The following is a 144,179-nucleotide window of genomic DNA, read 5'->3' on the forward strand; positions in this document are numbered from 1 at the left end:
CAGATTTTACATAAAGCATCATCATCAGGTTGCCAGAAACTGTCCACCAAATGAATAATAATGTTGTTCCATGTCTGCTGGATATGTAAACAGTCAACTATTTGCTAACACTTTCACCATATCAACTTTAAAAAAAAAAGAAAAGCTAGATGTTGTGTTTACTCTTGTTGCACAAGTGGCTAAAAATCAATCAAGCTGCTTTAAACAAACAAACAAAAAAATAAAATAAAATCAACCAAATACTGTCAGGGATTCTTCTGGTCTCAGTGGTTCTGAAGCCACTACAGGACACAACTACTTGCTATTTGACCATTTACATTTTTCTGCCAAACATAAAGTCAGACGTGTCACTGTGTGTCGACTGTGACGAGACAGAATAATAATCATTTAGAGCAAACAAAGTCGGCAGTTAAACTACAGTCATTGTGTTCGATTGCTCCCAGCTTTACATTAAAACACACAGAGGACTTCGCATGTCTTTGAGCTGTCAAGTTTTCTCGACAGTTGGAACTCCCACACGACCTGAATGCAGCATAAAGCTGTCACTGCTGGCAGCACAGTCCCTCCCTCTTTATTATTTTATGTCATTTTTATATCTGAATCTTTACTTTTTGATTTCTATGTTGTGGGTTTTGTGCAATTCATTTTCTCTTCTTGAGGTCAGGAGCCTGTTGCACCAACTGTTCATGAATTCAAACTTCTAACATAAAGAGTTTTACGTGTCACTAAACTAACAGGTTGCACCTCACAGACTAGTTCTTACGTAGAGATCAGTTGTTTCTAAGGTGTAACTGTTGAGTCCAGATCAGTCTGTCAAGACAGTAACTTTCTTCTGCATAGTCATGTCAAGAGCAACTAGTGATCTACAACTAGAAAGTAGATTGTTTGTTGTCCAGTTGTTGCAGTGATAAACTTCTGACCACACCCAATTACACACTAGACTTTTATTAGACCTGATTATCTATGAATCTTCACCCTCTTCCTTTTGCGTTTTACCTTTAGAGAGACAACATCTGCTAGCATGCCAGGGAGGAGCAGCTGGAGGGAGTTGAACAAATAGAGTAAATTCATTAAAATAATAAAAGAAATGTGACATGGTATCTGTTCATGCTTCCAGTGATTTTAGTCTCTGCTGTTGCTACTAAAAACAAATTAAACTCAACTCTGATGGTCCTCTCACACCTTTGATTCTGTTAATTCTCCTCCACCTACAGATGAAAGTCATCTTTAGTCTGGCCAAAAGGAATAACAGCATTATGAAATAAAGATGTGGAAAGCTGATGTTAACGTAGCAGTGCGGTATTAGCCGATTGTTGCAAATTATTCATCACATTATTGGATGATTTATTGATGTGCCGGCCAGGAGAGGCAGAGGTGGAGGACAGAGATAAGAGGAGATGTCGGATAATGTGTTTAAAAACAGGGAGGTCTGTCCTTCAATATGGTCCTGCTTTTATTATTCACGCAAAAGGCCAAAGTGGACATGGACTGTATGTACCTTTTCTTCATGGTTACGGAATATTTATTCTGTGATCATGAACCTTTAACGCCTCTCATGGACGGATTAGATGAGACAGTGGGCCATAAACATGTAAAAGGCTCCTCACGCCTCCTACATAGGAGCAAGACATCGTTTGTGGTTGTTTTCCAGCTCTTTGTGGTCCCTTTGCAGTCGCTTTGTGTCTCTTTGTGGCCACTATCTCGTTATAGTCACTTTGTGTCTGTTTGTAGTCGTTTTGTGTGTATTTGTAGTCGCTTTGTAGTCGCTTCATGGTCATTCTGTGCCTCTTTGTCATCACTTTGTGTCTCTTTGTGGTCACTGTGAGTCTCGCTATAGTCGTTTTGTGTCTCTGTGTAGTAATTTTATGCCTCTTTGTAGTCACTTTGTATGTCTTTGTGGTTTTGCGTCTATTTGTAGTTGTTTTGTGTCTCTTTGTAGACGTTTTGTGTCTCTTTGTAGTCGTTCTTTGTAGTTATTTTGTGTCTCTTTGTGGTTGTTTGATTGACATTATTAACAGGCACTTCAAACTACAGGCCCCCTGATACTTTGGGCCCCTGGGCCTGTGCCCATCAGGCCCGTTCATTAATCCATTCATGCTCACCACAGACTGAACCCTGAACTTATGTTGGTTTCCAGCTCAAGCGCTCAAACCTGCATGTGGTTTCTGCTCAGCTTCCCTTTGACCTGGAAACATTCCCTGTGCTTCTTGGGTGACACTTTGGGAACAAGGTGAGCTGTAGGTGGCTGCAGAAATGTTCCTTTGACATGTGGAGGACCTTGCGTGGGCTGAAGCACGCGGGGACACATGGCTGATTAAGCTTTCTTAGCGTGCAGAGCTGCACTCTCAGGGCTCGTCTGTCCATTAGGCCCTGAGGAGTTAAATCAGGCATACACCCCCGCTGCTCTGCTCACCTTGCATTAAAACAACACTGGACATTAACAGACCTCATGAATTTGCAAAGCTGCACGAAACTTCATTTAAGGCTTATATTTATTCTACAGAGGAGAGAAAATCACACTGAAGACCAGTAATGACTCATGTGTTTGTCAGAGCATACCTGCATAAGTTTTGTTTTGGGAGGTGGTGAAGTCTATAAATATCTGCTGTTGCAATACAATATCCGCTTGTAAAAAACGACGTTGCCTGTGAATATAATCCAGGCATTGATTACGTTTGTCACCACAAAGTACTTGGAAAAACAAATCTGTAGTATGTAAGTAGTAGTATGTATGTATATATAAGATTGGCTTCCAACCTGAAGTCCCATCATTCTTTGACTCTGTTGCTTTTTACTCCAATATTAGCCTTTATTTTACTTCTGTTGCTAATGAAGTATAATCTCTATCTCTTCTCTATCTCTTCTCCTGTTTCATTGTGAGCTTTCCAGTTTCACTATTGGCACTGGTGGAAGCAGTGTTCAGATGGTTTACTAAAATCCAAGTACCAGTGCAACAGTGAAAAAATATCCCATTACAAGTTAAAGTATAGCATTCAAATTCCCACATAAATAAAGATACTATGAGCAAAGTGTAAGTAAATATTAAAAGTAACTGACTGCATATAGAGCTACAGTGGGAGGGGGACATAAAATCCATGAATCAATAAATGAATATAGAGACGGAGGTCAGAGTTGATCACATGCTGTTTTACTCTCTTAAATCCATGTAATGTCTTTGTAACACCTCAACATAATGCAAATGAGAAAGATACCAAAGAAGAAGAAGCAGCTTGACAAACTCTCTGCTGACAAGAAGATAAAAATGCTGAATCTGTTTAGCGCTGACTTTAGCTTGACAAGCACTTTTCTTGGAGAGCGAACATGTTTTCCTCGGCTCACAAACTCCTCGGATGAAGGCGGATTTTGCTAAACATTTTGGCCCATATTGAAACCAACTTCCTCTATAGCAGATGAGCAGCAGGTGACTCACAGACACAGTCAAAAACCTGAGGAGATGTGGAGTTGTTGAAATCAGGGAGCTTTATTAAAAAGATCTCCTGCTGTTTTTCTCTTTCTATTTTCCTCCGTTGTCTTCTCATCATCTTTCAGCATCTCCTCCTCTATATTTTTACTTTTCAGTCTGCACTTCCTGTTTGTATGGGTTCATACAAGAATACTTACAGACACATCATGCATAGAAATGATTAGTTACGTGTCATGTGCATAAACTGTACTGTCTCCTGCATTAAACTACATGTACAGTTTGATTATGAATTACATTAAAGGGGAGTCCTTACAGTCGTTCACGCTGTGAGTACAGACTTGTTCATGCTAAATTTAAATTTTGAAGTATTTTAAGTTAGCTCGGATCCACCACATATCAGTGAGCTGCAGGTCAGCCGCCTCAGAACAAGCTCTCTTTGTTGTTCTCTGCACAAACTTTAAGACTCATGGTGACTGAGCTTTTTGCTGCCCTGACTCCCAGATCATGGCTCCCTCTGGTCAGGTCAGTAAACTCTGTTGAGCGATTCAAATCTCTTCTTTTTTCAAATCTATTTTTAGCCATGGATGGCTGTTGGTCGTACATCTGTCCACTACTTTGGTCCAGATATCTGTGATATCTCAACACCTATTGGATGGATTGCCATGACATTTGGTGCAGATATTCATATTCTCCTCAGGATGAATCCGACTGATTTTTGTGGTCACCTGACTTTTCCTCTAGCGCCACCATGAGGTTGACATTCGTGGTTTCGAGTGAACTATCGTGACAACTATCGGATGGATAGCCATGAAACTTGATACAGATATTCAAGGTCTCAAGAGGCTTTGGTGGTCCTCTGACTTTTTCCTCTCACTCTGGAGCTCATAAATCCTGAGAATCACTTCCTCCTTTACAACTTTTTTGTCAAAGCAAAATTAGCATTTCTTTTTTTTTAAGCCGATTCTTAATTTTTTAAGCCGATTCTTAATTTGTTGAACTGTTGTTGTCATGCTTCACTGTGATAGGCTGAGAGTGTATTCATTAATCACCACACTCGCGCTCAGTGAGCGAGACAAAGAGGGAGACCACACAAGATTTAAAGTAATTTAAACAATGTTTTAATTGAAACGAAGGCAAAGGTAATAAATTAATCTGTAGTCTGCAAGTCTGGGGGGAATGCAATGCTGAATGTATGTGTAGTGTTGTAAAGGCAAAACCAAGGGGTAAACCAAACCAAAAGACCAAATGATGATGGCAGGAGAGAGAGCCTAAGCCCAGCATGCCCTGGTGAAAGACATTGGATGGCTCTGCCCATCTCTACCTGCAAAAAGCAAACACAGAACAGCAGGAGGAGCACTGACAGAGTCAGAGGCCGTCACGCTGATCTATATTCCACTTCACCCAGCCCTTTTGCATAAACCAAAATAGCCCATGTGTCCAAGACCTAAACCACTTTGCGCTGGTCGTTGCAGATTGAAATGGGGCCCAAGAAACTTTAGACCAAGAAAACAAAAAGAAAGTGTGTGTCAGCTTTTTAATGTTTTCTGAAGCACTTTTTATGTATGAATTTTAGATGAACATTAATTTGGCCTCATGTAGAGAATGAACAGTGATACAGTATGGGGGATATTGGGAAATAAAAGATACCTGAAAGCTACTTCATCATCATGAGCATAAAGAACTGTTAATTCTAAAAGCACCGTGGTTCTCATTTCCAGGTGCTGCCGTGCTGTGATGATTCTTTCAGTCAGATTTATTTTGTCAATCTGCAGGTTGAAGCAGCTCTGCAGTGCAGAAGACGGTGGATTATTAGACTAATAAGGCTTAATGTACACATCCATTAGACTTCCAAATAATAGCTTTAATTTGACAGTTTTAATCAGATTTGACTTGAAACGCCGTCTGAGACGTCACAGAAATGTTCAAGTGTTTCCAGCAAAGGTGACAAGATCTTTTTTTATGTCAATCATGCTTGTTTGTGGGTTTTATCTGTAATGGGATTTTGTAGTTTTGGCTTCAGTCATCACCAGGCTTCATTGCTCCAGTGATGAATGACGTATTCAAATAACTGACTTAGGTAAAAGTAGCAAAACCACAGTATAAAAATACTCTTATATACTTCTAAGTAAATGTCCTGCATTCAAGTACAGCAGTAATAGCAACAAAATATCAAAAGTAATAGTACTCAGTGTTATACTTTTATATTATTGGATCATTTTTATTGATGTATTCATTTGTCAGTGGTATTGGATGATTGTTGGTCAAAGTGGAGCTAATTTTACTTCATATACTTAATGAATGGTAATTTACTGAGTAAAATGTAGACCTTACAAATACAGAACAAATTCAGGTGAAGACAGAACTGAGTAAAAACACTACTGAGTGAAGTAAAATAGTAAAGTTCCTCAAAATTGTACTTGAGTAAATGTACTTTCCTCCACTGCATTGCTGAGGACTAATGAGCTAATTATTGCAACTAGCCTGAAAATCAGATCGTACGTTTATTTTATTTTCGCTTCATTCATTCAGTTTACGTTGTGTTCACGTTAATTGATTTCTGCTTGGAACGGGCGCTTGCTTTGCCAAAATCAATCAGTAGCGAGTGATGTACCAGTTCTATGGTGGTAGCCAACAAGTCTTCCATACTAAACGACAAAATACGTAGTTTGTAACTGCCCTCCAGAACAACACGTGAAGAGTTTTCTGATCTAACGCTGTTATCAGCAGGACAACAAAATTTGTCTGTGCCTTCCAAAACTGTTGCATATTACCGAAACGTTTCCTGATCTGACACCGCCATGGTTAAGGTTTATTACATTTAGGCACACAAACGACTTGGTTACGGTTGGGGAAAAATCATGGTTTGAGTTAAAATAAGTCTTTGGTTAAGGTTAGCGAACGATCATGATGGTTAACAGAAACACACAATGACTGCAAGTAGGAAACAAACAGTCGTCTCCTGCGTGTTGTTCTATAATAATGTTGAGGTTAGACGTGGTAAAGCAGGGTAGAGCGGGTTTGGATGGTTCGATCCCCGTTCCCTCTGTCCACATGTCCAAGTGTCCTTAGGCAAAACACTGAACCCTAAATTGCTCCCGATGGAGGCCAGCACCTTGCATGCCATCAGTATGTGAATGGGTGAATGAAACCAATCTGTAAAGCGCTTTAGGAACCATTAAGATTGAAATGTGCAACATAAGTAAAGTCCATTTACCAATACCAATGAAGTCCATTAATAATTCCCAGTGTCAGACTCAGAAAACCCTTAGTTTAGATAATTTAGTTGAACTGGACTCATTTATAACTTGTCTGATGGCTCATGTGGAGATTCCCCGCAGAGCCTTCAGACATAAAGCTGTGTCCAGCAGAGCCTCATCTTCAGATCTCAGCCGTGACGTTAGTGACTAAAATGTTGCAGAAACAGTCAAAACTATAAGATATGATCCGGTTTTTAAAAGATGATCATTTAATTCATCACTGCAGATGAAAATAGATCTTTAGATCTGATTCTTAATGAGCTCTTCAGGTCCTGTAAAACATCATGTTCTGTCTTCACCTGAATTTGTTCTTCATTTGGAAGGTTTACATTTCATCTTCTTAAGCTTTCAGCATTGTTGGATTTGCCTTTTTGTCAGTGGAGGATCTTTGGTCTGACAGTTTCCCCTTCATTATAGCATTGCCTCTTGATTTGCATGACTTTAATCCTCCCCCATTTTGGGATGTAATTCAATCTGTCAAGCAGCAGCTTTTTTTTTTTTTTACAAAGTGCAGTCAAAGCCACAGTTGTGAATTCCTTCCAGCTTTTTTTCTTCTGCAATCCAATTTGATGTCCTAATGATCACCCTCATTTCCTCACTGAATACTGGGGCTGAGCACTGCACCCCTGCCATGAGCCCAATTTCCAGGTGCTGCCATGCTGTGATGAATTTCCTTGTTGTGAGTCAGAAACAGGGTCTGGGTTTGAAAACTCATTTTGTACTTCAATGACACTGAACCAGAAAGGCACAATTACTGTCTTTTCTTGTTCTGTTTGATTGCATTTGGTACCAAATCACCCTCTTATGTTCTGAAAACCGCAGGAAGAGTGGAAGCACACTTTTTTTTTTGGCACTAAATTGTAAATTAGTTGTGTTTATTTCAGATTGTTCTTTTAATTGTTGTTAGATTTAGGGGCGGCTGTGGCTCAGGAGGTAGAGCGAGTTGTCCCAGGGTGCGGTGCGATTCCCGGCTCCTCTTGTCCATGCGTCAGTGTGTCCTTGAGCAAGACATTGAACCCCAAGTTCATCCCTTGCATGGCAGCTTCACAGCAGACAAAATTGTAAAGTGTTTTGTCCATTAAAACTTATAAAAACTTTATATATTTTTCCTTCAATAATGATTTCACATATCCGCCAAAAAATAACTTAAATAGTTCAAGATTTTGGAAAATATACTTTCTTGCTGTGAGTTAGAGGAGAAGATGTCTGTACTCATGTCTATACAGTAAATATGAAGCTACAGCCAGGAAGGTGATTAGCTTAGCTTCGCATAAAGACTGGAAACATGGGGAAACAGCTAGCCTGACTCTCCTAAGGTTAAAAAAGTCTATTACGAGCAGCTCTAAAATCCCACATTTACATTCAGTGAATTTTCTTTCGCACCCAAAGACAAGGTTTTTAAATGTCTTGCTTACACACTCGGTTAAGATTAGGAAAAGATCATGGTTAAGGTAATGAAAAACAACTTCTGCCTCTGCCTGTATGGTGCACCTGATGTTTATTATAGGTGTAAATAAACTTAATTTTCCCCGTACATTTCAGTAAGGGACCTGGAAAACTAATTTAGATTATTTTTTAGCATTCTTTTCATTTTTTAGCACATGGCATGAGGCAGGACAATATTTTAATTTCAATTTAACCTTGTCTTTTTGCTGCGTTACACAATCATGCGTCCAATCTAGTGCACGCCCACTCTGAGTCCTTTTACAATTAAAACAAGGCCAGCTGCTGTTGTTTATCAGTAAGCCTGATTGAAAAACTGCTTCTATTTTGGTTTAAAGTCTGCAGATTCTTTTGTTTAGTAGTTGAATGAGTTGGTGTGTTTCCTCATCTCCTTTCAGCAGCAGCTGAGTGGAGCTGAAAGGACAGACTGTCTGCAGCAGGAATACCACCAAAACTATCGGCCTGTTCGGGGGACAAAAAGAGTTTTCAGAAGGAGGAAGAAGTCAAAGGTATAAAGGAGGGAAACTGGGCTTTAAGCTGCTCTTCCTATTGGATTGTTTTCTCTTCACTAAATCTGAAAACGGGAGTCTTTCATGACGAATTGTTAGTTGACAACGTGTAGAAAGCAGCGGATTGAGTTGGAGAACAGCTGATAATGTGGTTGAAAGACTGAAGCACAGAGAGGATCATGTTGATGTTCGTCTCGTGTGGAGTCAGAGCGGATCATCCTTCAATCAGATGATGTCTAATGAACAACAACAAGATCTGTTCTGATCTCTTTGTTTTCTACATGAGCAGAAGAGCCACAGCTGCCAACATGGATACAGAGTGTGTGTTGATGTGTGTGCAAAGTGCTTACAGTGCATTGTTGTTAGTGTTAGTTAGTCCTGAGATCTCTGATATACAGTGCGGCTTTCACTTCAAACGACACACACACACACACACACACACACACACACACACTTGTACTTTTGTACTTGCGAGGACCATCAGTAGCCGTGTTTCCAATGAATTGTCAAGCTAATTTTAAGACAACTTTTGAAATGTCGCAAAAAAGAAATGCGATTTAGGCGCGTTTCCATGAACTGTTTTGGAGAATGAACGAGGCTCGTTTCAAAGCGTATTTCACCAGAAGTTGGCGGTGTACGGCTGTAATCCGCCGTCCCAAATAAAAGCAAACAGTGGCAGAAGAAGTACTCAGATCCTTTGCTCAAGTAAAAGTAGAAATACGAGTAGAAGTCCTGAATTCAAAAAGTTACTTAAGTACAGAAGTATTATCAGGAAAATGTATGTAGGTATTTTAATTTCCAAGTCAAACGAGTATATTTTCCCCTGTGAAGAAAGTTGTGAATTTTCTTAAATCGCTCGTACGTGCAATTTAAGAAGAAAACTGTTCTTACAACTGGTTCTTACATGAGACCAAGTGTTTTCAGATTTTGTTGCGTGGAAATAGCCTAAGCTAATATTACATAGGACTATGTTGTGATTGGTGGCCAGTGGGCAGCTGTAGGTGTATACTCAGAGCTTTAACCACTTCCACTGATAGTGATGACGAGGATTGAAGCTGTGACCTTTTGGCTGCTGGTTTCTCTCTGCTGCCTGCAGGCCTCCAGCTCAGTGAGGACAGACAAGTTTTCCTGCAGATCTGAGGATTAAAACACTCCTCCCTGCAGCTGCCTGCCTCCCTGCCAGCTCTGTACAACCACCATCCCAGCATGAACACCAGTGTGTGTGTGTGTGTGTGTTTTGCTGGCTAAGTCGCTGCACCCCTCTCTGTATTTATTTGTGGCCCAGTAAATCTGCAAATCATCAGCACACACACACACTCTCATAGAGCCCCGATGGAGCCTAAAAACCATCAAATGGCTTCAAAGAGTTGCCCGGTTGCTATGACAACTGTCATAAAAAGCAATTAGACAGTGATTTAAATGCTGATTGGCTGCTAATGGTTTGACAAGAGAGAACAGATAACTGCTGGTTCTGAGAGACGAAGGAGATAATGAGTGTGTGTGTGTGTGTGTGTGTGTGTGTGTGTGTGTGTGTGTGTGTGTGTATGTGTGTGTGTGTGTGTGTTTCAGCATTTGCTTATTTGCTTTTCCTCACCAGACACTTTTACATTTCTTTAACACCCTTTTGTTTGACAATGAATTTGCACATTTCAGTGTTGTATGAAGTATTCAGATCCTTTACTCAAGTAAAAGTATTTATACCACACTCTGAAAATACTCCACTACATGTAAAAGTGCTGCATTCAAAACCTTACTTATGTAAGTATGAAAGTATTGTCACCAACATATCTTCATTCTGCAGTAAAATAGATAGATGTTTCAGGTTGAACTCATTTTAACTACTTTATATACTGTTGGGTAGTTTAATCTACAGCAAAGCATCATATTCTATAAAATCAGCATATGTTTGTAGCGTCGCCGTCCCGTGAGAACCACATATCTCAGCCATATCTCAGCTTTGTGACGATACATTTTCCAAATTATCCAGGGGGTGGATTAAATTTTTTTCAACCCATCAAGGAACACAATCATCATCCTTCAGTTTATCAGAAACTTTCACGTTCAAAATCACAAAATCTGGAGTTACACGGACAGAAATGGTGTGAAAATCTGAAAAGTAACAAGTAACTAAAGCTGTTAAAAATTCAACATTTGCCTGTTTTTGGTGTCGTGGAGTAGAAGTACAAAGTTCTTGTGTAAATGTAATTAAATGCTTTCCACCAGCCGTATATTTGCTGGCTTCTTGTCGTTCAGACAGAGGTCTTAGTCACGGCTTTATTCAGACATGAGAGTATATTTAATGTCAGAACCACAACGCTCTCGTGATGTTTCTGCTGGTAAACAGCGGTGAGTTGAAAAGTTCAACGACGTGAAGGGAGACGAGTGTTCTCTGTTCTCTGCATCGCTGATGGATTTTAAAACATATCATTTTCCGTTGAAGCTTTATTGACGGTCATGAGTCTGAGGGATGCTTCTCTTCTAGGGAATGCTTGTCTGATTATTACTGTTGTTATATGAGTTTTCTTTTTCATATTTTACAGACTGATCTGAGAAGAATCTCCTCAGCAACTTATGAAACTGATTTTATTTTCTTTGTGCATAAAAGATGATAATTTAGTGATTTATTACAGTGATCTTAGCAGGGGGAACAAGACAAGATTTAATGTCTCTGTGTGTTCGCTGCAGCCTTTATGTTAATGTCACAGCGTTCAGTTCAGACTTGAGTCGTGTTGAACGTGTCGGTCCGTAGGTATGATCGCAGTCGTGACTTTTACATAAAAATCATTCAGGCGTTTATTTAGACGTGAGACTGAGTCACATAACGAAGTGCATGTCTGAAATACAAGAAATAATCTTTGACTGAGAGAGAGAAATAAAGGATGTGTGTGTTGACCTAGATATCTATCTAATAAAGCAGAAATACCATCAAAGAAACAGCCTCTTTTTTTTCCAAGAACGCCCTGAAGAAGTCATTCTACCATCCCCTCTGCTGGAGCTTCCAGAGCCTCTTGGAATAACAACAGAAACTGTTTCCTGATGTTTAGAAGAATCACACAGATTGTGAGAAACTCTGATATAACTGACGAGGACCATCTCTCACCAATGGGCCTTTGAGCCAGGCAGCTTTGCCTGTTGGAAACCATCAGCAGGAATCATCACCCCTCCATCATCTGCAGCCAATTAACAGGCAGCTGTCTGCGCTCAGGAGGAAACATGAGGCTGTTTGTAGCTGCGAGTGTCTGATCCTGACTGACAGCTGCTGCTGCACTTCAGCTCACTTTCATCTGTACAGCAGCTATTGTTGCTGTGAACATTCACACTCTCATTTATATGTGGACACATTTTGTTTTTTAAATATGATATTTAACATCAAATAAATGTGGTGATTGATAATCTGCTTTTATATTTGCAGCAAAACTAAAAAACACTACACCAAAGTGAATGAACCCACTGACAGTGAACAGTGGTGGTATGTAACTTGAATGCTTTTCAGCACTACGTCCCACGTGGGTCCAACTCTGTATTGTCAGTACGGACATCGTGGAAGAAACGAAGAGACCAATGAGGACAGACAAGAGTAAATCTGGGACTGGATTTTAGTCATTGGCGAGAGCTTCAAAGAATAAAAGGCTGCTCTTCTTGGACTAGTAAGTAATGTTAGCTGGGTTGCTACGTCTTGTGTTGTTGCACTTGCTTGATGTTTGGCAGTGTTAGCAAAGTTTTCAGCCCACCACATCCAAATCTGTCAGCTGATCAACAAATGCACCTGTACAGCTGTCCATAAGGGTGAACTGCACTCCAAAAGCTGCGCAAAACTAACAAATTATTGCATAATGTTGCGTAAAGTTAAGATCACAGAGGAATTAAACCGATTTGCTTTCATACTTTTGTGGCAGCAACGGAGGTGACTCTCTCCTGGAGATCCTACTTTCTTCCCATTGGCTCACAGACTTGGGGTCTTTTCTCAGCATTAGAAAGAAGAAGAAGAAGAAGAAGAAATCAAAGCCACTTGACATATAAGAGATCAGAGTAAAAAGATTAAAAAAAAAAAAGTAGTGAGTGCAGAGTGCTTTAAACATCCCTGATTGTTGCAGTTGTTGCATCTGAAAACTCCATGCTTTTATTTCTTTGTTGGTGTTTTATGTAACTTCTGCTGGAAGCCGAACTGTCGCTGGGAGGGCAGAGAAGTTTTCTAAAGTCAAACCCTCACTTTCTCTCTCTTTTTATCTCTCTCCATCTCTCCCTCTCTCTTATTTTGACAGGTCTCACAGTAGGGGTTTCATCCCACCAAAACAAAATACCCAGAAAGATGAATGAAATGACTCAACATCTCCTCAACTCTTCTCTTTCTCTAATCCTCCTCTTCCTCTCTTCCTCATCCTCCCTTCTTCCACCTCTCCTCCTTTCTCCTCCTCTCGTCGCCTGGAGCTTTAACTACTGCTGACAGCCGAGCCGGTGAAGGGAAGTCTTCCCTTTCTTTTCTTCCTGCAAGCGGAGGAGACGAAGGAAGGACAGCGAGTGAAGAGGGAAGATTTTGATTTTGTTTGTGAGTGTGATGCATAAAAAACACTCTGTGGTCACACTACCTTGTCTTAAATTAATGTATTCATCAGTGGTGGAAGAGTTATTCAGATGCAACATCTTCAAACTTTCTATTGATCATGCTGGAGGATGAAGACGAAAGAGGAAGGAGGAGGATGGAGTCTCAAGAAAGAGAGGAGGGATTAAAGAAGGAGAAGGAACAAATGACAGGTGAAAAGAAAGAGAGAGAAATAAAAGGAAGGATACAGAGATCTCCTCAGTTAACCTCCTTCTCTCCTCCTTTAACTCGAGTCAGATTCTCTCCTGCAGTGAAATCATATGAACTCATTTTCGCGTAATGTGTTCTGAGTAAATGTGACGTGTTATTTCTGGCCTTTCGGCGCTTCGCAAAGTGCTTTTTGTCTTAAGTGCTTTTGTTAAAACTGATTTGGTAAACAATTCAGGCTGACGGCGAGCAGAACGGAGCACTGCTGAGCTGGATTTGAACCACGACCTGGGAACAAGCTGCACGGCCCGCTGATGCCTTCTGACAGCTTTAATGCACAGAGACCATAAATAAAACAGTCCAGCTCCAGTCCTGTTTGCTCCTGAAAATGTTCTGGTTTTTAGGTGTTTGGCTGCACAGTTAAAGGAACATTTTGTCATTTCCTACTGTGTGTATCCTGCGACTGCTTACAGCTTGTTTACACCTAAACTTTCTGTCGGGCTTTGGAGATAAATTGGATGTTTTTTTTAAATCCCTCTCCACTCAAAAATGTGTTTGTCTTATTGTTACTTCACAGTGAGGTATGTGCAGAGTTTGTTTTTACATTGATCTGCTAAAAGGAGGAAAGTTTCAAGTGGTGGAAAGTAATCAAGTACATTTACTCAAGCACTCTACTTAAGTACAATTTTGAGGTACTTATGCTTAGCTTGAGTATTTACATTTTCTGCTACTTTCTATTTCTACTCCTACACTATACTACTACGACACTATAATTCAGAGGGAAATATTTTCACTTCATTACATTTATTTGGTAACTTTAGTTACTTTACAGATTGAGATTAATAACAAAATATAATCAACAAATGAATGAGGTATTATGTCAAGTTAAGATGAGGGAAATCCACAAACTAGCAGTGTATAAAGAGTGTAAAGTAATTAAAATTAGCTCCACATTTAGCAGCTGCACCACTGGGACATTCTGCATAACGAGTACTTTTACTTTTGGCCCTTTAAGTTTATTTTGATACTAATACTTTTATACTTTTACTTTTTTGTACTTTTGTACGATTTTTAATGAGTATTTCTACACTGTGATATGGCTACTTTTACTTTAATGAAATATCTGAGTACTTCAGCTGCTGTAAGTTTAGAGTTTAACACCTGAACATGTCTGCAGGATTTATGACATCACAACTAGTTTGGAGCCAATCGTGGTCCAGTATGAAACATACAGTGTGACACAAAGACTGACAATGGACTTAAGAAGGAGGCATCTTGTGTCCGGCTGTTAAATGTTTGAAATTTAAAATATTTACATATTCAGAGATTCTGGATTTTTTTCAGTGATGTAGAAGAAGTAGATGTAACCAGTTTAATCGATTTGGTTGAAGAGTCATATCAGACACAAATTATTATTTAAAGCAGATTATTGTATGTGTCTTGAACATGTTTGAAGGAGATCTTTAAACTGAGATTTCACTTGAGCAAAGAAAGATGAATTTTCAGCAGATAAATGTGAAAACAGCATTCTTCTGCATCTGAAGGTCAAAAATCCCCCAAAATAAGAAAAATCAGCCTGTTTCACTTCCTGTCAAAAAAAAAGGTTCTCACTTTGAACTTGTGTGAAACTGATTTGATGGAGGTTAGTGGCTCTAGAGAATCAAGGCTGTTGTGTTAAACTGTAGGAAGAATGATTGAGGAAGTTAATTTGACCTTTGCGTTGACGACTGTGTTAATGAGACGCTGCAGCGTTTCGTGGCAATTACAGTTTTTGAGAGGAGGTGTGAGAGATGTTTGATTACACAGTGAGGAAAGGAAAACAAAATCAGCCTCTTACTGAATACTGATAGAGTGAAGGTGTTAAATAATCAGCCTCACTTCCTGTTTTGCTGTATTCCTCCACCTGCCTGACTCTCCACCTGTTCAGCTTCACTTCCTTTAGTGTGTGTGAGGAACAGAGAGCCTCATGTTTGATATACATGTTCTAATCTTCACCTAAACCTAATTTTAACCCTCAAACTCTTATCCAAAAATGTCCTCATTCTCCAGAAGTGTCACTTGCTAAAGATATATTCCAAAAATACTCAATACTCAATTCCAAAAGTGACGTACTTTAAAGAATCTGTACTTTTCAAAAATGTCCTCGCATTGCAACATGTCCTGGCTTTCCAAAAGTGTCTTTACTTTTCTAAATATGTCCTCTTTTTCTAAAATGTCCTCACAACGCTGCATGACACAGCCAGCATGGGTTGCACTTAATAATTCCCTTAAACCCCTCGGAGTCCACAGCCGGAGCTCCATCATCACACTTTGAATATCTTGAAAGTCAGTTTTTATATTCTCTTTTAAGCTGTTAGTGGCTCCTGGTCTGTAGCTCTGTGAGAGAACATACTCAGTCACTTTCACTTTCACTTTCACTGCTGTGTTTTTGCAGCTCTGTTTGTCATTTTGTGTTTTTATGGAAACAAATCTGAAACAATTTTCAAACCCATTTAGTTGACAGTGATCCGGGATTTCCTCTATTTGACCATCATACACTGAATACAGTCTACAGATGAAATACATGAAATATAACTTAACTTATTATAGTAACATACTATACTATAGTACTGTAATTCTCCACACAGTAGATGTACATAATACAGAACAGCAGCAGCATTATACAGTCACACACACAGCAGAGGGTGATGTGAATGTTTTATTAATAAGAGACCTGTTCTGGATTCACATGCTGAGGTTATCTGAACTCTCATCAGAGCTGAGAGGAACCCCCCCTGTGTTAAAGGGAAACTCCGCTCAATTTAATAATAAATGGGTTTTTTTATTATTTGTTTTCTATATAACCTGAGACCAACACTAACCTGAGGCAGATGATTTAGTTGATGACTGATGTGAGCTCACTTGTGAGTCCAATAGTTATTTTCTATTCAATGACTTCCACCATCTAAAACATCTGAACTACAGAATGTAGTAAACACAGGTGTGTTTTATTACGTCACGTGAGCTGCCTTCATAGTAGTGGTAATAATAGTTGTATTACCCTCCTGTAGGCCTGATAGGAAAACACAAAAAACTAAAATAGAAATTTCAACATATTTTCTCCAACAGATGATGACAGAACGTCAAGTTTTACAAAGTTTATTAAATCAACGAATGACCAGTGGTGAAGAAGAAGAAGTAGTAGGTGAAAGATAAAAATACTTTTACTTCTAATCACAGATTTAGGAATAAGTCTACAAGTAGACCAAACTGGAGCAGGAAAGAAATTCTGCTGCTGTCAAACTTTTTACAGTTTAAAAATATGAGAGAGAGCTGCAGATGTTTGTTAAGATCTTAGATGGAAAGAAAGAAAGATGAGCTGTTCTGGATCAATTTTACAAATTATCATTGGTCTTGAAAACGGAATTAATCTGTGTATTTGAAAATATACATTTTAGCCTGTTATTTGCACTTGATTTGAACATTTGAAAGGATGTTACACTCTTTTGTTTTTCCATTTATCAGCCAAAATAAAGCTGGAATCACTTTCCATTTATCGCCATTGTCTGAATTGTCATTGTGGTATTAAATTCTCCTTATGATACCAGCAGCAGAATTTATTTTGTTTTATATATTATAAATATATGAGATTGCTGTTTTACACGTCAATTGCTAGTGTCGATATTAGGGATTTATATATATATATATATATATATATATATATATATATATATATATATATTTCTTTAAAAGAATGAACAATGGGACAGATGATGATAATTTGTTGTCTCTGATGCATGGATGTGATTGATCTCGTGATCACTTGAGATTGCTCTTAGATGTAGCTCATTAAATGTGTCGTGTTGCTCACACTCAGTAGATAACTTGTTTATGTCTCATTAAAGCATCCTTTGTGTGGTTCTGAGAAGTTTAATAACTTGTTATTTTGAGTCCTTTGCCACCTGAAGGTGCACATGCTGCACCTCCATTAGCTCCTGGAAGTATCACTACATAGTTGGTGCAGTCACAACGTGTACTTTAGTTACATTTATCAATAGTAATTGGACTTGCAGCTAAAGGACATACAGTATAATTAAATTTTAAAAATGTTAAAACATACCTGTATCTTTTTATTTGTAAGGATCTGTTACAGGCTGTGTGTTCTGTGGTACCTTGCTCACTGTTCAGTGAGTCTCTGCAGTCATGTCATTAAGACTAATTCATTCACATTTATTGCACTGATTCTGGGTCAGATTAAAGCAGTTTTCAGAGGGAGAGCTGCCACTGCAGTCAATTCTCTGCAGAGAGAGACACTACAGCAGGACACGTCAGCTCTCTGCTGTTTCGGTGTCTTTTAAAAATGTCTTTAAGTCTCATGGTGTGTTTGCACATTCAAGTACACGCTATAAGTAACCAGACATTTCTTTTTAATCACTCTACATGTTCTTGCCTCTGAGCAAGTAACCTGCAAATATTATAACTCCTCTAAGGAAAGACAAAGTGACCCAAAGTGAAGCTTGAGGTTCAGTTCACGATTAGGCTTGAAGGGAGGCCCAATCAATAACAACAATGGCTGTACAGAGCAGTTATATACAGTTATAAATGGTGGCAGATGTAATGGATGTGAACCTTTTGTGCTCAACTGCAAAATACAACGAGCAATATTTTATGTTGAAGGTAAATTAATACTCCTGGGATAAAAGTTTGTTGCAAACAGTGTTCATGCAGCTGTACACAGTGGTCGAAAGTAACTAAGTACATTTACTCAAGAACTGGTTTATGCTACTTTATGTTGCACTACATTTCAGAGGCAAATATTGTACTTCTTACTCCACTACGTTTATCTGACAGCTATAGTCAGGATTTTACATAAAACACATATCAACAGTCTAATAATGTTATAAATAATAATATACAATATCAGTCACAGGACACATTTTACTGCAGAATGTGCATTTTCTGATAAGGCTTACTTAGTACTTTTACTACTTTTAAGTGGGATTGTTAGTGCAGAACTTGTAATGGAGTACTTTTACATTTAATGTATTGGTACTCTTGTACACATTTGTACAGTACTTGAGTTACATTCCACCACTGGTGATACAGGGCAGCAGTAGACCTCTAACTGACCGTGCAGAGCTCTTTAAGTGATCACAAGAACCAAAGAAATCAAAACCAGTGCCACATGAGACCTTTAGGAGGACCTGGTCTACAGCTCTGCACTGGACCCCTGAAAACTTCTAGAAAACAAAATATTCATTTTCCCAACATGTCCTGAGCTTGAGCAGCACTGCAGCTGTATTGCATGACGATCTGTTACAACATCTGAGTGTACATGTGTTGGCCACATCAGCTGTTATATAAATATAAGTGACAGGTGAGATGGGGGAGAATGGGGGAGAATGGGGGGTGGTGGAGGGGTGACACAGAACAACAAAACTACGACATCAGCAGTGAACGTACACTTCCCTTCCACATCTATGATTTACACTCACAGGAGATGAATATGAGCACTGTGCATTGTAAACCAGCTTTTACACACAATACACACACATTACATACACTCTGCATGGGTAAAATAGTGCTGTGCGGGCACAATGGGGTCATTATTTATTCATTCTCCCATCATCCTTTATGGAAAACTGCAGATTAAAAGCATCATTCTTTCATGAGCCTACTGGCTGTTTTAGATAATGTAATGTATAGAAATATGTCAGACCTGAAGGCAACAACAGCAGCTTTAAACTGCAGCTGGTGGTTTGAGGTCAATCATGATGGGCTGACATTCACAAGTGTTTTCTTTTGTTTGTTTGTTTGTTTTATTCACATTTGTTAGTGATTTGTTTTTACCTAAATGAAAACCTTAAATTTGATGCTCAACCACGGCAATCAGTTCATAAAGAAACGTCCAAGTGATCTAGTTTAAGGACAGGAAGCCATAGCTGCGTATCTACCTGTGGAAACTATACTAGAAAGAACAAAGATCAGATCAGCATGAACAATAATAAAAGAAGTATAAACAGTGGTTACTGCATGACGCCTCCTCAATTTTGAAGATCAGACTTTAATGTTAAAACATAAGTGGTCAGACTTCAAACCCTCAATGAACATGCTACAATCACACGGCCAGAAATGGTCAAACTCTATGCACTAAGAACACGTGTAGGTTAGTCTAGAAAGCATTAGTCCCCCAAACAAGGAAATATGTTTACCCGTAATAGTTTAGATAGGTCTGCACAATCTGACCTGACGACCTGTATGAACTCTGTCAGCATAACCGCACTCCTTCATCTATCTTCTGGTGTCTAGGGAGTTCAAGCAGCCACCGCCTCTGTCCTTGTCCTCCTGAATGGCTCCTGTCTTTCCCAAACACCACAGACAGCTTCTCTGGTGCTCTCACGTGAGGCAAACAGTGGCTCCTCCACTGGCATTTACTGCTAACCTAGTACTGATCTCAAAGCTCAGTTTCTACGCAAGTGACCCCTGTTTCTGACCCCTAGAGGACGGAGATGAAGATAGAAAATTCCATAACAGTGACAATGATAAATATTACACCTGCAAATATCAGCATTTCAACATTGTAATTGTTAGCATGGTGATGTTAGCATTCAGCTCAGGGTTAGGGTCAGGGTCTCCCATGACTGCAGACTCTTGTGTTGTTGTGTTACACTGGAACAAACTGTTCCAGGGGGAACACTAACTGTTGAAATATTTTTATCTGACATTTTTCAGTTTTACTAACTGTTTCATGACTCACCACAAACCATTATAAGTATCTTTGTGTGTCAGTTTATGTGTAGTTATAAAACACTCATAAAAATTGCGTTAAAGCTGTCGGTTCACCCAAAGAAACAAAACAAACAAAATTCTAGTGTAGAATAAATAAATAACAGACATGGATTCGGTCCATTAGATACAAAGTTCACAGGGAGGTTTTATGATAACAGCAGGAAAACTATGATGAATCTGCTCTAAATCCAGTTTTTCTGACCACCAGCTGGCTGTCATCTGTTATTGTGTGTAATGAAATTGGTTTCCGGCTGTAAATTACAGCATCAATAACAAAATGTTCACAAACCACAATCCTTTTCCATCTGACAAATCTGTCCTTGTTCTTCCCGAGAGGACGAGTCTTATCACAGCCAAACATCTTCTAGATCTGATCGCTGAACAGCCTGTCAACTAATCACCTCCGTCCGTCAGCAGGCAGGCAGCCGTGGACGCAGATTAGACTGTTTGATGTAGCTCATGTGCCACCGCAGATAAACCAGACGTCTCACTGTATGCGCTGCTTTCTGCCATTTCAGCTAATTACACGCAGGGCTAATTAGAGTCTAAATGAGACGAGGTGGCAAAGAGAGTGGACGCCTCAGCTCATCGATGACAGCTTTTATTACTGCTAACATTGCTGTTAATGCTGCTACTGCAAATCTTACTGGAAGACCTACTCGCAACAACCTGGCCCACCAAGAAGACCAAAGGAGGCTTTAAGTTTTAAGTTTCTGGGTGTCCACATCTCTGAGGACCTCTCTTGGCCCCTCAACTCTTCAACTCTGATCAAGAAGGCACACCAGCGTCTCTTCTTCTCGAGGAGACTGAAGGAGGTCCATCTGTCTGCGTGGTGGTGGATATCTTTGGCCAGATAAACTGAAACTATCTGCATGGCTAGACCATGATTGTGATTTGGGTGTACTGGGTGAAAACTTGGCAAATAACGGAGAATTTCTTGGTTTAGATATTAACATTTGCAACAAAATACATCAAACACCCAGCTGCTGGGTAGAAAGAGAGAGCTGTGAGCAATGAGAACAAGGCGTCTTCACCAGAAGAAGTTGATCATTTGTCTTGTTTTCAGCACATCCACCTACGCCGCCGTTAGCCTGTTTGTCGAGTGCAGATAAATTAATTAGGCAGGGATGTGGATGAAAGAGGGTGATCGTTCTCCTCTCTCTCTTTGTTTTGTCTCAGAAAATTGGCTGGCTAGAAAGTGAATAGAAGGGGATTATCAGCGTCACCATTATTCCTTGTGTGGGCAAACTGTGTAGGAGGGCAGCCATTTTGTGATTAGAAACATTACAACCCAACAAGTTAACACTGTGCCTGCTTTCCTTTGGTCCTGATGAAGACCTTACTGAGGACTCTGAGGACTGGGGTGCTTCTATGAGGAGGGACAGAGGATAATGTGCATGGATGGATATATTAATTGATTTTGACCACTTTGGTCCAGACTGAAATATATCAACAATTATTAGATGGATTGGCATGAAATTTGGTACATACATTCATGTTCCCCTCAGGATGAATTGTAATAACTTTGGTGATCCTCTGACTTTTCATCTAGCGCCACCATCAGGTCAAAACTTCAATATCTCCAATACTTTGGTTTATTAAAATAAATACCAGAGAAAATAAGGAGCCTTTGTGACTTGTGTTTACTGCTAATTGACAAACTAAGATGGTGAACCTGCTAAACAATATACCTGCTTAGCATCCACAGCATGTTAGCATTGTCGTTGTGAAACTTTGTCATTTAGCTAGTGCAGCCTCACAGAGTAGCTTGCGTGGCTGTAGACTCTTAATCCTGTTTTATCCTTTTCTAACCTTTAAAATGATCAACACGTACAAATTATGTCCCCTGCTACAGAAATAAATTAGTTACCACATTAATCTTTTAATTAAGTGTCTCTGTTGTTTCAAAATTGATTTGAATATTTCACAGATCACGTACGAGGCCCTGGCTGAAGTTACAGCTCATCTTTGACCTTTCGCTCCCTGACGAGCCACATGGCAGCCTGAGATCCTACAGAACAGCGCTGTTAGCCGATCAATCAGACCTACACAGCGTCTTCTGCACTGCCTGCTGTACAGGTACCGATAAATTCAATAAGTGTAGGGATCTCCTCTCTACCCCTCAGTTAGCATGATCCCAGTGAGTTCACTGCTCAGTGATGGACCAGCAGAGACCCGCTGCACTAAAGGAAGTTTTTTTATACTGAGAATCTATTTATCATACTTATATATTTGACAATATTTCATATCAGTAATGATAGTATTTTATTAAGTAGCTTCACTGCAGAGGCGTTGGGACTCATGACTCACTGTGGATTAAAATCAATTCTGTTGCCAGGCATTCAAATATTTTCTAGCTTGATGTTAAAAACAGATTACTGTATTCAACAGCAGCAGGGCAGTTCATATTGCCCAAAACTACAAGAAGCTCTATCCAACGTCATATATCAATCAATGTATGAATGGAATTTGTTCCCTCAAGAAATTAGTTTGTCTGAATATTACTATTAAAACATCACTTGAGCTTATGTGTATCTTCTGGTGTTGTATTTGGACGACATGAGTGTAACTGTTGCATGTTGTATTTTCACTGTCAGTGGTCTTACAGTGTTACAGAAGTATTACCAACAAAAAATACTTAAAATATCAAAAGTACAAGTACTCGTTCTGCAGTAAAATGTCTCCTGTGACTGATTTATTAGACAGAGGGACAGAGAGAGAGAGAAAGAGAAAGAGAGAGACAGACAGAGAGAGAGAGACAGAGGGAGGGAGAGAGAGAGAGAGAGAGAGAGAGAGGGAGACAGACAGAGAGAGAGACAGGGAGAGAGAGAGGGAGACAGAGAGAGAGAGAGAGAGAGAGACAGAGAGAGAGAGAGAATGAGAGAGAGGGGGGAGAGAGAGAGAGAGAGAAAGAGAGACACAGACAGAGAGAGAGAGAGGGAGAGAGAGAGAGAGAATGAGAGAGAGAATGAGAGAGGGGGGAGAGAGAGAGAGAGAATGAGAGAGAGGGGGGAGAGAGAGAGAGAGAGGGGGGGGGGAGAGAGAGGGAGAGAGGGGGGGACAGAGAGAGAGAGAGAGAGAGAGAGAGGGAGAGAGAGGAGGGGGGAGAGAGAGAGAGAGAGAGGGGGGGGGGAGAGAGAGGGAGAGAGGGGGGGGACAGAGAGAGAGAGAGAGAGAGGGGGGAGAGAGAGGAGGGGGGAGAGAGAGGAGGTAGTTGTCTTCAGAAACAGTGAACAAACACTCTGACACTCAGAGTCGACGCGGCAGCAGAGCTCTGCGCTCAAACTATGGATGTTTGTTAAGAGGGAAACAGTCCGAGAGAACAGAGATAAATAAAGAGGACTGAAGCAGACTGCCGGTGGATGTGTGAGTCTGTGGCCGGGCTGCGGTGGATCTGTGCCGGCCCCGGTGTGAATGGGATTACGCCGGTTGTTCCGTGTCTCCTGTCGGTGCTGCTGCTGGAGGAAACATGCGGCTGCAGAGCTTCCCGGTCCCCTCGGTCCTCCTCCCGCTGCTGCTGCTGCTGCTCGGGTTCTGCAGCGGCACAAGTTTCCCAAGTAACATTAACATAGGTGAGTGAGCGGCGGGCGGCGGGGTGTCTGCACCCAGGGGCGCTCCGGGACCATTTGGAAGAGTATTCCTATAATATCTTAAATATTTTCTGCATCCCAGATTATAACTCAGAGTGTGTGTAAAACTGTATATTCCTATATGTCTAATCTTACTTGCAATTATACATATATACACATATTTACTAGGCGATGCATTCATGTAATGACGCACTGTGAAAAGCTCTACTCCAATAATAAACTAGTTCGCTAACATATCACGAATATATTTATATCCCTTTTCATGTAAAATGTACATAAAATGTTTTTGGAAGATTAATGCTCCAGCACTAGCGCATACCAAAGTGAGTCCCTGTAACATTCCCATTACTGATTCATATAATAACCCTATGATATTGAAAGAATATTCCTGTTATGACTTATATCGTGTTTATGTAGCTCCACTCAGCACTCCTGTAATAATGCCTGTGGCCGGGATTCCCTCTGTGCCTTACAGTATGTTAGTATTCATATATTCATGTTGTGACTTATTTATTTTGTATTTTGCACTTTAAATTAGCCCCATAATGACGTAGATGTGTTCAGGAGCTACAGTCATATTGTTTTTTCATTTCATCTGACTTTCTATTGCGGGAATGTTACAGGAATCAGCACCACAGACAGTCAGATAGCAATACAGTGTGTAGGAATCAGCACCATGGACAGAGACTGTGACTCCTGTTACATACTATAATATTCCTGTTGCGACTGTTGTGTTTCAGGTATTCAGTGTGTAGCAACTCATAATTAATTAACTAATTGTTGCAGCTTTAATTTTAGACATTAGTGGTGTCACTAGCAATGTTTATAATAAGGTGGTGTGTTTCATTTTTTTTAAAACTTTTTTCATCATATTCTTGTTGTGTCATAAAAGTGCTCAGTGGTACTTATGGTTGTAAATCCCCATAATAATCTTGGCTTAGTGTGTTAAATGGTTCCTGTAATATTTCCTGTGGGACTTCCAGGCTGTTGGGACTGGTAGAGTGTAGCCTGCATTCATTCTTTATACTATTTCTATGATATTTTTATTGACTTTTACTCTTTCACTAAACACCAAAGGTAATATGTTGAGTTGTTTTTTGTTTTTTGCTTCATTGTGCTTCATTGTGTAAGCAGCATTTTAATGTTTCAGCTGGTGGAGGTGGAGCTTTTTTTTATTATTGCATATCCTGTTGGGTAGTTTAATGTATAACAGTGCGTCATTTTATTTATTGATCATAAGTTTTGTATGTAAAATCTTAACCAGGAAAGTACCTTGTTACAGAGGCTGTCAGATAAATGTTGTGGAGTAAAATGTATAAAGTAGCATGAAATGGAAATACACAAGTAAAATACAAGTACCTCAGAAAACTATGTGAGTAAATGTACATTTGGTTCATGACACTTAAATAGAGCAATCAATCAATTCAGCGTCAGTAATTCAGGAATAATGTCAGTGCGTCTCTGTCCAAAAACTTCACTGTGACTTTTGTACACTGGATGAATCCTCCGTCAGCTCTTTCATTCCCATTTGAGCCTCGACTGGTTTGGTCACATTCAGTGTGGATCAGGCAGCTGTGGGTTGCCGAGCGTGTGACTCTCCCAAAATGAAGTTATAATGCGATTCATTGGACCACGGGTCCCGACTCCTGCTGCGGTTTCCTCTCAGGTTTGGTGCTGATGTAGCATCAAGTTGAACTGACCTGCATTTTCACCAGAATAAAATCACTCCTGCACTCCGTGTGCATCTGACCCTGCATACCAACCAGCGAGGCTGCAAACCTCAGCCTCAGCATTAAAAATCACTAACATTGGTTTTCTCTGTATGTTTATTGAATCAGTGACCCCTTCTGTCAGAGCAGATGGACTGCTTCCAGCCTTTATAACTGATGAATAAATCATAACCTATTCTGATAATATTCATATAATATCCCCATATTATAGTATGAGTAGTTTCAATGGGTAAAATATGGTTATTAGATTCTACTTTAGCTTGAAAATAAATCTCAGGGACTTAACCTAATGGCCATTCTTAAAATCTCTCCTGTTACTACGACTTTGTTGACTTTGTTTGTGTGACACTTCTATTATATTCCTGGTTATTTTAATGCAGTGTTTCAACAAGCAGTGGTGTAATGTAACTAAATACATTTACAAGTATGGTATTTATAATTTTGAGGTACTTGTAATTTTAATTTGAGTATTCCCATTGCATACTCCACTACACATTAGAGGGGATGGGAAATTCTCTGCATTATGACAACTTTTACTTTTGATAGTTTAAGTACATTTTACCAAGCATACTTATCTACTTTTACTTAAGTAACATTTTCAATGCAGGGCTTTTACTGCTGATGAAGTATTTGTGTGGTATTGCTACTTTCACTTAACAGTAAGCAAGTAAATTATGTGAATACTGCTTCCACCACCGTAAACAGGTGATTGTAAATTAAATTTAACACAGTCCATAACACTCAATTTGTTGTTTTTGCTTTTTATTCATTTCACGGTATGTTCTTGAGTCTATGACATTACTTGTCCCTTTAGTTATGGTGTGCATGCTCTTATTTTGAAGGTGTGGCGTCAGTGCCGGCTGGTGCGATGTTAGCGCGTTGAAGTGTCTCCTCCAAACAAAGCAAAATGTTGTATTTTGTGTTTGTTTAGCACCTCGCTGATGAAGGCACAAGGTTTGTGACTATGTCGTTTCATATTGTGTTTAATGTAGAGCGACATTATAACCTCTTTTCACGGTTTTACAAAGTTTAAAAGTGAGTCTGCGTGAACTAGCAAGACTGCTATATTAGCTTTCCGCGGTAACTTATCAGTTAACGCACTGTGACGTCATTGCCACAGTATACAGTATATAAATTATCTGATGGAGTCGTGCAGCTATAAAACATAATAAAGTCTACTCTCTAACGATTAGTACACTTGACGAGTGAACTATCATTTTTAAAATTATTTTTATAATCTTATAAATCTTATTTTGATAAAATCGTTTGAAACATCAGAAGACTGTGAAAAATGGGCATCACAATTGATGACATTAAATGTCTCGTTTTTAGATCACAGTTGAGAGAATATGAGGGTAGAAATGAAGAGTTCAGTTTATTGGGCTGTTTTCTCAACAGCAAGAGCAACAGAGGACAGAGAGTCATGACAGCTCCTGTACAAAAAGACATTAAAAGTTCATTTTAACATTTGAATTCAACAGCTGTAAACACCAGAGCGACTCTCTGTACATTCAGTGCAGTAACGTACCAAAAAAAACAGCTCTTCCTACTTCACCACAGAGAGGACAAGAGGGTTAGTCAGTCCGAGTTTAAGAGTCTGTTCAGGTAATTTCCCTGTGACCCTATAAACCATTATGTTGAGAGTGTGTGAGTGCCAGGGCAATAGACAGAATGGGAAAAAGGAAAAGAGGCGTTTAACCGCAATTACTGCAAACCAGACTATTTTTAGTGACTCGCAGTGTGTTGTGAGCTACCATGTATTGTGCTTGGAGAAACAACTTTGAGCTTGATTTTATTCTTAAAGGTACCCTGTGGAGTTTTAGACTAGGTTTGGGAAATATGTTGAAAATTGAATGTGAAAATCACGACGTTACGATGGCAGAGGGCTCAGTGGTCGATGACTATGAGCCATCGTCCATCTGCCTAACCCAACCTAAGAAAACCAACCAATAACAGCTTCACATGCCTACATTTGACTGTCGACCTCATGAACAACTGTTACTTATTTGTCAAACATGAATGTTTTCCATCTGATTTTATTTATGAAGCTCAAACTAACAGGGTCACCAAATTTCATAGAGTCTAATGTGAAGATTGTGTTTTTTGTTGAGAACCACAAATTTCAGTGGGAACATGTCGCCCCATCTGCACATTTGTTGAATTCTGTTGAAACTGGTAGAGATGAAAAAAAAACCCAAAAATATTCTTACTTAGACTTCTGGGAACAAAATCATGCTTGTAAACATTGAGTTGGACAGTTCCCTCCTCAGCTTTCCAAAATATACAGCAGCTGAAGAATGTGGGCTCACAGTGTTGTGTAACTAATCAAACAATCAGGTAACACTTTATCAAACAGCCATTTAAAGCTCAAGACTTAAGTTGATCAATACACAATAATGCTTTTTGTAGTCCTAAAACTGATGAGTGGCTCTGTCTGCAGATTTTGAATTCATGCAGAACATAAGCTCTGTGGTTGGCGTAATCCAAAAATGTTTACATTTAATGCCATGTATGTCTAGCTGTCAATGTTATTTGCCTCCATTTTATAATCAAAAGTGAAGTTTTGGCTGATGTGAACAGTTATTTGGTTCTTTCTGGTGCGCTCTTTTCTTCTCATGTGCTTTAAAATAATAACCCACTGTGTCTCTGTGTGTTTGTCAAACAGGAGGCCTTTTCCCCACCGGCTCCCATGAATACGAGGTGTTTCGTTTTGCCCTGGCACAGCACCAGGACGTCCCCAAACTTGTGCCGCAAGTGGACATGGTGGACACAGGGAGCAGCTTCGCCATGACCTACGCCTGTAAGTTCAGAGACAAAGATGTCTCATTATCTGACGTGAGGCTCTGGGATGTTGGTGGAGTAATTCAGCCAGATATTCTCTCTGTTGCATTCAGATTTGGAGACATTTCTGGATTTAGCTCTATGAAGTGAGATTTTTTATATCAATTCTGAATCAAATGACTTTAAGGAGAAAGTGTTGCTCATAATGCTGATCCCAAAGAGAATAAACACCCAACTCTGCAGCTTGACAAATATCTCATAGTTTCGTTTTTACGGCTCATTTCCTGTTCGATTCAGTCTCAGTGTTTCCAGCAGCAGCAGGCAGCTGTTTTCATCAAACAAGCTCTGATAAAACCACTGTACACTACCTGCCCAGCAGCAAACAGCAGACAGACACAGTTCGAGACTAGCTGTTGAACATAGTGGAGCATTTAGCTGCTAAAGAGCCAGATATTTCCCTCAGGTGTTGTTAAGAGTCCAAAAACAGAGCTTAAGGGAGAGTGAATATTTAGACTTTCATCGGGTTGACACAAACACGACTCCAGTGGGATGATAATGTTGGTCTGTGTCTGCTGGATTTGGAAGTAGGCGCATTTATACGCTAATGCTACGTCTGTGATGTGTTTCTATGAGGTTGATTGTCTTTCTGCCCTCTAGTGCCCCAGAATGACTCAACGCAGCTTTACATTTTAAGACATTAAACAGAAACAAGCAGTGTGTTTGTGCAGGATGTTTTCTGAAGGTGTGTTCAGACAGAAAACAAAGTCATTTTATGCCCGAATTTGACCAGTGGATTGTTTGTGCTGTCCGTGTTTATTCGCCACAAGCAAGACTGTAGCTGTAAGCTAGCTAGAGACTGACGCAGCGATTTGTCTTTGGCAGTGTGTCTGTGAGTGTTTTTGTTCTGCTCAGCCTGATTGAACTCAACAGAAACTCCACTTTCTGTTAGTTGTATGATTAGTAGATTAATCAATTAGTCAAGCGACAGAACATTTGGCAACTATTTTGATCATCGAGTCATCATTTCAGTTGTGAGAATTTGCTGCTTTTCTTCATCTTATGGGAGAGTAAACTGAATATCTTTGGGTTGTGGACTGTTGCTCAGACAAAACAAGTGGTTTTGTAAGATGTCCTGTTGGCCTTTAGGGAATTCTGATTGTGAACATTTTATAGACCAAATGAATAATCGATTAATGGAGGAAATAATTATTTCTTTATTTTTGTTCCTCCAGTGGCTAGTGAATGTATTATTGAGATTTAGTGTTTAGTTAATGTAACATTTATATTAGATGTGTAACATCAGTCTCTGTGCTGCCTGTCTGACTGTCCTGCAGGTTTGTGAAGGCTGTAGTCACCATCACGGGTCAGTGCATCATTCTTCCATCATCCAGACTTCATTCAGCAGACTTGGGATTTAGGGAGAGTAAAACTAAATGGAGGCAGGCTTTAAAAGAGCAGACAGCAGCAGTAAATGGACGTGGACCAGAGGGAGCTCAGCACTAAATGGACTCTGGCTCCAGGGAACGTTCAGTACAGTGCAGTAGGTTTAGAGAACAATGTGCTGACCTTGTTTTGTTCTGTCCAAAACGCTGAATTTACCAGCCAGTCTGATTACACCTGAGTTTAAATCTGCAGATATAATGACCCTCAGTTCAACCACAGACATGAGCAGCTGCCTTAGTCTGATGTAAGCTATTTACAGGTATATTGTCTTGATACTGAGATGCACACCCTTTATCAGGGATGTGGCCAGCATTTTACAAATACTGAGATCCTCCCTCCCCATGGACAAAAACTGAACATTATAGGCATCATAAAAGAAGACTTTATTACAAAACAGGTGTATTGGTTTGCATTAGACTTTCAGGTGTACCTAATAAAGTGGCCACTGACTGTACAGTATATTAATTACTTTATTGTGCCTCTTATGGGGACTTAATGTTTCTGGCAAATAAATATTAGGCTTATATCCTTTTATTAAATTATTTTGTCCGCCTAAAAGTAGTCAAATTTAGATATACTAAGTCTCAGAATACTAGAATCATCAGACAAAAGCTTTTAATTGTATGATATGAACTACTGGTTGCCTTCTGTATCTTTAAGATTAAAACTACAACTTTAATGTTGTTTTGAGATTATAAATTCCTTAGCGATGCTCTGTCAGATTTAGTCTTCGTGCCACTGCCGAATCCCAAAATGAGTTTCCAGCTCGTTCACAGTCGTTTATAGTCAACAAGTGCAGTAACAAGTGCCTGTGTTTTTGCTGAGTCATGCTTTATACATGTGCAGAGTCCCATAGAGCAGGTCTTCACCTCTCATCTAACAGAATCCCTTCCTTTGATTATGTTGCAGCAAAGTCTCTATACTGCAGGAGTGTTCTGGGAGAAACTCAGCCAGGTGAAACTTCACAATCAGAACAGACCTGTCTGTGAGGTTGACACTCACAGACATGTATTACTCATTTAACCCCAGTTTAACTCTTTATTAAAGTGAGGAAAATCTGGCTGAAGTCTTGCAACAAAACACAGAGGTCTTTTACTTCTTAATGAAAGAAAATTTCTTCTTTGGGTGAACTGTTGATCATATTATATTTATATAAAAATCTGTGTTCAGACAGAAAGCAAAGTCATTTTATGCCGAATTTGACCAGTGGATTGTTTGTGCTGTCCGTGTTTATTTGCCACAAGCGAGACTTTAGCTGTAAGCTAGCTAGAGACTGGCGCAGCGATGTGCCTTTGTGTTTTTGTTCAGCTCAGCCTCTGATTGAACTCAACAGAAACTCCAGATATATATATATATATATATATATATATATATATGTGTAACGTCAGACATTGCAGGTTAAATTAAACTTCACTTTTTTTTTAAGATTGATTACTTACTTCTGTTTTCTAAGATATTTCTGGAGCTGTTTCTCCACCATCTGGGTGTAAGCCGCTCTTCCACTTCTTTTGTGCATTGCATTGCATTGTACTTTATTTTGTCACTTCTCCTTTTTGAACACACTAACACCTGCTTATTATGGTTGTGAAAACAAAGTATAATATTTACCTCTGAAGTGTAGTGGATTAGAAGTATAAAAATAAAAGTACCTCAAGATTGTACCTAAGTGCAGTACTTGAATAAATGTTACTTTCCACCACTGATCAATGGCCAAAACTACAAAAATAAGACCTGAATGATCCTGAAGCAGTGGGATTGTCCTGATTCTGCTCGGTGCTGCAGGTTATTTTTTCTGAACCAGACGTGAACAGAGTCTGAATGATGGAGCTGCTGCACCTGAGCTGATCCCACCTGCCCTCTGGATACTACTGACAAACCCCTCTCTGTCTCTGTCTCTCTGTCTCTTTCTATCTATCTCTTTGTCTCTCTCTTGTTTGCCCTTTTTCATTCTGTCTGTCTCTCTGTCTTCTCCTGTGACGTTACTTGTCTTCATTTCTCTTCCCGTTTGTCTTACTCATTTAGCCTCTCTCTCTTTGTGCTCTCATTTATCCCACCACACTCTATCTCCTTTTCTCTTACACAGAAGGCTGAAGGATTGAGATTTAAATTGATTTTTATTGTAAAATACTTCTAATCCAAGTAAACTCTGGGCTTGTATTGGTGGTCTAGACAGACAAGCTGTCAAAGAGGATAAATCAAACATAGTCATGAAGGTTATTTTGTATTTCCAACAACTCAGAGAAAAGTCAACCTGTAATTGAGCTTAAATTTCTATAGAAGTTTCATTTTGTACCATATTACATAGGTGGTATATTTAGTCACTTAACAATTTTCAAATATAAAATGACATTCAAAAGTAGTGTTTAATTGATCTTTTAATAGAAGCTTTACAATATCAACGTTTTGAAATCTGACTAATGGCCTTAATGATACTTTTAACTGCTCTGCGCTTCAGCTGTTTCAGCGAACATTAGCTTCCCAGACTGACAGGAAGAGCTGCCTCACAGCTTCCAAAACTGGTGGTCCTGCTTATTAGATTGGTATTAAAGCTTAAAAAAGTGATCTAATTTAAATGCTTTAAAGTTTAACTGGCTGTCTGAAAACAACTTGAAGCAATCAGTGTTATTGTTAATAAGAAGACACCCCACTCTGTTGGTGTTTTTGAACAGCAGAAAGTGGCCCATTCTCAGGGCGTCTTGGTGGTTAAGATTCATACCATATTACATTGTCATACGTTTCCTGTCTGTCACTACACTGTCAGCTCTGGAATAAAGGAACAAAAAAAGCCCATTGTCTATCTTTTCAAACGTCACAATGATAGACTGGTGTTTCTTACATTTGGAAATCTTTGGTCGACTGTAAATGGTACTGATACCGTCATACAGAGAGCATATTAACCAGACAACACAGTGTTTAAAGTATTTTCATTTGTAATTTGGCCAGGGACTAAAGCTATAATTTGCCTTTATAGCTGTAGAAATGGTTGGTAAGTAATTATTTGGTGCCAGACAATTTGTTTTTACCAAATTTCCAGAAAATTGGCTTTAGACAATGTGAATGAATCTGCGTTTCCAACCCCTACTGTTATGTGAATATTAGTTAATTGGTTGAAGGAGATAAACAGTTGGTGGCACTAATTCTCCAGTCAGTGCCATCAACCAAAAAGTGCCATTGCAGAAGAAGAGGTTTTTTCATTTCATTAAAAGAGCTCCAGTCAAAGCTCAAATGATGTTTCATGTGTTAATGTGAGGAAGGTTACAGTCTCTTCATCGCTCCACACAGATGTTTTCGGCTCTTCAGTGGAAACTTGAGCGAAGTCACATCCTTCATGTACGTCATAATTTATTCATGAAGTCTGTTACTGTTTGGTTTTTGTTGATACACCAACTTTTTCACCTCAACCAAGCTTTAAAAAAATTGCAATATTTTGATTTTTTTCCACTCTTTTTTATGTACAGATTGAAAATGCTCGTAAAAACAGGTGGAAAAAATGCAATTATTGTTAATGATGTAAAATGTTTCTCTCTTCTTTTCTTTCTCTTACTATGATACTCCCACTCCCCCCCTCTCCCTCTCTCCCCCTCTCCCCCTCTCTTTGTTTGTTGTTTCCTCCCTGGTCTGTTGTTGTGTGAAATGTAAAACAGACTGAGCTCTGCCTCCTGTGAGACAGGCTCTACAGTCGGAGCAGAGCAGCATGGCTGCATCTGAGGTGGAAAAACAAATATTTCCCTGAGAGCAGAGACTCAGTCCTCAGAGCTGTTGCATCTGACACTTCACAGTTTTATACAAGCAGCTCAGATTGAGCTCAGAGTCACTTTTATCAGGAATTAGTCTCAACGATGGCAAGGTGCAGGACTGACAACTGGTCTGATGTAACAATACAAGGACAGTGAACCACATTTTCATCACTACATGACCTCTGTGGACTCCTGGGAAGATTTTTATATTAAGGAAATGGTAAGACATTTTGGGAATTGTCCTTCCTTGCAGAAAATTAGATGAGAAAATAGATACAGCTCTAGTGTCTGGTGGTAAATACGGTAATATGAAGCTACAGCCTGCAACCGGTTAGCTTTGCTTTGCACAAAGACTGGAAAGAGGGGGAAGCAGCTACACACACCTAATGTAATCTAAACCCTCAATGACGCTTCATATCTCGTTTGTTTTTTCCACAAGAAAAATGAGTAAAAAAAACAATTCTTTGTTTTATGGGAGGTTACCTTCCGGACTATATCTTGACAAACGAAGACTCTAGAAAGTTAGTGGTCCCGACTATACTAAGCTAAGCTAACCAGTTACATATGTACTGTACAGACATGAGAATGGTATTGTCTGTACAGTCAACAAGAAAGTGAATAAGCGCATTTCCCAAAATGTTGAACTGTTGCTTTAAAGCCAGTAAGACGTGGTTCACCTCTTTGCTGTTTTAGTCTGGAGACCACTGTTGATTTTACTCTAACTAACTAGCTAAATACAGTAGAAGCTGCTAAACTACTATAGCAATGCATCTTAAATGCTATGTTGTGGCATGTTGACATTTGTTGTGCTTAATTGGTCTGTGTAATATCTTTTACAAAGCTCTGATTCTCCTCGAGCTCCAACATTTGGAGCTAAAGTCAGAACAGTTCAGTGTGTCACAGTAATCTCATCAGACATTTTGTATCCCGCAGGAAACTTCTGCTGCTCACCGATTGCCTTTATCTCTTGTGAAATAAATCATATTCTTATTTTGAGTTGACTGAATCTTATCTGTTTTCTCCTGAATCTCCCCTCAGGAGAAATAAGGAGCAACAGCAATGATCAATCTAAGACAAATGATCCAAAGCTATAAAGAAGAAAGAAAATCCTTATTGGGAGATGCAGGATTTCTCTCAGTGCCTCACCTGAGCTGACGGGAAGTGTCAGTCAGTCACTGTCTGATTTAGAGATAAAGAAGGACCGTCTTCTGTGTTTGTGAATTGATCATATTTGCATATGATGTGATTAAGTTTCTAGTGTTAAAAGACCAGCCAGTCACTTTTTTGTGTAATAACAGCTTCCTGAGATTTAAATGAGGTGTTTGGTTTCTATCACAGACTGTTTGTTCTTTTGAGACATACAGTATGTAGGTATTGAATCCTTGAAGGCTTTTGCTAACAGTTTATTTGCATATAAAAGAAATTGGTTGTTTAATAAGGTTTGCCTGGAACAAGATCTCAGTCCCGGTTGATTTGACGACACCTGTTGTTGCTGGTGGTAATAGCTAGTGTCTCTTTTAGCTTGCGTTTTTGAGGTGGAGGTGAGCCCTGATCCAATAACCTAGAGTACTATGTTCCTGCATGGAAATCTCCTGGAACTCATTTCAGTCACAGATCTGCTCATAAAATGTCTTAAGGGAACAATGTTGAACATTATTAGCTTATTGCACCTGCGTTGGTATTGGTGTATAGAACTACTGAAATGCCAAACTAGTTGAGGTCATTTCGAAACAGTGTCATCTTTACATAGTTTGTCCACCACACAGCACTGGCATGATGCTGTTTCAATTGTAAATTGTCCCACTCAGTGTGTATCTTGGTAACAATTAAAAAAATAACAAATAAATCTAAGGAATCTATATCATAAGTATTTGTTTATGTTTTGTTATCGGCCTCACAGATCCAGTATCAGTCAGGCTATACTGAGGTGAAGTGTAACAAAAAAAACGTGAGTTATTCTGTCAAATAATGGTCTCTTCCTTTGAAATCAATCCAAACCGGAAGGTCAAAGATGGTGCAGGACTCCATCCTTTCTCACCGGCTACAATGCTGCTAACAGTGGAGCACTCTGTGCTGACACTTGACTATACATGTTTTATATTGACTTTAATTGGGAAATTTCTCTAACAAATAGTTTTTAGTTACTTTTACATGTGCCTGATATATTTTCTTTCACAGCTTGTACTTCACTTATAAGATTTCCTATCATCTGGTGAGCTTGTATTGTCATCATTCGTCCCGTAATAAATGTTTTGAGCGGATTTGTGACTGAAAAAGTTCCCAAGAGATATCCATGCAAGACCGTGACACAACCTGACTGACGAATACATTGCTTTTCCTTCGGTTGCTTTGCGATAAAGGCCTCCCCGTGGTTTCAGTAAATAAGGAGGCCGATATCAATGAGATAGAATCACAGACAGTAATGCTGCATCATTTCCCGTGAATCCTTTGTGCATATGAAGGTACCAGTAACAATAAACCATGAAAACTATTACATAGAGAGATGATTACAAAATTTACATTGAATGTCCAGAAATGAATGCAGACAAATGGTATCGAAAATGGAACTTTAAGAAACTTTTATATTTATCATTTTTGAATGAAATAGGCCTGTGTGTTAAAACTGTAAATTAAACACTGCTTCTGGACAGTGGACTTGATGATGTAATTTATCTCTACATACACAGTAGTACGCAGAATACAGTACAGACAGTAGGGTGCATCTGTGCAGGGGGATGGTGGGAGAGCAGCTGAGCACCACGAGGGAGTTCAGCACACACATTCACATGAATGAAATGAGCTGTGAGCTTCATAGAAGAACCTGCAGCTGCTGCAGCTTCAACACTGTGACTCTGTGCATTGACACAACAACATCTGCTGCTACTGTAGAGAGAAAACATGTTCAGTAGGCATTTCATCCTCTGCCAATACAATGTTATGATTTGTAATGCACCAATGGTATTTACAATCCGATGTGAACTATCACAGTGATGTATGAACAGTATTTACATTTCATTTCACAATAAACTCCACAGAGTTGGAGATAAAGTTACTGAGCTCTGTCATCCCCCGACTTTACCACCAAAAACGGAAGCACATTTTTTTTCAATCTGCTCTAAAAATGTGATGTAACTTCACTATATTTGGTCAAATCGCTTGTTTCGTCTGACCAACGCTTCAAAACATAAACTTTTCCAGTTTACAATAATCCTCGCATTGGAGAAGCTGGAACAAGTAAATGTTTGGCATTTAACTTTGCGATTAATCAATTATCAATATAGTTTTCTGTTGATCAACAAATCGAGTAATCAACTAATCTTTTTAACTACAGCCATGCTAGCGGCTCTGTGAGGCTGTACTTTGGCACAGCAGTGCTTTGAACTAAATGCTAACATCAGCATGCTAACATGCTCAGAATGACAATGCTAACATGCAGATGTTTAGCAGGTATAATGTTTATCATGTTAACCGTCTTAGTTCTGCATGTTAGCATGCTAACATTTGCTAATTTGCACTGAATACAAAGTATCACTGAAGCTGATGGGAATGCCATTAGTGGGTTAGGGTTAGGGTTAGAAAAGTAAGAGGTTCACCAAAGTTATTACAGTTCATCCTGAGGGACATAAATATGTGTGTTTCTGGATAGAAAAATGCATTAATTTGCATTTTCTTTTGCTGGTTTTCTGTAAATTCGTTTAAAATATGTGCTAAATTTGAATGGAAACTTTGCAAATGTCTGTGCAAAATGTCATGACAATCCGTCCAATAGTTGTTGTCATATTTCAGTCCGGACCAAAGTGGTGGACAAACCGACAGTTGCAGTGTAGCAACAGCTGCAGACACCTTTTATGTCTGGAGGTTTTCAGCAGTGACCATCAGGGAACACTTCACATCATCTCCTGTTAGTATTTGAGAATTAAATGTACTTTCACATTTTGTTCCAAGTGCAAGATAGTGCAGAGTCAACATCAGCACTCAAAAACAAAAGTACTCTAGAGACTTTCTGCTCGTGTTCTGGCTATTTGTGTCACACAGTCATCTTCATTATATAGAATGACACACACACACACACACACACACACACACATAGTGCAGAGCCAGCTGCCTGTCTCAGCCATCATCATCATCAGACAGACAGACAGGGATACAGACACACAGACAGTGAGACAGTCAGTCAGTGACTAATCTGTGAGTCTCACGTCTGTCAGACTGTGTTTCTATCGGAGGACCGAACCCTCAGACGATTTCTGTGTCTGTCTAGACTGTTTTTACAGTTTTACAATAGTTCTCTTCATTTTCTCATATTTACCGGCGATCCCACTTTGCTTACGTCTTCACATTTGTTCACAAGATTATTCTCATTTGCATATATTTCATGCTCAATATTGCCTTTCTATGTGTTTTCTCCTGCTGATAATTTGCCAACCCTGCATTCATGCTGTTTATTTCACTCTCCTTTATTTATGCTTATTAAGTGCCAGTGCTGTCGTTTATTATCTAACATTTTCAGTTTGTATTTTTCTGTGCCTCTATGAGACCAGAGTGTTTTGAGCTCAGTTCAGACAGAGAAACATCACTTATTGAGAGTCTGTCCTCACCAGATAAACAACAACATTATTTGTTTGTTTTCCTGACAAGAACCCTCATGTGGTCATACAAATAATTACTGGGAGACAACCTCAGGAGGTCGGTGGATGGTTATGTGTACAAAGCATGCAGCTTTGACACTGGATACTGCTGTTCACATCCTGTCTCCTGCAAATAGAAGTTTCTATTAACCGTAAAGGCACATTTTTTAAGCCTTAATCAAGAAATGTGTGTTGCTTAAACCTTCACTGGTGTAGTGTGTTAATAAAACATCTGTACTGTAGTATCAATGGTATTAGGACTGTCACTTTTTCCAAAAATCAAGAACAAATTTGAAATGACACGCAATTCGTTCGATTGACTTATGTTTGTTAGTTACTTTGTGATCTACAGTGCAGAATCCAAAATACTTCCACGCTCAGGACGGCTTTGCTCGCTAGTGTCCTCCATTTTCGTAGCAAACAACATAACATTACTAGCTTAGTTTACTGATGGGAGTAATGAAAATTGTCAATTATTGAAAGCCAGCATCAGATGTCTTGGCAGATTCCAAATCTTTTCTCAAATTTGAATCAAATTTTTGCCTATTGTAGACTGTGTTTTATTTAAATTCCTCTGAGCTATTGCCAGGGAACCAGTGGAGACTCGAGGAAGTTACCATTCTCACACAAGAAGTAGTTCGGCATGCAATCCCTCATAAAATGTTGAATTTTCTCTTTTACAGTACTGTTTTTGTATGGATTAAACAAACATGATATAAGGTGTGAATTAGTGAGTCAGGTGCTGGTAGTTGGGTTTGTCTTTGCTAAACTAAGCTAGCTTCCTCCTCGCTCCAGCTTAATCTTTAAATGAACAGAAATGAGAGTGGTATCAATCTTCTCATCTAACTCTCAAAAATGTAAAAGTATTCATTATAATGAGCTGACTCCTGAGGTTGAGGAAAGACACAGAGATACAAGGACAGAGGACATGACCTTAAGAGTCACTGCAAACCACCAGAGGAGAGGGGGGACAGAGAGACCAAAGTCTGGATGCTAATGAATGTGCTGCTGCAACAATCCCGTTATCAAGGAACCCAAATGGAGTCAGGCACTTTGGCAACACGACACGACGTAGCATTCATGCCAGCAAATCAGGCTGAATTGAATGGAGGTGGACTGAATAGAAGTGAAATGAATTGAATCGGGAGAGGCAGAAAGAGAGACAGGAAGGTAGAGCGAGTATCTCAGTCTAATAGAGCATGTAACAGGGTTTTGAATGGAGCTCTAACCTGAGTGTGACCTCATGTTAACTCAGACTCAGGCTCTGCTGATGGCTTCATGAACTCACACCCTGCTGCACATTAAAAATCCAGGATTGGACCATTTCATGAAAAAAATATTGCCTTTTTTCCCAGTCTGAAGTAATGGGTTTGGGCTGAGCGGCAGAAAATCCATCCGTCAGCAGAGATGAATGCAATGGAGGAAAAGTCCTCAGAGCACAGAAAATGAAAGTTCCCTTTTTTGTGTTCAGGTAATGTTTCGGGCTGTTAAATCGCTCCGTTACAGTGTTCACCTACAGGATTGTTTCTTTGATTAAACAAGGTCGTCTACACGTGGAGTTGAGGAGCGGGAGAAGTCCTTACTGGATTTCATGGCTCCAAACATACAGAACTCGCTTTGGTTTAAATGCAAAATGTGACGTATCTCTATTGCTGTGATATAGTCGTTTTATTTTGCCTCGTCAGTCTGTCCATTATTGTGCTTGATGGCCAACACATACTAGTACATTATACTCATCATACCGGTTTGACAGCACATTGCCTACACACTTATGACACATCAAAATGATCTGCACACAGTTTTCTTGAATCACTAAGGCGGTGGAGATGGGGAGTTAAATATGCTAAAAACACAGAGGTGTAGCCTACGTTGCCATGGTTCATTCTCATTAGTTTGTCATCAGTTTCACCAGGTTAGTTGCACATTGACTGATGTAGTTGATACACATGACAGTAGTGTATGGAAACGCACATTAATTTGCATTTTCTTTTGCAGGTTTTCTGGAAATGAATGGATGGAAACTTGGATAATGTCTGTTAAAATGTCCTGGTAATCCATCCAATAGTTGGACCAAAGGACATTGCCAATATTTGGACAGTGTCTGCAGACATCATCTCATTTCAGACCTACTGTATTTTTATCTGGGCTTCCTCCCATAATATATGCAATAATACCCAATGCAATTTTGACTTGAATTCATTTCACTGTTTGTTCTGTTGATGTTATTAATTTAAACCCAGACCAACAGTTACACAGCTTTAATTCAGACAGTAAGCATGCTGTTCTTACACAAATAATCCAACACCAACAGTCGAGGGTTCAAAATTAAGAAATCCTCCTCCTCTGTATCGTCAGCCCTTTATGTTTGCTCTTTAAATATAAACTCTATCCTCTAAGCAGCAGCTGCATGAGAGCCAGCTAACTAACATTTTAACTCACCGCTTTCCCAGAGGTTCAGATGAAGATGGGAGGAGGAGGAGGAGGGAGGGGAAATTAAATGGTGTTTCTCTTCTGTTTTGCTGCCAGGACTTCCCTTATCAGGAGCCTACAGATTGAGAAGACAGAAGGATAGGACACGACTGCCCCGCTCCCCGTAGTTTGTGTTATTTATTGTTTATTGGTGTAGAAAATAAAAAATAAAGAACACATCGTGTTGGAAACATTTAAGCAGGAAGCCCGATGGAGAGAGAGAAACAGAGAGAGCTGATTTGGTTTGCTGGTGACATTTTGCCCTTGAGTCTCACTTGTAGTTACACGCTCAGTTGAATTGCCTCAAATGTGAAATGAGGATAAAATGCAGCTTTAAAAAAAAAGAAAAGAGCGCAGCATGTTTTGCCTGCAAAGACGTTTATCTTCAACAACACAATTTGGCAAGTAATGACAAAAAGGAAGAGCCGGTGTTCAGATACGAGGGCTAGCAGCAGAGAAAAAGGGATTATCTTTAATTAATAATCTTAAGCCTAAATTTCATGTCGGACAAAACAGAAGCAAGATCAGATGCCAGAGTCACAGTCAGGAGGGAGGGATTTTATTCAGAGAGAAGGCTGAAGGTAAGAAAAGAGAGGAAATAAACTGCAGGGTTTGTTTCTTTTTCCATGTTTCTTTCCAAGTCCACTGAGAAACGATTTGGAGTAGAAAATATTTTCTGATGTTTAAAACACATGAAACAAATGCTAATTGTCGGATTCCAGCAGCGAATTGGAATCTTGAATCCTGTGAGATTGTTTAGCTGCTTCCTGTAGGGAAACTCCTCAGTGAGGCTGGTAAGATTTCAGTGCTCAAAGACACTTCAGCAAGGCAGATACAAGCCTTAAATTCAGGTTATCCAATTCCTCTTTAATGCAATTTTTACATAGAATCAAACAAAAAGCAGTGGGGAGGCGCCTCACAGTTTGAACATCTGGTCTGGATTATGTATGTATGACCAGTTAAAAAGTCTGGATTTCTTGACTGCATTTGCATATCTGGTTCGATATTTGTAGCTATTCTGAGTTTAATTATAAGGTATTCAGACTATGTATCCATTGTAACCTATGACAAGAGTACATTTAGGTCAGTAAGAGGTTCGCAATTATGGTCATTTAATAAATTCATCATGTTGTCCAGCCTTAGCAGGCATTCACACCGAAAACTGTTGTAGACATAGAGACGTACAGCTAAAAACAAAGACACAAAGCTGAACAAAGATACGTAAAAAATAAACATGAAACACTATTATGTACCTACAAGTAGGTAGTAGGACTGGCTGCATTCAGACGAATGAGAGGGCAGCGTTTATTCACGCAGGACTAAAGTCAACATGTGATGCACAACGGCACATTGTGACATGCTGTACTCAGTGGACAGAGCATGTAGTTACTAAGTGTGTTCACATCGAGCACAAAACGAAATCAGTGGAAATACAGTTTTTCTTCAAGTGGCACAGTTTATGGAGTATTCACGACTACTTTTTAGTCGTTTGTCTAATGAAGCAGTTTTGCTTTGCAGTACATTTTTTGATTCACACTGACTGATTTTATACTCTTTGTTTTTCTATTTTCTCTCATTTTACTGAACTACATGATTCAAAGATTTCTCTAGAGTTTCACTATATGATCATCGAAAGCTTCAAAGGAGGAAAGCTGAAATACAAACGGGAGCTTTATCCTCAGTTGTCCTCCTTTTTACTTCTGACATGTAGCTAATATGCCCCTGACAACTCTTTTGTCCACTGAACAGGCCGATAGTTTTGGTGGCATTTATGGTGAAGACAGTTTGTTCTTTCAGCTCCGCTCAGCTGCTGATTCACTTCAGAAAGTCACTAAACTATCAGCACACTGTAAAGTGGAATGTCTTCTTCTACTGCCAAATAACAGCAGTTTGCTTTGCTGGAATTAGTCACAGGAGTCGTGGTTGGTGTGGTTGGTGTGGTTTGTGTGGCTCTTACAGCTGTTCGTCGCCTCTGGAGGGAATTGTGACTGAAATGTCAATGTAGACATGGAGGAAACAGAGACGAGGTTCAGACTCTGAGCAGGCAGATGGGATTTGAACCTGCGACTCTTGGGGAGGAAAACACTTGTAGGAAGCCTCCATTTCTCCCTGTGTGTGTGTGTGTGTGTGTGTGTGTGTGTGTGTGTGTGTCTGTCAGAGCTGCATTCTCAGCAGGAGATTATTGCATCGATGCCCGGGAGGCAGCAGTTGCCTAAATGACTTTAGACTCAATGTGTGTGTTCTTGTGTATTGTATGTGTTTGTGTGTGAATCAGCATGTGGATGTGTGCACTGTATTAGGTTTTGTGTGTGTGTGTGTGTGCATGAATGGTGTATCACCCTGAGGAAGGCAGCCATTTAATCTATTATTCAGCATTGCTACTAAACACATTAATTAGAGCCTGAGGTTGAGACGGGTGCATGGTACCATTCAGCTCGCTGGGAGTTTAGATGAAAACCTCATATCTCCTGTTTATTTGAACTGAGGGTCCAGTTGTCGTCCCCTCGGACTGGTAAACCTGGAAATACAGTATGTCTCTGTGAGTCAAGACTTCCTAAACATGTAAGGTGTGAAAAAGAAAACCCAAGCAGACAGGCTGTGTGCTGATAAACTGATTGATTTTCTGTTCAGTTTGTAGCATGGCTGATTGTGTGGACACACATTTATTTGTTGAGCTACCTAATTAGCAAACTAGCTAAGTTACAATATCTGGTTAAAACATAGACTGTATAAAAGACGTGGACGTAGCCACCGTGATGCCACCCATTGGTTTGTGGACGATCGTTTTGAAGCCTTGAGTTTGGCATTTTGGCCATCGCCATCTTGTTTTTTTGGTCTTTTCATGCAACCGAACACGTCTATCCTGATTGACAGGTCACTGTGGTAGCGACTTGACAGTCACAAGGTAGCCTCGCCGTAAAGCAGACCCTGCTTTATCGTCTGTTTTACTCTAAATGGGACCATAATTTACAAAATGAACCTCATGCTGTATTGAAGAAGACTTGAAACTAGCGACTGAGGCCATAAACTCATTAGGAAAATGTTTACTGAGGTAATAAATCAAGTGAGAAGTAGGGTCATTTTCTCATAGACTTCTATACAATCTGACTTTTCAGACCCGGAGGTAGGTGCTTGGGTTAAAAGTATGTGGATAGCCCTATTTTTTTCCTGGTTTAGGCCTCTTAGTTCCAGTGAAGTGAAATGCTTCAGCATACAGTGATCCAACTTTATGTCAACACTTTGTGTTTGTCGCTGTTTGAACATGACAGTGCCCCCCGAGCACAAAGCCAGCTCCATAAAGAAATGGTTTTCCTCATTTGTTGTGGAGCAACTTGTCTTGTCTGCACAGAGTCCTGACCTCAACCCCATCCTTTTGGGATGAAGTGGAACGCAGACTGTGAGCCAGACCTTATCACCCAACATCAGATATGTTACAGCGTGTCAACTAGCATGCACTGACAAAATGTCAAATGTCCCCCAAGTACATATCCTGGCAACACTTGCCTACAATATCCCATCATAGCAACTACAGCATTACTAAACTTTTTTTTGGCACTCAGAGCACTTAAGCTTAGGGAAAGATCGTGGTTGTTAGATATTTAAAAAGTCAACAGTGACTTGAAGCACAAGGCAGGAGGAGTTTACTCTTATTAACATTTGCAAAAAAACACCGTCTTTATGATCAAACTTTATTTAATTGTAATCAGAAGAAATGCATGCTTGAATTGACATGATGAATTCCATGACTATATTTCCAGCTTGTAAGAGGTACTAAAGGATTTCCTGGACAGATTTCTTTGCAGAAGCGATTTAAAAAAGTGTCATCCTTTATACATTACAAGTGAGCTTTTTTATTTCCACTTACAACCTGGATTCATCTACACAATAGAGATTTGACAGGAAGTGAGGGGAGAGAGCGTGGATGCCATAATCAGAGTCTTAAACTCCACCAAGTCACCAGGACGCCCCGAAAAGGAAACTCTTGAAATGTGAATAAACAGGAAGCAGAGCCTCAGCCCACTTCACCACTGTATTGTCTGCAGTCTGTGACCTTTGACCTTTGGCTGCTTGTAATGTCAGTGATCACAAACGTCAAGCTGAATCTACCACTGCTCTCAATGTAAGTCACTTCAGATAAAACAAACAGCAAATATAAATGTCACTATTAAGTGTTTAGCTCATTCTGGATGTCATTCTGGGAAAGCAACAGCGAAAAGTGTCGGTTAAGTGACGGGAATACAGAACGACGGAGTGAAACAGCGACCTGATCGTTGGATGTGTGTCTCCGGGCCGTCCTGTCTCGTCTTTTCAGCAGAGGGGCGTAAACAGTTGAGCCGTGGGTCGTCGAGAATGGAGGCAGTGGAGGATGATGACGGTGAAAGCCTCTGGTTAATGGACGACCTCTCAATTACCCGCCAATACCCTTCAGCTGAACGATCTTTCTTTTCTGTCTATTTCCAAACATCAGTGTGATTATTATTTATTACGGACAGACAGATCTGCAGTATGGACAGATGGAAGGATGTGTCAGGAGGATGAACAGCTCTGTGGGTAGACACGGTCTCAGCTGTGGGCCCCGTGGCGCTTGTTGTCGTCTCTGGGCTGTGTTTAAATAAAGCTCTGTCTAAAAGCCTCAGGTGGCGGGGAGCGAGATGTCTGACTCGAGGACCCTCAGTGGGTACGAGGCGAGGTCATCTCAGTCTCTGTGGTGTTACGATGAGTGTCCTTGTTGAGCATTTGTCTTCATTGATATTAATTGTCAAAGGGGGGTGATGTGTTGTTGCTCCGTCAGTCATCAGATTTAAACATCACGTATAAGGCTGTGACCATAGACTGTATAAAAGAAGTGGACGTAGCCACCCATTGGTTTGCGGACTACCATTTTGAAGCCTCGAGTTGCCATCTTGGTTTTTAGGAACCAGAAGTGACCATATTTGGATGAGAGGGTGGAGAAGAATCTGAAGACACTATGCACACCTTCCTCTACCTGACTGCACCTGGCTCCTGGCTACGCCGTGCGGAGTCACTGCTAACAAAGTTGGCTTGTAAATGTACTTACTGGAACATCATGCTGTTTTTGAAGAAGACTTGAAGCGAGTGACTGAGACCATAAACTCATTAGGAAAATGTTTACTGAGGTAATAAATCAAGAGAGAAGTGTACAGTATACTTCTACACAATCTGACTTCTATTTGCAACCAGCGGAGTCGCCCCCTGCTGGCCACTGGAAAGAACGCAAGTTTAAGGCACTTCCGCATTGGCTTCACTTTTCAGACCCGGAAGTTGGCTGTGAAAGTTCATTCCTGACCTTCCACCACAAGATCCACTGAGCTGTTCTGGAGCGTTCGACCGTATCACATGATCCTCCTCAGCTGATGGAGTTTCACAGTTGTCATGGAACTAATATTAAATTTTCCTTTTTTTTTCAAGCTCTTTAAGTTCTCAGAAAAAAAGTGGAAATTTGAAAAACAAACTCCATCTGCTGAGGAAGATTCAATTAAAAGCTCCAGAGCAGCTACTAAGTGGCACTATAATAATATAGTTTATTCATATAGCACTTTTTAAAACCAGAAACGACTAAGTGATTTACAAAAGGCAATATGAAACAATAAGAGAATAGAGAGTAAAATGTAAATAATTAAGAATAAATACCATTTGTAAGACAGGAAGACAAGAAACAGACGCCAACAGGAATTTAAAAATGGTTTTCTGCAACAAAACATTAATGAGAACAGTACACACTGAGCTCATTGATTACAGAAGGACAGCAGTTCATGTATTTATAACATAAATTAGACATCACTTCATTGCTTCATCCCATAGGTTTTACATCTGGACCCCCATCATGAGGATCCTGTTGACCGAAACACAAATAACTACAAAGATTTCAAAGGCTCACAGCATCTGTCGGCTCTCTGCTGCTTGACCCTCTTTGATGAAGGAACAGTCTGTCGTCCCAGTGGGACAGCAGCGCTAATGCTAAGAGACAGATACCTCGTTAGCATGATAGCATTCGCCTGAGGGCAAACGTCTATTGTTAGCATGATAGCATGGCACCAGGGGGAATAGTTATTTCCAGTTCTAGCCTGCTCAGGGGGACCAGGGTTGTTGTTAGCATGTTAGCGCTAGCCACAGGGATCTGAGGCTGCACCAAGGACACACACACACAGAATAGTTGAGGACATCTGTCGGCACATATGTGGCTGATCTAATACTGATATATTGATATTTGATTTGTGCTCATTTAATTTAATTAGGTTTAGATGGACAGAGACAAAGACAGACTGTTAAAACTACAACTTTGAGAGGTGAAGCATCTTGTTTGTGTTTATTCGACCTTTGACCCCTTTATTTTTGACTTTAGAGGTAGGTAGGTAGTGTATTTTTAGGAACGGTATAGTTGTTTTTCATTGATAAAATGATATGATATTTAATATTTATTTTTGCGATGTCAGATTTAGATCTGCAGATGAAAGTTTAATGTTTAATGGTTTAATGTCTCAGTTGGACAAAGCAGGACTGTAACACTTTAGTCACCTGAGCATCAAAAGACACTCTGGGTCAAAAAGTACACAGAAGTTACTTCCTCTTTTTAATATTATTAGATAAGATGCACAGACTAGACGAGAGATTGTTAATGCTGCATGTGGTGAAGGGCCAGAAGGGGTAATTATAATTATTTATGATTTGGAGTCATTCAACTGCAGGAACTTTTTTGGACATCCAATTCTTAATTTCTTAATTTCTTAATTTTAATGACACTGTGACCTTATTTGTAGCACCACCCTCAGGACAAACTTTACTCTTTGTTACATAATATCTGAACAACGTAACCGAAATATGAGGGAACAGTAATGCACTTCGATTGTGATGATGTTCAGACTTTTGTTACGTTTAATTAAGAGGACATTAAACCTTAAAAAGCCTCATGTTTTTGGGGTGTTTGCTTGATTGACAGGTGTGTCAGCCAGTATCATTCACTTACTCACTCACTTATTTCCCCTGAGCTCCTCTCACTTCACCTCTTTTTGTCCAAATGAGGATTTTCCGGGTGATGACACAGATAATACAAACATATTTTTATACAGTCTAAATCCGATTGTGCCCAGAAGACCGTAATATAAGACAGACACTGAATAACTTGTGGTGTCTCAGCAGCGAGTATTATTTTTTGTCTTAAGACTTAATCCCTGACTGTGAAGGAGCCCTGCATGAAGAGTAATTTGATTATAGCCATTGTGTGTACAGGGATTTACCATGTGGAGGTTTTGTGTGAAACAGGACACTATCAGCTATGCAGCAGCAGATAAATCAGCAGCTGAAATTATGTCTCGTCTACCATGAAGATAAAAACACTTCATCATCTCTTAGCTTATTACCAAACAGAGATTTTGCTGTTACAAGTTGCGTAAAGATTAAAAAACAGTCAAAGGCAGATAAAACAACAAACGTGCATGACAAATGAGAGCAGTCACAGGCTTTGCAGGGAAGTGTGTATGTTGCTTTAAAGACAGATGAAGAAGAGTTGATTAAAATGCAAAAGAAAAACAACCTAAAAATGTGACAAAATGAAGGAGACATCACTGTTTGGAGTAAATACAAAATCTTAAATGTCACCTTCTGGCCAAAACAAATATATTCAAAAAGTCATTCAGACCAGCTGCCATCAACATGATAAACAAGCTGTGAGGGAATTAGTGCTCGTACACTTGAACATATTTGCACTTTGCAGACAAACTGTTCTTAACTCTGTGTAAATACATATGCATATATTTCTTTTAATGCTATGTGCATATTTTTGCTACATGTTTGTTTTTATTGTACCTGTGTGAGCCACTTCAAAGACAAAAGTTTTTCAGTGCGATAGACGAAAACGGAGCATGATACATGAACTATATTTTACTTCTAGTTTGTTTGGCGACTTGGATGTTATGGGGAAAAAAGAAATTGCACTAAAAAAAAAAGGGGAGATGGAGGACATCAAGCTTTGACAACATTGTAAAATAATTCAGTTTTGTTCAAAATGGAAAGCCCAGCCTCCTGGGAACAGGCCCAACAACAGCCAGAGGACCGCTACACACTCCACGCCATTTTCTCTCTCATGTCAGAGGATTTGTCGTGGACCTCCAGAGGTTTCTACACAGTGAAGGTAATTAAAACGTATCAAATCAGTCAAAGTTAGAAATGGTCTCTTAAGATACATTTTTTTCTGTTGTCCATATATCTGTGAGTAAGCAACTTGAGCTCGCTCGTGTTATTACAAATGTTAATGTTTCACAAAATGTGTGCGAAAGATGTGCGTTTGGAGTTCATGGAACAGTCTTATATTGTATTTTCCTCTCCAGAGGTATGTGGATTAGTTTTGTTACACCTGTGTGACAAGTTTTTCACAAGTTAGGAAAAGTCGACAGTCGCAGTTAAAATTATGCAACTTTTTCCACTGTTAACATTTTTTTTAAGTAGATATCTGATGTTCCTCCAGCTAAGAGCAATGAATTGTTTGCTTTGAGTGATGCTCCAGAGTCCTGACAGTCATGTGAAGGTTTGTTGTTGGTGTTTTGTTCCAACATGTGACCACCAGGTCAGCGAGGAAACAACTTGTCATGTTTTATGAACGTGTGTTTTTACGGGTCGCTGGTCATGAAGCTCTCATTGAGGGATCCATTGAGGAGACCACAGTGAGAATACAATGTTATCAAAGACCAGGATACCGGAGCATAAACCAGAGGACATCAGAACTGTCCTCGAGGGCAAGATGGTGTTGCAAGATTTGCATAAATGCACTTGTGTCTTGAGCTGTTACCAATGTGTGCTTATGATGCAGACAGGATGCAGTTTTCTGTGTTCGCCATCTTGGATTATGGAGATTATTGCTCCATTGCAATGATCGTAGACTCGTTGTGTTATTCATTCTAAAGGACGTGAACTTTAGTTCCTCTCACATGGACTCGACATTTTCTTTGTTGTTGTGCTGTTTAGACATGTAGTGTTCCTCTTAGCTTTGCTCTTCTGATATTGTCCTGCTTTACTTACTGACCTTTAACAGTCCAGTGACATGATCAGAGAATGGGGAATAAGTTTGAACTAGTATTTGCACCGCATTACTGTGTTGATTTGTATTGAAATGATAGTACTTGTCATAAGGCAGGTGTTTTAAGTATGTACAGTGTGTTATAATAGGTTCTAGTATATATGTACCTGTGCTGTTATTGCAATGTTTTGAATAAAGGCTGAAATACAAGTTATTTTTGTGCAAGAAATGTGTACAATAGTAAATGTTGTAGTTAAAAGATTTAGCAAGACCATTTATAATGATGTACAAAATACTTTAATCAGAAATCAGATTCTAGAAATGATCTTGTAGAAATGATAAACAAAACATGTGAAAGCTTTATAACTCACTTGAGCAAACAGATATTAATTTAATATATTGAACATAATAAAAAATACCTTTAAGTTGGCATGGAAAAGTAATGTTGGTTTAACAAATAAGAGTTCAGTATCTTCAACATGAATAAATCATTTTCAGTAAACATCATTTTAATATTTTTTTCATTGTGGAGCTTGAAAACAAGACAAATGATATTCTGGAAAGATAAAGATGTAAAGGAAGAGGAAGGTGAAAGAGAGAGATGTAACAGAGAGAGAGGGATGAGGGGTAAAACGGTACTGAGGAGCTGTGTTTGGCCCTGTGGATGTTTACACTGAAAAACACAACAAGGAATTATTTGACTGTATAAATGCCAGGCTTTTACAAATACACACTTTAACTTTGTTATTATCCAGAAGGAAATGGTTTGCAGGCAGGCATTAAACACACTGATGACAGTGAGCAGCAGTGATGGCCGAGAGCGCAGTGGTCTTCACTATGGAGACACTTAAAACCACAACAGCTTCTTCTTCAACCTAATTTGACATGAAACAATGCGCTCTGTTTTAATAATCTTCTCTTTTTTACCCTCCTCCTTCTGTCTCAGTCTGCTCCCAGTTCTCAAAGGGCGTGTACGCCATCATGGGTCTGTATGACCGACGGACGGTCAACATGCTGATGTCTTTCTGCGGCTCTCTGCACGTCTGCTTCGTCACGCCGTCCTTCCCCGTTCAGACCAACAACCAGTTCGTCCTGCAGCTGCGGCCCCAGCTGCAGGAGCCCCTCATGGCCCTGCTGGAGCACTTCTACTGGACCAGGTTCGTCTACATGTACAGCTCCGACTCAGGTGAGGACACAAGATGCATGATACTGTACTAATTACTTTTATGTGCATCCTAGAGGTTTATGTTCGACGGCAGCATTCATTGGCAATGCAGGAAGTAGAGTGACGTTTATACAGAGCAGTGTAATGGGAGGATGTGTTGATCTTGGGGTGATGGATGGGAGTTCATCGCTGGCAGGTTCCCGTCCTGTCTCATACTATCAGTTAGTGCTATCAGCTTATGCAAGTACTTTTAGTCCAACTTATGATGCAGGACATCAAGCTTATGATTATGAACTAAATCAAGCAAACTTTAAATATATTATTATTCAAACTTGTTGACACATTAGCTGAACCAAAAGTTTCCATCCAAGTTTAGCACAAATTTGAACCAACCTCCAGAAATTTGGCAAGAGAAAATGTGAATTAATGTGTTTCCTTCCACTTCTGTTATGTGAATAATATGTTCATGGAGACAAACAGTTGGTGGAGCTAATTCTCCAGTCGGTAGCATTAAATCACTGCAGAAGAAGAGGACACAACAAGATGACATTATTTTTAGCTTTTCACCTAGAAGCTTGAGTGAAGTACGCCATCATTTATCCACCAAGTCTGTTTCTATTTGGTTTTCATCCACACACCAACGTTTACACCTCAGACAAGAATTAAAAACTTTCTGGCGTTCCCACTCAGATATTTTTTATATTTTTATATAAACAATAAAAACATGTGGATGGAAACACACTTGACGAAGGAAAGAGCCCTTCACAAGTGTACTGGCTGGAAAGAATCAGCAACAGAAAACAAAACCGGATTCAGGCATTTGAACTTTTGCAGAACAGTTTTTAGCTCTACCTCTTCAACCCAGGCTGAACAGAAAGTGCAGAAAAGTCACAGAATATAATGATGGTGTTTGACAGGAAAGTTTCAGATGCAGTCTTCATCCTCGGCTGCTTGTCATCCAGGAGCTTCTCTAACTGCTAAAAAATTCACATTTAGAGACACAAACTTTGAATTTTGCACTGAGAACTTCCTCTGAGTTAAACTTCACCTCCAGCTCTTTAAGTCAAACAAACAAACAAACAAACAAACAAACTTGGAGAATTGGCAAAAATGGCAAAAATGGCAGTTAGCTCTGTCATTTCCCCCCCTCTCAGCCGGGCCTAGTGTCTCCCCACGGCCTGTGATCTGACGTTATAGTCCATTTGACAGTTGGTGGCAGACTCTGTCTAATCTTATTGCCTCTTACATCTGCCCAGGAACCATCGGTGGAAGTCTATCTAGCGTAATAGTGCGTAACTGTCTGCCCCGGCGGTGCAGTCTGTCTAATGTTATTGCTCCTCAACATCTGCCAAGGAGACATTAGATATTTGTTGGAGGCAGAGGGGCTTTCTAGGGGCTGATAGCCTCTAACACAGCTTTGGTTTATGTCCACTATCAACGTCAACGCACAGTGCCCCCTGTGGTGGTGAAAGAGAATGATCAATAAACACTCAAACACTCTTTTTACACACATCCTCTAAGTAAGAGGAAAGAGTCTGTAAGAACTACATTTTATACAGAAACAGGAAGTTGCCACCAAGCTTTCACAAGCAACAAGTGTGTTTTTAGTAGAATCAGTTACAGAAGGAAACAGTCGAGATAGTAAATGTTCAACGGAGAAGAAGTCAGAGGTGTTATGATGACAAAGTGAAGTACATTTACCCAAGTAGGGTACTTAAATACAATTTTGAGGTACTTTCCATGTTATGCTACTCTGCATAGCAGGAGTAGCATTACATCTAATCTTCCCCACAACATTTATTTGACAGATATAGTTACTAGTTACTTTGCAGATTAAGATTTTTCATTAGAAACATGATGTTTGTAAAAATACAGCACATTTTAAAAAATTCAACCAGTGTTTTCAGCTTGTGACCTCTTATATAAAACCACTGTGTAGTTGTGTCTCCTTGTCATGTTTCAGCAACTCCACCAAAGAGACATTACACCTCTGAACTTCTCACATGGTTTCATTTCAGTTTCAATCGTCTTTATTTACCTTTTTTTTTTACTCTCTTGTCTCCTCTCCTCTCTCGTCTCCTCTCCTCTCTTGTCTCCTCTCGTCTCCTCTCTTGTCTCCTCTCCTCTCTCGTCTCCTCTCCTCTCTTGTCTCCTCTCGTCTCCTCTCTTGTCTCCTCTCCTCTCCTCTCTTGTCTCCCTTCCTCTCCTCTCCTCTCCTCTCCTCCTCCCTCCTCTCAGTATATTCCTCTCAGTAAATGTAGCTGAGTGTTGTTGAGTGCCTATTTTCTGCTTGGCTGCTGGTATACGAGTCGCTGCAACAGACTCTATAATGCCTTTTAGTGTGTGTGAGTGTGTGTGAGTGTGTGTGAGTGTGTGTGTGTGTGTGTGTGTGTGTGTGTGTGTGTGTGTGTGTGTGGACACTCCAAACATGTGTAGAGCAACAACCCAACCATTTATTACATAATGAACTTACAAGCCTTCTCTGACCTTTATTCAACACACACACAAACACACACACACTCAGATAAAAAAATGATAGACCCTGACTCATCCCATAATTATCGCTCTGTCTCGTTGCCATGGACACAGCCTTGTGGTAAAGCCTTTTTTCTGTACAGTTACTGACTGCTGGAACCATACAGTACGTACAGTGAAGCACAGTGGAGTATTTTTTTTTCAGTCCTTCATCACCTCCTCTTCCTCCTTGTCTTACTTGTCCTTCATTTTTCCTCCTCTTCTTCCTTTTCCTTACTGTTCACCTTCTCCTCTTCCCTCTCGTCATCCTCCTTTCGTCTTCCCTCCTCTTCGTCTTTGTGGTTTTTAGCCATGCTAGTGGTGTGGCTCTGTGGATGGAGTTTTCTTTATTTAACTGTGTAAAAGTCTCATTGACAATAAAATCTCTTATTCAAGAGTAGAGCTGCAATAATCAGTAATTAATTGATTAGTTGAGCAAAATGTCAAACATTGGTGGTTCCAGCTTCTTAAATGTGAGGATTTGCTGAGCAGCATACGTCACGTTGGGCTCTGGGAAATAATGATGAGCATTTTTCACATTCTTTTCACATTTTATACGACAGAACGAATTGATTAATCATGAAAATAATAATTAGTTGCAGCCCTATTCAAAACATATCTGACCACTGTGACAATGAATGAACTTTTTCCTCTTTGTTCTCCTCCTGGTCCTCTTCCTCCTTATTGTCCTCCTTTCACCTCTTCGTCGTCCTCGTCTGTTCTCTGAACTGTCCAGAGGGCTGAGAAAGCTTTTACATGTTCCTTTCCTTCCCTTCGCTGCCGTCTTTTATTTTGCACTTATTCTTGTCTTCTTGTCTGCCATCAAGGTTCCTTTGAGCCATGTGTTTAATCTCCAGTGGTCGACGTGGCTGAACTGGACAGCACAGTGCTCAGTCAACCCTTGTTTTGATTTAAAAGAAAAACAATCATTGGACAGGAGGACACACAGACAGACAGACAGCAGCTGCTAAGAAAGTAAAGCATCAGCTTGCATGAACAGAGCCCATGTGTAATTGAACATGAAACTGATTTTGTATGTGTGGTTGACATAACTGCTGCTGCATCACTAGTCTAATGTAATGCTAATTCACCGTTAGACACGCAACATGCACACACACACACACACACACACACACACTCACTGATGATTTCCTTAAAAAAATATGGTCTCATCATTGCAATCAAAATTGTAAAAACAAGGGATGGAGAAGATACGATTTTAACAGTACTACTACTCTTACCGATACTGCTTATTGATCCGATACTTTAACAGTACTCTTATTGGTTCTTTTTGTGATGAACACACTCATATTTATAGCAGTATAACAATCAGTTGGCTAATGATTACTTTTAGCATTTCACTTCGGACTGTAGAGAGGCAGGAAAGTGTGTTGGCCCTGTGTTGGCCTTGTGTTGGCCCTGAGTTGGCCTTGTGTTGGCCCTGAGTTGGCCCTGAGTTGGCCCTCAGTTGGCCCTGTGTTGGCCCTCAGTTGGCCTTGTGTTGGCCCTGTGTTGGCCCTCAGTTGTCCCTGTCTTGGCCCCTTGTTGGCCCTAAGTTGGCCCTGTGTTGGCCTTGTGTTGGCCCTGTGTTGGCCCCTTGTTGGCCCTGTGTTGGCCTTGTGTTGGCCCTGTGTTGGCCCCTTGTTGGCCCCTTTTTGGCCCTGAGTTGGCCCTGTGTTGGCCCCTTGTTGGCCCCTTGTTGGCCCTGTGTTGGCCCTGTGTTGGCCCTGTGTTGGCCCTGTCTTGGCCCCTTGTTGGCCCTGAGTTGTATCAGACAGACAGTAATGTGTTATGAGCATCTGTGGACAGATGGAGGCTGATGTGGTAATTCTCTGTATGAGTCATGCTGGGGGAAAACACTGGGAGTCATGGAAACATACTGGTATACTGCTGAGGAGTCTGCTCTCCTCTTACTCCTCCTTATAATTATCTTCTCTCCACTTTCTTTTCCTCTCCTCTTTGTCTCTCCTTTTTTCTCCTTCCTTCTTCTGTCCACCTCTCTTGTTTCCTCTCCTCTCCTCCTCTGTCCCCTTCTATCATCTCTTCTCCTCTCTGTCCTCTCCTTTCCTCTTTAGTCTCCTCCCCTGTCCTCTCCTCCTCTGTCCCCTCCTCCCCTCTTCTCTCCTCTCCTTCTCTGTCCTCTCCTTTTTTGTTTGCTGTCCTGTCCCCTCCTCTCCTGTCCAGTCCTCTCCTCTCTCCCCCTCCTCTTCTCTCCTCTTGCAGTGCATTAATAGTAAATGACATGCATGCGGGATGTTTATGGAAATTAGATGCATAACAGAGAGCGGAGTAGTGTCTATATTTATAAAACTCCTCTCTCGCTCTCTCGCTCTCTCTCTCTGTTCCTCTCTATGTCTCTCTCTCATACACCTCTTTTTATATATTTAATCTCTCATTGTAATCTCTCTCTCTCTCTCTCTCTCTCTCTGTTCCTCTCTATGTCTCTCTCTCATACACCTCTTTTTATATATTTAATCTCTCATTGTAATCTCTCTCTCTCTCTCTCTGTTCCTCTCTATGTCTCTCTCTCATACACCTCTTTTTATATATTTAATCTCTCATTGTAATCTCTCTCTCTCTCTCTCTCTCGCTCTCTCTCTCTCTCTCTCTCGCTCTCTCTCGCTCTCTCTCAATGTTAGTGACTGACACTCTGTCAGTGTGGGTGTCTTGCTCTGCTGTATCTCTAATTGAAGGTTATACATTATCATTAACACACACTTGACTTGTTTTGCTCAGAGTGTGGGTGTGTGTGTGTTGTGTGGAGAGCTGAGCCTTTGCAGCAGCTGTAAACACTGTCACTGCGGATGCTAATGAGCAGTTACCTCTGAGAGGTTAGCACATTATTACTGTCACATCGCAGCAATTATGAGCAAAGTATCCTCGGTGTCCATTCTTTTGCTTCCTCTACCTCTGCTCTTCACCAGACGTAGAGAGGAAGTAACTAACACTACGTGGCCAAATGTATGTGGACAGCTCAACATTGCAGCCTGATGTGATAGTTGAACATGTGACTGTGAAACCATGGGCGTCAATGTGCTGCAATAACAGCCTCAACTCTTCTGGTTTCACGCTTTCCACCAGATTTCTGGTCCCACAAGAGCATTAGTGAGGATCTGAGCTTCCTCGGTATCAGCCTCTAATCATTTAGTACATCATAATCACAGCAGGAGAAAATATTTGAGGTAAATAGCAAATGTGAAAGATGCAGGTAAATGGAAAGTATTATATTACTTATTTCTATAAATTAGTCTTTAAAGCATAAACAAATTACTTTTGGAATTAGGTCTATTCGGGTTGGTTAATTTATGCACATTAGATTTGGGTAGTTTTTCTATGGATCTGTTTCCGATCAGGTCCAAAGACCTCCAGTCTGGGGTCAAGTTCCTCCACACCAATATCTTTATGGAACTGCTGGAGCTTGTTGCACCAGCTGTTTGTAAATCCATTGTCTATAACGTAAGTGTTCACTAAGATGTACGCATCACCAAATTAAAATGGGTTTTACTCATCGATTCATTGAGAATATTATCAACAGATTAATCAGTAAAGAAAATAATCGTTAATCACAACCCTATATAAAATACCTAGGCAGATAAGTGGGGATATTTAATTTAAAAAGAGCATTTATAATTCAATACTTTGACAATGACAAATCAGCAATCAAGCACTGATGAAAATGTCATCTTAAAACTGCAATAACTAACCCTTTTTTAACATTTGTGGGCATCCGAAACAACATGGATATAGTATCACCTTTTAAGTTTAAGTTTTCAGTGGGTTTTTAGAGCGGTGAGAGTGAACCACAACAGTAAAGTAGCAGCCGAACAGCCAAACAATGAGCTGAATCTCACTATAAAGCTCCGTAAAGCAGAGCGAAGCTGCAGATTCAGCTGATAATTATCTGTAGGTTCATCATTACCAGAGTCCCCTTTCTAAAACGAAATAATTAGTGTGTAAAACATTTTCTTTCCAATGATTTGAGCTGCTGCTGGAGCTTTTCTCTGTCCAGTTGAGTTTTCTCTCCACTTCTGTTGTGTGATGACAGCGTTCATCATCATAATGGGATTCTTGTCATTTTGTTTGAGTGTAAACGTGTTACTCAAAGTACAGTTGCAGTTAGTGTGTAATATAATTGGGTTCTCCAAGTCTGAGCGAAGGAGGGCCACACACACACACACACACACACACACACACACACACACACACACACACACACACACACAGTCTTTAAGACTTTAAGTTTTTCTGCTCTGACTTTGAGACACACTGAGGTAATAACTCTGGAGGAGGTGTCGCTGTGTGTGTGTGTGTGTGTGTGTGTGTGTGTGTGTGTGTGTGTGTGTGTGTGTGTGTGTGTGTGTGTGTGTCAGACAGTATCTTTGAAGTTCCTTTTTCACTGTGTCTCTCTCGCTCTACTCTTTGAAGTCTATCTGAATTTTGCTGACTTGCCTTTTGATTACGTTTGTGTGTGTGTGTGTGTACTTAAAAATGCTGATGTAATTACTCTGCGTGTTGACTCGTAGGGTTTTGAAACACGAGCAAAAACTGCCTGTTAGGTTGTAGAAACACACTAGAAGACAATTAAAGCTGCATGTATTGATGATGGTATCTGTTGGCCACTAGGAGGCAGAAGACCTTGACAACAAGCTGAACAAACAGCCCGTTATCTGCTCTAATTATAATCACGATTTACCTCATGATTTACATCCAGTGGGTATAAACGGAGGTGGATGGGTGTACAGCAAGTCTGAGCAAGTTTGTTATGACTATGGTCTTTCTATAGCTGCGATGCACAGATATTGTAGGCAGCAAGAATTTCAAAAAACATTGGCAATTAATGTAATTCAGGATTTTGAAGAATCATCAGTTATCAATGTTTTGAAAACTGATATGTCTCATATGTTAGCACCCAATAAAGTTGTTATGGCTAATGTTTTTGCAAACATGTGACTCTAAATGCTCCACCTGCTTCATCAGCTAATCACTAACCTTTAGCCTGTTTCCACTGCAGGAACTTTTTCAGGAAATCTGGATACATTTTCTTTGTGTCTAAATGAGTAATAGTAACCAAACGCTTTGGAATTGGTCCAGTAGATCACCTCAGGGCAGCAGCGAACGGGCTGCAGTGGCTGCAGCGTAATCCTTGGTGCAATTGCGCCCATGAAAAGTACGTTCACTAAAAGTGCTAGATTTTTCCAGTGACAGGCTCAGATTGTTAAGTGTCTGACAACATTATGGAGAGGATCCCTAAAGAGGTAGACGTTTCTGTCTCTTGTTGTCACACTGTTGTCTTCCTGCAGCATCTCAACTCTTGCGAGATTTCTCCTTGAGCAAGACTTTTCCTCCACTGCCACCATGAGGTTGACTTATTTGGTTTGATTTAAACATCTCGACAACTGTTCAATGAATTGCCGTGCTAATGTGACCATTTAGCGTAAAGCACCACTGCACCAGAGTAAAGCCTCAGAGAGCCACTAGCGTGGCTGTAGAGTTTTGTTTTTACCTGCATCAGGTCTTTCAGGTTTGATCATGAGGCCAAGTGGGTGTATCATGTTTCTGCTGACAGTCTGACTGTGTCAGGTTTTTCTGCTTAAATAATAGATTACAGCTCAGGAGAGGAGACAGTTTGAAAGATAAAAGACTCAAGTTTGCCCTGAAAAGCTTCTCAGATAAATCACATCTCAGGAAATTCTTCGTCATCACCAATATTTATTTTTTCTTATTCAAATCAGGCCACTTAAACAAAAATAAAACCATCAAGAGTTAGTGGCGTCTCAGTGTGAAGCAGCTTTTGGAAGTTAAACCTAGGCCAAGTCCAGCCTGAGGCAGACAGCAAACATCACAAGAGTTTGATTTCACTGGGAAAAAAAACAGTTTGACATTCAGTTTGAGAAGCCACTGCCTTTTCAAATCCACTCCTGAGTATTTCACATGAAAAATATCTGTGTTGTTTATGTGCTTGCCAGCTATGAGCAACAAGGCAGACAGTGTGGGGGGAAGTTAATTTGAAAAATAATCAGTCAGACTGTAATGAGATGAAATAGAAAATATAACCAACAACTCCAAATATGTCATTGTGGTTTTAGCAGCAGTTAGCATCGGAGCTTTAGCATTGTCCTCATAGTGGGATCATCAGGTTTTTATGCTACTTAATACTCACCACCACATTTCAGAGGGGAAAATTGTACCCTTTACTTTTTATCTGACAGCTGTAGTTTCTACTTTGATTAAGATTTTGCTGTGCTGGCTGTAATATAGAAATTACAGGCTTTGTTTTTTTCTACACAACTATTACTTTACTTTTCATGTTTAAATGCGTTTTGCTTAAAATACTCTGACTTTACTTCTACTTTAGGATTTTGAATGCAGGAGTATTTTTACATTGTTGTGTACTATTTCTACTGAAGTAAAAGATGTGAATACTTCTTCCACTGCTGAATAATAATTATTCAAACAATCCACAATCATCATCTATCAATGAAAAATTAAACATTCTCTGGTTGACATTATTTATTTGAAAATTAGAAGAGTTAGAAGCATTGACTGTCCATGCCCTTTTTTAAAACAATTATACTATATATCATTGTAATTTTAAGTATGTTTGGGTTTTGGACTGTTGGTATATCAATATCATTTAATCTTGTTAAATCACAAACCTTTCTTGTTAAATAAATGTAGCTCGTTAAAACAGTATACAGACCTATCGGATTTGTTTCTCCATGAATGATATCTTATGTCCTCGTGAATATATTCACATATACGATGTGAAAAGATGCACCGATTCACGTTTTATTTATTTCTCTCTCAGGTCTCTCGGTGCTGCAGAGGATCTTGGACACGGCGGCGGAGCGGAGTTGGCAGGTCACCTCCGTTAACTTGGACACTCTGACAGAAATGGGCTTCATCAAGCTGCTGGCCGACATGGACTTTAAGAAGGACTTTCAGATCATCATCGACTGTGAGCTGGAACGACTCAGCTCCATCCTCAACCTGGTAAAACAATAAATCTTTCTACAAGGCCTTTTTTAAATTGTACATGTGCATGAGGAGGGACTGCTGACGGATAATAAAAGCTGAGCAAGATTGAGAAAGGTTAGAAAACTGCAATGTTCAGTTGATTCTTGTTTGTTTTCTGAAGATTTCTTGGTTGGGTTTGTTTTGTGGAGTCCAGCACGGCGCTGCCATGTTGAAAGTCATGCCATGTCTTCACACTCACAGGTTCCTCCTACGCCTCAAAATAGCCAAACTTTGAGTTATTTTGTTTTGGTCATTTTTGTTGGTTACACTCTCTGCTCGCGATCATCAGAGCAGCAGGATATGCAGCTGAATATTTTTTTATAATATATAGATATATTTTTCAGTTGCAGCTGCTTTCACACGTGTTTTGATTTTAACATTAAACACTTTGATTTCGGCTTCGTTGATAATTGACTGGCTGGAGAGACAACAGAGAGCGAGCGCATGCAGGAAATGGTTCAGAAAGATATTTTTGCAGTGAAAAGGATGTTCTGTAATATTATGTAACATGTTTGTAAGAACCAGAGGGAGAGAGAGTAAGAGGGCAGAGAAACAAACGGTGTATTTTTCAGGAAGCCAAAAGCTGCTCAGTGGGAACTCTGGCCAGAAACCAGCCATCATTTGGGAAACTCCCCTTCCTGCTGAACTCCAGCTGGCTAACAGAGACTGAAGGATCAGGTGGTGTTTTGGATCTGTGAAGTGAAGCTTTTGGCATCGGCTGAATTTATTTTATGTTCCGTTAAGTTTCATGTGGCCTGGCTGAAAATATCAGGTGGTGTTCAACTTGACTGTAATTTGACTTCATTTGGTTCGTTTAGTTTAGTTGAATGTGAGTGAAGTATCAGGTGGAGCTTCGGATCGGCTGGGTGATTATTTAAGTGGTGAACTTTAAAAAAAAAAAAAATGGAAGCAGTTGTGCTCTCTGAAATTTGGTGGCATGGCAGTGAACAAGAAAACCCACTTCAGTGAAATTGGCATAAAAAAAAACGTTGGTCAAAACATGGGAAATCTGAGTTCTCAGAAAAGCAGTTTGTTCATGTGCACATTAACAGGCCAAGCTAGCAGCTCTGTGAGGCTGTACTAAATGCAAACATCAGAATGCTAACATGACAAGGCTAACATGTTGACATTTAGTAGGAAGACGGTTTACTATCTTTCTATCGGTTTATTATAGTATTTGAAACATTATTTTGACCTGATGGAGGCGCTAGATGAAAAGTCAAAGGATCACCAAACTTATTAGTATTCATCCTGAGGGGAACATGAATGTCTGAACCACATTTCATGGTAAACCATCCAATAGTTGTTGAGATATTTAAGTCTGGACCGAAGTGGTGGGCCAACCAACATGCTAATGTTAGCATTTAGCTCAAAACACACAGACTAAATGTTAGAGTTTTGGAGTGCTTTTTTTTGATTGGGTGTTAAACCACAACAACAACAAGGAAAGAAGGAAGTGGTACAGGGGATAGGAGGCAAGAAGTAGAGGGGGAGGTGAAGAGGATGGAGGGATTGAGGAGGAGCTCAAATAGCTTTCTCCCCCCTCCCCCCTCCAGCAGTGAGTGGCGTTCAGCGCTGCCGACCAGCTGTGTTAGTGAACATTCATTGACCGATGCTCATTAGGAGCTAGACCTGAGAGGAAGATGAGAGCCAACATCTGCTTCCTCCTCGTCTTTCTCCTCCTTTCCCCTCTCCAGCTGTTTCTCTGTCCACCTACTTCTCCTCCTCCTCTGTATAACCTCTCTTCTGCTTTCCTCCTCTGTTTCTCCTCCTTCCTCTTCAGTCTCCTCTCTCTGCCTTTTCCTCCTCCTCTCTTCCTTTCCTGTCCTCTCTCAGTTGACTCTCATCAATCTGAGGAGACCCTCTCTCTTTCTTTCCACCTCTTCCTGATGGTGAAGATGGGCAATTAATTCCTCAAACACAAATCAAGTCCTCCAATTAGTAGCTGTTTGAGAAGACACACACTCACTCACATTCACAAACACACATGCAGATGGGTGTGATGAATGTGTAATGGATGCTTTTTATCATCATTAGAAACATCAGAAAAATGTAATTAGCATATCATTTACTCTGACTTTTCTCTTGCTCAGATTGCTGCTCAGAGGAGAAACTTGAAAAACTACCAGTACATCCTCGCCAATCTGGTGAGTCTGTCTGTTTACTGGAAGGAACCTGAGAAACATGAATACAGTGAGTGCAGGATGAGTTCACGCTCTCACGTGTGTGTGCACTTGTGCTTCAGGGCTTTATGGACCTGAACATGACAGAGTTTCAGAAGCTGGGGCCGAATGTGACGGGCTTCCAGCTGGTGAATCGGTCCAATCCAGCTGTGGAAAAGATCGACCAGGACTGGCTGGACTTCGACAGCAAAGACCTCAAGCTGCCACGCAGGAGGCTCAGGGTACACACACACACACGCACAAATCTGTGCTGCTGTATTTGTGAGGACATTGTTTTGACTTGAATTCACTCTGTGGAAGCTTACCCAACCTTAGTTTCTAAATCAAATGAAATGAAATGAAATGTCATGTTTGTTGTCTGCTACAGCATATGTATCTGTTTAGTAAATCACTTGTCCTGTTTTCTCCTCTGAGAAAAATCAGAAACCAAAAGAAACCAAATTTATGTTTTATATATTTTTGATTTCATGATGGTGCCCCCTATCTTTACATTAACCATTTGGAAAACTGTTACTGTCCACAATCTTTGAACAACCCACAGCAGCTTTCCTGATTAAGTGTCCTTCTTATCCAACTTACTAACATCAACACAGGTCTTGTCCTGCACCTTAGCTTGTTGTTTGCAAGCTGGATAGCTAATTAGCTATTGCTTCACAATAAAAGCCTTGCCGTGTTTCACCAAATGTTTTAATGTGAAGCAGCGGCAGTAAGAGATATTGTGTTAGCATGAGCAGTGACTTAATCCAGCTCTCATACGGCTGCAGGAGAGTGAACAGTAAACAGATCAATCAGATGAAATTACAAAGTGATTACATGCTGCAGCGTTTCCTGTCAGTCTCTCATGCGTAGGAATGTAATTTGAATCTCATGCGAAAATGTAAATACATTGAATGGCTTTTGCTGAAAAAAGGCTGATATAAATAGTATTAATCATTTAACATTTGTCAGTATCATCATTTCATGAAAATCCACAACACTGCTGTCCTCATCATCATCCTCATTTCTGACTGCTCAGTACACAGGAGCTCTGACCTACGATGGCGTTAACGTCATGGCGACGGCCTTCCAGAACCTGCGGCGGCAGCGGATCGACATCTCTCGCCGTGGCAACGCAGGGGAGTGTCTGGCAAATCCTCCTGCCCCCTGGGGACAGGGCATCGACATACAGAGAGCATTGCAACAGGTAAAAAAATACACGCAAATATACAGCATCCACATATTAATACACACGATAACACTAATTCACGCTGCCACGGAATATGGTGTGGATATGTGTCTGTTTGTGTGTTTGCAGGTGCGTCTGGAGGGGCTGACGGGTCAAGTTCAGTTTGATGAGCGAGGACATCGCACCAACTACACTCTGACTGTGATGGAGCTCAGCCACACCGGACCCAGGAAGGTGCTGTTGCTGCTGCTTTTTTTTGTTAAACGAGTTTGATTCTAACAGAAGTTTGGTGTGGAGATGCACTCTGCAGAGAGTCCAGAGTCGGCAGGTTTTCCCTACATCAGCTCATTTCAATAATTAGCTCCCTCTTCTCTGATTAGAGGTGTGATCATCAGTGAAATCAGCTGCTGCAGCGCTTGTTTGGTATTAAAAACCTGCAGACTCTCAGCTTTCTTTTAAACTCCATCACACACCCCAGCATTACAGTATGAGTTATCATTGTAATAAGGTACATTATTATGCTTGCTTTGTGGTTTATGAGACTTCACACAGAGGTACAGGGCTTAAATGCGACATTTTAAAGCCTGGAATTTAGGTTTACTGTTTGCTGCAATCTTTGTCAACTGATGGAACCAGAAAATCCTTCTTTGGGGGACAGAGCCGTGGTGGAGTTGAGGTGGGACAATAAGCTGCAACCATTACAACTCATTGTTCAACCAAAATAGTTCCTGGAACTATGAAGCCAAAGGAACTAAACTCAGAAACTAACAACTTACATTAAAATGTCCACCCCTCATCCTCCCTCATCTCCATATTAAGGATGCTGCATTTAGCATTTTGAAAAAACTGATGTATCATTGTTGTTTTTCTTAAACAGAAAAGCAAATCTGTCAGAAACTTGTTTGAAAGGAAAACACCAAAGCTGGAGACACAATGATACAACACACTTGTCAGATTACAGACGAGACAGTGAACAGAGGCTGAAGACTTGTAGTGTAACGCTGCTGCTGCTGCTACTGTATGTTCAGATTGGCCACTGGAACGAGAGGAGAGGCTATGTGAACACAGCCGTCTACAAGCCGGTGGTGGAGGAGTTCCACGGTCTGCAGAACAGAACATACGTAGTCACCACTATACTGGTAAGACTGGGAAGACATGATGCTGTTCATCTTACCTTCACCTCCCTGTGGTTTTATTTCTCAGACAAATGAAAGAAAGTAGATATAAACTAAACGCCATCTGTCTCTGTACAGGAAGCTCCCTACATGATGCTGAAGAAGAACCACGAACAGTTTGAAGGAAATGAAAGGTACGAAGGTTACTGCGCTGAACTGGCCGCAGAGATCGCCAAACATGTCGGCTTTGTCTATCGACTCGAGCTGGTGGGTGACGGCAAGTACGGTGCCAGAGACTCTGAAACAAAGATGTGGAACGGCATGGTGGGAGAACTGGTGTACGGGGTGAGTGTGGCCAGACCTCAACCATAGAGGGAGCAGATCTGAAAACACAGATGGATTATACATTGCACTTAAAATGTTGTCTTCATGTTTTTTCCTCTTACTTGGATGTGCATTTGACAGCTACAACTTCCCTATATGTGAAACTTGAAAGTCCGCCTGCTTAAAGGATGAGACTGGCATTATTCTGTTTCTCTTATTGTCAACCAATCCCATGAAAAAACTGTCTCTCAATACTTTCTGACTTGCTGTGTGTGGCTCTCTGTTCCAATCTCATTGGTTCCCACTGAAGACGTACATCTTTAAAAACACATCACAAATATATAGTTTCATGTTTAAAGAAGGCTCAGTAATTCCTTGAAACAGCCTGGCACTGTAGTTTTTTGCAAATGTTACTCAAACAGGAATAAATAGTGCATTTCTTGGGGACTCTTTTCGGCTGTGGGTTAATTCACATTTGGATTCTGTGGGGCAGCAGGATGGTGTATGTAAGACTGGGTCACAATTAGACATGTACAACCTGTAATGAGGGGTCTTGCAGTGACTGAGCTACTTGATTTAGCTCAAGTAGACATTTGCACCAGAACAAAACAAAAAAACATCAATGCTAACTCTGATTAGCATGAAATTTGTAAGAAGCCAAAACAAAAGCAACCTGGTAAAAAAACTAAACAGGAGGGCGCAGATGGACAGTGTGCTTGGGAGGCCGGACACTACTTTCCAACTCAACAAATCATAGTGTTACAAGCTGAGCTTGTATTTGCAAAAAGTACAAAGTAAAATCATTTTTGGTCTAATAAAAGAAAACCTGAAAAAGTCTCCCGTAGACGTGTTAGTTATAGAACGTAAAACAAGACTTAGAGGCAAAGAAAAGATGCGAATGGGTACAAACATCTGGGGTATGATAGATACGTGGTGTGAAGCAAAACATGTTTTAACTTCATGAATAGAAGAGAACAAAGGGAGACAATGTAGAAGAAAATATGAAAAACAAACCAGTCAATCTGAGCTTACACACACAAATAACCACAAATAAACAAATACAGGTGTGTGTTTTGTTACAGCAGATGTTGGCTAAAAAACAGGCTGTGAAAGAACTTCAGTGATGTTTGTTGTTGTATCTGCTCCTCTCTCTCTGCAGAAGGCCGACGTGGCGGTCGCCCCACTGACTATCACTCTGGTACGAGAGCAGGTGATCGACTTCACCAAACCCTTCATGTCTCTGGGAATCTCCATTATGATCAAGAAGCCCACCAAGTCCAAACCGGGCGTCTTCTCCTTCCTCGACCCGCTGGCCTACGAGATCTGGATGTGCATCGTCTTCGCCTACATCGGAGTCAGCGTGGTACTCTTCCTGGTGAGTTGGGCTGGAGTGTGTGTATGTATGGGTGTATGCTTTTTTGTTGTTTGTGAGCCCCTAACGTAAGACACATTTCCATCATGTGGTAGACAATAAAGTTTTTTGAATCTTGAATATGTTTGTGTGTTTGTAGTTACACACCAAAAAACCTACAGCATCTTTAACACATAATGGCGGTTTGGAACCACTGGACGAAACTAGCTAACTGTATATAAAATTGTTAGTTAGCTAACTGAATATAAACCAATTAACTAGCTACCTGTATGTAAAGTAGTTAACTAGCTCCACCTCAAGCAGCTACAACAGTAAAATGCTGCTCTATCACTGATGCATCAATATTAACAATCTAATAATGTTATATGGAATCAGAGTCACAGGAGACATTTTACTGCATAATGAGTATTTTTACTGCTGATACTTTACCTACATGTAACTGATAATACTTCTGTCTCGCTGTGTCTCAGGTGAGTCGTTTCAGTCCTTATGAATGGCAGGGCGACGACTCTGATGATGAAGATGAAACTCTGCCCTCCTCACGCCGAGCTCTGCCGACTTCATCCTCTGAACTTGCTCACTCTCCAGGTATCTCACCATCATCATCATCATCATCCTCATCATCAAGGCTTGGAAGCCTCCTTTTTATTCTGTTTATTTTCATTCTTGTAATTCTTTCATCAGTCAGTTTTCTGTTTGATATGACTGCTTCTCAGGGTACTCACAGGCTCAGGTCCAGAACCAGAACCAGAACCAACAGAAAGAAAAAGAGACTCCAGAACACACCAATGACTTTGGGATCTTTAACTCTCTCTGGTTCTCACTCGGGGCCTTCATGCAGCAGGGCTGTGACATCTCCCCCAGGTAGGACACCTGGACAAACACAACACAGTGGTGGAGACAAGTAAAAGTACAAGTAAAATACAAAAGTATTACCATCAGATTACAATTTAATTACAAAAAGTAAAAATACTCATTATGCAGAATGACCCATTTCAGAATAATGATGAAATAATGTTATTATTGAATTATAATTACTGATGCATGAATGTGTACATCACTTTGCAGCTGGTAAAGGTGGAGCTTATTTTTACTATATATACTGCTGGGTTGTGAATTTCACCCATAAGTCTTATCTTTATCCATAATAATACATCATTGTTAATTTTATTGTGTATTATTCATCTGAATCTGCAAAGTAACTAGTAACTAAAGGTATCAATTACATTTAGTGGAGTAGAAGTATAAAGTACAATACTTAAATGTACTCTAACCTGAACTCTATAACGAGGACTATACCTACAAACAGAGACTGGACAAGATTTCCTCATAAACATAGAAGTTCAAAGACAGACTAAGATGAATATATACATAACCATACCATCATCGATATACATTGCTTATTAATGTAGACGTATCATCACACACACACACACGTTATCATGAAACACATACAATCCTGTGTGACGTGCTGCCGGGTTAGTTGTATGTTACTACTGTGTCAAGGCCTGAGGCTGTTTCTATTCTGGATGTACTGCACTCTGTGTGTGTGTGTGTGTGTGTGTGTGTGTGTGTGTGTGTGTGTGTGTGTGTGTGTGTGTGTGTGTGTGTGTGTTGGTTTGTTATTTTGTCAGTGTATATGTGTGAGTGTTTCGCTATGTGTGTGCGTTTACGTCTTTTTCAGTAAATGTTTACCACATGACCTCATTAAAGTAATATTATAGTCAAACGTCTCCTTATATATTATATACTATATGTTTAGCATACAGGTAGTGTGTGTGTGTGTGTGTGTGTGTGTGTGTGTTTTAAGACATATTTCACGGCCAGTCAATCTCAATTGTCTCTTCAACTCTGTATTTTTGCTCTTTCACAGAAACACGTTTGTACTTCTATACTTGTGAGAACCCTCCTTAACGTAATACATCCCCTAACCCCAGTGGTGGAAAGTAACTTAGTACATTTACTCAAGTACTGTACTTTTTACTGTACTTTTTACATTTGCGGTACTTATACTTTACTTGAGTCTTTTATATTTCTACTGTACATTTCAGAGCAACAGCTTTAGTTACTAAAATTTTCGCACACCTGAAACAATTAGTCGATTAATCAGTTACACAGAAAATGTAATAATTAAACTATTTTGCTTATCATTTACGTAATTTGTCATACAAAACATTTCATGGTTCCAGTTTCAAGTGTGAGGATTTGCTGCTTTTCCTTTTGGTTATTTGAAGTATTTAAATTTATTTTGAATAATTTTGGGGTTTGGACTGTTGGTTGGACAAAACAAACATTGTTCAGAGTTTTTACAATCAATCAATCGATTAATGGTGAGAATGATCAGCAGATTGATGCATAATGAAAATAATCAGTTGCAGTCCAATACAAAATAGTTCAAATGAGCTCCCCGCTAAGGTCCACAAAGTTACTTTAGACTGTAAAAATTGAAATTGGCAAACAGCATAAATTAATAGTATTTTATTATTTAGATTCTAGTTTACATAGTTTGTGTGGTTATGTATTGTTTATAAATCTGGCTCTCGTGGGGAACCTTAAAAATATCCTCAAATTGGAGTTCTTCCTATTATTGTGAGGACATTGTTGCACACAGATACATGCCCTGTCTATCCGTCTCAACCCTGTTCATCATGACACAGGCCCTGTTAATGTGTGTGTCAGGGCTACACATCACACAGGGTCACCTTTAGATGAGCTGGCTATGACTGCAGGGCTGAACAGTGTGTGTGTGTATTGTGTGTGTGTGTGTGTGTGTGTGTGTGTTTGCGAATGTGTCGATGTATTTGATGCCTATGTGAAGTATGGACGCTTGTGTTTGTGTGTGCAGCCTCCCTGCAGGCAGAGCCATCTCTGCTCCTTTATTCACAGCAGTTCAGCCTCAGTTGTCACACCTACTGTAGGAAACAAAAATAAGACATGTATTATTTGTCCAGTGATTCAGTAGTGAGCAGATGTTACAACAGAAGCCTCTCTGGTGATGTAATGCGTCTTCTGGTCGCCATATTGGAGGTCAGCTTTTGAGGAAAAGTGACTGTGAACCACTAATTATTCTAAAAGACACAACTTGTTTTTCTCAAATAACTGAAAAGACGTGCAAAATCAGAAACGTAGACTTATGGCTTGTTGCCGGAAGGTTTCTAGTTCAATTCCCGGTAAAACTGGGAGGGGAAAGTAAAAGCGGGCAGCTTCGTAACTGTGAGTGAGTGAGTGTTTCTTAGTGAGACTATCCTGGGTAAATGTATGTCTTCTCCTTCGCTCCCTCCTCATTCTCTCCAGGTCTCTCTCAGGTCGAATCGTTGGAGGAGTTTGGTGGTTTTTCACCCTCATCATCATCTCCTCCTATACAGCCAACCTGGCAGCTTTCCTCACCGTGGAGAGGATGGTCTCCCCCATAGAGAGTTCAGAGGACCTGGCCAAGCAGACAGAGATCGCCTATGGTACCCTGGATGGAGGCTCCACCAAAGAGTTCTTCAGGGTGAGGGACACATTGTTCTTCATACTTTTCAATATATCGATGTTATTCCGATCTACAATTCTCTGCAGTATGTTTGTCGTGTTAGTGGTCTGGCAGAACCCGTTGTTCTGCAAAAGATGAAAAATGTGCTATATTCTTTGAATTTGGTTTGCTGGCACCGATTGGAGAATTAGCTCCACCAACTCCATCAACCAATTAACTAATATTCACATAACAGTAGAGGATAGAAATGTGCATTAATATGGCATTTTCTTTTGACAATTTTCCAAGAGTTCTAGAGGTTCCTGTCAAAATCAGCGGTGCTTTGAGGTAGAAGGTTGTCCTTCATCCTCAGAATGATCTTTATTTGTCTTTACTATCTATTCCCACTTTAGCGGTCAAAGATAGCAGTTTTTGAGAAGATGTGGTCGTACATGCGGAGCGCAGACCCTACAGTGTTTGTCAAGAACACCAATGAGGGTGTGATTAGAGTCAGAAAGTCGAAGGGGAAGTACGCCTACCTACTGGAGTCCTCCATGAACGAGTACATCGAGCAGAGGAAGCCCTGCGACACCATGAAAGTAGGAGGCAACCTGGACTCTAAAGGCTACGGAGTGGCCACGCCCAAAGGATCGGCCCTCAGGTACACTCTGAAGGGGACAGTCATGTGGGGTTAATGTTGGTGTCCTGTTTTGTCTGTTTTTGTGGGAAATTAGGCCAGTCAGCCCAGACATGTGCATATCAAATTGTACCTAATGGTGTCAACAGGTTCAGTTGATCCACCGACACATTGCACATGTTAAATTATTAAGCTGTCCTTTTAAAGAGACGTATTCTGTCATGAATTTTGTTTTCTTGGTTTTAAATCAAAGGTAAATGAATGGATAAAAAATGTAATCAAACAACTTGATTGGCTTCATGAACAAAACTTAATATACATTTCATAACATGAATATGCTAGTGTTCTGGGATCTAAACAGTGGGCGCTAGCATGCAGTGGTGTGGACTCAAGACAGACTCAAGTCATCCTTTGATGACTTCAGACTCGACTTGACCTTAACAGCGACTCTTGACTAAATGTGGACTTGAGCTTTATGACTTAAAAGACCTGAAGCTTCTTGGCTGTAGCAGCAGCACATTCACAGAAAGAGCAGATAACTACAGAGAGGGCAGTGTTGGTGTGACTTACTTAATTCAGGATTTTTAGAGCTTATGACTTGATTTAGGACTTTAGGATCAAGAACTAAGACTCACTTGAAAAACAATGACTTGGTCCCACCTCTGCAGAGCGTGGAGTACTGGTTCAAACATGTAATGAATCGACCCACAGGACGCTGATGTTTGGAGTCCTTAGATGGGTTTATCAGAGCTCTATTGTACAGTGTACATTCAGGATTTAGAGATTACAACAAACTTCATGTAATTTCTTTTTACTCTCAAAAATCAGGACATACATGAAAATATAAAAACTAGCCTGACCCTCACAGAGCAGTCTGTCAGATTTGGGTTTTAGACTCTGTGTGTTTGTTTGTCTGTCAGTCAGTCTGTCTGTCTGTCTGTCTGTCTGTCTGTCTGTCCGACTGTCAGTCTGTTAATCTGTCTCTCTCTCTGTCTGTCTTGTCTCTCTCTCTTTTGTTTGTCTTTGTCAATATGTGTGTTTTTCTGTCTGTCTGTCTTAGTGTTTCAGTCTATCTGCCTGTTCCTGATCTGTCGGCCTGTTTACCTGTCTGTTGTCATGTCATCTATTGTGCCTGTCTGACCGCCAACCTGCCTGTCTGTCTGCCTCTACAATCACCACAATACTGACAATGCTACTAACATCCACATCTATCTATCTATGAGCTGCTGTCAGATAAAATCTTGCATTAAAACTTTGGTGAGCCTCATTCACGTGTTCGTTTGGCTAATAGTTTAATTCAGCTAATAGTTACTGAATTAAATAAGAATTTGAACTGAATCAAAAGGAAAGATAAAGAAGAAGGAGCAAAATATTTGATAATTACTCTTTTTACTGAACTGCTGTTGAGCCAACAATTCACACCCCTAACAATAAATACACTCTACCCTCTACGAGTTACAGCACACCCTGGCAACCATGCGGCACTCCCTGAAAACCACCCAGAATCACCATAGTAGCCAATCATACAAACACCCAGCAACCACCAAGGATACCAAAGCACACTAACAATCTGTCTCTGAGCCCCCTAATATCCAACCAGTAACCACGTAACAACCACCAATGTCTGACAGTGGAAAGTAACTAAGTACCATTTGTATAATTTCCCCCCGGGGATCAATATATTCTGATTCTGAGTACATTTACCCAACTACTGTACTTGCGTTGAATTTTCAGGTACTTTACTTGTGTATTTACGTTTTTTTGCTACTTTACACTACTACACTTCAGAGGGAAATATTGTACATATGATACGTTTAAAAAAAACATTGTTTAAGATTAAACAAGTGGTTCCCAATCTATGTGGCTTGTGAGCCCTTAAAAAGCTGTGCCTATTTGTGGCCCCTTGGAGACCACTCTGTCAACATCTATTCAGTATTGAAATGGTTGCTGGTTTATTGCAGGTGTTGACTTGGTTTTTACTGGACACAGGATAACTGTCTAAGAGATAATAAACAAAACAAAACAAAAAATCTTAGCTCAGCTGAAACAGGAACATCATCAAGACTGGAGGTTTTATTTTTACCTGACAGCAGCATTTGAAAGTCATGTTGTTTTCCCTTTCTTTGTTTCAGACAGAAGTTGGCCTTTGTCCATGTTTTTATCAGATGTTCTGTGAGAGAACATCTTGGTACATTACAGTATTTGTCATCATTCTTTCTGCTCCACATCAGCATTTTACAGCCAACCCAGAGTCGGAGAAAGGAAATTACTCCAAAGATGAGATTAGTGCATGCTGAATGTAATAATTTGTATGTTCCTCTATGTTATGAAATTAGTGTGTAGGCTCAAAAAATATCAATCAAACCTGACAGCAAACCTGAGCCAAGCAAATTGGCTTGACATTCAGCCTTTGCAGAAAATGGTTTCAAACAGCTGCAGATGCAGAAAGCCCAAAATCATTCATCATTCATTTTTGAAAAAAGAACAACAAGTTGTCGGTGATCAGTTACCTAGCAACGCATTTGTGTTAAACCACTTGAATGCTAAGCATATTGGATAATCACCTTTACACATTAAAAATATTGCTCACAAATTCCAGTTGAACAGACTGTGTACTCTGTCTCTGGGTTGACCGGCTCTCACTACTAACAGCTGACAATATCAAATCAACGACTTCATTTCATCGTTTCCATTGATAAAACTCCATCAACCAGCATCTGATTTCCGCTCATGTTGCTGCCGTGTCTGCTGTTGCAGAATCACTGTGATGATGATGACTGTGCTACTGTTCTAAGTGGATTAGTTGGAGAGTATTGTTCCAAAATGACATTGTTACAAGTTACGTAATTTCAAATTGTCAGATTGATTGATTGATTAAAACAAATAAGTATCACTTTCAAAACACATAAACACATTTTGTTTTTTAGAATGGGTACTATAAAGTTTTTACTAACACTTCTAGTCCAGGTGAGATAAACCAGAAGCAGAAGCCAAATGTAGATTTATAGCATTAATGCTAAACTGACTTTGACCTGATTGAGATAATAATTATATCATTTGGTTGTTAACAGGTAACGATGGCATGATTTTAACACATAGGATATGTTCTCCTTGATTTTCCTCCAAATTGATATTTCTTCTAACAACATAGTTGGATCCACATAATAATTTTGTTCACATTTCAACTGGACTATTTTATGTTTTACACTGTACGGTCATTCAAATGTATTTTTCTTGATATATATTCTTATATACATAATGAATTTTAGAACAAAACTCTTCTTTTGCTATCATTACATTAATTCTTGTTATTGTCTTTTCAAACTGAAGTACTCCTGGTTGACTCATCACTGATCATTTTCAAACATCACTGCTACCTTCTGCCACTCTATAGTTTTGATCATCACTGGTATGTAAAGGGGAACAACAGGCAACTTGTGGGTATTTGTGTATGTTGTAGGGAAATACTACATGGTAGAAAATTGACACAATTGTAAAATACATTTTGCCACCTGAACTTGCTTTATGTTCCACCTGGCATTTATGTCCAAACATTTGACTGTTGTTCCTACTTTATTTATCAGGTAATGAATGGAAATTAATGCAAGTCGAAGTTTGCTGCGCAGTAATCAGTAATAGGATGCATTTGCTGTATTTCAACCCAGATCATATTAAAATGTTATTCAAATCCTTTACTAGTACAGTATAACTCACAGACAGCTTCGGTCATGAGAAACTTCTGCTACAGCTGATCACTGGGCTCAACACAAGCCAGTGGCGCAATTTCGCCATCTATCAATTCATTCACACATGACAGTCGAGAGGAGTAGTCCCAATGTTTTTTCCCCAACAACTCCCTCCAGCTCCTCCTGGAGGATCCCCAAGTGATCCTTGGCCAGTTGGGAGATATTGGACTCCCCAGCGTGTCCAAGTATTACCCATGGATGTCGTTCCCAGTCTGTCGTGCTTGGGACACGTCCAAAGGAAGAGAGATTCTTTCTTGGATTCTTCTGAAATGGCTCCTCTGATGATTCAAGAGGACATCCGAATTAAACCACTGCTACTTCACTGTAAAGTCCTGTGAAGTCCTCACTCAGTCACCACGTAGGGTGACGCCAGCCATCTTGCTGACACACTTCACAGATTCTCGCCTCGTATTTTCAATCTAATTTCTTCAGTGGGTCAGAACCAACTGAATTTACATTGTGAATTGAAAGCTTTACGTTATAGCTCGGTGCCATCTTCACCACCACAGTCAAGTCCAAAGCCTGCATTTCTGCAGCCAGCACCAAGAGGGATCACTCATGAATTAGACTCTGATCCTGAATTGAGAACACAGCTCTTACTCCAAGTGTATAGAGAATGATGAATGAGTGAATCCAGTTGATAGTTTGCCTATATTGAAAACAACCTAGGTAGTCATTGGTCATTAGGACAAAGTGCGGTGGGCCAATCAATCAAAGTCTTAGACCAACCCCTATAAAAGAGTTTGGTTCAAAAGCCAAAACTGAAATGCAAGAAAGTGAGTCAAACTTTATCTACCTTTAAACATCATGCAGGTCTTTTCACCCAGAGAAAGGTGACAATCCAAAAGCCAGTTGTCACATTCAGGTCCAAGATGCTTTTTCAGGCTGACTATGGGAGTCACATGACCCCCCCCCCCCCAGTCGTTCGCCAGTGAGGACCACCCCAAGCCTGTTCCAGGAGCTGACAATGGTATCAGTGATTCAAGTTATGTGTTCCCTGATATTCACTGACGCCCAAGGAACTAACCATTTATAGAAAATGGTTGTACAGTTAGATTTGACAGAAAAGGGAGCTCTGAAATTTCTTGAATGAATGAAGCAGCTGATGCCAATCAGAGTGCGACTTCAGTGCTAGACGCAATAATGGAATCCTGGTTTGTGAACATATGCAAGTACTGTCTGTACCCTTCACGGATTTAAAAAAAGAGATTTGTTATGTTCTTTGAACGCCTGAATGAACGCCTGAACATTAGACAGTGTTTAAGCCCTGTGAACGGCTGCAGCTAAGTCTTTCACACTAAAGCTATGTGGATGTGATTTGACAAATTATGAGAAACATACCAACATCTTAACATGGTCTGGGTTGAAGAGAAGCAAACCTGTCCTTTAAGGAACCTTTCATTTTATGATTACACCAATAATAACATGCCTGTCATAAGTAGATACATGTAATGATGTTACTATCTTCACTATGGTAGTCCTTTGCTCATTAACACCTAGTTCCCTTTTATCCCTCATCACTATCATCCCCGTAGAAACCCTGTTAACTTGGCAGTGTTAAAACTGAACGAGCAGGGCCTGTTGGACAAATTGAAAAACAGATGGTGGTATGACAAGGGAGAGTGCGGCACCGGGGGAGGGGACTCCAAGGTCAGATCACCGTAACCCCAACGGGTAACGACAGGCAATGGTACACAGGGTAACCGGCAACAACCCACAACTTAAAAAACAAGCATAAAACACTCCGGAGGGCACCACTGAAACTATACTGGAACCTATTGTTTGGTGTCTTTCACAGTTGTAGTAACACTGGGTCCACCTCTGGAATAGGAGGTGGTTTGATCCGTCCAAAATGATTCACTCTTAGGCCTTGTGGAAGAAAATGTCTGACTTCTCACCTTCTGATCCAGGGGGTATTTTACAAAACACGATTAGGAAGCCTAGGATTTCACAACAAAACAGGATTAAAGTATGACCTTTAGAACAGAGATAATCCTGTTTAAAAGAGGCATCAAGCTAATTTAATCCCAATTTTACACAATCATTACATGCAACAAAACAGTGCTAAAAAGATGCTCTACACAGCAGATTTTCAAAATAATCATGGCAGAGAGAAAAGCAATCGCAAAATAAAACATGATCTGGTATGTATTCTTGTTTGAGGGTTATAATCGGGTGATCTATGATGATGATCTTCAAAGCTACCTAAGACACTGGTTAAGGTATATTTATATTATATAGGTACTGTATATAGGCGTTACATAATTAGGCATATGTACAGCAAAGGAGAATCCAAGTCTGCACATGGAAATAATGTATATCGCTGTTAACCAATTGAGGAAAATTAAGCAAAGCTAACTGACAATAAACCAAGATTATCAGCTAGCCTAGTAAAATACCCTCTGTGATCATCTCACCTCTGACATCCGTTCCTTGTTTGTGGACAGTGTTGACTCCATTCCCCCAGGAAGTTAAACTGCAGCAATCCTTCAACCTCCCCACCACAAAATACAGTTGATATGCTTTCTGGTATTTGAACAGCAGACTGTTTTGCTCAGTAAATCCAAAGATCCCGGAGTGTTTTCAGCTCTTGCCGGTTACCCAAAGTGATATAGTAATACACATCTCGCACGTAGGGAGTCAGGCATAACCAAGCTAGATGGAGTATTAACGCATATCACTTTAACGCTGACATTTTCCAAAACAGTTCTATGTGTGATTGTGCCTGTTTTTTGTTTGTTTTTCTTTATTTTGTTGTTGAGGTGTTCTCTGTAGCGTACCAAAATGCCAGTTTTGCTAAAATCGTTGCTACCGCTGCTGCTGTAGCCACCGCAGCCCTGTTGCTGTGCAGCTGATCAATAACATAAGATAACATGGAGGTGCATAATGTTATTTATGTTATTCCCAACCCCCCCTCCCCCTCCCTTCCTCACATGGTTCTTTGAAGAATCCCAGTAAACCTAGCAGTACTGAAGCTCAATGAACAAGCCGTCTTAGACAAGTTGAAAAACAAGTGGTGGTATGACAAGGGGGAGTGTGGACACAAGGACTCCGGCAGAAAGGTCAGTTCTTGAGGTCGCTCGGCCTTGTCCCGAGGTCATGTGTTGGTTTACCCCACCCCCCCTTACCCCCATCAGATCCACACCCCAAAACCCCAAACTTCAGCAGGTACACTCTAAAAAGAAAATGTCTTTTTGCAGATATGATTCTCTAAGTGTGGTAGAAGCTTCTATTCTATTTTTTTCCCAATTCATTTCATGCTAATTGGAGGTTTTTATTGTTGGTTTGTCAATTAATTTAATATCTATCTACCAGCATCTTTAACACTAAGTTCACTAATTAACATCCTATATCTCATTTGTTTAATCCATAAAAAAGGTGAAAAAATGACCAGTTGTGATGGAGCAGTGATTCCCTGAAGTCTTATTGTCACTATGAAATTGATATGGCAACCAGTGGGAACTTCAGGGAGTTACTGGTCCCAGAAAGAAATTGTCCAACACATAACCTCCTGTAAAACAAAACAAAAAACAACACAACTTTTGCACAGATTAAACAAACAAGATATAACATGTATGATTAGTGAGTCTTATAGGTGCTGGTTGGTGGATTTTGCTACAGTTGGGACAGAGCCAGGCTAGCGGTTTCCCCCTGTTTTCAGTCTTTATGCTAAGCTAACCAGCTGCTGGCTGTAGCATCATATTTACAGTACAGACATGAGAGTGGTATCTTTTAATCTAACTCTCAGTAAGAAAGCCATTTTTCCTTTAACTACCTGTTGACACAGAAATCTGCCTTTGCGATCACAATCAGTGAAGTAATTTTTGGTTTATTGAAGAACTTTTTGTTTTTAGAGTGTATCACTGCTTCTCAGCTGACCATTCTGAAGAACTGGAGGATAAATCAACCAAACATGAACACATTTAAGTATTCTGATGGCATGAAAACCTCATGACTCCAATTTGTACTTAAACTGAGAGGCTGTCCACGCTTGCTTATGTGCTATATAGTAGATTTTATGAACTTAGTTCCCACAAAACTTGTTCCGAACTCTGCATATAGTCAGACAAATATATGCAAATTGATGAGAAAATGAGCCGCGCTTTAGCCAATTATGACAAAGCAGACTTTTCGGAGATAAGGGGTTTTCATGTCTCCAGATCAGAAGATTTCTTCAGAGGCTTTTCTCTGCTCAGCCTTCCTTCTGTTCTCCAGAATATTCTGTGGTCAGCACAGTTCACTGGAAGCAGCCGCAGACAGACGGACAGACGAGGGGCTGAAAAATGTGACTTTTTACATCACTTTTAATCGCAATTCCTGACTGCCTTTGGGTGCCACATTTCTGTGAATATTTTTAGACCATGTCAGTGGTTGTACAGTGTCCTGGGGTTTTGTCTTTCTAAAGATGGAAGGAGCTATTCTGCGTCAACATGCGAAATCTGTCCCGGAAGCTCAAGATTAAAGCCAGATTTTTTTTTTTTACATGTCGATGTAAAAAGTCAGATTTTCAGAACTGCTAATATGTTTTCCTGTCTCTCTCTCTCTCTCTCTCTCTCTCTTTCTCTCTCTCCCTCTCTCTCTCTCTCTCTCTCTCCCTCTCCCTCCCTCCCTCTTTTACTGTCACCCTATGACTCTCTTCCTTCCTCTCTCTCTGTTTATGGCTGCTAACCAACAGCTATTGAAATTGAAGCTACTGACCACAGCTTTACCACCCTACTCTCTCTCCCATCACACACACGCACACAACCACTGATGTTTTTGTCTCCAATCTGTCATGTTCCTCCTGTTCCTCTGAACTCGCTGTGTAACAGACCGTGACTAACAAATGGGAGAAAACGTTCATCAGTCTGTCGTCAGTGTGGCAGTGGGGAGAAAAGACTTAAAGTCAGACTGAAACTGCACAAATGTGAAAAACATTGGCCACTGGTGAGAACAAATAACCACAGAGACATCAGGCAATGGCTAAACTAATGCAGATTAATTTTTTAAAAGCATCTTTATCTCTCTAATTTCCATTCACTCTGTGCCACCAGCAAAACCTCCTCTCCACAAGAAACCAGATCACAGGGAGAAAGGTTGCACCAGAAATCAGACAACACGTTTACATACACTGTATGACATGTTACCGAACAGATCTACTTATTTTAAAAGCATTCTTGACAACTCCAATGTAGTCCCGTACAGAAGGGCATTGACTGCAACCATTTAAATTCAAGTCATTCTCTTGTAGAGATTTGAAGTTATGATCTAAATTTTTGGAGAGAAATTGAGCTCAGAATGCATCGTAAAGTAAACCTGAAAGGTTTGGTGAAAAAGTCATTCTGCTGTACAGTTTGCACTGTCAAAATGCATTTTAAACTATTGACAAATCTTTGATTTGATGACACAATAGCTTCTCTTTATTTTCTCTGTGCCATTTGCTCCCCCTGACATTTTGTTCTCAGGATAGTTATTGAGGAGGATTCTGTCTCCAACTCGACAATAAGTTCAAATTTAGTTAAAAAGACATATTTTTACTTTTGACTCCTTTCTCATAACGTGTGTTCTCACCTGATATGATTTTTAGTTAACACTAATACTAAAAATGAAGACGTTTTTTCTTTTCTTTTCTTAGTTTACCTTGATTTCAGTCTGACTCTGAAGTGTCTTTTGGTATAATTTCACAGAAGCTGATTGGCTGAGGTTAACATGACAGTTTGGAGAGGAAAGCCCGCTGATAGGCTCTCCCTAACCTCACAACATTTCCTGTTAAAGAGAGGCCACGCCCACTATGAGTGCTATTTCCTCCTGTTCATTTTTTTTAACGGGCTGCATGCTATTGGATGAGAAAGCTAAGTCACTCCCACAAAAACCCAGCGATGCATGTGACAGAAGAACGCGCAACCACTTATGTCATGAGAAACAAGAACTCAACAACCAATCAAATCCCATTTTCAAAGGATGTAAAAGTAATCTTTAGTTCTTCAAGTGATATTGTACTGTGAAGAACAGCACAGATATCACAATTTTTTTATTTATACTCGATAAACAGTAACTCTGGTTTAGAGAACGTGAAACAGCAAAGCTGATACGTGAACTAAGTAGATAAAGAACTTTTTTTAAGCCAATGAATTAACAACCCAGTCTAGAAAGAGTTTTTTCTTAGTTTTCCCTCATTCTGTTTGCATTTCTTTGCATGAAGTTGCATGTGACAGATATATAAATATGGATTGTCAAAGGCTGTAATTTGGGCAATGAAGGTAATTTTACCCTCAGCAAGAGATGAAAATTAAAGGGGTACTTCACCAATTTAGTACTGCACTTCCATAAAGTTGGTTATTATATATATATTGAATAAAAATGTGTGCAACTTTTAGTCTCTAGTGAGGGTCAAGCTCCAAAAATGCTGGATACTACATTTCCTATAATGCACCAGGATATCGTTTGTTTTTCCCCATTCTGTATTCCAATTTAAACCTTTCTTTAAATGATATTCTCAATATTACTTTTGACTGCCAGCTTTAATTATTTCAACTTTGTTTCTGAGAAATGACATGGCGGGCAGCTCTAAATACTACAATACCCATGAGCCTCAGTCACTGTTGCTAAGGAGAAGAAGCCTGTGAGAGGTGTTAATCAGAGGGGCAGCAAATACAAAACACTTTGTTGTTGAGTTTGTGAATGCAAACCAGAATTCAAAAGCAAATTAATTTCGGCTGCAGTTTGTGTTATTAGTTTTCTCAACTGTGTAATATTTAGCTTCAGGTCGCAGTTTGCGGCACACGTCACAGAATTTAAAGCTCTGTGATTGGATGTTTCTCGCTTAAATGCACCTTGGGAGTCGTAATTTACTTTTCCCCAAAGTTTTTATGTACTCAAGCTTGTACATTTGACTTTTTATCAGAGAACCAGATATTTTCTGATGCAGATCCAAGTCAAAGAAGTGCTCAACATTGTGAGTCAGCGAACATTGTCTTATATATTATCTATAAAGCAGAATAAACTCATCTTGATATGTAAAGTTAGTGGAGTGCCCCTTTAAGTATTCATGTGAATAATCTTTTTTTTTTAGTTCTTGGCCAAACATTTATTTTACAGTCACATGTTGCCCCTTGATCACAGCCTCTGAAAGTGTCTTGTTAGTTAGAAAGATATTTGTTATTTTTTAGCTTTAATGATAGTTCTAGCTTTTCTAACTATAGTGATGTCATGACTATCTGCACCATGATTGGTTGCCCCTGACCCCACATCTGTGCGCTGACAGGACAAGACGAGCGCGCTCAGTCTGAGCAACGTGGCGGGAGTGTTTTACATCCTGATTGGTGGGCTGGGGCTGGCCATGCTCGTGGCTCTGGTCGAGTTCTGCTACAAGTCCCGGATCGAGTCGAGAAGGATGAAGGTGAGTCGTCAGTTTGATGAGCTGAGTCACTGAAAGCTAGTGTTGTCAAACAAATAGCAGTGTTCATTCTACACAGTTCTTGATTCATTTAAATATTTTGAAACCTGCGTCGTTTATGCTCTTGTTTCGACTAGCTGTGATCAGTGGAATAATGTGAAACCGTTTCCACCATCTGTGGATTTCTGGTTTTGTACGTCTTGATTTTTCACAGATGTTTTGGTCTGAAGGACAGAATTAAACAAGTGTAGACTGTGAGCATCAGTTGATAATAAAGGTGACGACATATCAGGGTTTGGTCAATCAATCGATCACCTGCTGATCGTTATATATGATGTGAGTCGTGACAGTTTAAACAATCGCCTCGCTTATTAAATATGTGGCCTTTGCTGTGTGATGTAGTGCCACTGCTTGTCGTCCTTGAAGCTTAATATTTTGTTTCATAAAAGTGTCATCATGTCTTCTGACGTTAGCAGAAGTGCTCTTTATTTCAGGCGCGGCTCTATGCCTGCACTATAAACCCCTGCAGGAAACCCTGTGGATTTATTGTTAATGAACTCTCAATCAGTAAGAGTTTCATTTGCTCGCTAAACCTGCACCTGCATGAGCTGTGAACTGAAAAACAGCAGCCTTCATTACAGTTTATCTTCTGCTGAGATGGAAATGTTTCTGGTACACCAGAGAGCTGTACATCATTTCATATCATTCATGGCTACAGTTTTATTTTTTGATTGTCATTAATGTTGCTCTGGCTTTATAGTAGTTCCCTTCAGAGCAGACTTCCAGCAGCCACGGGGCTGGAGCACCAACATTACTACCATCTGAAAGTGCATCAACTGAACTCAGCTTATCTGACACTCTGCTCTTGAGCTCCTCTTTATCGCCGGCGTCTGTATGTGATGAAACTGCGGTCGCCTCATTACAGACTGTGCTGGTTTATACTGAGACTTTGATGGGCTGCTCAGAAGGAACAAACAAGTCATTAGAGCCATTTTCTCCACAGCAGAAGCACCAGTCTGTTACTCGCAACTCTGCTGGACTTTTGTTATTCTCTTCACATGTGCGTCTGAGTGCAAAGACTTAAAACCCTCGCTGAAGGCAGCGGTGACACAACATGTGAGGAGGATTTCATCAGTCGGAGCAGATGGAGGCGAGTGCAGAGCAGGGTTACACTGCGGTTACCTGCTGCAGAGGTAGATGTATTCACATGGACGAGCACTGCAGCACGCATGAGACTAATAGTCAATACAGCAATATACCGTGATACATGCTGTTCTGATGCATTATTTATACTCGGACATAAATATTGCAGTATGTTCTCTTGTAACAATGAAGAAGAAGTGAGTCTTTGCTTTACTGCTGACATTTTAACTGTGACGCTGTTCTGGTGTTTGACATTTCAGTTATTATAACACAAGTGTCCATGCTGTCCTGTTTATCTTGTAACATAAAGTCTAAAGCCTCTGGGAGCAGAACTGCTGGCTGCAGTGTTCGTTACACATGACAAGAAAACAGTCAGACGCAACAAATAACATACTGATGATTTAGCTTGTCTTAGAGCCTCGATAGTGAAATGTAAAATAAAGTCTGTCTTGAGGGTAGCGATAGAGGAAAGGTCACAAGACTGGTAAAATGGAGAGTCTGTAGCCATGTTAGCAGCTCTGCTGTACCGTGCTTTGAGCTAAATGCTAACCTCTGCATGGTAACATGTTCAAGACAACGTTCACAGGCTGATGTTTAGCAGGTATGTTTACCATGTTGTTAGTTGGGTGTGTTAGCATACTATCATTTGCTAATTAGCACTAAACACAAAGTACAGCTGAGGCTGTTGGTACTTTTGCAGGTATTTGGTCATAAACAAAAGTAATGGACAAATTAAAGCCTTTGATCTGATGATGGTGCTAGATGACGTCAGATGATCACCTAATTGTCATTGGTCAGAATCATGAATGTCTGTACAGAAATTGGTGTCAATCCATCAAGTAGATATTGAGATACTTCACAGGATAAGTGAAAACTTGGACCTGCTGGTGGCGCTAGAGGAAAAGTCAGAGGATCATCAGGATTCATCCTCCGGGGACCATGAATGTCTGCACAAAACATCATGGCGACCCATCCAATAGTTGAGATATTTCAGTCTGGACCAAAGTGATGGACTGACCGTCCGACAGACATCGTCTCCATAGAGCCACATTTTTGTGACAAACATTCGTGGTCCCCAGACAATGACCTCTTGACTTTTCCTCTAGCGCCACCATGAGGTTGACGTTTGTGGTTTTGAGTGAAATATTTCAACTGTTGGATGTATTGCCATGAAATTAGCTTCAGACATTCCTGTTCCCTCCAGGATGAATTATAATAACTTTGGTGACTTCCTGTAGCGCCATCATCAGATCAAAGTATGTATTTGTCACACATTGGTTTATGTCCAGATATCTGCAAAACTAATGACATTTCCATTGGTCAGTCTGGCTGTAGACTGTTAGACTTGGGCTCTGTTTCATTTAATTTCAGTTCACTATACAAATTTGTAAAATAATCAATTATTTTTTAAACAATAACATCCAATGGGTAAATATTCCTCATCACTTTTCTTCCTGTAAAGCACTTTGTAAATTATATTATGATCCATTTGTTATCCTGCATAACATACAGTATGATGTATCATAGTGTCATGAGATTCCCACCTCTTGTACTCTCTTGTACAAAAGAGTTAATGCTTTTTCCCCACAGAAGCATCTGAAATTAAAATTAAAACATTAAGAGGGACTACATTATGTTCAGAGTGTGACAGACTGGGAGAGAGAAGTTTGCACCCTGATATTTATTTAGGAAAGTATATCTTTTTTATTGAAGACACTGAATCACAAATGTTTTAACAGGTGGCTGTTCAGCCTGCAAGTAAATACATTGATAGACTTTGTGCAGAGACAGATGCTTTACTGTTGTGTTTTAACAGCACATGTAAACTTACTATGACAATAAAACCCTCTATCAAAGTGAGAGTGATGGGTGAGGGACAAAAGAAAGACACAGAGATACAATTCCTCAGTGTTAACAGTGTTTGGAGGTCGACTGGGGTAGATTGTAAGCTGTTAACTTCGTGCCGTCGAGGTGAAAGCAGGAGAGAGATAAGTGTTTGACTTTGTTGTTCAGATGTGGGAGCACTGGCTCCGAGGTGTTGTGAGTGTTAGAGCCGCTCCAGTAAATGAATAAACCTGGGATTTATTTGTACCAATCTGCTTGACGACTGTTGATGCCAAGCAGCAAACAGCGAGGGAGTGTGGGAGCCTCAGAGGCCTGATACAGGATATTAACTCTGGATCCACATCATTAGTTTCCCTGAGAGGAGACACAGAGAGAGAGCTTTAAAAGCTGCTACTCAAAAACAACTTTTACTGTTTTTACTATTGGTGAGGACTGAATACACACACACACACACACACACACACACACACACACACTGTATATATACTCCTTCAAGACTTTGAGGAACAGCATTTGTTCAAAAACCTTCAAATGACCCATGTTTACTTTTAATACTGAAACAAAAAGTTCTTATAGTGTAGAGGTTTCAAACTGTGAGGCGGAGGGAGAGGCAAAGATACTGTGTTATGTGAAAGGGACAGTTGCATGCAGGTAAAAAAAACATAAAAACAACAGGAAGTTAGTTATTGTAACTCATGGAGGCGATTAAGGCACTTCAACTCACTTGGAATTAAATTTGGACGCAAATAGTGGAAAAGTACAGCCTCACGGAGCTGCTAGAATGACAGACAAATGAATGATAATATTGATGCCAGACTAGTCAAGACTGAGAGCAAAAGTGCAAAGAAACTCAATTTGGAGGGGAGGAAGATGAGGTTTATTTTTGACAGAGGTTGAAATAAAAACAAACCTTGATGTTGACGTATTCTTCCACTGGATCTAAAGAGCTGAATACGTTTTTACACCCGACTCCTCAGAACTGCCAGGATTGACTAAACGTCACTGTTTGTTAATCAATGTGTCTTTAAATTTTAAACAAGCTCCGTTTCTGCTTCTATGCTTTGCAGGAGCTCATCGATGCCGCCATGTTGAGCACCAGCATCGGCGGGATGGCGAGTGGAGGTGGAGGAGGCGCAGCGGTCGGCGGCTATGGAGGAGGAGGTGGAGGAGCATCAGGGGTCGGAGGCGAGAACGGACGAGTGGTGGCGCACGATTTCCCGAAAGCCGGAGCTCAAGGTTTACCCTGCATGAGCAAAGCTGCCGGCCTGGGACTGTCCTCCACAGGCATGTGATCAAAACTGAGACTCCTGATTGGACGGAACACTCCTGCCTGTCTGTCTGTCGGTTGGTAAGGAAGGGAAAGGAAAGAAAAAAAGATGGAAGAGGAGAGAGAGGAGGAAAGGATGGATGGATGGATGGATGGAAGGAGGAAAGACGAGAGAGAAGTGGGAGCAAAGGAGAAGGAAGGAGGAGGGAGGGAGAAGTAGAAAGACGAGAGGAGATTTGAGAAGAATGGTGGAGGGAGAGTCGGGGAAGAAGGAGGAAAAGAAAGACGGAGGAGGAAGAAAGAGATGTGAGGGTGTAAGGATAGACAGGACATGAAAGGGAGGATAGGAGGGGAACAGTAAGATGGGACGAGAGAGAATGAAGGGAAGGAGAGAAGTGGAGGAAAATGTTTTGGCAGGCAGGCAGAAGGAGGAGTGTTCACGTTCACTGTGACTGGACTGACGACAACAGAACTCTGATGAACAGAAAGCACCTGAACACAACACCTGAGCTGAAGAGTCAACGAGCTCCTGCAAGACGAGCAACTGGGCTTAACGAACTATTAAAAAACTGAAACTCTACTTTTTCTACGAGCAATGTCTTAAACTAAACTCCTCCTCTTCTGCAATAATAGAACCGGGGGGGGTGGGCAGAGGAGGGATTCTTTTTTTAAAAAAAACTTCTTAATTAATGCACCCGCTCTTCTTCTTCTTCTTCACTCCTCTTCCTCCAGTTCAGCAGTAACCCTGAAAGCTTTGTCACAATCACGCTAAATGACACTTTCATATCGGAGAGGGTGGAGAGAAAGTCAAGAGTTTGAGCATGTAAACATTTTAAACCTTTTTGAACACAAACACTTGTTGGTGGTGAAAATGCTGATAATATCCAGGAGAACACCTGATGAGTGAGCTGCCTCCATAATAATACAGTTAAATACAGTGTAAAGACAGACGTGTCCTTATATCGGATATCGTTAGAGGTCTTCAGCGGTCCAAAATGTTGAAGACAATTAGACATTAGAATATTCACAATAAAACATTCTGTAGTCAACTGGACGATAGAAGATAATAACTCACTAACATATCTGTGAATCAAAAATCCAAAAGAAGCCTAATTGAATTGTTAATTGTTATTTAATAGCAGTGACCAGTGTTGGGAAAGCTACTTGAAAAATCTTATCAATCAAATATTTAAAAAGTGATTACTTTACTAATTACTCAACAAGAAAAGTAATTAGTTACATTACTTTCGTTATTCAGCGCAGCTCCATCAAAGGTGCCTTTAAACAACTACAAAGCCTCCACACACACACACACACACCCATCATCTTCTGGATTTAAATAAGACGTTATGGTTTAACAGCTTATGTTAGCTTAGCATTGGTGACTGCAGTGGACCCACAGGATATCACACACCCTCCAACTCCTCCAAAACCTGGTGATTCCTGACTGAAGAGATACCATCCAAATGCAGGCAGTGCTAACGATGGCTAGCTAGCTAGCAGCCAATAAGACACAACATGTAGTTTAATAGACACAACTTTGCAGTTACCGGGAGATAGTAGAGGCTAACCTCCCCTGCGCCAAGCTAATGCGTCCCACAGCAGTTACGACAGTGAACAAGCCAACTCCTAATTTGTCTAAGGACACTACTTGTTACTGAAAAAATAATCACATTACAGCAACTTATTACTAAGTAATGCATTATTGGCCAACACTCATTATCACATACCACATGATCAGAGCTGATACAGTGTATGTTCAGGTCCATTCAGGACCCCATGGGTATCAGACGCTACCATAATTGCCATAGTATAATTTGGACCCAATCCAACCCCCGTCCTGGTCTAGCTTCAACAGAACCAAGTGGACCTGTGAAGACCTCTAATTGGTGTCTCTGCCGCAATATTGGCTTAACATTTGCATATTCACAACATCAGATATTATTGTTAAAGGGAGAGTAACACTTCGATACGACTCTCGTATCTGTAAGAAGCTACAGCCAGCAAGGGAACAGGAAGTTACTGCTCCCAGTCAAGAAATAGCCCGTCACATAAACCCCCGTAACTCTACGACGTGTTGTTTTTACACTTGAGTATTTGTGCAAATGAAACAAGCGAGATATAACGTGTTAATTAGTGATCTTTAGAGGTGCTAATAGGTCAAGTTTGTTTCCTTTGGGCACAGACAGGCTAGCTGTTTCCCCTTGTTTCCACTATTTATGCTAAGCTAAGCTAACCTGCAGCTGGCTGTAGCTTCATGTTTCCCGTACAGACGTGAAGAGTCAATCTGAACAATCTGTATCTCGACAAGAAAGTGAATGAGCACATTTCCCAAAATGTTGAACTATACAGTGAGAAAGCTCAACGCGCTGCAGCTGAAGAAAACACAAGCAGATGAAGAAAAGATTAAGGCTGCAACTAACGATTATTTTCATCATTGATTAATCTTCCAATTATTTTCTCGATTAATCAATTAGTTGTTTGGTGTAAAAAAATTGTTTAGTCCCATCAACAGTCGAAAACCTAAAAAATATTCAGTTTGCGGTGATAGAAAACAGAAAAGTGACTCTTCTTATCAAAACAGTTGCAGATCAGATTGACTGATCATTATAGCTAAAGAAAAAATCTGGATCATTTTGACAACATACATCATTTTTGGAAAAAAGAAAAATGCTGCAAATAAATGAAACAAGCAAATTAAGGCATAAAGAAACTGCAAATACTGGAAACCTTTCTAGTTCCACAGCATTTCTGTATTTGCTTGCAGTTCTTTCTGTGTCGTCACAGACATGAAGATGTTTTCTTTTCTCTTTGTGTTTTCTGAAGTTGCAGTGAAGGGAGCTCTCGAGAGCACCATAGAAACAAAATGCTAAACGTCCACATGGTCACACTCGACGCAGTGAACTTAAACTGTATTTTGATTTTCAGCTCAGTCACAAAGTTAAAGTACGTTTAGAAAGAGTCATCCTGTTCATGACATACTGTAGATTCTCAAATAGTGGCCGGGGCCTTTAATTACCTCAACTGCAGAGGGTACCAGGCCTTTATTTGAAGCGGGCTTATATTAGACAAGTATATTTGTTTGGTAAGTATATTTACTTTAGTATGAAGCTTTATACTATTAATACAAACTCAACACTTCTTGTATCAGTTTCAAATTAAGTAATATTAAAATCGGACAATAACACTTTAGATGAGTAATCTAGAACAAAATGTAGAAAATAGCATGATTATATTGTTGAATTTATTAAATTAAATTGATAGAAAATAGACATTATGCTTAGTTGGCATGCACATGATATAAACAGGAGTTTATCCACTCTTATCTTCTTTACTCTTTATTTGTTCGTGGCGATCACGCCCCTGGCCGTTATTTGAGAAAATACGATATACCGTTTACTATTTTAGAGTCCTCAAACTTTTTTTTGCTCTGACTCCAACGCTGCTGAAAATATCTGGACAAGACATCGTGCTGTTTACGTTGCTTAGTTCATTCACAGGAAGGACAGAAGACACTATTGGGGTGAGTTTTCCTTGAGACATGAACTTTTCTGGTGATCTGCCCTGTGGTTTACATGAGTGAAAAAACAAAGCTCTACATGTTCATGTTTGAAATAGTTTCGGTGTCGGTCAGCTACTCTGCTTGTGTTATGGTTGAGGTCTGGTCACATGTTCCTCCTGTATTTTCTCCTCTGTGTTTTCTCGACTGAACACATGACGACGCAGCACAGCAGTAACAACTTTTTTATACTCTGAAACTGAACAAATATCAGGAATAATTCTGTTCACATTTGTATGATATGAATGATACATATGCTGAGCTACACTTGTTTGTCTAAATTATGTTATTTTTAATTCATTTATCAGTTTATATTGATTTTGATTTTGCTGATTACATTCAGATCAGTTACTCTATTTAATAAAAACTGAACATTATCTCGACTTTCGTATTTTTTTTTTTTATGATGAATCCTAATATTGTCATTTACTCTCGATGCAGGACATGACGTGTGTTAATGTTTGTAAGTTAGATAAGAAGAGGGAGACTTTAGGTTGTCATGAAACCAAATAATATAAAATATATATTTCTCCCTTTTGGTTTCTGATAATGTTGTGTTTATACAACATTTGAGAACTTTGGCTACTCTTTGTAATACCTTGAGAAATATAAACATGTTTTTCTACAAAACCCTTTCTCATTTAACAGAGAGTAAAATTTCAAATGATACTGAGCCCTACTGTCACACAGCAGGGTTTCATTGTCTTTTAAATGGCTTTTTCAACTGTAGTGAGACTCTGCAGTATACTTTCCTCCTCTGTCGTGTTATGAAACCTTCTGAAATAATGTGTTGATACTCTGAAGCCACAGGGCGACGCCAGATGGGAGGTTAAATCAGATTTTATCTCCCATTTCCAGCCCGACATGAGACGCATTAGAAGTCTTTATTTCAAGTCTATTGATGGTAAAAAAAAAAAAATCCCCTCTAAAGGCCAGTACAGCTCTGTCAGATGAAGGAGTGCGATATCGAGTCTCTCTCCAGTTTAATTATCTGCCGTTATCTGGCATGACCAATTGGCAGAAATGACACTTTCTGAGTACAGAAATGACAGTCTGCAGAAAGATGTAACGTGATGATTGAGCCTCTGTAAAAGTTTATTTCTCAGTAAAGACGTCAAACTCTGAAAGAAAAGTTGTGACTGTCGCTAAAATGACAAAAACACTGTTTCATGAAATTAGACGGTAGCAGCTTTTTCTTTTGATGAGCAACACTCGAAAAATCCACTTTAGGAGACGAGTGACGGGAAAATTTGGGCCTGGTGGAGAAACCGAGGCAGATCAGAGGAATCTCTCTCTGGTATTGAAATGATAATGTGACGAGAGAGGCTGGAGAAGCTCAATCTGCCGACACTACAGCAGACGTTACTGAAGAAAATCACCCTGCAGAAAGCACAACACATCAACAGATCAATACACCTGAGTTTGAGGAATGTGAAACTTGTTTTCTGAAATTCGACGACAGCCAGACTCCTCAGGAAACTGAAGTCCTTCAAGGTCAGTAGGAAGCTGTTCCATCTTGTTTTATGCTGCTGTATGTTGGAGTGAAAACATTATTGCCAATATGTGTTTTAAAAATGGCTGATTGTATAATTAGTTTGACACCCGATTCATTAGAAAAGGTCTAAAACGCTGGCTTGTACGGTAAACAGAGCTTTTCCAAAACGATGACATAAGATGCTCACAGTGGTGGAAGAAGTATTCGGATCCTGTACTTAAGTAAAAGTACTAATACCACACTGAAAATACTCCACTACAAGTAAAAGTCCTGCATTCAAAAGCTGACTTTTGTAAATGTATGTGAGTATTATCAGCAGAATTTACTTAAAAGTATGAAAAGTAAAAGTATTCATTCTGCAGAATATTGGTCCCTGTCAGTGTTTTACTGTTATATTTTATACGATGTTTCCAGATTAATATTACTGCATTTCCTTTGTTTAAAATGTTTCTTTGCTTTGAGGGAAATGAAAATGAAGCAGCTGCAGTTTCTGTGTAAAGTTGGAGGCTTTGTGGAGAACATGAGGCGTTTTCAAGTGGTTTGCTTCAAAGTTCAATAAAATGAGCATCTTTGCCTCCAGAGTCTTCAGCTCGGTCCCCCATGGCTCTTTCACCTTTTCTCCTTTTATATATTTCTTTGCTTTATCGATCCGTCTCTTGGTGTAGCGTCTTAATTTCCACTTCTCTAACTTTTCCTTCCTTTCTTTGTCTTTGCTGCACACAAACCCTTATTATTGTCTTTATCGCCTGTATCCTTCTACCCTGTTCTCTCTCTTATGACTTTTTGTCCTTGTTTCTCTCCATTAGCTTCTGCTCTTTTCGGAGCTCCCAGGACCTTTCATTGAATGGTTTGGTGTCCTGAGGGGGACATCATATCACGTAATGCCTCATTACTCCCCCCGGCTGTGAGGGAGGACGGAGACAGACGGGGCCGAAACAGAGCCGACAATTAGCCCCAGAACGGCCCTGATTAGGAGTTTGTGGCCCATTACCTTCCACTGCTCGCCCTCGTAGAAACCTCCAAAAGAACAGCGAGGAGGAGGAGGAGGAGGAGGAGGAGGACTGGATCCCTGAGGGGCTGCAGACACCAGACCATTCTTCACGACAAAGAAGAGAAGTTTGAAATAAAGCAAAGAGCACTCAGAGAAACTTTTGTGTGTTAAAAAGAAGAACAAGAGTCAGTTATTGATTTGTGAGTCTCATTGTCTATCTGCACACAATCAGTTGTCCTTTAAAAACCAGGACTTGTAATGTGTGCTTTATGGGAAATAAGTTATATATTTGGGACATGTATTTATTGTATTGAAATACAGTAAAGTTAATTTTAATATAATGTGTTTGGGGACTCCTGTGTTTTACAGTCTCACTGCTTCTTTTCTGTTTATATATTAAATACGCATGTTTAGAATTTCAGTAACACATCCAGCTCATTTTATGGGCCGATATTCTGAAATGTATTTTAAAAACTTAAATACTCCGTTGTCGTCTTAAGGTCTTGTGTTACTGCAGTGAGTCGTCCCCGATAACAGACAGAAAGACAGCCTGCAGCTTAGCTGTTGAGGAGGACAGACATCCTCAAATATTCTGCATATTTAACCATCCTGACCGTCTCTGCTGCAACAGTGGATTTTTTATTTGTTTACATTCAAGTGACAAAGACGATTATGACTCTTGTCCATCGCGAGAGGAAATAATGTGACATAATTATAGAGCCACAGAGGAAGAGGTTTAGGTGGACAGTAAATATTAGTTTCTTAACCTTAACCAATTAGTTATTTTAATGTTCAGACATTTTCGTGCCTAAACTTTAGAGAACCTTAACTATAGAAAAGTCATACGTATCATTCTGGAGGGAAGTTACTAACAAGGTATCTTGTTGTTTAATGTGGACGACTTGTTGCTTTATTGACTACATGCTAAAGCCAGACTCCATCAGCCAACTGATGGCTATTGTGAGGGAAAGCCACCATTAAGGTATGATTTTACTCAACTATAACAACACTAACCTGCTCCGTCCAATTTAAATGTAATAAGAGAGAATTTGCTAATGATTAGTTAGCTCTGTATTTCTCTTTTTGTCAACAAATCCCACGAGCAGATCCAAACTCGGTCCCACATAACCTGAAAGACTTGATTCGATGCTGAAAGTAGTTCCCTACAAATGCACTATTAAGTACATTTTGGGCTGTTTTATGTCTTCAGTAGGAACCAATGAGCTTGGAGCTGAGAGCCGCAGACAGGAAGTCAGAAAGCATTGAGAGACACACTAACGTATTGTTGGTTTTGGTGTTTTTCAATAAGAAAATATAGAATAACCTTATCTAATGTCCTTTAACGAGATGGTGTTCTATGATATATGGTACATATTGACAAAGAAATCAATTTAATAACAATGATAATAAAACAAATCTCCCCACTCTTGATCTCCGTCGGCCTACTTCTCCGTCAGAGTTAACAGCCCCGGGTTACAGGAGAGAGATCTAAAGGAATCTGATTAATATAAGGTGGATTTTCAATTAAAAATAACACAGCACACCCCAGAGAAACTCCTTATCCCCCCCTCCGCCTCCCTCCTCCATCAGCGTTGTAGCTGGGCGTTTAAGGAGGCTTATAGACAAATTACACCCTCTCAATCCAGGATCTCTGTCAGTTTCTAGTAGCTTCCGTCACAGTCTGCCTGCCGGGGAAATAACGGCTATAAATGGAGCCAAACTGGCCTCCTACCTTTCATTTTTCCCAGTGGTGTGAAATCGTAGAAGACACAGAGTCGTCGTCGCTGTAGTGAAGTGACAGGAGGTTTAATTTAACTCCTTTTTGTACTGAATCAGACGGTGATGTCCTGAGGGAGACACAACCTGACATGATGGAAGAAAAAAAAGTGTCGAAAGACGAAACAAAAGCATAAAAGACACGTTTAATAAACATGTTTCAACCTCAAAATGTCTTCAATACCCTTCTGTTTTGTACATGTTTGCTATCTTCAGCACTTCATCCTGCTCTTTTCTATACCGTGTTGTTTGAAAAACATTTTATCTCTCTTCTGTGGTGGCATCTCTCCGTGCACATACTTTTCAGGTTTTGAGATTTCTGCCTCCAACCCTGAAACAATGGAAGTGAATGTAATTTAGTCGTGCTGCTTAAAGCATTGAAAATGAACATTTAATACATTCAACATATCCCTGTTACTCGACTTTATACCAAAGATATAATGTGCGTTTCCACCTGCCTATTTAACTACAAACAAATTAAAAATTCGACCTGATGATGGCGCTAGATGAAAAAGGAGGATCACCAAAGTTATTTGGATTCATCCTCTCGGAACCGTGAATGTCTGAACCAAATTTCATGGCAATTCAGCCAACAGTTGGTGAGATATTTCAGTGGGTATCTTCCATACTTATATTTTTAGTGACTGCTAAAGCCTCATATTAGCTGGTTGGAGTTTAAAATGATTCTGTCGCTCACATTTCTCACTTACATTTATACTGCATTAAGGAGGGATCCATTAAGAGACGATAAAGAGAACTTTATTCATCCTGAGAGAAAAAAAGTAGGAAAGAGTGCAAATAAAAAATGTCATTAAACAGATATCCAAAATCCAAATATACACAAAGCCAAAAAACGATTTCTCCTCCTAGCTTCGCTGCCAGTGCGGAGGAACAATTACCAAACCAATAACTCGTTTAATACACATGTGAGTGCTGTTTCAAGACAGAGTTGACAAAATGTGAACTAATCCAACATGTTCGTCTCTGAGTGGGAGGAACACAGTGGACCGCAAATCATAGTTCACAATACACGCTTAACGCTGACATACACACACATTTAACATGCAAACACACAAACACTCATCCATGTCCGACACACACAGACGCAGCAGCAGCATGATGAAGCTCCGGTTTGTATTGAGGGATTAGAGAATCACACACGACACAACATAATGACGAAGTCGTGGAAGCAGACGGACGATTTATGGAGGAATTATGGAGGAACATCTGTTGAAAACTGTCAGATAAGAAGAAAAGTGCATAAACGACACTGAAGCTGTCAGACCGCCACAGGAAGGAGGGAAAAAAACTGAAGCCTTTTGTGTTTGCGTCTACGAGGCAGCCGGTTCGACCTCTCAGAGAGGATTATGGGGGTTTAAAATGACCATCAAACATCGACGCAAGTTGAGCAACCCAGACAGAGGAGCCGAGCTGATTGGCTGTCAGGGAATTAACAAAAGCCAATCAAAGCGTGCAAAATGTAATTAAGGCTTTTTGGTCTACAGTGACTTGTTACAGCGAGAGTCCTTATCAGCAGCCGCAGATAGAGCTGCGATTATTATTATTATCGTCATGTGCTGAATGACTGCAGAGACGATGGGAGGAGCTGCAAGAAGAAGAAGAAGAAGAAGGTCGGAAAACCTGCGTCAACCTCTTCACTGCACATTTCACACAAAACTGCCTAAAGTTAAAATAGAAGTCTGGTGTTATTCTATGTTTCTGTTATCAGACTAAGACCAACAACTGTTAAGGTGCCTTAAGTGGGGATTCAGACCGAAAACAGCACGGCGTTGAAACAGTGCAGGGAGCTGCGATGGTTAAGGTGAGAAGTACGATCCAGGAAGTCCAGTCTGCCGATCATTTGAGATCAATTATAAGCAAGCAGATCAATAACAAAAAGAAAAGAGAATATTAACGTTAAAAATAAAAACAGACTCAATACAAGAAATGCAAATCAGCGAAATGTTGGATATTAATGTTAATAGAAATATAACGAAATAGGACATGCGTTGGCGCCAACAGACTGGTCTCATTGAAATGAATGAGAGGGCTGAAGTTGGACTGTGACAGTTTATTGGCAATCTGTGTCAATCTGAAATCAACACCAGGCCATCAGATTGTGTGATGAGTGATAATAACGTTGTTTTGTGTGACACCAGAGTATTCTGAATCGTTCCCAAAGAAAGAAATCAAGGACCATTGATGTGTATTATTTGATACTAATCATAAAAGTAATCTTTTCATAAAATGATATCAGTACAAAGTTGTCACGTATGCAATGTTCCAGGTAAATAACTAGCAGATGTTGGGGCCCCATACTGATAAGATTCATTATTGTTTGGGTGTCTCCCTTGGAATGTGGGAGTTATGCGATAGAGGTCTCTTTTCCTTGACCCCTAGACTGCTGTCCAAATAACTTGTATATCATAGGTTTTGGGGTACTGAGGGACCCTAGGGAAATATAAGTTTATAGATTCATGAATTATAGTAGGACCCTATGTATGCCTAAATGTATAAAAGAAGAGTTTAAACAGTGTTCGGGGCAGCAGTACTGATTCGGCTACGGGTGCTGTACAGGTCAAGATGCGCATGCCTGTTGATCCTGATCTTTGATGCAAATAAAGAACATTATGTGAAAAGTCAGTATCAGCGGAGTCTCCTTCCATCATCGAATCATCGCCTACATCCGGGGAATGAAGAAGAAATTGACAACACCATCATTTTGTATTAACGACTAAAGACACCACGGTTCCCTCTAAAGATCAGCTTTCGTCTCAGAGATCACACATTGTAAAGGGGCCTTCAGTCCAACTCTCATTACTTTGACTTCCTGTCTGTGGCGTAAATCTTTAAAAACAACTCATGTATCGTATCGTACCATTTAAAAAAAAAAAAAAAGGGCTCAGCAATTTCCTAAAACAGCTGTTCACTGTCGTTTTTAGCAAACAGGAGGAAATGGTGCATCCGTTGGGGACTATTTTCAGCGGTGATGAATCCACATTTGGTGCTCTAGTGAGTATTTGGGGCAGCGGGAAGGTGTGTGTGTGGGACTGTGTCAAAATAAACTACAGTGTGTGTGTTCATGGTGATGAAGGAACATGTCACCCACTGCAACAGTGTGGCTCACTGGCGTGCTTTAATAGTTTTGGGACGACAGTGGAGCTCTTTGGCTCAGAGGAATGAAATCGTCATCATTAGTTCGTACAGCTCATGACGTGCTGACTTCATGTACATGTGGTGACTTTAGGCTGCAGCTGACAGCCAACAACATTTAGTGGGATTCCTCATGAACAGCCTGCTGAACATTCAGGTCGCTGCTCGTGTTCACTGTGGAGGTGAATCCAGGTAAAAACACATTTTCCCTTTATTGAATTTCTGAATACCAATTAGCACACAGCAGGAGATAAAGACACGCAGACTAGACGAGACGAGTGGAGGATTTCAGGCTTTAAAAAAGGTGTCTGAAGTGTGTTTTTAATGGAGCTGCAGCTCAGGCGTCTCTGTGTGTGTGTGTGTGTGTGTGTGTTTGTGTGTGTGTGTGTGTGTGTGTGTGTGTGTGTGTGTGTCTAATATTTTATACATGCAGTGTGATTAATGGTAATGTTCAGTGCTGCTGTGTGTGTGGACGATGTCTTGTATCACAGTGACACCACGTGGACGTCTGGAGGACATGAAGGAGGAAACGCGACGGGCCTTTTTAACACAAGACATTTTGACATGTTTCAGTAGGAAAAGGACTAAATAATAAATTGAATGATGGCTGAATTCCATTTAGCTGCTTCAGTTTCTGGCTCCCAATCCCCTTATTTAGTTAAGAGTATATATATATAAGAATTAAAGGATTTATGTCTCAATTTAAAACGTGTCCTTGAGTTTATCTGTCACACTTTATTGGTCATTTTAGAAGAAAAGAGAAAAATTATATTCTATTTATTATTTATATTTGTAAATACTGCGTAGCTTTGGGGTACGCAGTATTTACCTTACTGTAACCCACATTTTGGTTTTGTTTCCAGCCCTTTGTATGTTGTAAGTAAATTTACAAAAATACTTAAATATACAGTGTATATTTAAATTAATAAATTAAGCTCTGAATGGTTTATTTTCTATTTTCTAACTTTCTTAAACAAGGTTTTAAAGCACCACTGCATTATATTAAGTTCAATTTGTCATTTTTATTCTACTTATCTTATGTTAGCTTGTTTTTAACTTCTATTTTATTTTATTTTACTCTTTAAAATCCCATTTAAATGTATTTTTATATCGTCTTGTTTCTTAATGCCTTTATGTCTCATTTAAAGCTTTTGAATTGTTGCTTAGAATCAGAAATCCAGTTTATTGCTGAGCTGCTTCTCACATATTAGGAATTTGCTTTTGTGTTTTGGTGAAACGGTCAAAAGTACTGCAAGTCCTGCAATCATAAACACAAAATGGAAATGTACATTAAAAAGAGGTGTAAAATGGAGAGAATATGCAAATGTTCACAGTGAGCAGAAACTGTGCATCAACAATAATCCAGAGATTTGCATTGATGTAATGTGTCCCCGGGCCTCGTTGAGGTCAGCTGCAGCTTCTATACAAACAAACTTGCCTCATTTGCTCGCTCCTCAATTGACCTGAAACTGATCCGATGCGCCGTCACGGAGGACGTCTCAGGTCACTTATTTCAGCTCTGAGGAAACACGAGTCCCTCAATCCTGTGAAGTTAACACATTTGGGATGTTCACGTAGAATTATTCATGCTGGCTCACTGTCATTGATTACAGGAGCCATTTTGAATGTTATTAGTGCCACCTGTGTTAAAATGTCTGTTTATGTTACTCTCACCGGAGAAAGAAAGAAGATGGGCGCGGCTTTAAAGTGAGTTTCAGCTCATTGTTTTGGGTTTACGGCCCTCAGCTTTACTGAGCTGTTCACTCTCACCGCTCTCAGTCGTTTCTGGCTGCAGATGTTTTCAGAGAAAAGCTCTAAAAGGCTTCTGCTCTAACTTCTGTGAAACCACCCGACAGACACAGCGATGAAGAAGAAAAAGAAGAAGAGGACACAACGAGATGACGTCATTAAAAGAGCTCCGGTCAAAGCTTAAATGATGGAAAACATGACGGAAACGTGACATTTCTGTTAGTTTTATGTGTTAATGTGAGGAAGGTTACAGTTTCCTGATGTTTCCTCTTCAGTGACGTTTGCACCACATGCGTCATGTACGTCATCATTTATTCACAAAGTCTGTTTCCATTTGCTTTTTAACAATTCACCAATTTTTACACCTCATGGAGTAAAAACTTTGTTGCATATATTTCAAGTTTTTTTATTTAATTTTCGGCGTTTATACTCAGGCAGTGCATAAAAACAGGTGGATGGAAACCCTCTTTGTATATTTAAAACTCCTCTTTATCTTTCTAAGTTTGTTTCCTTCACAAGGAAAGCGTCAATGCGAGCATCCAAACTGCCTCAGATTTAAGTGAAAGAGTTGGTTAATGCTCACGACTCCTCACCGACTCACAGAATCTGTTCAGCACTTGCAAGTCTGAGTGTTTTTGTTGTTAATGAGCGCTGAATGTGGCGTGCAGTGACCTGCTCAGGCTGCAGCGCTGCAGGATGTAACCGTAGTTTGCAATTCAAATTCCTCTGCAGCGCCAGCGTGGGAAGAGTTTGAGGAACTTCCAGATATCCCGAGACTCTCACTAACTGCCTGCAGGTTGTTGAGTTTCCTGTCTGACAACTCAGTCTGTCTGTCTGTCTGTCTGTTTCCTGGTGATTCTGCTGCTGGATAATTAGTCCGCTGAGGTTACTGGCTAAACTCTTCAGAGATCACTCCTCTGTGAGAGAGAGTTTCCCCACAGGAGAAGCAGCAGAGCCAGAACAGCGTAATCATCAACGCTGGCCAACAAGCAGAGATGAACACCATCGACTGGAAAAATAAATCATGTGAAGAACGACAGAACGAGTGCTGAAACGATGAATCTGTTCCTAGCTTATTCTTATCCATCATGTTTTCTTTATGCAAAGTTACTCAAATTTAATGTTTCACAAGCCTGAGCCTCGCAGCTCCGTGACGCTGTACTTCAATGCTAACATCAGCATGCTAACATAACACAATGACAATGCTAACATGTTTTTTTTGTGTATTTATACACACAAATGAATGTATATAACTGTCTTCCTTGTAAATATAATTGTTTTCATTCATTTCTTCCTTCAGTGCTGCTTTTAAATACTTTGTTCTATTTTATTGCTTACTTTCATGTTTTATTCTATTCTAATTCAAAATATTTCTTTATACATTTTCGGCGCATGCAGTGTGGACGGGGATAAAACTGCATTTCATTGTGTAATCCTGTGTTTTATAATGACGATAAAGCTGATCCCTGAATTTAAATACCTTAATACTTTAGTATTAGACTAAATACAATGTTGTTTCAGCTTCTCTCCATTGGCTCACTGTTACTTCTGGGAACTTTACTGTTGACATACAAGGACCAGGATGGTAAGGTCCCTCGTGATTAGAGCTGTTGACCTCTGACCTCTTTGACCTTCAGGACTTCTAGCTGAAAAACTAAAAGGTAATGAAGGTTTTTGTTGTTGCTCCTCGACTCTGAAACAAACTCCCACAAAGTTTTAGAGAACCAAAATCAGTGCACATCAAAAACAAGTAAAAATGTTTTCTTTGTTTTTATGACTTTGTATTTGTGGTTTTGAACATTTACAGTAACTCAGTTTTTAAATAGTTTCTTCTCTGTCTTGTATTTTTCTTCCTGTAAAGCACTTTGTAACTTTTGTTTTAAAAGTTCTGTAAAACTAAAGCTTGTTTGCTTTATCTTTTCTTTTTGTCTAAAATGGACTTTAATGGCTCAAATAAAGTTAAGTGAATTGTAAACTGAATATCGTTGTAATATCTATCTTTATTTTGTTGGACTAAATAAACAGTTTGAAGAATCACTTCTGTCTCTTGTTTTATATAAAACGATTAACTGACCTTTTAATAACAAAAATTTTGTCAGATTGATACTGAAAATAGTAACAGCAATAGAATAAACAGCAATACAATAACTGATCCTGGTCACAAGTCTTTATTGAAACTATATATTATATTCTAAAGATGTATTTAAAAACAGGAAAGATAGTTTGATGATGTGAGTTTAAGGCATCAGAATAAATCAGAGTTTTTGCATTTAGTTTGAGCACACAAATGCTTCTCATTTCCCAAAACATACAAACAAACAAAGAAACCTGCTGCAGATAGATTTAAAAATACAGATGTGGCTTTTGAAATTGATGGTCATTAATGCAAAAATACATGTGATGTTTGTTGAATCGACTAAAACCTGAAAAAGACTGTGTAGCATCTGAACACTGTGTAAGTCTTTAATTAGTTTGGTTAGTTTGTTCCTCTGTGCTTCATAAACACAAGTCTTCAGCCGCAGACACACACACACACACACACACACACACACACTTCTTTTCACTACTGATCATCATTCAGTGTACACAAAACTTGCCAGGGTTGTGGCAAAATTCTTTCCAAATAAGTGTTTAAAAATATATACATCTTTTTAAGTGATGTGTATATTTATATACTCTAAATGAACACGAGACGGCTTTCTGAGCTACTTTGAAATGAACCGTCACAAGAGTTTCACCTAAGAGAGGATAAGCAACAGCTTCCTGCCCTCAGAAAGGACCAAAACACCTTTAAAAACCAGATCCACTCCATTAAAAACGTGCTTTGAAAAGAGGAAATAATAAACTGATTGTTTAAGCATTTGTTTTAATCTTTCATGTGAAATAGAGTTAAAGTTATCGTGAACACTGAATGATGTTCAGTCTGTGTAGTCTGGCTGCTTCATAAACTCCGGCCATCACCAGAGAGGACGACAGCAATAACTGAAACATGACGGTTTAAAATCAGAGGACAGAAACCTCGACTGACAGGAAGCAAAGACGTCTAAAAACAAGGTTTTATCCCTGATATGTTTGTTTTTCTTTCAATTAAAGCAAACTCACCCGTCTGTTTGACATTTACTGCGTAGAAATACAACACAGTTAAAGAGAAGAAATATTCTCATTCAACATTTTTTACAGTGAAGGCAGAAATAAGATGATTTATATTATTAGTATATTAGTATTAGTATATAAAGTCATGAGCTGTGTTTCAAGTCCGTACAGGTCTTGAGATGATAATCAAAGTGAATAAAGTGCAATGGAAAGATATCTTATTGAAATGTTGCAACGTTTCCCACCAAAAAGACTGAAGCCTCTTTGTTTAGTTTGTTTTTTTTTCTTTTTTCTTGCCGTCAACAAATCCATGAAAAGACCAAAACCAACAATGAACTGATCAAAGAGCGATTCAAGTTTCTGTTCGTCAGCTGTAACATGAACCTCTGAATACAGCACAGTTATCTACGGTCACATCTGTTGTTACTAAATTAGATATAGTTATTAAAACTACGGGCCAGATTAACTCTCCTGCTACATTTGAAACTGAGAGAGGATCACGATCTTGATTTTGGGTGTATTTACTTTTTACTGGCCGATTTTGTTGCAGCTATGGTAACAAGCACTGTTGTCATCGACTCGAGTAAAACGTAACCGCAGGTCTCTGCTCTCAAGTTACACTACTACACTACTACTGGGGGGGGGGGGGGGGGGGGGGGGGGGGGGTGTGGCCCTGCAGGTTATCATTTATTTACGACTGATCCCCATTCAGAACCGGGTTTCAGGTGGCATCATCAGATCACAGCTACTCTAAAAAAAAAAGACAGGTGATAATCGGCTGCAAGTATTTTTTAAAAACTGACGGAGGAGAAGTCAGAGCACTGAGAGACAGACTGACACACTGTTGGTTTTGGTTTTTCATGAGATTTGTTGACAGATACTGAACAACACCAGCCGTTTCCTTTAAATCATACATAAAGAAACCAGTTAAAGAAGGAAGCTGGTGAACATTTACATATATAATACAACACGTCTCTCGCCTCCTTCAAGAGGAAAGGAAAACAGTAAATAAGGTGATGTGAAGGTGTAGCAGAGACTTTCTTTATCTTTTCAACTGACAGTGGCCACATTTACACTCCTCATTTTAAATGTCTGATATCTGGAGAACATCTGGATGGGATTTTATGTTGCTTTGAAGTTATTTTGTGTCTCTTTATTGTCGCTTTAATTCTCTTTGGAGTAGTTTCGTGTCTCTTTGTGGTTGTTTTATGTCTCTTTGTGGTACTGTTTTGCATCTCTTTGTAGTCGTTTGGTTGTACATTGATATCTTGAATAACAACAGCTGATCAAAGATGCATAAAGTGAGTTAAGTGTAAATGGGGTCCAAGTTCCCTCAGATTTCTGTCCAGGACCTGCAGTGTGGTCATGGAAATGTTTTCTGTTTTGAGTGAAAGCTGGTGGACCTCAATGGTGAACTGGAAATCTGTCAAACTAGAAGCCTGGACCTTTAAAAAAGTGCAGAAGACTTACAGTATCAGTCAGAGAGAGGACTACAGCACTGACCAGTCTGAACTACAAAGTCCAGACAGGAAATGCAAAGCTGTGTCTCCGTCCTTCTTCTGTGGCTTTCAGCTGATGATGAAGACTCTCGGCCCTTCCTCTCTCATAGGAGGCAGACTCTCTATCACCATGTTGTCCATCAGTCCGTATTTATCCTCTCTTTTATTCCTCCTTCCTCCTTCTTCTCTTCCTCCTACTTCTTCTCGTCCACTGGCTGAAACCTCCTCCGCAAGCCCCTCCCTCTCCACTGGCTGAGACAGCTGATTGGTCAGCTGCTTCATCGTCACCTGCAAGACATCAAAACATGTCAACAGGAAAGGGACAAACACAAACATTGTTGTCTAAAACATTGTTGTATTCTGTAGCATTAAGATCCTAAAAGTATGGACAGGGAATAGACAATTGAGACACAGTTACCCAAAAAGTACTGAAGTCGGACGGAAGACGGAAATAAACACGATGCATTTTTTGGTGAGTAACAGTCAGTGTGAACATAACTTTTGTTTGTTTATGAGAACAGATCACCTTCATTTTTAATTAAGTATTTTGTCCTGAACTGAAGTACAAAAGTTGACCTTTTGATGGATGAAAAGTCATGACAATCTGTCCAACAGTGACGTTTCCGTCTGTTAAAAATCAGCCATCAGAAACTTTGAGTGGAGCTAAAATTTAAGCCACAAAAACTCATCAACGTGGAGGGGAGAGGGCACCGACCTGCAGCTCTCTGAAGAGGTGGAGCATGCCCACGCCCACCACGATGACCAGGAAGGCTCCCAGCGTCGTGACCACGTCCACGGCCGCCATGCTCCTCCACTCCTGGAAGAGGATGATGGAGGTGGACAGAACCACGGTGGTGAAGAGGACGTAGTAGATCGGGTAGACCATCAGGGTGTTGAAGGTGTCCAGAGACTTGTTCAGGTAGTTCACCTGCAGGCAGCGACAGACAGATTAAAACACAGATGTTCCTGGTTTTTTGGCGTTCCCCCTGAAAACACACTGCTCTACGGGGTGGATGACTTTGAAAACTCTGGTCTTCAGTATGACAGTGAAACAACTCCCTGGCTCCTCTGATTCTATCTGCCTGTCTCTCATTTAGGGTTTGAGTTCAGCTCAGACTTACAGGCACCACATTTCTTTTTGGCTATTAAGCAGAAATGTCACTAAGAAACAGACTTGCTATATAAACAGGATAAAGAGAACTTAACAGCTCACCTGCGTTATTATGGAGACGATGAGAGTGAGCAGCAGGATCCAGGTGAGAGGACTAGCAAGCACTGAGACATCATCAAACACTGGACAGAAAAAGGATAATGAGTACCGATTTCCTCTGTCCACAGATATTGATATTAATAAATAAAACTTTATTTTTATTGTTCTTGTGTGGACCTCAGGAAGACTAGCGACCACTTTATGGAAACTGATGATCCGAATAAAGACTAAAGAATAAAGATATTAAGCCTCATTGAAGAAACACTCACACAGAACCGGAGAGTGTTTCTGCAGGTCTCTGTTCAGTATCGTCCTCGACAGCGAAACATCACCTGCTGTAACTTTTGTCGAATATCTCCGTGACTGTCACATGACCTCCTCTCATATTAGTCATGGACCGCTTTGCTTTAGAAAGGCGCTTTTTTAGCATCTAAGTTCCCGTCAAACTATTCCCTGTTAGCTCTGCTCTGATGACGTCGTTGGCAGCTGTATTATTAATATTTTCTAATTCTTTCAGGTCCTCTAATAAGATTATTAACACTGCTAAACTTTGGTGAGAAATTCTAATCTTTGGCGACAGTTTTGTGAATGAAACATGTCCACAAACAGCAGAACAGGAAGCTTTATATGGCCATTTTAGAGGCATTGATTATGCTAATAAGGAAACTCACAACTGTGCAGCAGGTGGCGTTCATCAGACTGAAACAAGCTTGTGCAGTTAAGAGAGTTCATTGAATCTACAGCTGTGATTAGTCGATTATTTGACTATTCAATGAATCAATTCTGTCATTTTTCAAGTAAAAATTACAAATAATTATCTGGTTGCAGTTTCTCTAATGTCTCTGTTTTCTGTCTTTGTTAACTGAATATTTTTTGTTTTGGACGTGATCCTTTTTTGTTAGTCAGACTAAACAACATTTGTAAACATCACCTCAGGGCTCTTGGAAATTGTGAGAGGCATTTTTCACATTTTATTTATGCTTTATAGACCAAAGAACCATTAGTTGCAGTTATAGCTGAATCCGACTACAGGAAAAAGTAAGAAAGGTTTCGGATAAAAAGGATAAAAAATGAAAATGTCACAATGTGTGTTTTGTTGTCATTTGTTGCCATTTTTATTCTTTGTTTTTGTTCGCTGTGGTGGACTGACGGAGCTGGAACAGTTAGTGTTAACTGTGTTGTACAAGTTTTATTCTTTGCAATATTTTGGCTTTTGTTTCCGTTTCCGGGCATTAATAATCCGTTTGTGTAACGTGTAAAAACATGTCTGTTGTCTCTCACCGGTGTTGATGGCGATGGCGAGGCCCTTCACGGAGGAGACGGTGAAGGCTCCGAGCAGCGAGCAGATGCTGATGTAGACGAAGATGTTGGAGCGACCGACCCGAGGAGAGAAATACAGCACGAGCACCGCACACAGCAGCAACACCGCCGACATGTACACCAAGAAACCTAACACACACATCAGAGTTATTACTGGAAACACACGTGAAATGTGAAATATACGAATGTAAAACAACATTTTATAGAACTTAAAGTATTTATACAACAGCCAGTGAGCTTTGTGAGGGCAGGTCAAGTGTCTCTCTGTTTGTTTCACTCTCATGTTGTAGGCAAAGAGCCAGAGTCACATTTCAGCTGCTGCACATTTGAATGTCCTACAGAAGTCCAGCTGTGTCCACCTGGTTTCTCTCATGTCTGTGCTGTGAATATGAAGCTGCAGCCAGCAGACAGTTAGCTTAGCTTAGCCTAAAGACTGGAAATAGGGTGAAACAGCTAGCCTGGCTCTGTCCAAAGCTTCAGGGAGTTACTGAGTCTGTCCAAGAAATAGATTAGCTCATGATTTAAGCAAAAAACTTTTCAACTGTACTTTATTTACTTCTTGTACAGCTGCTTGTGTTTAGACCGTATTTAACATTTGAGGACGTTGTCTTACTTCTGCTAGATAAAAAGGGATTTTGTAAACACGTTTACCTTTGAGGTGAAAAAAGTATTCTTTATGTATCTGTACTGGAAGTCGTGTGCATGAAAACAAGAGTCTACCGCCCGCTTTGAGCTACATGCTAATGTCGACATGCTAACATGCTCAAACTGCTAACATGCTGATGTTCAGCAGGTATAATGTTTACTGTGCTCATCATCTTAGTTTAGCGTATTAGCATGCTAACTTTTGCTAATTAGCACTAAACACAAAGCACAGCTTAGTTTTGCAGGTGTTTGTAGTAAGTATGGGACAAGTGAAACTTTTGACCTGATGGTGGCGCTAGATGAAAAGTCAGAGAGGGGAACAGTAATGTCTGAACCAAATGAAAACTATAATTGTAATATAATTTATCAAATTAGGTAACCACAGGAAGTTGTCAGTAACCAGGTGAACTGCATGTAAACACACTGACTGACCGACGTCATTAACCCCCCCTCACCAGGCTGCAGCAACTTGCTGGCCATGTCCTGTAGTGATGTCACTTCCTGTTCCTGTGGGGCGTGGATAACCAACAAGATGCTTCCCAGCACACACAGCAGGCAGCCGAGCTTCCCCACCACGTTCAACACCTCCCCCAACAGGTGGGAGGACAGAACTGCACTGAAACACACACACAGCAAGTCAATTTATCCATTAATCACCAAAAACAGAGACAAAAAAAACAACGTATTATTCATTCTGAAAACCTTGTGTGTGTTTTGACTCCAGAACAAAAGACCTGTCTGTCAATGTGACCTTTAACAGCTTTTGTATTTACCGTGAAGCTTTTCGCTTTTCAACACTTGTGTGCTGATAAAGTGCAGTTAAACTGAAACTTTATTGAACTACGGCTACCTGATGAGGACACTCAGAGCTCCCAGCGGAGTCACCAGCGTGGCCGGAGCAAACATGTAGGCGGCAAAGTTACAGGCTTCTCCTGCGCCCACTGCAGAGACACAGAGCAGTCAAATGAAAAGGCGTCTGCAGACTAATCCACATGCACACGGTGAAAAACATCATGTGACTACTGATAACATCTGGAATAACATTACAACATAAATAAATCTTTTAAATTCAATATTTTTATGAGAAGGAGAACATGCTTGTTGTCTGAGTCAGATGAGAGAAAGGATATCTGTTTCATAGGTATAGGATGGGTTTAGCCTAGCTTAGCACAAAGACTGGAAGCAGGGGGAATCCGCTGGCCTAGCTCCATCAAAAGAAAAAAAAATAAACATTTATGCGCAGTCAGACAGCAAAACTCCAAGGAACCTAAATAGCTAACAATGCCCTCAAAACTGAAAGGGAGATTTCCTTCGTAGGATATTGAACATTTTCCACACATTTCTTTTGTGATGTGTGCAGTTTAAAACCTTTGCTCAAAAACCCGTCTGCTCTGCTGTCCACTATGAGACGACCGCCGATGGTACAAATACGTCTTGAATAAACTGTGTGAACTTATTGTGCTGTTAGCGAGTTAGAGCTATTCTGACTAACATGTTCCCAGCTGGCCGGCATGTTAGCAGTTAGCTCAACAGCTACAGTAATTCACCAGCTCTGTACACCTTCTTTATGCTCCTGTAAATTTCCAGTAATACTTACTGTGGCTCAGAAGGTACTTTAGGTATTCTGAAATTTTGTCAAAATTTCCACTAAGTTTGGATGGAAACGTGGCTACAGAGTGGTTGCCGTTGTGGCCTCCATTGTTTCCACTGTAAACATGACGGCAGCTGTAGCTGGTGGTGGAAATCTGTGCCCTTCAGCCATCGATTCAAAAGACAGAACGCAAAGCAAAGCAGCTCACTGTCTGAACACACCTCAGCAAATTAAACATGATAATCAAACTTTGGAGTTGTTAGAAGGTTTGATTTGAAGGAATAAAGTCTGGATCGTACAAAGGTTTTAGGGTGTTGAGGCACACTTGTTGGAAGGTGTATTTTTTCCCTTTTGATGGAGCTAGGCTAGCAGTTTCCAGTCTTTGTGCTAAGCTAGGCTAAACAGGTTGTGAATCTACAAATCTCTGTACTAGACAGACAGAAATTCAACTGATAACAAAGCAAACAAGATCATTCCCTAAAATGTATTATTCTATAGTCAGATTTACACAGCGCTGTGGATTATAAACTAAAATTCTTACTGGTTAGCAGGCCTCCCCACCACAGCCAGTCCTTCAGGTAGCCATGACCTCCATCACCTAAAAAAACACACAAAGTCATATTTTACATACAAAAACACATTATTTTATTAAGTAAAATTCTAATTTCAAGAGGTAATTACATCCTGATCACGAGACAATACTTTGATATCTCGAGATAACAAGATTCAGTCTTAGAAAACAATAAATCTGTAAAAACAGGCCTGACAGGTGACAAGAATCAAACTATAAAAACAGATTGTGTCCAAGATTAGCAACTCCCTAATTGACCACTTGTTTCATAGGAGTCCAAACAGTCTTTCACAGTCCAGTTCCCACCACGGTTTTATGCTCGACTTGGATCAGAACAATGTTTGAACATATTTTAGCAACAACCGACAACTAATCATATGTCGAGTTTCACGTTCATTCATGTCTTCCAGGCATTTGTTTCAATTTATTTCCTTGAAAATCAGCCGTTGAACCTTCCTGCAGATAAACAGTCTCACATGGTGAACATTTTCACACTTTGTTTTGTCAAAGCTACTTACAATCAGATTATACAGCAGTTCATTTGCTGTTGGTGCAACTGAGGATGCATTGACAAACAAAACACCAAATATTCTGCACATTATGTTTTCTTATGGTCCATGTTTTATTTATTGTTTGTCTTCTGAGCTTGATTTTTTTACAGACAACAAAGTCAATCATAGTCAATATCATCCTAGAAAGCATCAACATGATACAACTGCAGTACTGCATGATGACTGATGCTGACGTCCAAATCTCGTGGAAATAAATCACTTTTTTCATCATAAACATTATTGATTCATGTTAGCATGTGACTGATTACACTAAAAAGACACTCGCCTTTAGTTTCAACACAAAATTATTATTATTCAAAAGTAATAAAAAAAAAAACCCATTCAGACAGGAGTGAGACCTCCTCTACGTCTCTGCTCACCTGCTCTGGTTTGTCCGTTGCTGGCCAATCGGAGGAGAGCCTTCTTCTTCAGAATGACGCTCCCACCAATCAGGAAGGCGGACAGCAGGGCCAGAATCAGGCCAAGCCACGGGTTGTAGGTGCGGTTTGTCTGTACGTCTGAAAACAATCATTCAGTCACCGAGTGTGTGTTTATGAGGGTGTGTACCTGCAGGATGTGTGTTTAATAACTTTATCAGACCCGGAATAAATATAAAGAATTCATGATAACAAATTAACCAACATCGAGTTAAATAGTCACTCCAGTGAGCCTTGTTTGTGGATGTGTAATATTTTCACACGACAATATGGTCCTGTGTATAAATCTACACGTTAACATGTGTATTTTAATATTATATTGTATCACTAATATTACATTTTCTGATTTGAATTTAACGGCTGGCTGTGAAGGCGGAGTAATTATTGACTTTTTCAACATTTAATTATGACCAGTAGACTCCAGCCAACCAGGGCGGCATTTTCAATATCTGCAAATCACGTTCTCGATTCATTGTTTGGTTTCTAATAGACGTGCTGCAAAGTGCTGCTCTCCAATCAGAGCTCCTGTTGCTGCTGTTTGTGTTTTTAGGGACACTGATTTAATCAAAAAGGAAACAGAGACTGTAGATGTAACAACAGGCAAATATGGGACAGAATATGAGAGGCAGATTATTATCAATAATAATAATACATTTTGTTTCTATAACACAATTCATGCATACAATGCGACACAACGTGCTTTAGAATAAAGCAAATAATCATGAAAATAAAACTAGGATAAATACAATAAGTGGATAAAGTTAAATCAAAAAGACAAATAAAAAACAGATAAAATAATTGTTGGGTAAAAACAGAAACAATGATAAAAAGATATGCCTTAAGAAAATATTAGTAAATGGAATAACAAAAAGGTAAAAGTTTAAATCAATTTGAGTATGGAAATATAAATGTTGAATAGCTAATCTAATGATCTTTTTTATTGTTCTTTACTTGACTTGGCTTTATTAAAGCAAAATCTAAATGAAACTTAATTAATTGCATTTAAAGGTTTTTGTTAAATATTCACCATAAATGAGTTTTTGTCCTTTTGTTGTCCGCAAACTAGCTTGGATTTGGACGTTCAGTTCAGCCAAACTCCTCTGACATAACAGGCGAGACTCGGATGCATTATTATGTACATTATCCCCCAACTGTGGGAGCAGCTGACGCACAAACTATAAATAGAGGAAGACTTTGTCTCTTGGGTCCGTCTACAGTAAAACTCACACTAAAAGACTGCAGTAACTTCAACCTCAAGCTTTCATTTAAGATTCATAATGCAGACATTTTCCTCTTGTTAACAAAAGATTTGAGGTTTTTTTCTTTGTATACACATTTATACTCATGAAACAGTGTTTCAGTCAGTAGAAGTGTCTCTGCTTTATTATTCAATAAACACAGAGAGGCAGATTTTAATCCATAAACAAGGATGTTTACACACAAGCAAAGACCACTCATAAGCAGCAAACATGGAGCTTTAACCCTAAACAAAGACCCCTCCCGTCCATTAAGATTAGGGGTGTGTGTGTGTGTGTGTGTGTGTACCTGTAGTTTGTGTGCTGTTGTCCAGGTGTGTGTAGAACGGCGTTTGATCTCCAGCGACCAAACACACTGCGGACTGAGAGCCGCACCACAACCTGACCACAGACCCTGCAGAGACCGAGAGCATCAAAACCAGTTAGCTTTGATAATCTGGGATTGTTCAAACCTTTTATTCTCGTTTCCTGTTTACGTTCTGTAAGTCAAGGACAGGAAATACATAAATACACTGATATGGCTATTTATGGCATCAAATACTTTTTTGGTATTGACCAAAATATTTTCGTAGCACAGACCGTCAGAAGTCCTGAAAGTTGTTTCATCGTCTTGTCTACTTATTCTTTGATCAGGGGTTTACTTGTTTAGATAATATTTCACATTTGAGGACGTTTTGTTAAGTAAAAAATGGTTTAAAAGAAAAACAAGTAACAGCGTTACTGTGTGCAATCTGATCTGCCTGCTCTGCAGAGAAGTTCAGTTTTCTATCACAGCTCAGTCTCAGTCAATACTACAGTTTTAGCCACAACATGTAAAATAATACTGCAGTAATACTAAAACAAGCTCACTACAGTTTGTAAATTGACAGCAGCCATGTTGAAAATGGGGCCGTGGAACTGCTCAAACTGCAGACAGACAACCAAAATCTTGCCGATCGTCCATATTGTTCTTCCATCAGGTGATTGATCAGACGTCATGACCTCAAACTGAAGTTAGAATCTGTCTTAATCCGTGCAGCGTCTGCCCAGCACGGCGGATCTGTTTGTTAATGTTGTGTGTTTATGTTTAAAAACCATTTTAAACCTGTTTATGTGACTGGTGCAGGGTTGCGTAATACTGGTCTGACCACTGTGCTGATCAGAGTAACATGAGGAGAGCAGACAGGCAGCATAACCTGGCAGAGAAGTTCAATATTTACACTGCCAACACTGAGGCCTCAGTCTACAGCGGCTAAGATAACAGAGACTGTGCAGCAGGTAGGATGGCTCTTCACGAGAACTGGACACTAAACATAATAAAACACTTTAATGTCGATGGAATGAAAACATGGAGGTGAAAGTCAGAGGTCACTTCACCATCACAAGAAGAAAAGACTTTCTTTATTTTACGGGTCCTTAATTTCTGACTAATTTCCATGACGCTTCCTGGAAAGTCATTTGGTACTAATGACAAGGCAAATGCTGTTCAGTTGGTGCACTTCCGATTAATTAATTCCGATTAATTGCTTTTAGTCAGAGCAGAGTGGGTCAGCTGAACATGCAAACATGTGACATTCCTCTGCAGGCAAGCATTCATTCGTATATAAAATATAGAGAATCACGTTTCTAATAATAAATTAATAATGGATGAATATTTACTTGGGCTTTAATGGAGATATAATTAGTACCAAATTACATCATTCTTTGCAGGAAATTACGAGCCTGTAAAATCAAACATTACCGTAATTTCTTTAAACTCACTTACATTAAAAAAATGGGTGTCACAAACCTTCTATTAGTTGAATATTTATAAATCTGAGGTCATTATTAACAGTCATGATGGATTTCTGTCCTTCAAGTCTTCATAAGCAGGTAAACATTTTCTTTTAAATCTGTGTTAATGGAGTTTTTATTTCAAGGTGTGAGGCTGTGGCCCCCCTCAGGCAAAATGGAGACCATCAACATCTTGTAACTCCAATTATTATTCTTTGTCTTGCTTCTGTTTGTGGTATAATCATGCTGTAAGTTTTGGAACTACAGTTCCCATAAAGCTTGGGATGTAAACAGGAAGTATAATGTTGCCATGGATTCAGAGCGATTATACTCCACAACACTTTGGAGGTGAATATCAGTTAGTAATTGACGGGATAAATACTTTTGTATTGTGTAAAAGCACATTGATGATTTAGACATTTTAATCTTTTTAAATATGAATCTTTGTCCTAAAGTGTCACGACACTTTATATCACACAGGAATGGATTCGCAATCTTTTATTTATCTCAAATGCACTTTTCAGTGACGGAAAAAGTAAAAGTATTAGAGCTAATAGTCGATTAGTCGATAAACAAAAAATGTATTGGCAACCATTTTGATAATTGATTAATCATTTAAATCATTTATAAGAATGAATTCAGAATGATTTCTTAGTCTTCTATGATACGAAAGCACATTTACATCTTTGGGTTTTGGACAAAACAAGACATCTGAATGTTTTAACCTGGACTTCGTGGGCATTTGAAAAAAATAATCTGATATTTTATGGACCAAACAATTAGCAATTTAATAAAATTGTCAAATTAGGTGAAAATAATTGTTAGTTGCACACCTTAAAAGTAATACTAGCACAATGTAAACACATTCAAAACTTTACATGAGTAAAAGTATTCAAACGTATTCATCATGCAGAAGATGACACAATTGATCAAATACATTAGTGGTGTAAAAAGAATAAGAATCCCCTCTGAAATATAGCTGAGTAACATAAAATGAAAATACTCAAGTAAAGTATCTCAAAACTGTACTTAACTTGTAGTTTACAGGCTACTTACTTCAGATAAATGCAGTGACGTTAAACTACTCAAGTAAGTTAGTGTACAAGTACCCAAACATTGTACTAAGCACAGTATTTAACGTACTGTAAAGCTCCTTGACAAGGAAACACATCAGAGTCAAAAACATCGATCAGATCGATCAGATCGATAAAGAGATAAAAGCCTGTAAAACTCTTCACATGATCAGAAGGAAACGTCCTACCGTTCCTGCACGTCTCGTTGTTCAGGTGAACATCTCGCATCGTGTTGCTTCGTTGAGAAAACAAACCACAGAAACACAGAACCGACCAGAGTTCAGTGAACAGATTCAATAAAACGTCTCGAAACCGAACGACGCTTTCTGCCGGTACATCGGGCCGGTTGAGACCACAAGCAGCGACTTCGGGAACAGTAGCTCGACTCGGAACCTTGAAATGATGCCGTCCTCTCTCAGATCCGACAGGTACTTCACGGACACCTGAACACCCAGCAGAGAGGTGGAGGAGGTAAACAAAGCGACACCTGACCCCGCCCCGCCCCGCCGGGCCGAGCCGGTGCCACTCAGCAGGTGTATCATCTTTCCTGCCCTGCTGCACAGCAAAGGAACTACAAGTGAAACTCTGTTAGACTGAAGATTTACTGACTCCAAGAGACTGTCTGCGTGAAGTAAAGCTGCATAATCAAAGTTTAAACCCATAAAAGGACCAATCCTATTGGAAACTAACTGTACTGTATATTAGTACACATTTGAGGTACTTAGGCCTACTTTACTTGAGTATTTCCATCTCACCTTAAACTTCTCAGTGGTGGCAGAAGTACTCATACAGTAAAGTAAAAGTAGCAGTACTGCTCTGTAAAGTCCTTCAAGGTTTAACTTAACAAAAGTACTAACAGCTGAATGTGCTGGTGCTCTGATTCAGAATGGGATTGCTGCCCCCTCGTGGCTGATGCGTTTAATCATCATCATCATCATCATCATCATCAGATGATGAGGAGATAAGTAAGAATAAATTAGAAGGAAAAATGTCTAAATGTAAAATAAATGGATATGGATGAATAGCCAGAGGTGCTTCTAATACAGTTAAAATGAGGATTATAATTAAAATACCACATTTAGATGAGCGTCTCAATCATTTTAAAGCTCTTTGATTTTCAGACTTTTTTTATATCTGTGAGAGAAAAAAAACCCCACTATAACTTAAAGATTTAGAATCAATTAAAGTTTGGAGTTATTCACGGAGCAGTAGCTTAACAAACTCTAGTTTCCAATCAGGGATTTGAGAAGGAGCTGAAGTAGAGGTTAGATATAGAAAAGAAAGATATAGATAGAAGGAGTAGATACAGGGGGAAGAGTAGAATAACTCACCTGTAAAGCCAGAGGAGGATGAGGAGGAAGTGGAGGAGTAGATATAGGAGGAAGAGTAAAGTAAAGGGCATGCTTTTATGTTAGTGTCTATCTAAAACTACTGTTTCCATATTCTTCTTTATTAAAGTTTGTTTGGCTGCACTGTAAACAAAGACAAAGTAGCTGCTCAACCACTGTTTATTTATTTACCATGGTAACCACAAACAACGTAACATGCTCTCATTTTGACTTTAGTTAACTAACTGAACTCGTGACAATAAAGAAAGTAATTTAAAAAAATCAATGAACACACGTGTCTTGATATTCTCTCAATTCACAAAACTTTATTTTCTAGGAAAAATAATTTCATCCATTTCTCTGCACTTCATTTGACAGCAGTTGGTTTTTCAGAGAGAGGACAGCACTGCTGATGCAAGGGGTTGGGTGGAGGGGTGAGGGGTGGGAGGGGGGTTCAGGCTAAGTTAGCCAAGAAGCTAAGCTAAGCTATGCTCAGCAAGGCTAGGCTAAACAAAGCCAGGCTAAGCGCTGTTCAGTTGCAGTAGTTCTGCAGGTCGAAGATGTTGCAGGGCTTGTGGCAGCACTGCTCCACGATGCCTCGCTTCACCATCATCTCCATCTGGTCCTTGAAGGCGAACTCGGCCACCTCGTTCTCGCCGCCCGCCGCCGCAGCTCCGCCCGCCTTCGGAGGGAGGAAACCTGACGGGACAAACAAAGGGGGAATTAACACTGGTGTATCTTTACGATTCATGCTGAGTTCAGAGAGTTTAAGATCTTTGCATCATTCAAAGGAAGACCGATCTGTCCGGTTCAGTGATGCCGTGCAGGTTCACAGTTGGTGGTCTCACCCAGCAGAGGGTCGACGTCTCTCTTGGGGTTATAGAAGAAGCCTCTTTCACCACAGACCAGGTAGAGGGCGTCGACCAGGTGAGAGCCGCACAGGTGCTGTGGGGGCGCGACGGCCTGGGAGCCCGGCCACGATATGATCAGTAAGACCAGCAGAGACACAGACTGGAGCCACAGAGCCGCCATGCTGGAGGAGATCTGAACACACACACGTTTCTTATCTTTAGATACTCAAAACTATAACAGCTAATATCGGCCAGCATGACGACCTGGCCGATTTATCAACCAGCCCCTAATAAAAACTGATCAAGAGGTGGTTCATCTTATTAATGAGAACTACTAAAAATAGTGTATCTATACTACCATTTGTAAAACGGCTGCTCACCTCTAGACTTGGAGGAGGAGATGAAGGAGTAGATAGAGGAGGAAGAGTAATGGAGGAAGAGGAGAATAACTCTCCTGTAGAGTCAAAAGAGGAGGAGATGGAGGTGTAAATAGGTGAGATGTGGAGGAAGAAGAGGAAGAGGAGGGGGGCAGCTCACCTGTGGAGTTGAAGGAGGGGGAGACAGATGGAGGAAGAGGAGGTGATGGAGGAGGAGGAGGAGAGGAGAAAGAAAGCTCACCTCTAGATTTGGAGGAAGAAGTGGAGGTGTAGTGGAGGAAAAGGAGTAGTAGCTCACCTGTAGTCGGAGGAGGAGGAGGATGAGGAGATGGACGACGTGACTCTGTGATGAAGAGGAGGAGCAGTAGCAGGGCAGCTGGTCGGTATGAGGCAGAACAGAAGGATTCCTCTTCATTTATACTCCATCACCAACACCTGGACACGCCCACTGCTGTGTGTGTGTGTGTGTGTGTGTGTGTGTGTGTGTGTGTGGACAAACAGGTGAGCTGCCACATTAGTTTACTTCTGATTGACTTGTTACAGCTCTTAGTAAAACAAACAGAGCTAATGAGCCGTCATGATCTGATCACCTCGTACTGACAAATACTGATCCCCAATCAGCCTCCTGCTGCTTCTGCTGAGCTCAGCAGCCCGACGTGTACTCAACGGAAACATTCACGTTTCTCTGCTCAAGACGTTAAGTATCGTTAACGTCATGTTTTTTTGTCAGGTAAAAAACAAGCTAAATATTCTTCCTTGTAGCGTGTTAGCTGTGAAAGAACTATTGATAATGACGTTAGCCGCTTCGAGAGGCCCTTTAAAACCATAGTGAGTTATGTGTGCCGAAACTCACACCGTCTTCTAAATGTAGACATGAAATATAGACATTAAAAAACATCTTTTCCAGTGTGTTTAATTCCTTCCTGCTCAGGATAAAAAGGTACTTGATTAACAAACACAGCATTACCAAATACAACAAGCTAATCTTTAACAGCACATTAGCTGTTTAATCTTCAAGCATCAAGTAGGCTCCTACTCTACTTTTAAACACCTTGTTAATGTTAAAATGCTAATGCTACTTACAGACGTCCGAAGATGAAGTTATATCTGTCGAGTTATACCGGAACATTTCACTCTTTCTTAGAGTTTGTCTTGGATTATGGATGGGGACTCGACTCTCTTCCCGTTGGCTCACAGGTCTGAAGTTGGACCTTCTTAAAGAATTATTATTATTATTATGTTATTGCAGGTTTTAAAGATTTACGTCTGAGGAACTATTGTGGGGTTGAAGCTGAGAGCCACAGAGAGGGCAGTGAAGTGAAGAAAGTGTTTCATGAGATCTGTTGACAAACATTATAAAATAAAACCAGACTTACTCTTTAATTTACATGGATCTGTGAGCATGTTAACATGCTAACGTCACGGCCTTTCCTCTGGCGACACCCTCAGGACAAACTTTAGGATCTAAGAACAGTAAAGCCGTCTTCATTCACTACGTAGAAACCCTTAACTAACTACTCGGACACATACAGAGAGTGCCTAATGGCTGTCACATGTTTGCTGACACAGCTCTTGTTGCAGCCTGTTTGTCCCTTAAGAGGGAAAACTCAACTAACCGTGGCGAGCGTCACCATGACAGACTGTTGATGACGGAGGAGGACGCTAATTCAGAAGTGTCTCCGAGAACTTCTTCGAATCAGAGTGAGGACGTCTCCACTCCAAAGATCTCTTAGAAACCAGGTCTGCTGCCTCTATGCCACCTGCATGGTAAAGTGTTGTGACCGGCACATTAAACCTCTCGTGTACCTTTAATGCATTTCATACGCAGCACTTTGATTTTCTCGTATATATGGGGTCACTTACCTCAGTGCAACTTAATTCTAATTCTTTGTCTTTTATTCTTTTGTCAATTTTCTTTCTTTGAATTTGATTCATTTGAATTGATTTTTACTTTTCTCTCCTTTGTACATGTTGTTTTAATTTATACGTTGCATTGTTATGGTAGCAGCTAACTTACCTGAGCCTTGTGCTGACAAACAACAAAGTCTGTTGAAACCAAAACTGTCACACAAAAAGACGATGGAAACCAAAACAGGAAGAAAATGGGATGTAATCAGTAAATTTAACGTAAATGTAAATTTGCTGATACCACACTGTGCATTATTTAAAAAAAATAGATGAAATAAAAACAAATGAAAGTACATGTGGATAACGCAAGAACACAGTCACATGTATTTAAACCATTCATTTCTTTATTCAGCACTGCTTAAAGTTTTCCTCAGCCAACACTGAAGTGGTAACGCTTCACTTTATCAAAACCAGAAGGGGATTTAATGAAATGGCGATAAAGCATAGTTATTACACCAAATAAGGTCATATGTCACATTTTATGTTATATTGGCATGAACAAATATATTAATTTTGTTTGCCCAAAAGTAATTTACAGACAATGAAATGTACAGTATGTTGTCCTACAGATAAGATGGTCAGCGATTTTAATCCAGTCCAGAGTGCGTATGTGGGCAGTTTTTCACCCCCACAATAGTAATAATAATTACAGCCGCAATTATCTCCTGTTTTTCTGTGAACTGGCTGTTTCTCCTCTTATTTAAATCCTGTCTGCAGCGACATTCTTGTATTTTGGTTTTAAAGTTTGTTTCTGTGGGAAAAGCAGCTCGATGTGAAATTTGAATAGCCATGGTTATACAGACAGCTATCACTGGGTTACTTTGATACTAACGACAACTTAAAAATGTGATAATTCTCAGGCAAGTTCTGAAGCGTCTTATTTTTTTAATGATTTCCAAGCCGATTTATGGAGGTTTCTTCACGATTATCAGAGATAATGATGTCTTTGGGAGGTGTAGGTCACACTGAATTATAGCAATATGTGTTTCACGTCTCTGGGAAGGCTTTTGTCTTTCTCTTTTAGCTTCGTCCCTCTGAAGGTCCATGTCTTGTAATTTCCTGATGGTTAAAATACCGTCTGGAATAATGAGTGAAATTACAGAGCAGCAGAGTGAATATTTCATTCCCCACCTCCCCCTGTAATGTAAATCCAGTCTGAATGGGGCTTTATTTGGGATTTGGGAGGGATGGCGCCTCATTAAAAGTACCATCAACATCAATCACAGTTATAAAGCAAATGAAAATCCATTTTATTAGAATTTGTTTTACAGCTGGGGTCTTTGAGAGCCCAAACAGAGGTATAAAAATAGGAAAAGTTATGAAGTATCAAAGAGATAAAACAACGTTAAGTATGTTTTCTGAGCTGTCAAAGATGGCTTGGGGTCTACCAGTACATTTTTCATTGTATTATTTTTTCTAACTGTCTGTGCAGTCTATTCATTTGGCCGATGATGAACTCCACTGTTTCTGAGTGTTTAGTTTCCTGCTTCTTCTTCTTCTAACAGTTTATTTGTGGGTGAATCATGATTGTCTCACGTGAAATGAACTTTTGTTGAACAGAAACATTAACGCTGCAGTAAATCTCATCTTGATGTCAGAGAAAGATCCCTTCTTTGTTTGATTAAAGGATTATTAGAGTGACATCGGTTTTGTTAGTTTGTCTTACCACCATTCACATCCTGAGAGGCAGGTTTCTTGAACAAAAGGATGAAGAAAACCAACATGACGAAGAGGAAGAGGAGCGAAGACACAGCAATAATCACAGCTGCAAACAGGAACTGGAACACCTTGGTTAAAATTCGCTCTATATGTGGATGGAAATCATGAGGTCATGATTTATGTAAAAGTGACCAGGGAGCTTTTTCAGACACCGACATGTTAACTAGCACCTACTGTCACCACTAGTTGGCCCTGTGGAAGGGAGTCAACAACATCGAGATCTGGAAATCCAAATCTTAGGTTTAACTTGAGAGTTCACAATCTCACCTGGACGACGACGTCTCGCTGCTGCTGACCTCATTTTTAACTTCACAAGTCAGATTTCCAGACTGATCTGCCTCCACAGTGATGGTGGTTAGACTGGTAAACTGCTTGTTTGCAGTGTCAGCAGGCTGTGATTCATAATTCTGTTTTTACTTAAGTAAAACGTGATAAATTTAGTTTTAGAGTCTAAAGCTGTACTGACATGTTTCCTCGGTCGACCGGCTGCTGCACCGACTTGATCAAGTCCTCCAGAAAAGAGCAGTGGTGGAAAGTAACTAAGCGGCTGCTATCTTTCTATCTTAATGGCAACATTTACATGAAAATAAGACCTTTAGTCTGACGTGTGTCTGGAGAGGATCAAATAGTATAAACATTTTGCTAAATAAACCGAGCAAAAAATACAACTCTTATATTCATGCAGGACTCATGTACCTCAGTATCTAAAATTCTTGCTACAACCCTGCTTCATGCTGATATTTGTGTTTCATACCACTAACCACAGGCTGAGGAAGAAATATCTCAGTTTGACACGAAGAGTATTCAAAGCATGGCAGCATGTTTATTGAAAATGACTGAATAAATACTAAGACACAATTTCCAGTAACAGAACTTGAGTAAATTATAAAAATGTTCACATTCATCACGACAAATTATATGGCAGTCTTACTTGTAGGACTGGACCAATGTTTTATATTATAATTTATCGCCTCTATATGAGATCAAATTGTGACACAGTGTTGGAGATCAAAGTTTTAACACTCACCTGCAGGACATTTGTGGATTAGTAAGAATGAGAACAAAATCAAGAAATACAGCTTTAAACTAAAGCTTTTATACTGTTTTTTCAATAAGAACTAAGAGAAACAAATGAAGCCCGAATTTGAAAACTTAACTATTATAATTATAAATGTGCAGCAGTGTGTTAGCATCTGGTAGCATCTGCTAATTAAGGGATATCTTAGGAATTAAATAGTTTAAAATTATAAAATTAACTCAAATTAAACATCCAGAGCAGATATTCAGTCCTCAACATATTTGACAACTTTAATGTTTTTTTTAAATAAATGTTCAAAATATAAATAAAAAAAAGCACATATATCTTAACACAAGCACAGCCTTTGGCCCAAATCTTTAACTGTATTAATCCAGTGTTAATAATCAGCAGCCACAGAGTTCAGTTGTTATGAAATGAACGCCCACACTTCTCACATATCAAGAGATTTAGGAGCTTCTCTTATTGTTTTGGCATTACAGCGTTGATGGCAAACTTACATTAAGATAAATATATATAGATATATATTTTCAAGTTTTAAGATATAACACCAAGGTGCAGAATAATTGATCAATAAAGTTAGAAAAGTTTCCTGGCTTAGATTAGAAAATAGAGGAACAAAGTAAACATATGATCTGACCAATAGTTGGCACTTTTTGAGACTCAGTTCAGTTCAGCTCAAACAGTATTAAGTTCGATACTCAGACCTACTTGTAAATAAAATTGTTAGAATACAGAAAAAGCAACTACAGCGCCACCAGGCCTTTTCGGTTGTGCAATTTGTAGTTTTGGCCTTTCGTTCATGTCACCACCACTCGGGTCCATCACCCGTCAGAGGAAGACGTCCATGGTCTGCGTGATGGGCTGCCGGCAGAGCGGACAGCAGCGCTGCTGGACGGGTCGCCGCTGGGTCAGGATGTCTGCGCAGTGCCGGCAGAGGCAGAGGTGACGGCAGGGCAGCAGCAGCACTGTTTTGCTCAAGTCCTGACAGATGACACACTTCTTCCTCTCCTCCTGCTCCTTCAGCAGGCTGAGCAGCTCACCATCAGTCGGAGGGCTGCCGCCGTCCTCCGGAGCGGAGTTTGACTGGGACGTACTAGTCCTGCTGCTGCTTGCTGTCTCGCCGTCCTGCTGAGCGTGGAGCTGAAGGGAGTCCGCCTGGCTCGGTTCATTTGCTGACAGCAGGTCGGTCTCAGTGATTAAATCGTCTGTATGTGGAAGCCTTGTTCTACTCACTTCCTGTGCTGTCCCAGTGTGGACCTCCTGATTGACCAGAGCTTGTTCCAGTATCATGCGAACACCACGAGCTCCTGGAAGAGTGTTGACCAAACGGAGGCTCAGCCGCCTGGCAAGGACAGGAAGCCGGGGGTTCAGTAACAATAAAGCCAGTGAGACGATGGCCACTGCGATGAGCACGCTGTGTGAGTCCACAATGAAAACAGTGATGAAGACTTGGCCCAGTGCTCCCAGGAAGTCCAGCAGTAGCTGGCAGGGCGTCCACAGCAGCACAGACGCACCGACCAGACAGCTGTACAGGAAGGTCAGCAGAGTCAGAGCCAGCTCCACCACTTTGTGCAGGGGGTCCGCCACCACCTCCCAAACGCCCGCCAACACAGACAGACAGTTCTGCGTGCTGATGAGGACAATGTTGACCACCGTGTTGACAAAGTAGAGAATGAGGCTGAGTGCAATGCAGAGGCCTTCGCATGTCTGACGCAGGATGCAACTCCCTGAAATAAGCCCGCGGTGCAGCAAGTCCTTGATGCGCCACGCCACGTGACAGGAGAGGTGTCCCACCATCTTGAAACTCTCAAACACTCCTCCCAGCGTCTGCAGCCAGCCCTCCAAAATGTGCAGGGCTCCACAGGTGGCACTTGTGACGGCCTCAGTGGCGGTGAGGAAGGTGAAAAGAGCAAAGTCCCAGTATTCAACTAAAGTGGAGCCACTCAGGGAGACCAGCGTGCCGTGGAGGGAAGTGCCTACGCCGGACAGGAAGCGAAGCAACCAGCTGAACGTCCTGACGACCAGGTCGAACAGCAGGCAGCAGGCGTCCACACATCCCCCAACAGCAAGAGAGACAAAGTTCACTTCATCCATATTAGGCTGGAGAGAAGAGAAGTGAAGTTAGAGCTGCACAATATACCTGTCAGCACCTGCTTCAGAATATACATTTTAAACAGGGACATATATCAAAATCCCCAAATGTCTTGTTGTATTTCTTTGTGAATGTGGGAAATTTAGAATGAAGTTCATATCTGACTCCAGACTCCACAGTGCCCTCTGGTGGTATTTATGTGATTTCTACAGGACACAGAATCTGGGTTTACCAAGAGAAAGGTTAAACTGCAGCTTCTGAGGGATTGAAATTCAACACAACACAGGTTCAAACCAGTCTTTAACCTTTAACTGCAGTTAAGGTTAAGACGATGGTGTCTTAATGTTAACAGCCCCACAAAGGTAATTGCTGTTGCTGTTGATTATCCAGATTTTTGGGGGACATTTTTATCTTTAAATGGTAGTTGACAGTGTAGAGACAGACAGGAATATGGGGAGAGACAGAGGGATATGACATGCAACAAAAGACCTCAGCCAGAATCGAACCAGGGATATTGGTTTTACATTTTTAAGTTAAGTAATTGGCCTTAACCATCAGGCTACTACACACCCAGGTTTTTCCACATATTAAATCAGTGGAACATACCTTTACTATAAGTCCAGATACAATACATATTTTTCACCCAATTACTGCCTGATACAGATAAGATGAGTGATACATTATGAATTCCTGTTAGGCTATACATAAGTGTCAACCAACCTATATAAATTAAACATATGTTTAAACGGGTGTTGCTGTGTATATTAGTGTGTATGCCGAATTTAAGAGAAACTGTTATTGATTCAGGGGAAGTCCTTAAGTTATACTTATGACATTTGTGTAGTCTTGTAAACGTCAAATGAATAGATTTCTAAAAGGAGTTTGGTTTTCAGACGGAAATTTTGGATCTTGCTATCTATTAATTGAGCAACTAGCAAACGTCAGTGAAGCTGTCTGTGGATAGACAGCACACATCTCCCTAACCTTCACAAACGTCAGTTAAGGAATTACCACATTAATGTCTTTATATATTTATTCTTAATGTCTGAAGCCTTCGGTGTCATTGGCAGCAGCCACATGCTAAGGTCGCAACGTTACCTAGCAAACCACACCCATTAGCATTAGCTAGCAAGTTAGAAATAAATATAAAACAAAAACAAACTTTTGGGGAAGAATCGATTGATTCCCGTTTTAAGACGAACATGACTCACCGTAGCAACATTGCGCAGACAGATTTAATCACTAGTACGTGTGCACTGAACTACATGTATTAGCCATGATTTTCTTTTTAGCATGTTTTCATTGTGAGCTTCTTCTTCTTCGCTGTGTTTACTGGCAGATCGCTAACCAACGTAAAAGATGAATAGCGCCACCTACTGCATCGGAGCGTGTGAAGCTACAAAGTCCTGTGTTCATCTTTTTGTAAAATATTAGATCATTTTCCATCTTTGAGTCTCAAACAATTATTTGTATGAAATCATCTGAGAAGTTTTGAGGGGAAATGTCTCTTTGACATGGCAGTGCTTTGATATGAAGGAGTGACACCACTGACTTAATTAAGCAAAGAGCCTTTTTCAACACCCATATGAGCAGCAGTGGTGGACAGTAATCTATTTAAGCACGATTTTGAGGTACTTACTTGAGTATTTGCATTTTCTGCTAGTTTATACTTCTACTCCACTACACTTCCAACAATATAATTATTAATACATTATTCTGAAATGGGCTATTCTACAAGTGAGTACTTACTTACTTTTGGTACTTTAACTGCATTTATCTGACATATATAATTACTAGTTACTTTACAGATTAAGATTTTACATTGAAAAAGCTTATAAAACACAATGCATGCTGACTCTTTGGCTCCTGAGCTCTTATAACACGTTTTAACAGTTCAACCAAAGAGACATTTAAACTTTAAACTTCTCAGATGGTTTCATTTAAGTAAATAAACAAACTGCTTTAAGTCTAAAGGAGTAAAAAATATACAGCATTTCACCAAAAAAAGCAAAAGAGGTCAGATGTTGAACGTTTTCTGACTTGACAAAGATAAAAAAAAAATGTAGGAGGAGCTGCCGAGTTTGGCGCCTGACAACTGTCTCCTGTTACGTCCGCAGCTCAGAAGTAAATACCAAACATCTGCAACTTAACTTCAGACTCACTTTAGTCAGTTCAATCATACAGCTGCAAAATGAGTGGACGCGGCAAGGGAGGCAAAGGACTCGGTAAAGGAGGCGCCAAGCGTCACCGTAAAGTGCTCCGTGATAACATCCAGGGGATCACCAAACCCGCCATCCGCCGTCTGGCTCGCCGCGGCGGAGTCAAGCGTATCTCCGGTCTGATCTACGAGGAGACCCGCGGTGTGCTTAAGGTGTTCCTGGAGAACGTCATCCGTGACGCCGTCACCTACACCGAGCACGCCAAGAGGAAGACCGTCACCGCCATGGACGTGGTCTACGCTCTGAAGAGACAGGGGCGCACCCTGTACGGCTTCGGAGGCTAAACCTGATCCTGATCCACTGATACTGAAACCCAAAGGCTCTTTTAAGAGCCACTCACTTCATCTCAGAGTTTATCCTCTCATCCTTTTATCATATCAACTATATTCTAAATAGATATTATACATGATAACTAGGTCATTACTGCGCACACAACAGCAATAGAGATGTAAATATTGCATTAAGAAATGTGTTCATGTTGGGGAGGATGTAATAGATCAATTTTTTTGTATTGATACAGAAAACAATTGATCCTCTCATCCCTGGTGATTACATTGATTACATCCATCAGAATGCATCATACAGGAAGATGTCAAGCATATATATATATATATATATATATATATATATATGTATATATATGTATATATATATACAGACTGAATGAAACCCAACAATCTCAGTCCTGCTTTGATGGATTACTTGTATTACATTATTTATATATTACATTACTGAAATTATAATTAAATAAATCTACTTAGTGGGATAAATATGGCTGCATAATGTATTATCATTGGAAAGGCCCCTGCGTGATCATGTTATATTATAATATTGTAGGATGAAATAAAACGTATAAATAAAGAAATTAAAACACTAAAATACCACAGAGACTTGGTATGATTTCCAAGTGTCTCAGACTCACTCTGACCGTTTTACTTGTGTGTAATAAGATAATAATAAAAATATATATATAATAATATAAATGCGCATCATAATCAAGTTAGTCAGATATTTTAGGATCTAAACCACTGATATTAATACAGTCAACTGTTTAAATCTGTGTCGCAGTGTTTATTGTTTGACCTTCACTTCTCTTAGAGGGATGTTTAACGTTTCTTTGTGCAGCGCATGCTCAGTCGCGTTAAAAAAGTCAGCCAATCCCGTAGGAGGAGCAGCACAGGTCATTTGCATCAAGCGAATAGAAATTAACCCTCTCAGGACTTCAGGGTTCATCCGTCGAAGACATTCACACGAAGCTAATCATGCCTGATCCAGTGAAAGCAGCGAAGAAGGGCTCAAAGAAAGCCGTCTCAAAGACCGTCACCAAGACCGGCAAGAAGAAGAGAAAGACCAGGAGGGAGAGCTACGCTATCTACGTGTACAAGGTCCTGAAGCAGGTCCACCCCGACACTGGTATCTCCTCCAAGGCGATGCTGATCATGAACTCCTTCGTGAGCGACATCTTCGAGCGCATCGCCGGTGAGTCCTCCCGTCTGGCTCACTACAACAAGCGCTCCACCATCACCTCCAGGGAGATCCAGACCGCCGTCCGCCTGCTGCTGCCCGGTGAGCTGGCCAAGCACGCCGTGTCCGAGGGGACCAAGGCCGTGACCAAGTACACCAGCTCCAAGTAAACCCGCTGTTCATCCCAACAACACAAAGGCTCTTTTAAGAGCCACCCACCACTTCAACTAAGAGCTCTAATCCCAATAATTCTACATGTGTTTATTTTATGCGTATATTTTCCAACGAAGTCAATATGATTATAAATAGCTTCATCTCCGTGGATGTGATATATTTTTAGCCACAAGCGGTATTTTGGTGGCGCTGTTGTCACGTTTAATGACCGACCATATGGTGCATTTAGGGTATAGCATTCTTTCAGTCACACAGATGTTTCTCAAGCCAACCAGCTACTTAAAACATAAATGAACAGGATCTGTTTGTCTGTACTACCAGTTACCTACAGAGACAACAGGAAAAGATTGAACTTGAATGTGGGAGACACATGACTGAAAGTTTTAGTCTATCGGCCAAAGTCACGGTATACAAAGATGTTGTATACAGCCTATGATCTCAGTGACGGCTCTTCAATAAAATTTTTTTATCAAACAAAAACAGTGAAGCACTTTCACTGCTACGCAAACGTCGTAAAGACCTACACAGATGAAGGCCTCAGAAACCCCAGGATGTTTGAGGACTGGCTGCAGGAGAACACTGGACATTTATTATGATGAACTCAAACATCTGAGCATTTTATTAATAGTATACTTTTACTATTACTTAAGAACTTATCACTTGTGTCATTATGTTTCACTGTGTACATTTGGTTTATTAAAACTTAAAGAGGAAGGGTTGGGTTGTTTTGTATTATGAACATGGTGGCCCGGACATGTGAGGCAAAGGTGATAACCACGACACAACATAAACTGTTATCACAACGATTCATCCGTCCAGTTGTTTTCAGAGACATGGACTGGAGTTTTTATCCCCGATGTAAAGTGAATATACTTAATTACATTTTTGAAGATTCACTCCAAGGCAAAATTGTGTAGAAATAAAACTGTAGTCTGTTCAGTCATGCTACACTGGAGGACAAACTATCCAGACGGCCTCGTTTGGTCTTTATGGTCCACAGAGAAAAGAGAAAATTCTCACCTGAAGGTCACACACTCAAATCTATAACCACAAAACCAACAGCTGGATTTTCATGAAACTGGCTGTGGATCATCGCCAGCAGCTGAACCCCAAACTGTCAACAACATAAGTTAAATGTCCAGGTTTACAGGGACTGTAGATGCTTGTGGTCTGCAGATAGACTCAATGTGGTGAACCCAGATCTTACTCGTCACCACCCTCTGACCAATATTCACTTCACAGTTCAGTCCTTTCCTTAAGTGTAGACACAATAGTACCACTAGCCAGGCTGTGCCGATAGTCGCTATGTTCCAAATGGGCAGCCTGAGATCAAACTTGCCCTTTCTGGCTTAAAGAAGATAAAGTCATCAAATTCTGTATTATCCAGTGAATTAAAACACTTGTCACTGGACTTGACATTTCATTGCACTGCACGCTTGAGCGCCACAATCAAGAAATTCAACCAGAAGCTACTATTTTGTTCTACAGGACTTAGAGCACAACATGAAGCATTAGAAATACACAGATCATTAAAAACGGGCATGTTTATTACTAATAAATTGCCAGAGAAACTAGCTGAGGAGACTCCAGTGGCCTGAGGAGTATCCGGGGGGGGGGGGGGGGGGGGGGGAGCAAAAAAAAAAAAGCACACATTTAACTTCAGAGCGGTTGTTTCTAAAAACCAGTGGTACTTGACGAACACAAACTAAACCAGCATAGAAACTTAAACAATTTGCTTGCTATTAAAAAAAAAAAAAAAAAAAAAAGTGTATAGACTTTTCCCTATTACATCCCACACATCTATATGCTTTCAGATGTCAAGTTCACCTGCTAATTCACATCATGGAAGAAAAGAAGCTTGCAGGTGGTAGTTTCAGTTTTAAGGAATCATAAGAGTTAAAATTCTCTTGACTCAACATGAAAAGGGGAAAAAATACCAAAATGTGTCATGTGGGAATGTGGAGGCACAATTCTTGAGTTATGCAGATAAAAAAAAATTTAAACTTAACCTTCCTTCATTATTACATATCACTGAATTGTGTGGCTACAAAAACACCAAGAGAAATTGATATTGAAGTTAAATTTGAACTGAATTTTAATCCTAAACCCATTCAACAACTTTTTAATCTTCCACCCCAGACCTGGAAGCATAAAAAAAAAAAAAAAAAAAAAAAGTACTGAAAACGTTTTTTTATTTGTCAAAAAAGCTACTTTACAGCGCCAAGATTTCCAACCTGTAAAGCCAGCAAACATGTAAAATACCCTTAACAATACATTAGAATCAAAACAGGTACCAAAAAGTACAGTAAAAATTACACTTCCGATGGAAATGTGGAGGGGAAGAGAAAAAAAAAAAAACACCAAAGGGAAAAGTAAAACCTTAAAATGATGGGATAAAAAAAAGAAACAGGAAAAAAAAAAAAAAAAAAAAAAAGTTACATTTCAGATGTTTTCTGTACAAATGGTCGTCTGTCATAAAAGGTCGAGTCCGGCCCAGTGTGTCAGTCCAGCCGTCGGTCTCACTGGATCACTGGAGTCCTGAGGGATGAAAACACAACGTGGTCACAAAACACTTCAGATCTAAAAACACATTACTGACAAAGCTGCACTTTGAAAAATGATTCACAAACAAGTTTCCTTCAAGAAGGCTTTTACAACTTCTATTAACTGAAAAGGTTTGCAAGTTGTTTTAAATACGATTATACCACTTTAGGGCTGATCATTGACAGATGTTACTGCAACTTTTGAATTTTATTTTCACCGAAAATATTAACATGTTCAGTGAAAAGCATGGAGAGAGAATATGATTTGTAGGCCCAGGCATCTGTGTAGTGCCACAATGCACAATATTTATAAAATGGTATGTTGTAACACATTTGACCTTAATCGAAATATAAAAACAACAAGCTACAATTTCAGATAAATACACAAAACTAGACCCAACAAGTCAGGCCAGGGACCCTTGTTGCAGCTCTCGGTCTATAAAAAAGGCAAAAAATAACCCCCAAAATTATAAAACTTAGTAAAAAGTACAGCTTTACAACATGGCAGTCAACAGCGGTCAGTGAATAACAGTCTGACACCTTTAAAATTTGGTATAGGGTCAAAATGTTCTGCATCTCCAGTTCAGATGGACAGCTCTGCAGGCTGGGACTGTTTACCAGCTGTCAGCTCTAAAACCTAAACTATGGAGGTCATGTGTATGCATGTGTTTGGGCTTTAGGTGCTTGTGCTCATGAGCAGCGTGTCAGTATGTAAAAGGAGGTTAGTTATAGCCATGGCATACCTTGCACCACCATGTGATCATCAGTATGGCTTGTAGCTGGTCTGGTGTGCCCCCCCTCGTCTGGGGGTTTTGCCATAGCTCGCATTGCCCTGGTCTGTGGGGCAGAGAGGACAGACAGGTCAGACACACAGACAGGTTTGTGCCGAGTACAGAATCAGAAAGCTGTTAGCTTAGTATGAAGATGGGAAGCAGAGGGAAACTGTTAGCCTAGCTTGGGCCAACAGGAAAGAAAAATACACCTTTCAACACCTCTAAAAAAGCAGACGTAACAGGTTTTTGTGGAGAAAAGGAGTTAGAAACACTGAGCTGACACATGCTGCAGCCATCTGATGAACAGTTTCTATGCTGCGTGTGGGCTGCCAGACGTGGCCAGTGAGCACAGGTTTTGGATTCTGTACAGGCATGACCGCACCAAACCTGGCAACCCCTCTGTTATGAAAATACTTATGTAAAAGTGAGATTTGGTAATTCAAGAGGGAGTTATGTGGCAACTATTTGCTTGTGTACTGATACATGTCAGCTTTGTGTGTCATATTTTCACTTTGAAGAAAGCCAGGACAGCAGAGTTTGTGTGTGTACTCACTGTAGTCATATCCGGGACCATATCCATAGTATCCAGAAGAATAGTCGTAGTTGCCATAGCCGCCTCCGTAGCCCCCACCATAGCTTTGATTACCATATCCTTGGTTCCAGTGGTTTCCGTAGCCCTGGTTCCAGCCCTGGCTCTGACCTGAGACACAATACGGATGCTTCAAGTCTCCAAAGTGAAAATTAAACTTAAAAAAGGTGGTTTTTGGGTCAACGGAAGTGTTTTTCTCCCATTAAAACGTTTGTTTTTTTTAATCAAGGGTCTAAGGATAAAGGGTGTCATATGTAAAGATTGTGAAACCCCTTGATGCAATTTGTGATTTTGAGCAGATCCATGAAAGAACTGTAGTCTTTTTCTCTAAGCACATCAAATTTGTGGGGACGGTGGCATTTTTCACATGTTCTTATATACAATTTTGATATCGCCTTCTGCTCTCCAGCCAGTAAAATGTGATAACAGAATCTGGGGCAACCATCCACTCATCCTTTACTACATAAACCCCAGGAGACATGGTGCAGATTCCTCTTCCTTACCGCCACGGCCCCTGCCTCCCCGGCCTCCATAACCACCGCCGCCACCCCCACGTCCTGCTCCATACTGCTGCTGCTGGTACACCTCCTTAGGCTGGGCGATCTTCAGCTCACACTGTGGAGGAGACGGAAACTCTTAAAATCCTAAAACAGCTCACGATACAAATGTAACAATGCGTTCATCTGTCATCATTTCAACAGTGTAGGCGGTCACAGAGGCATTTTTAATGTCACACTACAGAGAAGCACCATGATGAATTTATCAAATATTTGCATGCAGTGTTCATCTGCAAAGCAGCTTTAGGCGTCAGATACATGTAGTGAAAGTCGAGCCTCTAAATGAATGTGTGATATCCAAGTATTTTCATTTAGTACGCTACGTTGTTACAGCAAATGTGTTTTTCCAGCATTTCCCTGCAAATACTCATCACATGGCTGCTTAAATGTTCCTGTTCAACAGGCAGAACGTCATTATGGTGGGGTTTTTTAAAGTTTAACAGTGCTGTCCTGAAAACTATATTCCTCATGATCCTTGGTCACACTGCAGGGTCCTACATAAAAAGGTAGCTGAGACAGCAGTGACGACCTGCCAGTTGCAAGGCAGTATCACGAATGACACAACTGAGATAAAAGTGTGTAGGTACCCTGCCACCCTGGATGTTGTGGTATTTCTTCTCCAGACACTTCTTGACACTGGCTTCATCTTTGTATGTGATGAAGATGAAACCCCTCCTTTTCTTTGATTTGGGATCGATGGGTAGCTCAATGGTTTCAATCTAGAAGGAGAAGAGGACGGAGATGCTCATGTTTAGCGTTTAAAAAAAACAAAAACAAACACATTGTTGTTTAGCAGATGTTTTCTACTGGTTGGCAGACCAAAACCAGTCCAACTGCAGTTTTCTGTTAAGTCTCGTCCAATGACTAAATCACACCCAACATTTAGGTTGAACTTTTACGGCTTACATTATAACTTTTTCAAAAGGCAAATATATAGACTTGGAATAATTAACAATCTAACTTATGATAAAAGTAGTTTTCCATAGGAAGACTCTCCTGTAATTGGTTTCAATCAGTCACTGTTCATGAGCTTAATTAGGCTCAAGGATTAGACCAATTAAACAACAAAGTCGGGTGGCAGTCAAGGACTACAAAGGGAGGAATGGGGTCTGCGGTGCACCATGTGCAATGCTGGTGATTTTATCATGGCTTTATCTGTTAAAACTGACCTCTCCAAATGCCCCGAAATATTCCCTGATGGTGTCCTCCGTCGCCTCAGGATTCAGACCCCCAACAAAGATCTTCTTAACTGGCTCCTTCTTCATGGCCATCGCCTTCTTGGGGTCAATCGTACGTCCGTCCAGTCTGTGTTCCTTTTGTTCCAGCACCTGCAGACGCACACACACAGCAATGGTGAATCAAAAGCCTGGACGCATCGCATGACATCTCATGTAACGGTCTACAGAAGTGACGTTTAGTCTGGCGTGGCAACATTTGTGAAGAGTGACACACAGTTCAATTATTTTGAGCAAAGCAAGAGATCAACATGACTACTTTGTCTGTGGTCCACTTTAAGAACTAAATTAAAATTGAATTAGATGTCAATCAAAACATGCTAAACAGACGTATCTGCTAGTAACACGTGTTGACGTAAAAGCCTGCCGTTTACGTATAAAAGCACTTTAGTAATGAGGATACATGTGAAACAGCTGTCAGGTAAGCAGAGCAACAGACCTTGTCCACGCTGGAGGCCTCTTTGAAGAGAACGAAGCCAAAACCTCGGGATCGGCCAGTGTTGGAGTCCATCTTGATGGTGCAATCCGACACCTCGCCGAACTTAATGAAGTAATCTTTCAGGTCTTTTTTACTCGTGTCCCAGCTCAGGCCGCCCACGAACATTTTACTGCAAACACAGGTGGATACATTGCTGTTTATTTCTTACTTGATTTGTTGCAAGTCACTTATTTATATGTCATTACTCTAGTCTCCGCCCAAAATCTTTTCCCTCTGCCCTTATTTCCCCTCATTTGACATCCTTGCTTTCAGTTGCATAAGTTCATGCACAAGTTTCTTAGGAGGGTCAACTGGAAAGATGGACTAGCCATACTTAATACTTAATTCCGCCACAAGTGAACCTGTTGTATATTTTTACTGAATACCAAAAAGGTGCTCATACATACTAAGTGTGACGGGTCTCTGGGAAACTAAACAACGTACCCAGCGTCCTCCTCTCCTTTGCTGGCATCAATCTTGCCTCCATCTGTGCCATTGTCCTGGCCGTCCGGGCCATCCTGGCATTCCTGGTCGTCCAGGCATTCCTGGTCATCCGGGCATTCCTGGTCGTCCAGGCATTCCGGGTCTTCCTCTCCACCCATCAGCTCCTGCTCGGCTCCGTTCTGGTCTTCCTCTCCCTCGTTGCCGTTTTGGTCCGATGTCTCCATGAGTAGACTCTCAGCGTCTGCCATTCTGACGGTGGGCTTTTAAAGAGACTGAAATAGGAAAAGAAACTTTGTATGATCCCGGAGATGAATGAAAACTAGCCAACGCAGCAGCAAATAATAAAAAGTCTCATTCTTACAAACAGTACAAACAAACAAATTACTTCATCAGGAGGACAGCAGGACAGTGTAAGGTCTGATTACCATTTGCCTTGTGGCTGGCAATAAAGGTACATATGTATTTTCTCTTATTTCATCTTTAATTCTTCTTTAACCTAAACAATTTACTACTGCCAAAAACTACTTATAACAACCGACACAGAGTGAACAAGAACAAGGCTTTGGGGGGAGCTTGAGGTCTGGGCCAGAGAACAGTTGTCCATTTGTTAATTCAACCTTGCATAACACATTTTGGTAAATACAAGAGGAACCAATACATTCAAATAGCTTTATTTATAATTTCTCTACTTCTATGCCTACTTTAAATGACAACATTCAGTGGAACATCGCAAAGGCTAATAAAATGCTACAATAGCTGAGACCGTTTCAATGCTAACATTGTTCCTCTGCAAGGAAAGGTTACTTTGTTATTTTGTAAAGTGTACCATATCCTTCATATTTTGGTAGCCTTAAAACTAACCTAACGTTGGCATTGTGAAGGTAATAGACAGTGCACACTGTTGCGTGTTTTTGTGTTCGTTAAGACTTTGTTAGCTAACAAAAAGCAATAATCCGGCGTGAATTGCCATGTTCAGTGTTCAAGCGGACCGCGCTTTGCTTCGTTGCCGCTCAGTGCAGAGTGCAGGCCCGGCTAATAGCTAGCAAGCTGAACCTGAATCAAATAATACAAGTAAAACCCCAGCAAGCGCAGCAAATAAAACCCCAATAAACGCCCTAAAGCACAATTGCTTATTTTCTACTTCAATCGATGAACTGACCATCCACTCAGCGCAATAACCGCGTTAACGGATTTAGCACCACTGCGGCTAACAGACAACTAGCTAGCTAGCTAGATTTACTGCTAACAAATAACACACATCACAGATAAAAACAGGGCGACAGCAAAGACCACAATTAAATCAATGGCGGTCTAAAAATAAACTTCCCCGCCTGTATTTAAAGTCAGAAACAAAAACAAGAAAGTGTACTTACTTTAAGGGGGAAAAAAATACCGGAGACGCCGACTCGCTGCTCAAAATGGACACTCTCCAAATTCGCCGCTAACTCGTGGCAAGATATATACGACCGGATGTGACCCCGCGCAGGGGGACGTCGTAATAAGAAAGCCTGTGATTGGACATTTGGGTCACTTGCGCGAATGAAGATATTATGTTATTGGCTGATTGACTGACGCACTGATGACAAACAAATACAACAGGCAAATGTTCTTCCTACTTCCTGTCCTCTTACCGTTCCCCGAGCTGTTGTTTGATAATGAATTATATTTTAATCGATGTGCCACTGTGTGCGGTGTATTAATGCCATGACAACTGCTAATCTAAAAACTGTTATGTCTTTATTTTGCTCGACAAGTAAGAAATGACTCGAGCAGCTTCAAAAGTGAAACAGTTGTTTACTGCAGATTCGTCTGTCTGCGCAGTTTCTGTTGCAGTAACCAACAGTGACTGTCTGTCATAGTAACACTGATTAGACTGTTTGATAGCTCAAGATGTTTTTATTGTTTGCAGTTGTAACAAACAAATTATAATGTTTCCATAGAAATAAATTACTCACAACAAGGGGGTTAATAATCCTCTGTTAGGCCATATTACAGGTTTCCTCAATGAATTTCATGCACTTTTGCCATCTTCTAACACTGCAAATGCTGTGATGCAATTATAACTCAGCTTTGAATGATTTCTGGTTCTTTTCACACTTACCTTTTCATATGACAACAACATAGAAAGGTTTTGTTCCATAAAAATGTACAAACTCAAATGTCACACTCAGAGGTCATGACCTTGGCCTGTGATTGCATCTAAGGTGTCTGAGCAGGGACAATGTTACAGTAGGTGTGATGTGGATGCAGGTTTGAACTTGTGATTTGATGCACTACGTTAATAAAAGAGGTTGTTTTTGTCATTTTTCTGTCTTGAAGGAGGATTTGTTTGGTTGTAGTATTTTCTTTACAGACGCCAGTATGTGATTTTGATGATTCTAAGAAGAATTTGGAGAAGACAGCAAATTTTGGAGCATGGATTTGCTGTTTTGCAAATGGTTGTGGATGAATGTTTGTGTCACCTATTCACAAAGTGTGTTTTTTTTGTTTATTTGTTTCTAAAAATGCATCAAAACTACTGGGAAAAACTGAAAAATCCTAATCGGTAACAGGAATATAATTCTGGCTGAGAAATACTAAATACTTTATATACTTACTTTAATTCGTTGAGAGAGATGAGGCTGCACCAAATGACGTGCAGCTGAAATTAACGATGATATATACAGGCAAAGCCACAAGATGTATGCACAAGCAAACATTCTCTCACACAGTTTAGTTTGTGTACAGATGGATGAAGCCGTCTCTGTTCAGAGCGTATTATACACCACTCTATACTGCACACTTGTGGTCAAACTACAAAAAAGCAAGCTTACAGAGACTTCAAGTGGTTTATAATGATGCCATGAGATTATTATTTAAGAGACCTGGATGGCGTAGTGCAAGTGAAATGTTTGTGGCTGCAGGAGTCAATACTTTCCAAACGGTCTTAAGAAATCTCATAAATAAATGTATCATCCGGCTTAATGACTCTGAAAATGAAATCATCTTGGTTTTAAACATAAGGTTTAGTGCTACACCCTAACAATCACAGCTGTGCAGACATTAGTACAGTATTAATGTTAGACATTAATATATATTTTTTTCTTTTTTAAACTATGATCATTAATTCTGCTTTTGTATGTACTTTATTCTTTGTAATGTCCTGTCTTTTATCTGGACCCTGAGTCTGAAATAAAGTTTGATTGATTGATTATTAAATGTTGTAAAAACATGTGAGAGTGCTGTGGTCACATGAAACAGAGCAAAACTGGCCAATCCCGGGGCTCAGGGCGAATGTTTACTGCTGCCACTGACTGCTTCACCCCGGCAACATCAACTTTACCTGCCAGCCAGGGGCAAGTCGAGGCATGACCTGAGACTGAGCTGTGGAGACGGTTGTGTGTCTCCAGCAGTGGTCACTTGTGAACTGAGTGGTGAGAACTGCAGCAACCACAGGTAGGATCACAGCACTCATCCATCCACATATACACACCTTTTATACAGGACAGCACCAATAGTTCTCTTCAGAAACAGCTGCTGCTACAAACATTTTTCAAGTTTTTGTTAATCCAATCCTGGGGCCGTGAATGGGCAACTGTAGAGCCCAGCAGCCGCAAAACTCAACAGATGTTTGGATGTTCAACATGTTCATAGACAGCCAGTCAGAGTTCTGCTTCCTTCCAGTGTGATTCAGCTTCACGAAGACCCTGAAATTCCCCAAAAAAAAGTTCAAAACTGGAATAAACATCTGAAAATCATTGGAGGCTGGCCATATTAACTTTTTAAAATGCCAGTGTCATATAAACTAATGACAAACATTGGCCTGTTCCCAGTGTGACAGAGAGTGAAAGTGAAGGCACTGTATTTGAACACTGTATACCTGTATAACTGTATGACACATCTTTTTCCTCACCCAACATATTCTTCTGTAATAAATGAACACTTACTTTCATAGTTAAAAAGATCCTGCTGATGTCAGACCTCCAGTCTGGGAGCTCTTAAGGGTTTGATAAATTACTTAAGGGATATTTAGGGATATTAATTATTTATTATATATTCTTTTGTTTGTTTTGTTGTTCATATTTCTGTGTTTGTAAGTTGCTTTCTTTTGGATTTTTGTGTTTGTCCTTATAGCAAATGAGGTGGCTGGATATTATATCAAAACTGTAATAAAGTCTTAAAGGAATAGTTCTGGCTGAGACCAGCAACTTCCTGGATGGAGTCTCAGCTGGTTGCAGAGCCAGAAAACCCCTAAAAAATGGCAAATTGTTTTTGGACTTCTGATCAAACAAGATGTAACGTGTTAATTAGTGAACTTTATTGTTGCCGATAGGTTTCTTTTGGACAAAGCCAGGTTAGCTGTTTTCCCCTCTTTCCAGTCTTTGTGCTAAGCTAAGCTACCTGGCTGCTGGCTGTAGCCTCATATTTACCGCACAAACATGAGTGGTAGCATCTTCTCATGGAAGTCTTCCCAGAAAGCAAATGAGCTTATTTCCCAAAACATTGAGCTATTCCTTCACGGGATTATCAATGTATTCTAATTGCATCAGTTGCTGTCAAACACCTGTGAACATCCTTTTATATTCCTAGAAGTGATCCTCTTATTTCACCGTTTCATGAATAGTTACATTTTCTTACATAGCCTGAAACATCTCTTCAGTTCAGCACGAAGATGATCAGCTGGGTCTAACTCACCTAGCCAGGACGCTCCAGGCTGCCTCAGTGTGACTTCAACTTTAACCCTTCATGCAAAAACAAATGCTGAATCGGTTTGTCTGTATGCATCTACCGTGGCTCTTCTCTCAGCATTTCCTGCAGTATTAGTGTTTTCTGATGGTGAATGGGGTTGCTGTGTAGGCAGTGTTGTTAGCTGATTGTTCTTACACACCAATCACTAACTACACTACCAGTACAACCACCACCACACACACAACCACTGAGCCACATCAGCTTCCAGACAAAGCTGCATTTAGATGCATGTCTGCAGCAGATTACACTGAACAAAAGGGAAATCAAACGGAGCACCGTCTGCACTTCCTGTTGAGATGTTACACAAATGGCTTTTCACAATTGTGAAATCTAAATGATTTTAAAAAATACAAACAAGGTTGTGCTATGCTACCATTGTCATTGCATACATGTTGTCCTACCTCAGAGTAATTTCTTTCAGAATTAAAAAAAAGTATTAGCTCATTGAGTATCCTGATGTTTTAACAAAATGAACCAAAACACTTCAGAACAACCAGCAGAGCTGACACGGACGCATTTATTTCTTTTCATTGACAGTTCAATGTTACTTTATTCACACTTACTTTAATTTTAAAAACACATTTAGAGGGGGAATTATTTAAAATACTTGAATATTTCAAAGTTTAAAAACATGCTTAAACAGCATTATTTTAAATCATTAACACTTGTACGAATAATAAACATATCCTTTAAAGATACAAAAACTGTCCTGAAACTTTTTTTCCCCGCAAACAGGGTCTATGGTGCTTTGATCCGGCATCATGGCTGCCGTTCCTGCTCCAGTCCCGAGGAGTAACCCATTTCTGGTTCCATGTTGAAGGCTCGTCTCACTCTAGGATCGGGATTTGCTGACCCAGTGGTACTTGTCAACACGAGGCCCAGCGAAGGTGAATGTGGCTCGGTAGGACTTGAAGCCTTTCTGGCCGGAGAAGGTCGGACCTGCAGCCGGAGGAGCATGAGGTGGGTATGCATCCCCAGTAAAGGCCTTCCGCTTCTCCCTTAGCCAGGTCTGAGGGGCGCCCGGAGAAAACTCACTGAACTGAGGACGGGGAGGAGCAAAAAAGGGTTAGAGGACAGTGATAAAGAATCTTAACTTTTGACCTTTTAAACTACAAACCTGTCTTTTCACCTTTAGACTACCGTGTGTTAATGGTGCTTCAGGTCTTTTGGGTCATTCAGCAGAATTAAAAATGTTTTATAGTGAAAAGATTGGACTGTGTCCTATTCTTCAGCATTTATTTAGAGCGCTGAAGATGAAGTCATCGAGCTTATAGAGACAACAAAGTCCCAGAGACACAACCCTGTCATCAAAATTCTCTCTACAATTCCTTCTACAGTATCTGTGCATTGTAACTACGATGAGATTCTGAAAAGATCGTGGTTAGTTAAAACTCAGGCGACATCCTTTAGGTATTCAACTGACCCGGTAGACACTGTTGGGGTTGCTGACAGTTGGGATGGTTTTGGGCTCAGGGTTGGCGGGTGGGACTGGAGCAGGACAGAGGAAGGATAGGCCGCCGCTGCTCATGCTGTTGTCTCCTCCCCCCTCCTCCTCCTCGTCTGAAGAGCTTCCTGATTGAACATCGAGGCTCGCCCGCTCCACGGCGTCATGGATACGGCGGGAAAAATCGCCATCTCCACGCCGGCAGCTGTCCACCACCGAGACGCAGAATGGAGTGCTGTGTTCACCGTACCTGCAAGGGAGGAAAGAACAAATCAGAAACAGAAAAAAGCAGCAAACCATATTTTGTACCACTAATAAAAAGCAGGTTTTCTGTAATGTGAATAAAGCAATTAAGGAACATTTCCATAATGGAAACGTATGTCTCTCTAAAACTTTTACCATTATGTCATGCATTTCCTCCCCTGGCGGCAGCGGTGAGTTGGAACTCTACTCTTTGATTTTAGTTGTATTCTAACATTTTCATTGAAAATCCAGATACATTTTGTTGTGTTGATTCTGCGAGTCCATTTTAAAAGAAATAGTCCAACATTTTTGGGACATGTGCTCTTTTGCTTTCTTGTTAAGAGTAAGATGTCTGTACCCTCAACATGAAGCTAGAGCGAGCATGTGATTAGCTTAGCATAAAGACTGAAAAACACCAAATTGTGGGTTTACTCCCCGGAAGGAAGTCACTGCTAAGCTAAGCTAATCGTCTGCCACTCTGGCTTCATATTTGGCATACAGATATTAGTTGTATCAATCTTCTCATAACTCTTGGCAAGAACGCAAAACTAGTCCTTTAAATTCCAATCAATTTAAAAACAGCTTTTAATACACAAACCAAAATTTGAAAGAAAGCAGCAGCTCTGTCCAGGACACTGTCCAGGTTTAGTCTCAATTTGATATTTTTGCTCAATAAAACCAATGAAGAGGTGCAGTTTTAAAAAGGGACACACTAATCATGTCCAGAAGTCCCTCTGTGACTCTGAACTTGTGACCTTATACCTGCAGGACACCTCTCCGGGGTCGACCCACACCGTCAGCTCCCTTGGAAGGCCCAGATCCTCATACCGCACCGCACTCTGCTCGCAGGCCTGCTGCAGCACCGGGTCCTGCAGCCGCACACGGTTCATACGCAGACACCTGAAAGACACGGCAGTGACGTTCAGCTCAACACACACTTTCATTGTAATGGAGGAAACCAAAACCTGGGAAAATCAAATCTCCATGGCGTGACGAGGGACAGTGAAGCACCCATTTACCCAACATTTTCTTTCATTCATTCATTGTGTGCAATTCCATATTTCAAGTGTCTGACTCTTCTACAATTGATTTATCCTCTGATTGTTTTCCTAAAAGCAGCTCTTGCTGCTTGAAATATCACATGATCTTCATCCAGTTATCCTGAAGAAGAAGAACAAACACTACCAAATGAAAGTTACAAAAAGCTGAACTTTCACTTCCTACCTATCCATCCATCCATCGCACCATATTTACTGTCCGCCATTTTATTTGGGTGACTGAATTCTGAGTGTGAAATGTATGCTCTATAGTGCCCTCAAAAAAAAACCCAAAATGGAAAGAAAAGACCATGCATGAACACACCACCACCACAATGGGTCATATTTCATAGATGAGAAACTTAGCGTTGTGCGACAGAGATTTGTCAGTATTTACAAAACCTTTCATAATAAAAGTGTGATACCCCAGTTATGTTACATTTATGTGGCATTTTATTTATACTTGCTCTCTTAGATTAGCTAATTATTTGCCAAGGTTTGGTGTTTGTTGCATTATGTTCTTTTATCTATTGGGGGGGGGGGGGGGGGGGGACAAAAGGTTTACTGACCTGTAGGCCTGTCCCTTGGTGGGTGCGTTCGGGTGCCAGTGGTTCTTATAGTTCTCAAACAGAACGGAGGTGAGGGCAGCAGCGAAGCGCTCCCTGCCATCGTTATCCAGACAGCCATATCTCTTCACCAGCCGAGCCACGAAGAACACAGCAGCAGCGATCTCCTCCTTCATGGCTACGCACACACTCACTCTCTAACCTCTAGCTTAATAAACCTGACCAGATACAACAAACTCAAACCTGTACTGTTAAAAACCTTTACTGAGAATAAAACATGTGTAGGGTGATCCTACTGTTATAGAAAAACAAACATAAAACTGACAAGACAAACTGGAAGCCAGACAACTTAAGCAAACATATTTGCTGCTGGAGCTCTAGAGAGAACTCAGCTTTGATTTCTAATGCTACTACACCAATAAATAACAAAACATATATATCTACATATACCTAAATGTGTGTATGCAGCAGCAGCTTGTTCAGAAGGGGAAACCTCACATACATCAGATACTAAAAGAGTCACTCCCTCCTTAGTTTCTCATGTGGTTTAATAAAACCACAGTTCAGCTGTGGGACAAGCTGACACACCTGAAGCTGGTTGACTTAATGACAGTGTGTGTGTGTGTGTGTGTGTGTGTGTGTGTGTGTGTGTGTGTGTGTGTGTGTGTGTGTGTGTGTAATTAATCAACTTACATAAAAGTAAAAACATCAAAGTAAAAAATATAAATAAAAATAATATTATATTTATTTTTCATGGCTAAAAATGCCAAAAACGTGATTTACAGACTTCCAATGGAAAAGGCACAAAAACTGCTGTTTGTTTAGATTTATAGAGAAACAATATTGCACAACCTTGAACTGTTCTACAGTAAGTTTGAGAGTATATCACAATAGATTTGTACATTCTGTGTCATTTTTCTCGTATTTTGGGTTCCTGACAGCTTTTTAAAATAAAATGATAATCAGACTCATAGCTGAGTTTGTGCTGAAAAAAGGAACCCATGCGGATGGGTTAAAGACTGATGCTAAATAAAGACACAAATTAAAGCATAGGTAGTCAGAAGAAATGAACCAAAATGAACCAGGACTCCAGATTACCTATTACCTAATGTATCTCAACAATAATTTAGGGGGCAGTGGGCTTTTCCTGCCAGCTTGCTGCTTAGAGCCTAATCTAATAAAAGCCTAACCTAATTTAGATTAGTTTTTCTTTAGCAGCACAATGAAAAATAAGTATATCTTTAACTCTCGCTTGTCCATTCATATGTGACAATAGCAGCTTTGTTGGAAGACATCCCAATTAATTCACTCTTTGTGCACCAAACACTCCGTCATCCCTTAGACTATCATAGGAATATCATATATATATATATATGTATATATATGATATTCCTATGATATATATATATATATATATATATATGTATATGTATATATATATATATAACAGCATCTTTTTAAGACTGTGGACCAATAGAATCTTACTAGCACAGAGACAGATTGGAAGGCCCCGCCCCCTGATGACATCATAATAGAATGCCTTTGATGTCACCATAGAAGCCAAACAGAAAGCTCATGTTGACAAGCTGCACTAAAGGAGCACTTTTATATACTTCGTAAAGTTTCTGGAGAGAAAACTGAACAACATAATCTAAGAAGCATCTTGAAAGAAGATCAGCAGAAAATCCCCAATGGATTCATCAGGACACCTAGTGACCGCTTATGCGAAATTCACTCCAATCAGAAGAGAAGAAGTAATTGTTGGCCCATATCTAAGGTCTTTGGTCAAAAAATATGAGGCCGGGACCTTATTTGACATGAACAAGGTAGATAATGTGATGCTTCTGCTGGTTGAATTATGTCAGAGCATTGTTAATTTGTCTGCCATGACTATCATGGAAAACATTAAGTCTATTATTTCAGACTGGTACCAGAAAGCCCAGAGGATATACGCTCACGTAGAGCCGAGCCTATGTTTCTTCGGTGTAAATGAAAGTGATGTCTTTGCTAACCTGAAAAACATCCTTCCACCGAGTTTTGTTTATGCTATAAACTCCACGAGCAGAATTCACTGCAAGAGCTTTGACAAATTCATCAAAGTAGTCGCAAAAGAGGTGACGGACAGAATCAACTGTCGTATAGCTATGACAATGGCCAATAGACCTTCTTCTACGTTACCCACATCTTTTGATTGTAACTGCATCATTTTCACAACTCTTCATACCATGATTGGTCTAGCCAATCAAACAATAAGATGCCTGCACCAAAATAACTGCCTGTGCTCACCACTGATAAATACCTCAGAGGAGGCCACTCCAGCCTCACACCACAGCCAAGCAAGTGAAGAGACACAGCGTATAGTCATAGAGCACTGGCCCTGTGAGGCAGTGTATTCTACTTCGAACAAAGAGATCATGGCAATATTGACAGAGATCACCACATTTTGGCATCAAAAGAATGAAGATAATTATGTATTGTTTTGGTATGGGGAGTGCGGGATGTCCCTTAATAGCTTTTATAACGGTGCAGAATATAGCACTGATGTATCTAGTGATGACAGAAACCCAATACTTGCTGAGGAGCTGCAGAGTTCTGACCACACTGATACACAGGACAAATCAGAGGACTTGATCAGCCAGGAATCATTTAAAACTATTGACATAGAACCAAGTTGTCCAAACAAGCAAGTCAGTCCGGCCTCACCATGTGAAGATCAGCCTGATGACTCCACAGCCGGGCCAGCAGCGTCCTCTGACTCCGAGTCAACGACA

General features: G+C 40.1%; 8 protein-coding genes and 1 long non-coding RNA gene across 11 annotated transcripts; 4 read left to right on the forward strand and 5 right to left on the reverse strand.

Moving 5' to 3' along the window:
* The first annotated feature begins 23,617 nt into the window (after window positions 1–23,617).
* LOC139295553 (glutamate receptor 1-like) lies at window positions 23,618–85,904 on the forward strand. Its single transcript, XM_070917754.1, has 19 exons — window positions 23,618–23,720; window positions 28,134–28,268; window positions 50,504–50,743; window positions 60,045–60,229; window positions 62,347–62,400; window positions 62,499–62,657; window positions 63,452–63,619; window positions 63,731–63,835; window positions 64,630–64,740; window positions 64,855–65,061; window positions 66,200–66,415; window positions 66,883–67,000; window positions 67,129–67,276; window positions 69,707–69,905; window positions 70,280–70,527; window positions 75,785–75,899; window positions 81,493–81,627; window positions 85,680–85,734; window positions 85,798–85,904. The coding sequence occupies exons 1-19, from the start codon at window positions 23,618–23,620 to the stop codon at window positions 85,902–85,904; spliced, it is 2,808 nt and encodes a 935-aa protein (XP_070773855.1).
* A 17,359-nt stretch (window positions 85,905–103,263) lies between these two features.
* On the reverse strand, window positions 103,264–113,828 carry nipal4 (NIPA like domain containing 4). 2 transcript variants are annotated; one of them, XM_070917504.1, is made up of 11 exons: window positions 113,789–113,828; window positions 111,065–111,169; window positions 109,463–109,600; window positions 108,502–108,558; window positions 107,220–107,310; window positions 106,825–106,985; window positions 105,686–105,853; window positions 104,408–104,487; window positions 103,910–104,122; window positions 103,407–103,482; window positions 103,264–103,373 (listed from the first exon to the last, which is right to left on the reverse strand). In XM_070917504.1, the coding sequence occupies exons 1-11, from the start codon at window positions 113,826–113,828 to the stop codon at window positions 103,264–103,266; spliced, it is 1,239 nt and encodes a 412-aa protein (XP_070773605.1). The 2 variants fall into 2 exon arrangements, with proteins under 2 accessions (XP_070773605.1, XP_070773604.1); XM_070917503.1 differs by having other exon boundaries at window positions 103,264–103,482.
* A 1,632-nt stretch (window positions 113,829–115,460) lies between these two features.
* LOC139295320 (insulin-like) lies at window positions 115,461–116,571 on the reverse strand. The gene is given in 4 exon segments (XM_070917493.1): window positions 115,461–115,627; window positions 115,777–115,995; window positions 116,455–116,532; window positions 116,535–116,571. Coding segments are annotated over 4 exon segments (501 nt in total).
* A 5,079-nt stretch (window positions 116,572–121,650) lies between these two features.
* On the reverse strand, window positions 121,651–124,231 carry LOC139295845 (E3 ubiquitin-protein ligase RNF26-like). The gene is made up of 2 exons (XM_070918112.1): window positions 124,126–124,231; window positions 121,651–122,922 (listed from the first exon to the last, which is right to left on the reverse strand). The coding sequence occupies exon 2, from the start codon at window positions 122,914–122,916 to the stop codon at window positions 121,651–121,653; it is 1,266 nt and encodes a 421-aa protein (XP_070774213.1). The 5' UTR covers window positions 122,917–122,922; window positions 124,126–124,231.
* An 874-nt stretch (window positions 124,232–125,105) lies between these two features.
* Window positions 125,106–125,417, forward strand: LOC139295701 (histone H4). The gene has a single exon (XM_070917936.1). The coding sequence runs from the start codon at window positions 125,106–125,108 to the stop codon at window positions 125,415–125,417; it is 312 nt and encodes a 103-aa protein (XP_070774037.1).
* A 966-nt stretch (window positions 125,418–126,383) lies between these two features.
* LOC139294877 (histone H2B 1/2-like) lies at window positions 126,384–127,478 on the forward strand. The gene has a single exon (XM_070916854.1). It carries the CDS (start codon window positions 126,396–126,398, stop codon window positions 126,765–126,767), a length of 372 nt encoding a protein of 123 aa, XP_070772955.1. The 5' UTR covers window positions 126,384–126,395; the 3' UTR covers window positions 126,768–127,478.
* Window positions 127,479–128,297: 819 nt separating this feature from the next.
* On the reverse strand, window positions 128,298–134,830 carry LOC139294876 (heterogeneous nuclear ribonucleoprotein A/B-like). Its single transcript, XM_070916853.1, has 9 exons — window positions 134,764–134,830; window positions 133,391–133,662; window positions 132,908–133,076; window positions 132,403–132,561; window positions 131,821–131,952; window positions 131,180–131,291; window positions 130,641–130,787; window positions 130,058–130,151; window positions 128,298–129,309 (listed from the first exon to the last, which is right to left on the reverse strand). Exons 2-8 carry the CDS (start codon window positions 133,636–133,638, stop codon window positions 130,078–130,080), a joined length of 1,041 nt encoding a protein of 346 aa, XP_070772954.1. The 5' UTR covers window positions 133,639–133,662; window positions 134,764–134,830; the 3' UTR covers window positions 128,298–129,309; window positions 130,058–130,077.
* A 1,933-nt stretch (window positions 134,831–136,763) lies between these two features.
* Window positions 136,764–141,264, forward strand: LOC139295495 (uncharacterized). Of its 2 annotated transcripts, none has more exons than XR_011598422.1 (3): window positions 136,764–136,825; window positions 138,854–139,078; window positions 140,574–141,264. It is a non-coding gene; the product is annotated as an uncharacterized lncRNA (long non-coding RNA). The 2 variants fall into 2 exon arrangements; XR_011598423.1 differs by lacking the exon at window positions 140,574–141,264 and adding an exon at window positions 139,685–139,886.
* On the reverse strand, window positions 138,910–141,584 carry btg4 (B-cell translocation gene 4). The gene is made up of 4 exons (XM_070917689.1): window positions 141,412–141,584; window positions 140,568–140,705; window positions 139,542–139,812; window positions 138,910–139,157 (listed from the first exon to the last, which is right to left on the reverse strand). Exons 1-4 carry the CDS (start codon window positions 141,582–141,584, stop codon window positions 138,951–138,953), a joined length of 789 nt encoding a protein of 262 aa, XP_070773790.1. The 3' UTR covers window positions 138,910–138,950.
* Window positions 141,585–144,179: the final 2,595 nt, after the last annotated feature.

The sequence above is a fragment of the Enoplosus armatus genome, chromosome 13 (assembly GCF_043641665.1).
Source record: "Enoplosus armatus isolate fEnoArm2 chromosome 13, fEnoArm2.hap1, whole genome shotgun sequence".
NCBI lineage: Eukaryota > Metazoa > Chordata > Actinopteri > Centrarchiformes > Enoplosidae > Enoplosus > Enoplosus armatus.

What these genes read in the sequence shown, in the direction of transcription:
- nipal4 (XM_070917503.1), bottom strand. Translation starts at nt 113,828, where the DNA reads ATGCGAGATGTTCACCTGAACAACGAGACGTGCAGGAACG. An exon ending in CAGCAAGTTGCTGCAGCCTG is followed by an intron (nt 105,854 to 106,824) that starts GTGAGGGGGGGT and finishes TGTGTGTGTTAG; the next exon opens with GTTTCTTGGTGTACATGTCG. An exon ending in ACCTCTTCAGAGAGCTGCAG is followed by an intron (nt 103,483 to 103,909) that starts GTCGGTGCCCTC and finishes GATGTCTTGCAG; the next exon opens with GTGACGATGAAGCAGCTGAC.
- LOC139294876 (XM_070916853.1), bottom strand. Translation starts at nt 133,638, where the DNA reads ATGGCAGACGCTGAGAGTCTACTCATGGAGACATCGGACCAAAACGGC. An exon ending in ATTTCGGGGCATTTGGAGAG is followed by an intron (nt 131,953 to 132,402) that starts GTCAGTTTTAAC and finishes TTCTCCTTCTAG; the next exon opens with ATTGAAACCATTGAGCTACC. An exon ending in ACAACATCCAGGGTGGCAGG is followed by an intron (nt 131,292 to 131,820) that starts GTACCTACACAC and finishes TCTCCTCCACAG; the next exon opens with TGTGAGCTGAAGATCGCCCA.
- LOC139295553 (XM_070917754.1), top strand. Translation starts at nt 23,618, where the DNA reads ATGCGGCTGCAGAGCTTCCCGGTCCCCTCGGTCCTCCTCCCGCTGCTG. An exon ending in CCCAAAGGATCGGCCCTCAG is followed by an intron (nt 70,528 to 75,784) that starts GTACACTCTGAA and finishes TCATCCCCGTAG; the next exon opens with AAACCCTGTTAACTTGGCAG. An exon ending in TCGAGTCGAGAAGGATGAAG is followed by an intron (nt 81,628 to 85,679) that starts GTGAGTCGTCAG and finishes TATGCTTTGCAG; the next exon opens with GAGCTCATCGATGCCGCCAT.
- LOC139295701 (XM_070917936.1), top strand. Translation starts at nt 125,106, where the DNA reads ATGAGTGGACGCGGCAAGGGAGGCAAAGGACTCGGTAAAGGAGGCGCC.
- btg4 (XM_070917689.1), bottom strand. Translation starts at nt 141,584, where the DNA reads ATGAAGGAGGAGATCGCTGCTGCTGTGTTCTTCGTGGCTCGGCTGGTG. An exon ending in ACCAAGGGACAGGCCTACAG is followed by an intron (nt 140,706 to 141,411) that starts GTCAGTAAACCT and finishes CGTGTCTTTCAG; the next exon opens with GTGTCTGCGTATGAACCGTG. An exon ending in CCCGGAGAGGTGTCCTGCAG is followed by an intron (nt 139,813 to 140,567) that starts GTATAAGGTCAC and finishes CCTCCCTTGCAG; the next exon opens with GTACGGTGAACACAGCACTC.
- LOC139295845 (XM_070918112.1), bottom strand. Translation starts at nt 122,916, where the DNA reads ATGGATGAAGTGAACTTTGTCTCTCTTGCTGTTGGGGGATGTGTGGAC.
- LOC139294877 (XM_070916854.1), top strand. Translation starts at nt 126,396, where the DNA reads ATGCCTGATCCAGTGAAAGCAGCGAAGAAGGGCTCAAAGAAAGCCGTC.